Source organism: Manis pentadactyla, chromosome 2 (genome assembly GCF_030020395.1).
Source record: "Manis pentadactyla isolate mManPen7 chromosome 2, mManPen7.hap1, whole genome shotgun sequence".
Classification (NCBI taxonomy): domain Eukaryota; kingdom Metazoa; phylum Chordata; class Mammalia; order Pholidota; family Manidae; genus Manis; species Manis pentadactyla.
This window is the reverse complement of record NC_080020.1, coordinates 189,573,661-189,717,839: the sequence shown is the minus strand read 5'-3', so window position 1 is coordinate 189,717,839 and position 144,179 is coordinate 189,573,661. Positions and strand designations below refer to the sequence as shown.

The window sequence follows — 144,179 nt, the reverse complement described above, 5'->3', positions numbered from 1 at the left end:
GATATAGTCATGCTATGTGAAATTAAAGCAAATGAGTCTTGATATCAAGTACGCAGCAAAATTAGAATTTTGTTTTCAGTTAAAAAGACAAAGTTTTCTTAAACTGTTAGTCTGCTCTTAATGTTAAAAGATTGCAAAGAGTTCTCTAATTGTTTAATCAAAACAGTTTCTCATGCTTAAAGTCTCAATGAGTTGTCTGAATATTTAAGATAATAAGATCTTAATATGAAAAAACCAAAGCTAAGCTTTGCTAATAACTGTGTAACCTTCTGTATTTGCCTTTAAAATCTTTTATTGTTATTCTGGTTAAATAGATAAGTATTTCTTCATGGCAACCCATAATCCTATTTAAGCAAATGCCAAAGAAACTTTCTTTTGACAACTTTCCAAAATCAAATTCAAAAAACTACTTTTACCTCTAGTTAACTCTGATATTTTCCAGAGTGCCGCTGGAACATGTCAGAAGGATTTTTCTCCTCATTGGGAAAAATATTTAGCTAATTTGGCTTATTTATTTGATATATATTTACCTAGAAAGCACTGTCAAAAGGAATGATGCTAAACTTTGTTACTGAATGTTTTGTGCTACAGAAATATCCAAATTTACTTATGAAAACTGTCTCACAATAAGCTCTCATCAGATCTTTAACCATTGTTATTTGTAAGTCTTTTGTCATCTATACTCACTGTTTTATTACTCCTAAGCTAGTAAAAAACTAGATTTTAGCAGAACAAGTATTAGTTACATAAGATTAAGTAAACTAAAAAATATGATTTTGTAGCTTTTTGTTTCAAATGTTGCTGATAAAGTGTTTTAAGCTTTTTCTCTTAAGCTGACAACAGTTTAGTAAATAACTGCCTTTATAAGCAGAATTGAAACTTTATGAATTGAAACTTTATCTTTCTCTCTACCTGATCTGTCCAAAATTTTAAAACTCTCAGTGACTATTTTTATATTTCATGGCAGTATGTTTATTTGCTCAAGTTCAATAAGAATCTGCTTTCCTTGAAAAAAGACCAATTAAAAACACTATTTATATTACCAAGGCTTTGACTAGAATGTCATACCTGAGAGACACACGTGTAAACTCAGATATGAACAGACAGCTTTAAAGAACTAAGATTGTCTTTATAAAGCCAACAAAGTCCCTTAGAATAACTGGCCTGGTACCTTGCTTACAGAGTTCCCAGCAGCCTTACCAGGTGAGTAAGGAAGGTCACTTCCTGGCAGGTGCAGGAACCTCAGAAATGTCTTGAGAGCCTCAAGAAGAGAAGAATTCACCCAAATGTACAGGTACTGCAGGCACAACCTGATGGCAAGTCTGGCTTGGCTGTCTGGTCTCGAGAGGCCTTTAAAAGTTCAATCTGAAATTCCTTACAAAAAGTTCCAGCAAAGCACATTTAAAAGATCCCATATAATCAATTACTCTTCTTGCTGCACTTATGCAAATAATCAAGCCAACTGTTAATTATTTTCTTAATGTGGCTACTTCTAATAAAAATGAGGGTGATTTTAGAGAAAAGTATTGTTTCAATAATGCAGTCTTATCTATACTAAATTCTAGTACTAGTCATTGAGATGTAAACTCGATCCAGAATTCTAGTTTCCCCATACCTGGCTATGATTCTCAATTAGACTTTTCATATTTCTAGTTCTCCTATTCAGCCATGCATTTTTAATCTCATCAAGTTTGTCCTTCCAGAATAGAAAATCCAACTCCAGATATTGCTACTTAACCTAATAACACAATTTGTTCTATCTTGCCTAGAAGCCACAAAACTGCAAATAGTAATAAGAATGGAACCCAGAATAGAAGCACCAACCTTATGAGGCCCTCTCAACCGACCAGTGATAAAAACCTAGCTGCACCCTTTACTGTGCCCCCTCTCAGCATGAAGCAGCCAGAGCAGTCATTGTCCCTTTTCCCTAGCAGCAGCTAGAGTTTCTATCTGTAGAAGAGAAAATGAGACAGGAACCATAGGCTTAGACAAGCAAGGCAGGATATTTGCAGTCAGAATAATGTACCTACATGCTAGGAATCCCCCCACCACAATGCCCCTTGTCAGCCAGAAATAGCCAGATCGAGTCGTCGCCCATTATGACCAAAAGGCTGGAATGTAAGGCTGGAGGCACTGAAGGGAGAAGGGGGAGGACAACGCAGGCAGAGCAGAGACAGCACCAAGTAGCTCTGTGCCAATCCTTATTAAGAGATAGAAATGGAGACTTAAATTAATGGGGGGAAACATCATGGGAACATTATTTTTCCATGGCAAAAATAAATATCAGGACATTGATTTCTGTTAAATTAACTTATAGGTTTGATGCAATTCCAATTAAAACACTGTTTTGAGAGACCTTAAAAATGATAATAAAATTCATAGGAAACAACAAAAAAACAAACATAAGAGATATTTTATCTGATAATAAAACACATCAGATAATAAGCTACATTACTATCAGATAATTAAATACATTACTGTGGTATAAAACAATCGATGCCTTTGACTACTCTTCAGTCTCACCCCCAATACTAATGGGAAACCAAGTTCCCTAAAACCTCGGGTCAGTCCTGAAGCTGGGTTTGGGGGGGTAGATTTCTTCTCCTTTCTGTTTCTCCTGTGGTCTGCAATCTGGTGGCCTGAATCGACAATTATTTTCCACTGTTGCAAGATGCCTAGCTTTTTCCTGTTGCTGCGCCTGTAGTTTACACTTGTGCTGGTTAGCCAAGGAATTGGAGGTGACTTCCTGGCTCAAAGGGCACTAAATGACATATATTAGTCTTATTTAAAAGCAGTCCTATATAATTACATGACATCTGGTTTTGGCAAAAATGTTGATAATTGCTGAAGCATGGTGCTTCTTTTGCATAATTTGCAAACTTGTGTAATAAAAAGATAAAAATAGAAACAAAATATCCTTACTCTCACAAATATAAGTGGCCAGTTAATATATGAAATAATTCTCAACTCATTAACAAATACAAAGTAAAACATGTATTTTTTACTGTTCAGATTTTTAAAAAGCATGAAAACACTAATGTTTTTTAGTGTTGAAAGGTGTAGATAAACAAACACACAATCTTTTGGTGAGAGTATCAGTTGGTGCTGCTTTTAGAGGGCTATTTGGTAATACTGACAGAAAATTTTATTGTTCCAAAAATGTTTCCTATGCTTACACCCATAATTCCACTTCTCTTTTATGAAACTACTCAGATAAGAATGCAAAAATACATGCACCCTGGTGTTTACTGCATCACTGTTTATAAGAACAAAATATTGGAAATGAGCATGAGTAATATATTCATTAAATAGAGGTACATCTATATATCATCTCAATAATGGAATATTATGCATCCATTTAAAATAATAATCTCTTCATATTAATATTGAAAGACATCCTTTCAGTATTGGAGTACATTTCAATTTACTTCATTGGAAAATGAAGTAAAAAATTTTTATAAATAGGAATGGCCTCATTTTAGTTAAAGAAGATAATATGTTTTAACATGTGCATTTAAAAAATATCTGGAGGCCAATAACCACACAATTACAGTCATTTTCTTAGGTGGTAAGATATATAGGAGACTTTCACTTTCTTCATTTAACAGTTCTTTGAGCATTTTTCAGAGCACATATATTACTTTTCCAACAGAAAAAAAAGCAATGAAGATAACATTTTAAAAAGAATGAATAAGAGAGTGTTTTCCCAGGGAAGGCAATACAGCATAGAAAAGATAAGTAATGACTGTATAGCATCTTACTACACTGATAGACAGTGACTGCAATGAGGGGAGGGGAGATATGAGGACTTTATAATATGATAATAACCACAATGTTGTTCATGTGAAACTTTCATAAGATTGTATATCAATGATACTTTAATTTAATAAAAAATAGAATAAGAGAAAGAAAAAATAAATTAAAAAATAAAATACTTAAAAAAAGTGTTTCCTTGTCACCCTTTAAATATGTTCCATTATTCAGCCCAATTCCCTACTGTCTCTCACATCAGGATCACATCACATTAGGATGGTTCCATCTCTTCTGAATGTATAAGAGGGCTTTGTCATCCTTCATCCTTTCTTGTATGAGTCTGGATCTCGATGTACTATTTATCCCAGAATATTCCAAAAGGGACTAGAGCATATAGAGTACTCAGTGGCTTCCTTACTGTGTGGGAAGCCCAAACTACAAAGTTTATCAAACCCAAACTGGCTTCTACAGTGGATGCACAAGATGACTAGCTGGCATTCAGGGAAAAAATATTCAAATTTTAAAACTCATCCATTGTTAATTTCAATATTCAAGTTTTGCCTTTTAATTATATATTATACAATTGTTTATATTTATATATATGTATGCATATGTATGTAGTTCATTAGTAAAATATATATTCACATATAAAAGGGATTATTAAAAATTTTTTACTGATGATACATCTGGTCAAAAAAATTTAGAGGCCATTAATCTAGGCAATAGCTGCTTTAAGAGAACTCAAAGCAAATCTAAGGCACATATAAACATGTTCTATAAATTAGTCCTCTTCCCCAAAGTCATCAATACAATAGTTAAAAGAAAAAAAAACTAGGAAAATAGGTGAAAAAACATAATGGAAGACAAATTCAAGTCAACCTAGTAGTTAACAAAAGATAGAAGGGAAGAGGAGAAAGTAAAACAGGAAAGTTATCTACACACACACAAATAAAACAATGAAAAAAAGGGAGATAAAATTAAAAAAAGAAATAGTTCACAAAAGGCCCTGAACATTTAGAGATGAAATGAAAACAAACAAATTGTGATACAGTTGGTATTTAGAATGTACCATACCTAGAGCACTTATTCTCAATGTCTAGCATACTACTTGGCACATAGCACACACTGAATGAATAAAGAAAGATTTTAACTTTGCCATTTTATACCAAATGAATGTGTTTACTCATGATTTGAAAAGTCATGGTATTTTTACTTCTTTGCCACTATTTTAAATGAGCTGCTGAATATTATACAGATTATGAGGAATAGAAAACAAAAGACATTGAAAAGAGAATGGCAATTCTGGGATGCTTCATCTGCAAATGTAATAAAAACCTAAGGATTCATTGGAGCATTTGAAGATATGGGGGGTAGTTATTTATTTGGCAATCCATGGAAACCTCCTCCATTCCTCTGCTGTTAAATAAACCAAATAATCAAGTAAGAATATTTTCAAAGGACCTATAATTTAGAACTCCTAAAAAGTCTTTTTATAACCAGAATAAAAGCAATTTATAGGACTAAAGAAGAGACCTTTCTTCCTCTCTTTACTTGAAAGTGGAATCAAACTATTTGGAGTAGCAATTAGTTAGTTCATTAGTGATGTTTTATATGTCCTAAAAAATACATGTGAAGGATTAGGGATTAAAGATGGAGGTGTAAGAGGAGAGACAGAGGCTTCCTCCTAAAACTGGATACAATTAGAAAATATAGTTGGTGCAACTAATCCTGAGAGAGCAACAGGAAAGAGGACGGCATCAGACTTCACACAACTGGAGAACAGAGCAGACCTCAGTGAACGGGGTAATGTACCAGAGCTGTGGCTCTGCAGGACCCGAGCCCTTCCCCTACCCAAGCTCACCCGCTGGAGGAAGAGAAATGGAACAGGGAGAGAGTGGAAGGCTTGGGAATGCTGAATACCTAGCTCTGGAGATCTGCTCTGGGAGCACAAACCTACATTTCATGGTGCTTTCATGAGACTCGCATGACTACGGGGATAGAAAGTTAATACAGGCAGAGTTCCTGGGGAGACTGGGATTCCAGCCACTTGGAGAGAGCAGGATCCATATCTGGCTACTCTGGGACAAAAACTTATAGCTGTGTGCACAGCCCACTGGCTCAGGCAGTGGAGACGAGACAGGCACAGCAATAGGGAGGCAGGGAACAGCTCTTTCCTCCCTCCAGGTACCAGTACCACTCCCTGGCAACCCCCAACATTGCTTCAGGGGCTGAACAGCTCCAGAATAGAGCTCTGGACACTAGAAGGTGCCATATACAAATGAACCTTGTCCAGAGTAAAATTGTTAGTACAACTCCCAAGAAAGATTTAAATGATATGGAACACGTGACTCTTCCTGAAAGGGAGTTCAAAATAAAAATCATCAACATTCTAATGCAGGTACGGAAAGACATCCAAGAACTCAGGAATGAATTCAGGTCGGAGATCCAGTCATTGAAGAGCATGATGGAGAGTATTAAAAGCAGGTTGGATATGGTGGAGGAGACAATAAATGAAAAAGAAACTAGAGAAGAGGAATACAAGGAAGCTGAGGCAGAGAGAGAAAAAAGGATCTTTAAGAATGAAAGAATATTGAGAGAACTGTGTGACCAATCCAAGTGGAACAATATTTGCATTATAGGGATACCAGAAGAAGGAGAAGAGAGAGAGAAAGGGGTAGAAAGTGTCTTTGAGGAGGTAGTGGCTGAAAACTTCCCCAATCTGGCGTAGGACATAGTCTCTCAGGCCATGGAGATTCACAGATCTCCCAACACAAGGGACCCAAGGAAGACAACACCAAGACACATAATAATTAAAATGGGAAAGATCAAGGACAAGGACAGACTGTTAAAAGCAGCCAGAGACAGAAATAAGATCAGATACAAAGGAAAGCCCATCAGGCTAACCTCAGACTTCTCAGCAGAAACCTTACACGCCAGAAGGGCGTGGCATGATGTATTTAATGCCATGAAGTGGAAGGGCCTCGAACCAAGATTACTTTATCCAGCAAGATTATCATTTAAATTTCAAGGAGGGATTAAACAATTTCCAGACAAGCAAAAGCTGAGAGAATTTACCTCCCAAAAACCATCGCTACAGCCTATTTTGGAGGGACTGCTATAGATGGAAGTGTTCCTGGGGTTGAATAGCTGACACCAGAGGTAATGAAACCACAGTAGAGAAAGTAGAACAGCTAATTATGAAGCAAACGCAAAATTAAATAAACTATCCCCAAAGTCAAGCAAGGGATAGACAAAAAGTACAGAATTTGGTACCTAATATATAAAGAATGATGGAGGAAGAAAAAGGAGGAGAAATAGAAAAGAACCTTTAGATTGTGTTTGTAACAACATACTAAGTGAGTTAAGTTAGACTCTTAGATAGTAAGGAAAGTAATCTGGGACCTTTGGTAAACATGAATCTAAAGCCTGAAAAGGCAATAAGTACATACCTATCGATAATCACCATAAATGTAAATGGACTGAATGCACCAATCAAAAGACACAGAGTCACTGAATGGATAAAAAAACAAGACCCATCTACATGCTGCTAACAAGAGACTCACCTCAAACCCAAAGACATGCACAGACTAAAAGTCAAGGGATGGAAAAAGATATTTCATGCAAACAATAGGGAGAAAAAGGCAGGTGTTGCAGTACTAGTATCACACAAAATAGACTTCAAAACAAAGAAAGTAACAAGAGATAAAGAAGGACATTACATAATGATAAAGGGCTCAGTCCAACAAGAGGATATAACCATTATAAATATATATGCACCCAACACAAGAGCACCAGCATATGTGAAACAAATACTAACAGAACTAAACGAGGAAATAGAATGTAATGCATTCATTTTAGGAGACTTCAACACACCATTCACTCCAAAGGATAGATCCACTAGACAGAAAATAAGTGAGGACACGGAGACACTGAACAACACAGTAGAACAGATGGACCTAATAGACATCTATGGAACTCTACAACCAAAAGGAACAGGATACACATTCCTCTCAAGTGCACATGGAACATTCTCTAGAACAGACCACATACAAGGCCACAAAAAGAGCCTCAGTAAATTCCAAAAGATTGAAATTCTACCAACCAACTTTTCAGACCACAAAGGTATAAAACTAGAAATAAATTGTACAAAGAAAGCAAAAAGGCCCACAAACACATGGAGGCTAACAACACACTCCTAAATAGTCAATGGATCAATGATCAAATTAAAATGGAGATCCAGCAATATACGGAAATAAATGACAACAATAATACAAAGCCTCAACTTCTGTGGGATGCAGTGAAAGCAGTCTTAAGAGGAAAGTATATAGCAATCCAGACATATTTAAAGAAGGAAGAAAAAACTAAAATGAATAGTCTAACGTCACAATTATCAAAATTGAAAAAGAAGAACAAATGGGGCCTAAAGTCAGCAGAAGGAGGGATATATAATAAAGATCAGGAAGAAATAAAATTGAGAAAAATAAAACAAAAGAAAAAATCAATAAAACCAAGAGCTGGTTCGTTGAGAAATAAACATAATAGATAAGCGTCTAGCCAGACTTATTAGAGAAAAAGAGAATCAACACACATCAACAGAATCAGAAATGAGAAAGGAAATATCACGACGGACCCAACAGAAATACAAAGAATTATTAGAGACTACTATGAAAACCTATATGCTCAGAAGCTGGAAAACCTAGAAGAAATGGACAGCTTACTAGAAAAATACAACCTTCGAAGACTGACCAAGGAAGAAACACAAAATCTAAACAAACCAATAACTGCAAAGAAATTGAAGCGGTAATCAAATCTACCCAAGAACAAAACCCCGAGTCCAGATGGATTTACCTCGGAATTTTATCAGACATACAGAGAAGATATAATACCCATTCTCCTTAAAGTTTTCCAAAAAATAGAAGAGGAGGGAATATTCCCAAACTCACTCTATGAAGCCAACATCACCCTAATACTAAAACCAGGCAAAGACTCCACCAAAAAAGAAAGCCTCAGAACAATATCCCTGATGAACGTAGATGCAAAAATACTCAACAAAATATTAGCAAACCGAAATCAAAATGCATCAAAAGGATCATACACCATGACCAAGTAAGATTCATCCCAGGGATGCAAGGATGGTACAACATTCAAAAATCCATCAACATCATCCACCACATCAACAAAAAGAAGGACAAAAACCACACGATCATATCCATAGATGCTGAAAAAGCATTCAACAAAATTCAACATTCATTCATGATAAAAACTCTCAAGAAAATGGGTATAGATGGCAAGTACCTCAAAATAATAAAGGCCATATATAATAAACCCACAGCCAACATCATACTGAACAGCAAGAAGCTGAAAGCTTTTCCTCTGAGATCGGGAACTAGACAGGGATGCCCACTCTCCCCACTGTTATTCAACATAGGACTGGAGGTTCTAGCCATGGCAATTAAACAAAACAAAGAAATACAAGGAATAAAAATTGGTAAAGAAGAAGTCAAACTGTCAGTGTTTGCAGATGACATGCTATTGCACATAAAAAACCCTAAAGACTCCACTCCAAAACTACTAGAACTGATATCGGAGTACAGCAAAGTTGCAGAATACAAAATAAACACACAGAAATCTGTAGCTTTCCTATACACTAACAATGAACCAATAGAAAGGGAAATCAGGAAAACAATTCCATTCACAATTGCATCAAAAAGAATAAAATACTTAGGAATAAACCTTACCAAGGAAGTGAAAGACCTATACCCTGAAAACTATAAGACACTCTTAAGAGAAATTAAAGAGGTCACTAATAAATGGAAACTCATCCCATACTCTTGGCTAGGAAGAGTTAATATCGTCAAAATGGTCATCCTGCCCAAAGCAATATACAGATTTGATGTAATCCCTACCAAATTACCAACAACATTCTTCAACAAACTAGAACAAATAGTTCAAAAATTCATATGGAAACACCAAAGATCCCGAATAGCCAAAGCAATCCTGAGAAGGAATAATAAAGTGGTGTGGATCTCGCCCCCCAACTTCAAGCTCTACTACAAAGCCACAGTAATCAAGACAGTTTGGTACTGGGACAAGAACAGAGCCACAGACCAGTAAAACAGAATAGAGTTCCCAGATATAAACCCAAACATATATGGTCAATTAATATATGATAAAGGAGCCATGGACATACAATGGGGAAATGACAGTCCTTCAACAGATGGTGCTGGCAAAATTGGACAGCTATGTGTAAGAAAATGAAACGAGATCACTGTCTAACTCCATACACAAAAGTAAAGTCAAAATGGATCAAAGACCTGAATGTAAGTCATGAAACCATAAAACTCTTAGAAAAAAACATAGGCAAGAATCTCTTGGACATAAACATGAGCGACTTCTTCATGAACATATATCCCTGGGCAAGGGAAACAAAAGCAAAAATGAACAAGTGTGACTATATCAAGCTGAAAAGCTTCTGTACAGCAAAGGACACCACCAATAGAACAAAAAGGCATCCTACAGTATGGGATAATATATTCATAAATGACAGATCCGATAAAGGAATGACATCCAAAATATATAAAGAGCTCATGCACCTCAACAAACAAAAAGCAAATAATTCAATTAAAAAATGGGCAGATGAGCCTAACAGACAGTTCTCCAAAGAAGAAATTCAGATGGCCAATGGACAAATGAAAAGATGCTCCACATCACTAATCATCAGAGAAATGCAAATTAAAACCACAATGAGACGTCACCTCACACCAGTAAAGATCACCACCATCCAAAAGATAAACTACAACAAATGTTGGTGAGGTTGTAGAGAAAGGGGAGCCCTCCTACACTGCTGGTGGGAATGTAAATTAGTTCAACCATTGTGAAAAGCAGTATGGAGGTTCCTCAAAAAACTCAAAATAGAAATACCATTTGACTCAGGAACTCCACTTCTTAGAATTTAGCCTAAGAATGCAGCAGAGCCCAGTTTGAAAAAGACAGATGCACCCCTATGTTTATTGCTGCACTATTTACAATAGCCAAGATATGTAAGCAACCTAAATGTCCATCAGTATATGGATAAAGAAGATGTGGTACATATACACAATGGAATATTATTCAATCATTAGAAGAAAACAAATCCTACCATTTGCAACAACATGGATGGAGCTAGAGGGTATTATGCTCAGTGAAATAAGCCAGGCGGAGAGAGACAAGTACCAAACGATTTCACTCATATGTGGCATATAAGAACAAAGAAAAACTGAAGGAACAAAACAGCAGCAGAATCACAGAACCCAAGAATGGACAAACGGTTACCAAAGTGAAAGGGACTGGGCAGGAGGGGTGGGACAGGAAGGGCAGGGAAGAAAGGGGGCCTTACGATTAGCAGGTATAATGTGGGGGAGCATAGGGAGGGATGTGCAACACAGAGAAGACAAGTAGTGATTTTACCACATCTTACTATGCTGATGGACAGTGACTGTAATGGGGTTTGTGGTGGGGGGGAGACTTGGTGAAGGGGGGAGTCTAGTAACCATAATGTTCTTCATGTAATTGTAGATTAATGATAATAAAATGAATTTTAAAAGTACATGTGAAAATGACAGTTCTATTTCATTAGTATTTTTAATGTATTGTTAATAACAATTTTAAGCCATATGAGCTGAAATGAAGCATGTTTTGCTAAAGTTAAAAAAAATGATCTGCCTTGCCAGTGGTCACACCTTTACTCTCTCCTGCAGGAGTGAAAAATAGAAATGGATTATTTTTAGGCAAATACAAGGCACTATAAAATCAGATCATCAATCACACATTCATCAATTATTCATTGTACAGCTCTTAGTGCCAAGCATTGTGTTGGAGATAAATTTGTGAAACTAAGAGTCAGCTTCCTTCAGAATTCATAATCATTTTTCTAGGCTTCCCTGATTAAATTAGCAATCTCCAAAGTATCAGAGATTTTATTTGTGCATGTGTATGAATGTGTAGACTCAGAGATGTAAAACAATAATAAAAAGGATAAGAATTACTTAGCATTTAACTATTATTATTGCAGAATGCACAATACGGCATCTTAAAAAATTCCATAGGTTAACAAATGTCTTTAAAAATTGTATACTTTGTGACTTAGCAATTCCACTTTTAGGAATTCATCTTTATAAAATAATAATTAGGTGTAAAGATTTAGTTACAAGAATGCTCAGTGTAGAATTATTTTTAAATAAAGAAACAGCCTAGATTAATATGGGATTGTTTATGTTATGTTCACACAGTAGAAAAGTAGGTACTATGGACTGAATTGTTTGTGTGCTCCTAAAATTCATATGTTGAAATTATAATCACTAATGTGATGGTGTTAGGAGGTAGGGACTTTGGTAGGTAATCAAATCATGATTGTGGAGACCTTATAGAGGAGATTAGTGACATTTTAAGAAACCCTGGACAGCTCCCTTACCTCTTCCACCTGTGCGGACACAGTAAGAAGATGCCATCTGTGAACCAGGAAGTGGGCTCTACTGGACACCAAATTTGCTGACTCTTTGATCTTGGATTTCCGAGCCTTCAGAGCTGTCAAAAAGAAACTTCTATTGTTTGTAAGCCATGTAGTCTATGTCATTCTTTCAAAGCAGCCCAAGCTAGCACACTAGATAACATTAAAAAGGATCACATAGAAATATGTTCATTGACTTGGAAGTTTCTGTGATATAAAGTAAAAATTGGAAGTTACCTAGTTGCTTTAGTATCAAATACAGGGAAGTGCAAGCCCTGATTTTGCTCTGATCCTGCACAAGAAACTTGACCTCATGCAGTCTCAGTTTTCTCATCTGTTATGTGCTGAATTGTGTCCCTCCAAATTCGTATGTTAAAGTCCAAACCCCCGATAACTGAAAATTTGACTGTATTTGGAGATAGGACCTTTAATGGGGCAATTAAGTTAAAATGAGGTCATTAGGGTGGGCCCTAATCCAATATGACTATGTAGGGAAGGAGAAACTTTTCCTCTACTCTCTTAGGTTTAGAAGCTGGGGCTTCTAAATTAAACTGACAAAAGACAAATTAACAGAAGAGAAGGTGTACAATTTTTTATTAACACTTTATATATTTGGGAGCTTCACAAAAAAGTGAAAAAGTTAAAGAGCAGACAGACTTGGAGCCTTACATACCATTTTAACTAAGAGCAATAAATTGTGAAGTGACTAGACAAAGGAAAGGGGATTTGGGCTTCTAGGGCTGAAAAATTGTGTGGAAGTGGCTAAGGGGTGGTGGTTAAGATACTTTCTAGTGGAGGTAAGGGTTATTTTGGTAAAGCCTTCATGCAGATGCATCTCAGTATTGACTCATCTCCAGTGATAATAGTGCTCTCCTCTCCTCTCTCATTCATGGTACAAGACAGTACCTTCCTCATGGAAAATTTATGGCCTTTTTTTTTTTTATACAGATGGGGAGAACAGAGAGCTCTTTCTGTGCCTACTGATTCTCAGTTGCCTTCAGCTCAAAATAATCAATATGCCAAAAGTGGTAAATTTCAGGGTTTCATATTCTGATCACCCTCAACTGATGTCCTTGTAAGAGGACATTTGACACAGATGGGTAAAGAGGAAAGACCATATGGACACAGGGAGAAGGCAGCATTTGGAGGCCAAGGAGAGAGCCCTTAGAAGAAACCAGTCCTGACAATACCCTGACCTCAGATTTCCAGCCTGCAGAATTGCGAGAAAATTCTGTTGTCTAAGCCACAAAGTCTGTGGTACTTTTTTCTGGCAGTTCAAGTAAACTAATACACCATTTGTACCAGGAAGAAAACCTCAATATTATCTTACTTAGTTATCGAAGTTGTACTGAGGCTTACAGATGTAGATCCCTTTGGAAATTATAAGTCACTACACAAATGTGAGTAGTTGTCCTTCACATGGTCCCTGAAAAATCTGGAGGAATGTCATCATTTTGCTAAGACTGAACTCTAACCCTTTAGGAGCGCAGAGGCTCAGTTCCTATATAGTGATGGGAGAAGCAGATTTTAGGAAGACTGCAGTAAAGAACACAAGTGACTTGCTGGCGAAAGGAGGAAGACAAAATGGAGAATGGTTTCTTATAAACATGCTGGAAGTTGTTTAAAAAATCACCTAAATCACCTAAGGAGGAGGACCCAAGATGGCAGCATGAGTAGGGCAGTGGATATCTCCTCCCCAAACCATATATATTTTGGAAAATACAACAAATACAAATATTCCTAAAAGAGAGATCAGAAGATACAGTACAACAGCCAGGCTACATCTACACCTGTGAGAACTCAGCACCTCACGAAGGGGGTAAGATATAGGCCATGGGCTGGAGGGACCCGAGTGTACTCCCCACTCCAGCTCCCCAGCAGGAGGAAAGGAGTTGGAGCGGGGAGGGAATGGGACCCAGGAGTGCTAACTACCCAGCCCTAGCCATCTGCACCAGGAGCACAGACACACAGTGCATGGTGTACTGGATATTGGGGAAAGGGAACAGTAAAATCTGCGAGCAGATCCCTGCAGCCGGTGTCCCTGGGACAAAAGAAAAGCAAGAGCTTTTTTTTTTCTTTTTTTCTTTTTATTGGCAAATAAAATATACATGTTTAATGTGCACAACTTATATAGAGATATACATATGAATTATATATATACTTACACAAAGATTGTGAAATAATGACCACAGATAATACAATTAATACATCCTTTAGCACAGCTGGTACTATTTTCCTTTACCCCTATGATTTTTTTTTCCCTTTCTTTTTCCCCACCCTTGTCCCTCCCTTCCCACCCATCCTCCCCAGTCCCTTTCCCTTTGGTAACTCTTAGGCCATTCTTGGGTTCTGTGATTCTGCTGCTGTTTTGTCCCTTCAGTTTTCCTTTGTTCTTATACTCCACATATGAGTGAGATCATTTGGTACTTGACTTTCTCCGCCTGGCTTATTTCACTGAGTATAATACACTCTAGCTCCATCCACGTTGTTGCAAATCATAGGATCTGTTTTTTTCTTAAGGCTGAGTAATATTCCATTGTGTATATGTACCACATCTTCTTTATCCATTCATCTACTGATGGACATTTAGGTTGATTCCATATCTTGGCTATTGTAAATAGTGCAGCAATAAACATAGGGGTGCATCTGTCTTTTTCAACCTGGAGTGGAAAAGAGAGTGCTTTTTGAAAGTCTTAAAGGGACAGGGGCCTCACAGCTGGATGGAAGTGTTCCAGCCCACTCAGCTCAGCAGCTGGGAATCCTGGAGAACTCTGAGCGCCCTAACCCCCTGGGAGGCAGTGCAACTCTGAGGCCCCTCATGGCAATAAACAGCTTACAATACATTCCCCCTCCAGCACGGCCTGCCATAGCATGGGAGTGGCCTGGGAACAGCCATGCAGAGCAACCACCCAGAGCCTCCTCCGCAGCCACCTGGGCCAGACTGAGAGGCCATGTCGGTGCACAGCTGCCTAGCACAAGCTGTTAAGGGTCACCATTCTCATAGGAGAAGAAGGCGACCAGCAAGCAAGAAGGGACTTTGCTCTCCCAGCTGACATACACACCAACTGCCCACGACTACCTCTATCAACATGAAAAGGCAGAAGAATTTGATCCAGAAAAGATTAACCCAGACAACCCAAGAGAGGGAGCCTGGGGAGATAGATTTAACTAATCTTCCCCAAACAGAATTCAAAATAAAGGTCATAACCATGCTGATGGACATGCAGAGAAATATGCAAGAGCTAGAGGATAAAGTTGGGAGGGAGAATACAGAAATAAAACAGTCTCTGGAAGGACTTAAGAGCAGACTGGAAGAGGTGCAAGAGGCCATTAATGGAATACAAATCAGAGAACAAGAATACAGAGAAGCTGAGGCAGAGAGAGATAAAAGGATCTCCAGGAATGTAAGAATATTAAGAGAACTGTGTGACCAATCCAAATGGAACAATATTCTCATTATAGGGATACCACAAGAAGAAGAGAGAGAAAAAGGGATAGAAAGTGTCTTTGAAGAAATAATTGCTGAAAACTTCCCCAAACTGGGGAAGGAAATAGTCTCTCAGACCATGGAAGTACACAGAACTCCCAACACAAGGAACCCAAAGAGGACAACACCAAGACACGTAATAATTAAGATGGCAAAAATCAAGGACAAGGACAGAGTATTAAAGGTATCCAGAGAGAAAAAAAAGGTCTCTACAAAGGAAAACCCATCAGGCTATCATCAGACTTCTCAAGAGAAACCTTACAGGCCAGAAGAGAATGGCATGGTATATCTAATGCAGTGAAACAGAAGGGCCTTGAACCAAGGATACTGTATTCAGCATGATTATCATTTAAATACAAAGGAGGGACAATTCCCAGACAAGCAAAAGTTGAGGAAATTTGCATCCCACAAACCACCTCTACAGGGTATTTTAGAGACACTGCTCTAGATGGAAGCACTACTAAGGCTAAATAGATGTCACCACAGAAAATAAAATCACAGCAAACAAAGCAAACCAACCAAATACTAAAAAAGGCAAACAATAAAATCAACTACTCACAAAAGCAGTAAAAGGAAACACAAAAGAGCAGAGAATAAAACACATAACATATGAAGAATGGAGGAGGAGGAATAAGAAGGGAGAGAAATAAAGAATCATCAGACTGTATTTACAATAGGTCAGTAAGTGAGTTAAGTTAGACAGATAGTAAAGAAGCTAACGTTGAACCTTTGGTAACCACGAATTTAAAGCCTGCAATTTCAATAATCACCCTTAATGTAAATGGACTGAATGCACCAACCAAAAGACACAAAGTAATAGAATGGATAAAAAAGCAAGACCATCTATATGCTGCTTACAACAGACTTACCTCAAACCCAAAGACATACACAGACTAAAAGTCAAGGGATGGAAAAAGATATTTCATGCAAACAATAGGGAGAAAAAAGCAGGTGTTGCAACTAGTATCAGATAAAATAGACTTCAAAACAAAGAAAGTAACAAGAGATAAAGAAGGACATTACATAATGATAAAGGGATCAGTCCAACAAGAGGATATAACCTTTGTAAATATATATGCACCCAACACAGGAGCACCAGCATATGTGAAACAAATACTAACAGAACTAAACGAGGAAATAGAGTGCAATGCATTCATTTTAGGAGACTTCAACACACCACTCACTCCAAAGGACAAATCCATCAGACAGAAAATAAGTAAGGACATAGAGGCTCTGAACAACACACCAGAACAGATGGACATAATAGACATCTACAGAACTCTACACCCAAAAGCAGCAGGATACACATTCTCCTCAAGTGCACATGGAACATTTTCCAGAAGAGACCACATACTATGCCACAAAAAGAGCCTCAGAAAATTCAAAAAGATTGAAATTGTACCAACCAACTTCTCAGACCACAAAGGTATAAAACTAGAAATAAACTGTAAAAAGAAAGCAAAAAGACTCACAAACACACAGAGGTTTAACAAAATGCTCCTAAATAATCAGTGGATCAGCAACAACCAAATTAAAATAGAGATCAAGCAATATATGGAGACAAATGACAACAACAACACAAAGCCCCAACTTCTGTGGGATGCAGCGAAAGCAGTTCTAAGTGGAAAGTATTTAGCAATCCAGGCCTATCTAAAGAAGGAAGAACGATCCCAAATGAATAGTCTAAAGTCAAAATTATTGAAATTGGATAAAGAAGAACAAATGAGGCCTAAAGTCAGCCGAAGGAGGGACATAATAAAGATCAGAGAAGAAATAAATAAAATTGAGAAGACTAAAACAATAGAAAAAATCAATAAAACCAATAGCTGCTTCTTTGACAAAATAAACAAAATAGATAAGCCCTTGGCCAGACTTATTAAGAGAGAAAGAGAATCAACACACATCAACAGAATCAGAAACGAGAAAGGAAAAATCACGACAGGCTCCAAAGAAATACAAAGAATTATTAGAGAATACTATGAAACTCTAAATGCTAACAAGCTAGAAAACCTAGAAGAAATGGACAGCTTACTAGAAAAATACAACCTTACAAGACTGACCAAGGAAGAAACACAAAATCTAAACAAACCAATTACCAGCAATGAAATTGAAGCAGTAATAAAAAAACTACCCAAGAAAAAAACTCCCAGGCCAGATGGATTTACTGCAGAATGTTATCAGACATACAGAGAAGACATAATACCCATTCTCCTTAAAGTTTTCCAAAAAATAGAAGAGGAGGGAATACACCCAGACTCATTCTATGAAGCCGACATCACCCTAAAAACAAAACCAGACAAAGACCCCACCAAAAAAGAAAATTACAGACCAACATTCCTGATGAACATAGGTGCAAAAATACTCAACAAAATATCAGCAAACCGAATTCAAAAATACATCAAAAGAATCATACTCCATGACCTCTGAGACAAAAGAAAAGCGAGTGCTTTTTGCAAGTCTTAAAGGGACAGGGACCCCAAAGCTGGACGAAGTCATCCCGACACACACACCCCAGCACCTGGGAATCCAGGGAACTCGAGGTGACCTAACCCTCTGGGTGGCTGCGCAGTTCTGAAGCCCCTCACGGCGATAAGCAGCCTGCCAGTCATTCCCCTAACCGGGGCAGGATCCCAACACACTGGCCCAGTAGTGGGAGAGCAGCAGGGTGCGCTGGGGGAGGCGGTGCCAGAGGGGCCTGGGAGCTGCCTGTGGGAGCCTGCGGCGGTGAGGGTCGAGCGTCCCAGGGCTGGCCCACGTGGTCTGGCAGCGGTGGCGACAGAGCAGTCCGCACGAGCCCGTGGTGGCAGCACCAGAGGGGGCTGGGAGTGGTCTGCATGAGCCCGCGGCAGCGGCGACTGAGCAACCAGGGAGCAACCTGTGTGTGCCGGTGGCGGTGGTGCCGGAGGGGCCCGGGAGAGGCCCGCGTGAGCCTGCGGCAGCACCAGAGGGGCACAGGAGTGGCCCGCAGGAGCGGGCAGTGGAGGAGCAGCCCACAAACAGCCACAACCCCAGCAGCCACCCAGAATCTCAGCCCAGCGCACAGCCACCTGGGCCAGACCCAAAGGCCCCTGCCGGCACACAGCGGCCTGGCAGGAACACCGCTTTCTTGGGAGAGCACACCTGGCACACCTGCCACTCCCCACAAGGCTCTGCGCTACTCTGACGGAGACCCTGCCCACAGTACCATAGGGGGTTAACCCAGAAGCTGCTCCAGGAGTGCGGGTAACTGACACAGGCAGCGGAGAAGGGCAAGGCGACCATCAAGCAGGAACAGACTTTGTTCTCCCAGCTGACACACCCATTACCAGCCTACAGCTCCCTCTTATCACCATGAAAAGGCAGAAGAATTTAGTCCAGTCCAAAATAGTCCAGACAACCCCTGAGAGAGGGGTGGGGGAGATAGACCTAGCCAATCTCTCCAAAAAAGATTTCAAAGTAAAGGTCATACCCATGCTGATGGATCTTCAGAGAAATATGCAAGAGTTAAGGGATGAAGTCTAGAAGGAGATTACAGAAATGAAACAATCTCTGGAAGGATGTAAGAGCAGACTGGATGAAGCGCTAGAGGCCGTTAATGGAATAGAAATTAGAGAACAGGAATGCAGAGAGGCTGATGCAGAGAGGGATAAAAGGATCTCCAGGAATGAAAGAATATTAAGAAACTGTGACCAATCCAAATGGAACAATATTCTCATTATAAGGGTACCAGGAGAAGAAGAGAGAGAAAAAGGGATAGAAAGTGTCTTTGAAGAAATAATTGCTGAAAGCTTCCACAAACTGGGGGAGAAAATAGTCGCTCAGAACACGGAAAAACACAGAACTCCCAACAGAAGGGACCCAAGGAGGAAAACACCAAGACCCATAATAATTAAAATGGCAAAGATCAAGGACAAGGACAGAGTATTAAAGGCAGCTAGAGAGAGGAAATATGTCACCTACAAAGGAAAACCCATCAGGCTATCATCAGACTTCTCAACAGAAACTACAGGCCAGAAGAGAATGGCATGATATATCTAATGCAATGAAATAGAAGGGCCTTGAATCAAGAATAATGTATCCAGCATGATTATCATTTAAATATGAAGGAGGGATTGAACAATTTCCAGACAAGCAAAAGTTGAGGGAATTTGCCTCCCACAAACCACCTGTACAGGGTATTTTAGAGGGACTGTTCTAGATGGAAGCACTCCTGAGGCTAAATAGATGTCACCACAGAAAATAAAATCACAGCAAAGCAGACCAACCAAATATTAACTAAAGACAAAAAACAAAATCAACTACCCACAAAAGCAGTCAAAGGAAACACAGAAGAGCACAGAACAAAACACCCAACGTATGAAGAATGTAGGAAGAGGAATAAGAAGGAAGAGAAATAAAGAATCACCAGACAGTGTTTATAATATCACAATAAGCAAGTTAAGTTAGACAGTAAGATACTAAAGAAGCTAACCTTGAACTTTTTGTAACCATGAACCTAAAGCCTGCAATGGCAAGAAGTACATAGTCTTTCAATAATCACCATAAATGTAAATAGACTGACTGTACCAATTAAAAGACACAGAGTAAGAGAATGCATACAAAAGCAAGACCCATCTATATGCTGCTTACAAGAGACTCACCTCAAACCCAGAGACATGCAGAGACTGAAAGTCAAGGGATGGAAAAGGATATTTCATGCAAACAGCAGAGAGAAAAAAGCAGGTGTTGCAGTACTAGTATCACACAAAATAGACTTCAAAACAAAGAAAGTAACAAGAGATAAAGAAGGACATTACATAATGATAAAGGGAACAGTCCAACAAGAGAATATATCCATTATAAATATATATGCACCCAGTGCAAGAGCACCAGCATATGTGAAACAAATACTAACAGAATTAAAGGAGGAAATAGAAAGCAATGCATTCATTTTAGGATGCACACCACTTCAACACACCATTCACTCTAAAGGATAAATCCACAAAACAGAAAATAAGTAAGAACACAGAGGCACTGAACAGCACACTAGAACAGATGGACCTAATAGATAACTATAGAACTCTACATCCAAAAGCAAAAGGATACACATTCTTCTCAAGTGCACATGGAATATTCTCCAGAATAGACCACATACTAGGCCACAAAAAGAGCCTCAGTAAATTCCAAAAGATTGAAGTCCCACCAACCAACTTTTCATACCACAAAGGTAAAAATCTAGAAATAAATTGTGAAAGGAAAACAAAAAGGCCCACAAACACATGGAGGCATAACAACATGCTCCTAAATAATCAATGGATCAATGACCAAATTAAAATAGAGATCAAGCAATATATGGAAACAAATGACAACAACAATACAAAGCCCCAACTTCTGTGGGACACAGTGAAAGCAGTCTTAAGAGGAAAGTATATAGTAATCCAAGCATATTTAAAGAAGGAAGAAAAATCTCAAATGAATAGTCTAACATCACAATTATCAAAATTGGAAAAAGAAGAACAAATGAGGCCTAAAGTCAGCCAAAGGAGGGACATAATAAAGATCAGAGAAGAAATAAATAAAATTGAGAAGAATAAAACAATAGAAAAAATCAATAAAACCAGGAGCTGGTTTGTTGAGAAAATAAACAAAATAGATAAGCCTCTAGCCAGACTTATTAAGAGAAAAAGAGAATCAACACACATCAACAGAATCAGAAACAAGAAAGGAAACATCACAACAGACACAACAGAAATACAAAGAATTATTAGAGACTACTATGAAAACCTATGTGCCAAGAAGCTGGAAAACCTAGAAGAAATGGACAACTTCCAAAAAGTACACAACGTTCCAAGACTGACCAAGGAAGAAACACAAAATCTAAACAAACCAATTACCAGCAACGAAATTGAAGGGGGAATCAAAAAACTACCCAAGAACAAAACCCCCAGGCCAGATGGATTTACATTGGAATTTTATCACACATACAGAGAAGACCTAATACCCATTCTCATTAAAGTTTTATAAAAAATAGAAGAGGAGGGAACACTCCCATACTCATTCTATGAAGCCAACATCACCCTAAAATCAAAATCAGGCAAAGACTCCACCAAAAAAGAAAACAACAGACCAATATCCCTGATGAACGTAGATGCAAAAATACTCAATAAAATATTAGCAAACCGAATTCAGAAATGCATCAAAAGGATCATACACCATGACCAAGAGGGATTCATCCCAGGGATGCAAGGATGGTACAACATTCAAAAATCCATCAACATCATCCACCACATCAACAAAAAGAAGGACAAAAACTACACGATCATATCCATAGATGCTGAAAAAGCATTCGACAAAATTCAACATCCATTCATGATAAAAACCCTCAACACAATGGGTATAGAGGACAAGTACCTCAACATAATAAAGGCCATATATGATAAACCCACAGCGAACATCATACTGAACAGCGAAAAGCTGAAAGCTTTTTCTCTGTGATCGGGAACAAGACAGGGATGCCCACTCTCCCCAGTGTTATTCAACATAGGACTGGAGGTCCTAGTCATGGCAATTAGACAAAACAAAGAAATACAAGGAATCCAGATTGGTAAAGAAGAAGTTAAACTGTCACTATTTACAGATGACATGATATTTTACATAAAAAAAACCTAAGGACTCGACACAAAACTACGAGAACTAATATTGGAATTCAGCAAAGTTGCAGGATACAAAATTAACACACAGAAATTTGTGGCTTTCCTATACACTAACAATGAACAAAAGAGAAACCAGGAAAACATTTCCATTCACAATAGCATGAAGAATAAAATACCTAGGAATAAACCTACCCAAGGAGGTGAAAGACCTATACCCTGAAAACTACAAGACACTCTTAAGAGAAATTAAAGAGGACACTAACAAATGGAAATCACCCATGCTCCTGTCTAGGAAGAATTAATATCGTCACAATGGCCATCCTGCCCAAAGCAATATACAGATTTGATGCAATCCCTATCAAATTACCAAAGCATTCTTCAACAAACTGGAACAAATAGTTCTAAAATTCATATGGAAGCACCAAAGACCCCAAACAGCCAAAGCAATCCTGAGAAGGAAGAATAAAGTGGGGGGGATCTCACTCCCCAACTTCAAGCTCTATTACAAAGCCACAGTAATCAAGACAATTTGGTACTGGCACAAGAACAGACCCACAGACCAGTGGAACAGAATAAAGAGTCCAGATACTAACCCAAACATATATGGTCAATTAATATACGATAAATGAGCCATGGACATACAATGGGGAAATGACAGCCTCTTCAACAGCTGGTGTTGGCAAAACTGGACAGCTACAGTAAGAGAATGAAACTGGATCACTGTCTAACCCCAAACATGAAAGTAAATTCGAAATGGATCAAAGACCTGAATGTAAGTTATGAAACCATAAAACTCTTAGAAAAAAACATAGGCAAGAATCTCTTGGACATAAACATGAGCGACTTCTTCATGAACATATATCCCTGGGCAAGGGAAACAAAAGCAAAAATGAACAAGTGTGACTATATCAAGCTGAAAAGCTTCTGTACAGCAAAGGACACCACCAATAGAACAAAAAGGCATCCTGCAGTATGGGAGAATATATTCATAAATGACAGATCCGTTAAAGGAATGACATCCAAAATATATAAAGAGCTCATGCACCTCAACAAACAAAAAGCAAATAATTCAATTAAAAAATGGGCAGATGAGCCTAACAGACAGTTCTCCAAAGAAGAAATTCAGATGGCCAATGGACAAATGAAAAGATGCTCCACATCACTAATCATCAGAGAAATGCAAATTAAAACCACAATGAGACGTCACCTCACACCAGTAAAGATCACCACCATCCAAAAGATAAACTACAACAAATGTTGGTGAGGTTGTAGAGAAAGGGGAGCCCTCCTACACTGCTGGTGGGAATGTAAATTAGTTCAACCATTGTGAAAAGCAGTATGGAGGTTCCTCAAAAAACTCAAAATAGAAATACCATTTGACTCAGGAACTCCACTTCTTAGAATTTAGCCTAAGAATGCAGCAGAGCCCAGTTTGAAAAAGACAGATGCACCCCTATGTTTATTGCTGCACTATTTACAATAGCCAAGATATGTAAGCAACCTAAATGTCCATCAGTATATGGATAAAGAAGATGTGGTACATATACACAACGGAATATTATTCAGCCATAAGAAGAAATCAAATCCTACCATTTGCAACAACATGGATGGAGCTAGAGGGTATTTTGCTCAGTGAAATAAGCCAGGCGGAAAAAGGAAGTACCAAATGATTTCACTCATATGGAGAGTATAAGAACAAAGAAAAAGGTGAAGGAACAAAACAGCAGCAGAAACAGCAAACAGAACCTGAGAACAGACTAACAGTTACCAAAGGGAAAGGGTCTGGGGAGGATGGGTGGGAAGGGAGGGATAAGGGCAGGGAAAAAGAAAGGGGCATTACGATTAGCATGTATAATGTGAATGGGGGTCACGTTGAGGTCTGCGCAACAGAGAGAAGACAACTAGTGATTCTACAACATGTTACTACGCTGATGGACAGTGACTGTAATGGGGTTTGTCGGGGGACTTGGTGAAGGGGGGAGTCTAGTAAACATGATGTTCCTCATGTCATTGTAGATTAATGATACAAAAAAAATCCCCTAAGCTATATATAATAGCTAATATGTATTGAGCATTTACTAACTACCAAGCATGGCCATAAGTACTTTTTATGTGTTCTCTAATTAAACCTATGAACCCTATGGTAAAAGTACTATACATAAATATGTATGTGTGGCAGCAGGGAGGGTATATATATATATATATATATGTTTATTAGAGTGTATGTGTGTGTTATCTATTTTGATCTCTGCTGTTACAACACATATCTTCAACATGAAAATTTTGTTCATATGTAGTAGATAAAAAGTAATGAAACTGCCAAAATGAGAAGTCACGATTTCTCAAGAGATTACTAAACTTTTCACTACTGTGAAACTTGAAAAACACTACCTGACTGAACACAGTGACCTCTGGTAAAATACACAACACACCCCCACCTCATCTTCTTACTCTTACTCCACTGTGCCCACATGCATTGCCCTAAGACTGTGTGCACTGTTCTTTTTATTTTTTATTTTTATTATGTTTATTTTAATTTTTTTGTAGGTTTAACTTTTATTGTAAGTAGAATGGTAAACCATTAAAAGGTTTTCAGCAGTATTCTCAACCTTTTTTTTTTATTAAGGTATTATTGATATACTCTCTTATGAATGTTTCCCATGAAAAACAATGTGGTCACTACATTCACCCATATTATCAAGTTCCCAGCCATACCCCATTGTATTCACTGACCTTCAGTGTAGTAAGATGCCACAGATTCACTATTTGTGTCCTCTGTGCTACACTGTCTTCCCCGTGACCTGCCACACCATGTGTACTAAACATAATACCCCTCAATTCCCTTCTCCCTCCCCCACCATTCCCCTTTGATAACTGCTAGTCCCTTTTTGGAGTCTGTGAGACTGCTGCTGTTTTCTTCCTTCAGTTTTGCTTCGTTGTTATACTCCACAAATGAGGGAAATCATTTGGTACTTGTCTTTCTCCACCTGGCTTATATCACTGAGCATGATATCCTCCAGCTCCATCCACGTTGTTACAAATGGTAGGATTTGTTTCTTTCTTATGGCTCAATAGTATTCCATTGTGCATATGTACCACATCTTCTTTATCCATTCATCTACTGATGGACACTAAGGTTGCTTCCATTTCTTGGCTATTGTAAATAGTGCTGCAATAAACATAGGGGTGCATCTGTCTCTTTCAAACTGGGGTGCTGCATTCTTAGGGTAAATTCATAGGAGTGGAAGTCCTGGGTCAAATTGTATTTGTATTTTGAGTTGTTTGAGGAACCACCTTACAAAACAAATTAACAGAAAATAGAAATAGACTCATAAACACAGAATGGACAATTGGCTACCATGGAAGTGGTGAGCCTGGGTGAAATCAGTTAAGGGGCTAAAGAGGTACAAATATCAAATTATACAATAGTTTTGTCACAGGGATGAAAGTATAACATAGGGTATATAGCTCATAATACTGTAACACCTTTGTATGGTGAAACATGGTAAACACACTTACCGTGGTGAGCATTCAGTAATGTATGTAAGTGATGAATCACTAAGTTGTTCATGTGAAGGCAATATAATACTGTATATAAACTATATTTCAATTAAAAAATTAAAATTAAAACAAATTTTTAGAATGAGTTTGCATTCAGTTAAAGAATTTATTTAAACCTTAAGTTCAACATTGTCATATTATATCCTAATCCTTGTTTTGATAAATTTCTACTGTAAATGATCTTTTTTTGTATTATTAATATACAATTACATGAAGAACAGTACATTTACTAGGCTCCCCAATTAACCAAGTCCCCCCCACAAGCCCCTTTACAGTCACTGTCCATCAGTGTAGTAAGATGCTGCAGAGTCCCTACTCATCTTCTCTGTGCTATACAGCACTCCTTTTAGCCCCCCCACCATTAAACATGCTAATCATAATGCCCCCTTTCTTTTTCCCTGCCCTTAACCCTCCCTTCCCATCCATCCTCCCCAGTCCCTTTCCCTTTGGTATCTGTTAGTCCATTCTTGGGTTCTGTGAGTCTCCTGCTGTTTTGTTCCTTCAGTTTTTCCTTTGTTCTTATACTGCACATATAAGTGAAATCATTTGGTACTTGTCTTTCTCTGCCTGGCTTATTTCACTGAGCATAATACCCTCTATCTCCATCCATGTTGTTGCAAATGGTAGGATTTGTTTTCTTCTTATAGCTGAATAATATTCCATTGTGTATATGTACCGCTTCTTCTTTATCCATTCATCTACTGATGGACACTTAGGTTGCTTCCATTTCTTGGCAATTATAAATAGTGCTGCGATAAACATAGGGGTGCATATATCTTTTTCAAACTGGGCTGCTACATTCTTAGGGTAAATTTCTAGGAGTGGAATTCCTGAGTCAAATAGTATTTCTATTTTGAGCTTTTTGAGGAACCTCCATACTGCTTTCCACAATGGTTGAACTAGTTTACATTCCCACCAGCAGTGTAGGAGGGTTCCCCTTTCTCCACAACCTCGCCAACATTTGTTGTTGTTTGTCTTTTGGATGGTGGTGATCCTTACTGGTGTGAGATGATATCTCATTGTAGTTTTAATTTGCATTTCTCTGATGACTAGCGATGTGGAGCATCTTTTCATGTGTCTGTTGGCCATCTGAATTTCTTGTTTGGAGAAGTGTCTGTTCAGATCCTCTGCCCATCTTTTAATTGGATTATTTGCTTTTTGTTTGTTGAGGTGCATGAGCTCTTTATATATTTTGGATGTCATTCCTTTAAGGGATCTGTCATTTATGAATATATTCTCCCATACTGCAGGATGCCTTTTTGTTCTATTGGTGGTGTCCTTTGCTGTACAGAAGCTTTTCAGCTTGATATAGTCACACTTGTTCATTTTTGCTTTTGTTTCCCTTGCCCAGGGATATATGTTCATGAAGAAGTCGCTCATGTTTATGTCCAAGAGATTCTTGCCTATGTTTTTTTCTAAGAGTTTTATGGTTTCATAACTTACATTCAGGTCTTTGATCCATTTCGAATTTACTTTCATGTTTGGGGTTAGACAGTGATCCAGTTTCATTCTCTTACTGTAGCTGTCCAGTTTTGCCAACACCAGCTGTTGAAGAGGCTGTCATTTCCCCATTGTATGTCCATGGCTCATTTATCGTATATTAATTGACCATATATGTTTGGGTTAGTATCTGGACTCTTTATTCTGTTCCACTGGTCTGTGGGTCTGTTCTTGTGCCAGTACCAAATTGTCTTGATTACTGTGGCTTTGTAATAGAGCTTGAAGTTGGGGAGTGAGATCCCCCCCACTTTATTCTTCCTTCTCAGGATTGCTTTGGCTGTTTGGGGTCTTTGGTGCTTCCATATGAATTTTAGAACTATTTGTTCCAGTTTGTTGAAGAATGCTTTGGTAATTTGATAGGGATTGCATCAAATCTGTATATTGCTTTGGGCAGGATGGCCATTGTGACGATATTAATTCTTCCTAGACAGGAGCATGGGTGATTTCCATTTGTTAGTGTCCTCTTTAATTTCTCTTAAGAGTGTCTTGTAGTTTTCAGGGTATAGGTCTTTCACCTCCTTGGGTAGGTTTATTCCTAGGTATTTTATTCTTCATGCTATTGTGAATGGAAATGTTTTCCTGGTTTCTCTTTTGTTCATTGTTAGTGTATAGGAAAGCCACAAATTTCTGTGTGTTAATTTTGTATCCTGCAACTTTGCTGAATTCCAATATTAGTTCTCGTAGTTTTGTGTCGAGTCCTTAGGTTTTTTTTATGTAAAATATCATGTCATCTGTAAATAGTGACAGTTTAACTTCTTCTTTACCAATCTGGATTCCTTGTATTTCTTTGTTTTGTCTAATTGCCATGACTAGGACCTCCAGTCCTATGTTGAATAACACTGGGGAGAGTGGGCATCCCTGTCTTGTTCCCGATCACAGAGAAAAAGCTTTCAGCTTTTCGCTGTTCAGTATGATGTTCGCTGTGGGTTTATCATATATGGCCTTTATTATGTTGAGGTACTTGTCCTCTATACCCATTGTGTTGAGGGTTTTTATCATGAATGGATGTTGAATTTTGTCGAATGCTTTTTCAGCATCTATGGATATGATCGTGTAGTTTTTGTCCTTCTTTTTGTTGATGTGGTGGATGATGTTGATGGATTTTTGAATGTTGTACCATCCTTGCATCCCTGGGATGAATCCCTCTTGGTCATGGTGTATGATCCTTTTGATGCATTTCTGAATTCGGTTTGCTAATATTTTATTGAGTATTTTTGCATCTACGTTCATCAGGGATATTGGTCTGTTGTTTTCTTTTTTGGTGGAGTCTTTGCCTGATTTTGATTTTAGGGTGATGTTGGCTTCATAGAATGAGTATGGGAGTGTTCCCTCCTCTTCTATTTTTTATAAAACTTTAATGAGAATGGGTATTAGGTCTTCTCTGTATGTGTGATAAAATTCCAATGTAAATCCATCTGGCCTGGGGGTTTTGTTCTTGGGTAGTTTTTTGATTCCCCCTTCAATTTCGTTGCTGGTAATTGGTTTGTTTAGATTTTGTGTTTCTTCCTTGGTCAGTCTTGGAACGTTGTGTACTTTTTGGAAGTTGTCCATTTCTTCTAGGTTTTCCAGCTTCTTGGCACATAGGTTTTCATAGTAGTCTCTAATAATTCTTTGTATTTCTGTTGTGTCTGTTGTGATGTTTCCTTTCTTGTTTCTGATTCTGTTGATGTGTGTTGATTCTCTTTTTCTCTTAATAAGTCTGGCTAGAGGCTTATCTATTTTGTTTATTTTCTCAACAAACCAGCTCCTGGTTTTATTGATTTTTTCTATTGTTTTATTCTTCTCAATTTTATTTATTTCTTCTCTGATCTTTATTATGTCCCTCCTTTGGCTGACTTTAGGCCTCATTTGTTCTTCTTTTTCCAATTTTGATAATTGTGATGTTAGACTATTCATTTGAGATTTTTCTTCCTTCTTTAAATATGCTTGGATTACTATATACTTTCCTCTTAAGACTGCTTTCACTGTGTCCCACAGAAGTTGGGGCTTTGTATTGTTGTTGTCATTTGTTTCCATATATTGCTTGATCTCTATTTTAATTTGGTCATTGATCCATTGATTATTTAGGAGCATGTTGTTATGCCTCCATGTGTTTGTGGGCCTTTTTGTTTTCCTTTCACAATTTATTTCTAGATTTTTACCTTTGTGGTATGAAAAGTTGGTTGGTGGGACTTCAATCTTTTGGAATTTACTGAGGCTCTTTTTGTGGCCTAGTATGTGGTCTATTCTGGAGAATATTCCATGTGCACTTGAGAAGAATGTGTATCCTTTTGCTTTTGGATGTAGAGTTCTATAGTTATCTATTAGGTCCATCTGTTCTAGTGTGCTGTTCAGTGCCTCTGTGTTCTTACTTATTTTCTGTTTTGTGGATTTATCCTTTAGAGTGAATGGTGTGTTGAAGTGGTGTGCATCCTAAAATGAATGCATTGCTTTCTATTTCCTCCTTTAATTCTGTTAGTATTTGTTTCACATATGCTGGTGCTCTTGCACTGGGTGCATATATATTTATAATGGATATATTCTCTTGTTGGACTGTTCCCTTTATCATTATGTAATGTCCTTCTTTATCTCTTGTTACTTTCTTTGTTTTGAAGTCTATTTTGTGTGATACTAGTACTGCAACACCTGCTTTTTTCTCTCTGCTGTTTGCATGAAATATCCTTTTCCATCCCTTGACTTTCAGTCTCTGCATGTCTCTGGGTTTGAGGTGAGTCTCTTGTAAGCAGCATATAGATGGGTCTTGCTTTTGTATGCATTCTCTTACTCTGTGTCTTTTAATTGGTACAGTCAGTCTATTTACATTTATGGTGATTATTGAAAGACTATGTACTTCTTGCCATTGCAGGCTTTAGGTTCATGGTTACAAAAAGTTCAAGGTTAGCTTCTTTAGTATCTTACTGTCTAACTTAACTTGCTTATTGTGATATTATAAACACTGTCTGGTGATTCTTTATTTCTCTTCCTTCTTATTCCTCTTCCTACATTCTTCATACGTTGGGTGTTTTGTTCTGTGCTCTTCTGTGTTTCCTTTGACTGCTTTTGTGGGTAGTTGATTTTGTTTTTTGTCTTTAGTTAATATTTGGTTGGTCTGCTTTGCTGTGATTTTATTTTCTGTGGTGACATCTATTTAGCCTCAGGAGTGCTTCCATCTAGAACAGTCCCTCTAAAATACCCTGTACAGGTGGTTTGTGGGAGGCAAGTTCCCTCAACTTTTGCTTGTCTGGAAATTGTTCAATCCCTCCTTCATATTTAAATGATAATCATGCTGGATACATTATTCTTGATTCAAGGCCCTTCTATTTCATTGCATTAGATATATCATGCCATTCTCTTCTGGCCTGTAGTTTCTGTTGAGAAGTCTGATGATAGCCTGATGGGTTTTCCTTTGTAGGTGACATATTTCCTCTCTCTAGCTGCCTTTAATACTCTGTCCTTGTCCTTGATCTTTGCCATTTTAATTATTATGGGTCTTGGTGTTTTCCTCCTTGGGTCCCTTCTGTTGGGAGTTCTGTGTTTTTCCGTGTTCTGAGCGACTATTTTCTCCCCCAGTTTGTGGAAGCTTTCAGCAATTATTTCTTCAAAGACACTTTCTATCCCTTTTTCTCTCTCTTCTTCTCCTGGTACCCTTATAATGAGAATATTGTTCCATTTGGATTGGTCACAGTTTCTTAATATTCTTTCATTCCTGGAGATCCTTTTATCCCTCTCTGCATCAGCCTCTCTGCATTCCTGTTCTCTAATTTCTATTCCATTAACGGCCTCTAGCGCTTCATCCAGTCTGCTCTTACATCCTTCCAGAGATTGTTTCATTTCTGTAATCTCCTTCTAGACTTCATCCCTTAACTCTTGCATATTTCTCTGAAGATCCATCAGCATGGGTATGACCTTTACTTTGAAATCTTTTTTGGAGAGATTGGCTAGGTCTATCTCCCCCACCCCTCTCTCAGGGGTTGTCTGGACTATTTTGGACTGGACTAAATTCTTCTGCCTTTTCATGGTGATAAGAGGGAGCTGTAGGCTGGTAATGGGTGTGTCAGCTGGGAGAACAAAGTCTGTTCCTGCTTGATGGTCGCCTTGCCCTTCTCCGCTGCCTGTGTCAGTTACCCGCACTCCTGGAGCAGCTTCTGGGTTAACCCCCTATGGTACTGTGGGCAGGGTCTCCGTCAGAGTAGCGCAGAGCCTTGTGGGGAGTGGCAGGTGTGCCAGGTGTGCTCTCCCAAGAAAGCGGTGTTCCTGCCAGGCCGCTGTGTGCCGGCAGGGGCCTTTGGGTCTGGCCCAGGTGGCTGTGCGCTGGGCTGAGATTCTGGGTGGCTGCTGGGGTTGTGGCTGTTTGTGGGCTGCTCCTCCACTGCCCGCTCCTGCGGGCCACTCCTGTGCCCCTCTGGTGCTGCCGCAGGCTCACGCGGGCCTCTCCCGGGCCCCTCCGGCACCACCGCCACCGGCACACACAGGTTGCTCCCTGGTTGCTCAGTCGCCGCTGCCGCGGGCTCATGCAGACCACTCCCAGCCCCCTCTGGTGCTGCCACCACGGGCTCGTGCGGACTGCTCTGTCGCCACCGCTGCCAGACCACGTGGGCCAGCCCTGGGACGCTCGACCCTCACCGCCGCAGGCTCCCACAGGCAGCTCCCAGGCCCCTCTGGCACCGCCTCCCCCAGCGCACCCTGCTGCTCTCCCACTACTGGGCCAGTGTGTTGGGATCCTGCCCCGGTTAGGGGAATGACTGGCAGGCTGCTTATCGCCGTGAGGGGCTTCAGAACTGCGCAGCCACCCAGAGGGTTAGGTCACCTCGAGTTCCCTGGATTCCCAGGTGCTGGGGTGTGTGTGTCGGGATGACTTCGTCCAGCTTTGGGGTCCCTGTCCCTTTAAGACTTGCAAAAAGCACTCGCTTTTCTTTTGTCTCAGAGGTCATGGAGTATGATTCTTTTGATGTATTTTTGAATTCGGTTTGCTGATATTTTGTTGAGTATTTTTGCACCTATGTTCATCAGGAATGTTGGTCTGTAATTTTCTTTTTTGGTGGGGTCTTTGTCTGGTTTTGTTTTTAGGGTGATGTCGGCTTCATAGAATGAGTCTGGGTGTATTCCCTCCTCTTCTATTTTTTGGAAAACTTTAAGGAGAATGGGTATTATGTCTTCTCTGTATGTCTGATAACATTCTGCAGTAAATCCATCTGGCCTGGGAGTTTTTTTCTTGGGTAGTTTTTTTATTACTGCTTCAATTTCATTGCTGGTAATTGGTTTGTTTAGATTTTGTGTTTCTTCCTTGGTCAGTCTTGTAAGGTTGTATTTTTCTAGTAAGCTGTCCATTTCTTCTAGGTTTTCTAGCTTGTTAGCATTTAGAGTTTCATAGTATTCTCTAATAATTCTTTGTATTTCTTTGGAGCCTGTCGTGATTTTTCCTTTCTCGTTTCTGATTCTGTTGATGTGTGTTGATTCTCTTTCTCTCTTAATAAGTCTGGCCAAGGGCTTATCTATTTTGTTTATTTTGTCAAAGAAGCAGCTATTGGTTTTATTGATTTTTTCTATTGTTTTAGTCTTCTCAATTTTATTTATTTCTTCTCTGATCTTTATTATGTCCCTCCTTCGGCTGACTTTAGGCCTCATTTGTTCTTCTTTATCCAATTTCAATAATTTTGACTTTAGACTATTCATTTGGGATCGTTCTTCCTTCTTTAGATAGGCCTGGATTGCTAAATACTTTCCACTTAGAACTGCTTTCGCTGCATCCCACAGAAGTTGGGGCTTTGTGTTGTTGTTGTCATTTGTCTCCATATATTGCTTGATCTCTATTTTAATTTGGTTGTTGCTGATCCACTGATTATTTAGGAGCATTTTGTTAAACCTCTGTGTGTTTGTGAGTCTTTTTGCTTTCTTTTTACAGTTTATTTCTAGTTTTATACCTTTGTGGTCTGAGAAGTTGGTTGGTACAATTTCAATCTTTTTGAATTTTCTGAGGCTCTTTTTGTGGCATAGTATGTGGTCTCTTCTGGAAAATGTTCCATGTGCACTTGAGGAGAATGTGTATCCTGCTGCTTTTGGGTGTAGAGTTCTGTAGATGTCTATTATGTCCATCTGTTCTGGTGTGTTGTTCAGAGCCTCTATGTCCTTACTTATTTTCTGTCTGATGGATTTGTCCTTTGGAGTGAGTGGTGTGTTGAAGTCTCCTAAAATGAATGCATTGCACTCTATTTCCTCGTTTAGTTCTGTTAGTATTTGTTTCACATATGCTGGTGCTCCTGTGTTGGGTGCATATATATTTACAAAGGTTATATCCTCTTGTTGGACTGATCCCTTTATCATTATGTAATGTCCTTCTTTATCTCTTGTTACTTTCTTTGTTTTGAAGTCTATTTTATCTGATACTAGTTGCAACACCTGCTTTTTTCTCCCTATTGTTTGCATGAAATATCTTTTTCCATCCCTTGACTTTTAGTCTGTGTATGTCTTTGGGTTTGAGGTAAGTCTGTTGTAAGCAGCATATAGATGGTCTTGCTTTTTTATCCATTCTATTACTTTGTGTCTTTTGGTTGGTGCATTCAGTCCATTTACATTAAGGGTGATTATTGAAATTGCAGGCTTTAAATTCGTGGTTACCAAAGGTTCAACGTTAGCTTCTTTACTATCTGTCTAACTTAACTCACTTACTGACCTATTGTAAATACAGTCTGATGATTCTTTATTTCTCTCCCTTCTTATTCCTCCTCCTCCATTCTTCATATGTTATGTGTTTTATTCTCTGCTCTTTTGTGTTTCCTTTTACTGCTTTTGTGAGTAGTTGATTTTATTGTTTGCCTTTTTTAGTATTTGGTTGGTTTGCTTTGTTTGCTGTGATTTTATTTTCTGTGGTGACATCTATTTAGCCTTAGTAGTGCTTCCATCTAGAGCAGTGTCTCTAAAATACCCTGTAGAGGTGGTTTGTGGGATGCAAATTTCCTCAACTTTTGCTTGTCTGGGAATTGTCCCTCCTTTGTATTTAAATGATAATCATGCTGAATACAGTATCCTTGGTTCAAGGCCCTTCTGTTTCACTGCATTAGATATACCATGCCATTCTCTTCTGGCCTGTAAGGTTTCTCTTGAGAAGTCTGATGATAGCCTGATGGGTTTTCCTTTGTAGAGACCTTTTTTTTCTCTCTGGATACCTTTAATACTCTGTCCTTGTCCTTGATTTTTGCCATCTTAATTATTACGTGTCTTGGTGTTGTCCTCTTTGGGTTCCTTGTGTTGGGAGTTCTGTGTACTTCCATGGTCTGAGAGACTATTTCCTTCCCCAGTTTGGGGAAGTTTTCAGCAATTATTTCTTCAAAGACACTTTCTATCCCTTTTTCTCTCTCTTCTTCTTGTGGTATCCCTATAATGAGAATATTGTTCCATTTGGATTGGTCACACAGTTCTCTTAATATTCTTACATTCCTGGAGATCCTTTTATCTCTCTCTGCCTCAGCTTCTCTGTATTCTTGTTCTCTGATTTGTATTCCATTAATGGCCTCTTGCACCTCTTCCAGTCTGCTCTTAAGTCCTTCCAGAGACTGTTTTATTTCTGTATTCTCCCTCCCAACTTTATCCTCTAGCTCTTGCATATTTCTCTGCATGTCCATCAGCATGGTTATGACCTTTATTTTGAATTCTGTTTGGGGAAGATTAGTTAAATCTATCTCCCCAGGCTCCCTCTCTTGGGTTGTCTGGGTTAATCTTTTCTGGATCAAATTCTTCTGCCTTTTCATGTTGATAGAGGTAGTCGTGGGCAGTTGGTGTGTATGTCAGCTGGGAGAGCAAAGTCCCTTCTTGCTTGCTGGTCGCCTTCTTCTCCTATGAGAATGGTGACCCTTAACAGCTTGTGCTAGGCAGCTGTGCACCGACATGGCCTCTCAGTCTGGCCCAGGTGGCTGCGGAGGAGGCTCTGGGTGGTTGCTCTGCATGGCTGTTCCCAGGCCACTCCCATGCTATGGCAGGCCGTGCTGGAGGGGGAATGTATTGTAAGCTGTTTATTGCCATGAGGGGCCTCAGAGTTGCACTGCCTCCCAGGGGGTTAGGGCGCTCAGAGTTCTCCAGGATTCCCAGCTGCTGAGCTGAGTGGGCTGGAACACTTCCATCCAGCTGTGAGGCCCCTGTCCCTTTAAGACTTTCAAAAAGCACTCTCTTTTCCACTCCAGGTTGAAAAAGACAGATGCACCCCTATGTTTATTGCTGCACTATTTACAATAGCCAAGATATGGAATCAACCTAAATGTCCATCAGTAGATGAATGGATAAAGAAGATGTGGTACATATACACAATGGAATATTACTCAGCCTTAAGAAAAAAACAGATCCTATGATTTGCAACAACGTGGATGGAGCTAGAGTGTATTATACTCAGTGAAATAAGCCAGGCGGAGAAAGTCAAGTACCAAATGATCTCACTCATATGTGGAGTATAAGAACAAAGGAAAACTGAAGGGACAAAACAGCAGCAGAATCACAGAACCCAAGAATGGCCTAAGAGTTACCAAAGGGAAAGGGACTGGGGAGGATGGGTGGGAAGGGAGGGACAAGGGTGGGGAAAAAGAAAGGGAAAAAAAAATCATAGGGGTAAAGGAAAATAGTACCAGCTGTGCTAAAGGATGTATTAATTGTATTATCTGTGGTCATTATTTCACAATCTTTGTGTAAGTATATATATAATTCATATGTATATCTCTATATAAGTTGTGCACATTAAACATGTATATTTTATTTGCCAATAAAAAGAAAAAAAGAAAAAAAAAAGCTCTTGCTTTTCTTTTGTCCCAGGGACACCGGCTGCAGGGATCTGCTCGCAGATTTTACTGTTCCCTTTCCCCAATATCCAGTACACCATGCACTGTGTGTCTGTGCTCCTGGTGCAGATGGCTAGGGCTGGGTAGTTAGCACTCCTGGGTCCCATTCCCTCCCCGCTCCAACTCCTTTCCTCCTGCTGGGGAGCTGGAGTGGGGAGTACACTCGGGTCCCTCCAGCCCATGGCCTATATCTTACCCCCTTCGTGAGGTGCTGAGTTCTCACAGGTGTAGATGTAGCCTGGCTGTTGTACTGTATCTTCTGATCTCTCTTTTAGGAATATTTGTATTTGTTGTATTTTCCAAAATATATATGGTTTGGGGAGGAGATATCCACTGCCCTACTCATGCTGCCATCTTGGGTCCTCCTCCTTAGGTGATTTAGGTGATTTTTTAAACAACTTCCAGCATGTTTATAAGAAACCATTCTCCATTTTGTCTTCCTCCTTTCGCCAGCAAGTCACTTGTGTTCTTTACTGCAGTCTTCCTAAAATCTGCTTCTCCCATCACTATATTTGGGGAACTTCTCACAGGTTTTTCTTTTCCGTTTCTCTAATATCCAGCACCCCGTGCACTGTCTGTCTGCCCTCCTGGTGCAGATTTCTAGAGTTGGTTGTTTAGCAATCATGGGCTTTCACTCCCTCCCTTCTCTGACTCCTTTTTTCCTGCTGGGGTCTGGGATAGCGGGTCGTTTGTGTCCCTCTGGGCTGTGGCTTGTATCTTACCCCCTTCATGTGATGCTGAGTTCTCGCAGATGTAGATGTAGCCTGGCTGTTGTACTTTATCTACTGGTGTCTCTTTTAGAATTAGTTGTATTTGTTGTATTCTCAAAAATATATATGTTTTTGGGAGGAGATTTTCGCTGAACTACTCAGGCCACCATCTTGGCTCCTCCCCTCTGTGTGCACTGTTCTTCTGAGTTTGTGTTTACATCATGATAAGCATACTGAATATATTATATTAAATCTGTATAAGCATCCTGGTTCTAAATATCCCAAGTAGTGAATAAAAAGAAAGCCTAAGTTTTGAGGAGAAAATCAAAATAATATGTTTTTGAAATAAATGAAAGAACTTGCAGTCTTGAAGGAATACACAGTGCCCACATTTGGGAACAAAACTTGAGAAAATAAATGAAAGGAGAACTGTGCATCCCAGTTATCACCTGCTTCTCGTGGAACTGGAGAGCATTTGGAAGAGACTACAGATATAGGCTAATGCTGAATAATGCTAAGTGTAGCTGAATAGCACTTTGTGCCTCCAGGCTTATTAGAAACCATACAAACAACTCTTTATGAAAAAAGGAAACTGGAGAACAAAAAGTGGGATTTCCATTTTAACCTGGTTTAGAACACAGAAAAACAGAACAACAAACCATGGAATCCACCCCTGGTGTCACAATATTTTAGCCTAACAATCATGATGCCCTTGTTTCCTTTTACCCCTTCTTAGCAATTAAAAAACCGCAACATTTTACCACATCCATTTCTAGCAAGTGGTGTTTGGAGCATGGCATCCATTAAGTAAAATAATTAACTACCTAGCATCTAAAGTCTACATGGAAAATACAAAACTTTGATATGGCAAGAGCCACAATGAACTGAATTAAAAGACAAATGACAAGCCTATCATTTTTATGTGACAAAAGTTTAAAATTCTTATAATATCATACAAAAAGTTATTATAAATCATTAAGAAAAAAAAAGGCCATCCCAGTAAAGAAATGGTCAAAGGATATGGAAAAGGTAACACAGGAAGAAACACAAAGGCTAATTAACATGAAACAATACTCAATTTCAAATTTCCAATTAAAATTATGTATCATTTTTAACTGGTAGATTATCAAAGACATTTTTCAAAAAGATATTAAAAATAGGGTCAGTACTTTTTCCTGTGGGAATTTATTCAAAGGAAATAATGAGACTCAGGTTCAAAAATCTATGTGCAAGTATGTTCATTACAGAATTGTTTATGAGTTTAAAAAATTCAAGTAATTTAACCTAGCAATAGCAGATTGGTCAAATAAAACAAGGTAAATATACTTTTAAAAAATCTTTAATACAACAGATTAGCCTGACAGTTACAGGGTATAAAGTCAACCAGTTTTTGAACTGATTAATGAAAACAGTACACAAATCAATCCTTCCTCAGGGGAACAGTCTCCTCCCTGATGCCCTCCTTGGTCACAGTGCAGATCTTGAGTGTGTCGCCAGTGTACACGTCCCACTCACAGCAGAAATGAAGATGTCTTTCACAAGTCACATGGCTCTGTCCAAGGACAGTGGGATATGCTCCACATTCTGCATGTTCTTAAAACCAACCTGGTTGTCGAAAAATAACTGTATATACAAAACATTACCTAGCTTTAATGTATGTGCTTTTTCCCCAAAAATTACCAAGTAACTTTTTAAATTTTTTTGGCAAAGTTCAACCTTAACAGAAGTGACAATTTTAAAGGTTGGTTTAAGAAAATAGAACCTGAGGGAAATTGACACGCAAGAGTCGATGACAAACAAGAGATTTGGAGGAATATTTTTAGTTTGTTAAATAAAAATGTGTTTGAGTGATACTTTTCACATTACGAAAATAAACCAAAATGCAGAAAAGGTCACTGTGAAATGCTGGGAAGGGGTCTGCGGACTTGCTCCTAGCATCTCAGACAGCCAACAGTGCATGTCAATGAGCACGAGACCAGGGCAACCTTGGGTTTACTTTGTGTTTGGAGAGGACAGTGACACGGCGGCCACGGACTGTTTACTTCTAATTGCTGTTGATATGGTTGATCTGATTGGCTCTCTGGTGAATTTCATCCAGGAAGTTCTCCAGTTGTTCGATTAGCATCCGTTTTTTAAACCTTGATGCTTCTTTAATGACATTCTGTAAAAATATTAGTCTTGTTTGTAAACTGCCTTGAACATGCTTCAGTAAAGTGAAGATTCTTTCATATTTTCTCCCTGGCTTTCAGACCTCTTTCATTATTTGTGCTTTTAGTTCAGTGTTGACCTCCTCATGGCTTCTGCAGTGCACCAATTTCCTTCCTTTGTTGAGTGAAGATGCTGGTACATTCTCTTCAGAACACTGTTCTTTATCTCTTGGCTCCTCATGATTCTCTAAAAACCCACCAATGCTGAGGTCATCGCTTCCTAGATGGTCATGACCCAGAGCCTCTGTGTGATTGGCTGGTCGTTCCAGTGAGCTGGCTGCAGAAGATGCTGAGAAGTCGGCACCCACAGCGTTTGGTGTCACATCTGGTGAGAGGTGGTCAACCACATGATTTTCAACCACATCGTCTATTGTCGAATCGTTAGTGTCTTCTGAAATTTTGTGAAGAGTCAGGGGTTTAATGAGATCCTGCTGGGCCTGCGCCAGAGGCGCAGGCGGCCCTTTTCCTCCGATGTGGTTGTTTGCGACGGGACCCTGCAACAGGCCGCGCAGCAGGGGGGACATACAGTGGCGCCTTTTCGGGATCCCTTGCATATTTGGTTCTCCAGGCCGTTTATGCTTACTGTGAGGTCCAGCCACGAATTCATCTGCTTCATCTATCATCATACCTTTCTTATCCAGCTTAAAGCGATTGCCAAACGTATGCAGCCTCTGCGGCTGGTCAGGATTGAGTTCTCACAGGGGAGAAGGTACTTGCTTGAGGTATTCCTGGTAATTCCCCATTTGTGCTATAGGAACACTGTGCACTTGATCTTCATCCTGTCCTTTAAGAAACCTGCGGGTGCTCTTCAGAAGATTAGACCTCATTCTTGTTAAGTGATCCAGAAGATTCTGTCTGGGAATATCATATGCATTTCTAAAGGTCTGTGGCTTCAAATCCTTATTGAGCAAAGCAACCTGGAAGCCGGTATACTCTTTCATGTTAAGGTCTAGCATCCTGTGAGGAACTTCCTCTGAGATCCCCTGGAGCAGTTGTTGGAAATCTTTCCTGTAAGCCGTTGATAAACCATGCAATCATCTTCGGACTTTAATGCCAGTTTCCTGTACTACTTTTTTGCCTACAGGTCCAATGACTCGATCAGATTCTATTTTGGCCTGCTGACTCAGTTTCTTGAGGTACAAAACGACACTGTAACCCAGCCCATATTCCATACTGTCTGCTATTAGGCTAGGGGCTCCCATCATTTTGACAGCTTTCTTCAGAGGCCCAAGGGAGTAGGGAGGCATCGTCTTCAGGTAGCTCTCGAATGACTGTCTCCAATTCAGTATAGGTTTCGCCTTATGCACTTTGAACAAGTCATCTAAAAGGGGGAGGAGGACGGGGTAATTGTAAGGCATCACAAGTAAGTTGACACAGTTCAGGGCTGTGCCGGCTTTCAAGTAACCAAAGGGATGGCCAAGTTCACTATATTTTGCACTATTGCTCACATACACCTGCCAACATGTTTGAGATTTCCTTTCCAGGATAAACTGAGTCAGAGGTGAAGGTTCCAACTCATATTTGTCAAAAGGCAACTTGTCAATAACCATCGGTTCACAGTCTGTACAGGAAAACTTCACTACAGGATGAAATGTACGAGGTGGTAGTGTTGGAGAATTCTGATCTGGCCAAAAAGATTCTGGAACAGGCCAGTGACCTATAGGAACCCCAGTTTTAGGATTTGGTCTGACATATATGAGTCTATGGCAGCTGTGCCAAGGCTGAGGTCCAAAAGGCCTTGGTACGTCTGGCTACCCATCTTCTACAGGGGAAGGGTCTGGTCCTGCTTTCTCAAAGTTTATCACCACCCCACTCTGCACTTTCTGCACCAAGGACTCCAGGCACTGGTTAAGCATTCTTGGGGAGCACACAGAGTACGAGCGCCCGCCTGTCACCTCGCACGTGGGCTTGATGGCGGAGTTGTCAAGAGGCATGCCAGTCAAGGGCTCTGGGTCCCCCGATGCGGTGCCCGGCAGCTGCAGCACTAACATGAAGAGCCTCTGGTCCCAGCAGAAAGGCTCCTTGGTCAGCTCGCTCCCGGGCAGAGGAGAGGTAAGAGGTAAATGGAGCTCATCCTGGACTCCACTGGTAGTGGTCAACTTGCTCCCATCAGTAATAGTAAGTATTATGGCTGGCTCCAAGAAAAAAGGGTTTCTTCCCTGCCCATAGTTGTCTATGCCAGTTACTAATCTATTTAAATTTAATAAATCAAAAGCTGTCCTTAGAGATCGGCCAAGTGTTGTGAGTCCTTCAGCCTGAAGGTTTTTCAGTTCATTCATAAACGTTGCGTGGTTTTCTTTCCATCTGGCCTTGATGGCTGTAGGGCGGCTCTTCGAAAGTGACCAGCATGTACCTGTCTCCTCCGCTGGCGGGGTCCCGGGCACGGAGCTTCATGAAGGTCTCCACCGCGCCTTTGGCCGTGTCCAGGTAGGTGGTGCCCAGATGGCTGCGCTGGTTCATGGAGGCAGACGTGTCTATCATGAACAGCAAGATGGGCATAGTGCTGGCCGGGGCCGCGGCCGAGGTGGAGGCGCCGGCTGCCGCTGCGCGGGGCGGGGAGCGCGGCCCCGGGAGGTTGCCGTCCAGGCTTCCCTCCGGCTGCGGGGACAGTTCTCCCGACAGTTGGGGGGAAACTCCCAGCCCGGTCCTCCCCTCGCACCCCGCCTCCGCCGCCTGCCCGCTGGGGCGGGCGCCCGTCCGTCCGTCCGTCGGGGCGCCCCACGCTTCGGGTCCCGTCCCGCTCCCAATCCCCATGTGTGTCCCCGCGGGAGACGGGCCTCTCCCCACCCCGCCCCGGCGCAGGGAGTGGGGACTGGGAGCGGCGGCGAGGGAGTGAGCTGGAGACCGGGCCCCGGGGCTCTGGGAGAAGTTTCGGGGACACCCTCCGCACTCTGGCGGTGTCATCAAATATACTTTTATTTAGCAAATCTGCTAGTGTCTAACCCTTGGAATAGTTAGTAAAACCAGCAATTCTTAAGAGACACAAAGACGTTTATTTCAGCAGTTGTAGAGAAGAAAAATGGTTTAGTACACCCACATCAGCAAGAGAAAAAAGCAAAAAACCCTGCACACTAATCATCACATTTATGCATTCACGTAAGATACTGCGTACACACACACACACACACACACACACACACACACAAAATAAGAAGAGATTAAATTGGTAGTTTATAGAATACTATGAAGGTCTCAGGTTTTTATATGAAAGGATGACCATATATTAAGTGAAAAAAGCTCAGTATACACACACACACACACACACACACACACACAAACATATGACCCCGCTCATGTAAATATATAAGGTTATTTGAGGATATTTTAGGGACAGCACGCACCTTGGCAATAACATTTGAAGACAATGGACCCAGTCTAAAATTTGGTGTTTTGATCTAAGACTTGGTTACGTAAACATTTACTTAAATGAATACTAACTTTGATTTTGCCCTTGGAAAAATCTCTTAATTCTAGTTTTTACTATATTTACACAAAAGGTTAAAGACCCACCTATAGCTACAGGATACAGACTGCAGAACCCATCAGTAAGACTTACAGAGCGAGTTTACTCGGTTTTATAATTTCAAACAACCCTTTAATTACAAACGTTTCTGAGGTAGTGGGTATGAAAGTGGTTGGTACTGAGCGGCTGGGTACACAACTGTAAACTGAAGCCTTTGAAGCCTTTGAAGCCTTTGAAGCCGGAATCCGGGTCACTGCGGGTACCCCACTGCGCCATTTCTACTCCTCAGCTCCTTCCAAGCACTTCTCAGAAGGAACGCGGAGAGTCAGACCAAGACCTCCACCCAATGTCTACAGTCCTACAGTCAGCCCTAGCAACTCCCGCCCAATGGGCCGAAGGCTATCTTTTCATCCGCTACTGTTCTTTTTCTAGCCAATCGGAAACGTTCTTCAAACGCTCCCCGTCCCCCTCCATGTTTGAGTTGCGCTGGCTGGGGGGAAGCTGGCTTTACTTCCGGGCGGTAGCTAGGGGCGGCTACGCGTGTTGCCATAGCGACCATTTTACGTTAGCTGGTTTGTAGCTTTCACCCAGGTAGCAGGGCGCCTGCGAAGGCCGCTCTTCTCCCTTTCGGTTCTCGGCTGCCTGAGACAGAAAGGCCTTAGCGGGGTCCGGGGGGTCTGGCCTAGGGATCCCCGGCGCCTGGCGTGAGCAGGATGGCTGCAGAAGAAAAAGATGAGGTGGAATGGGTGGTGGAGAGCATCGCGGGATTCCTGCGAGGCCCGGACTGGTCCATCCCCATCTTGGACTTTGTAGAGCAGAAATGTGAAGGTAATAACGAAAACCCGAATGGACATTTCTTTCTCGCCCTTCTCACACCAGCAGTAGGCATGGTGGTGCTCACGACAAACAATCTCTCATCTCTGTCTCCACCCTTGTCGGCCAGGTTTAGAGCTGGTCTGTAGAATGTGTTGCTGTCACTACGCCAGTTTTTCCTTCTCGGAACTGAAAACCTGGCCCGCGACTCCCTTCCCCCTGGACCCATGCACACATCTGAAAAACGTTAGACTTTAATCCTGTGTTGGGTCTCTCACCCAGTCTTGCACGTTTCTGCCCTGGGAAGGAGGTGCACTGTTTGGGTGGACTTTTTCGATGACTTCGTCAGTGACTTGGGAAGAGAGGTGTCATTTTGTCTCAGAATTCCTTCGGATCCCAACGGTTGGCTGCGAAGGGTACATGTGGTTACTCCAGAAGGCCCAGAGCCGGTGATTCCAGCGCCCAATATTCTCTTTATTGAGCTCTCTGACTCTCGGCTATACCAAGAATGGGGGGTATCGTCTAACAAATGAGGAATATGAAAACGTGGCATAATATTTCCTGTGGGGAAGATTATCTCCAGGTTCTTATCAGTTCACGCTTGGAATTCTGCATTCAGTTCTTGGAGACAGTTGGGAGTGCATTCACAGAAAAGGAACAGAAACCGTGTCGTAAGAGTGAATGCCCAACTGTTATGGAGGTTAATTAGCCGAGCAAGACTTTAGGGTATTAAGTAATATTCATCAATCATTTGAACATCTGTGTTATGTTAGAGAGATTAGACTTGTTTTATAGGGTTCAATGGGATAGAGCTAGGGTCAGTAGGTACAAGCTACAGGGAAACAAATGTCTGTAAAGTACTTTGTAAACAGAATATATCCCAGTTAAGTTACCTGAGAAGGTAATGAATTGCCCAGGCACTAGCAGTGTGTGAATGGATCTGACAGCAAGTTAATGGAGATGTAATAGAGGGGAATTCAATTATCACATGCCTGGTTATCCTGGAGTCCTTTCAACCCTAAGATTTCATGAATTGGAAAAGGTGAAATTTAGTTTGACCACTGAATCTTTTCATTACATTTTCATGATCGTAATCAAAATTCAAATATTATTTATTAAGTATTGGTTTTACAGGTAATTTTGTAAGAAATCGAAGATAGCTTTTGTGTTCTTTTAAAGAATTTAAAATGCTATTATGAGATGAAGCATGTGGAATTCTGACCTCTTATAGGTGAAAAAATAAATTATGCCATGTTTTGATTCTGTTTACCCCTCTAAGACTAATGCCGAAATCGAGAACAAAGCACTGTTCTTTGCTTTATCCCCAATGACAAAAGTGGCTGTATCTCAGTAATAACACAGCTGATTGTGTAGTTTTACAGATAAGCAGTAATCCCTAGCCTTATGTAGTAATTTGGTTACAGAAGTAACTGAAAATAGTATTAAGTAGCTGCTGTATTGCGTGTATGCCCAGTGTTAATGTAGATCAGATGCCAGAAGAAATGTAAGTAATATCCCAGAGACACTTAAACAGTTTATACTTCACTAACTTTGGGTTGTCAGTGTGCTGTTCTCCACCTCAGATAATGTAAAGATTGTGTTTTGTGTAACTGTGATAACAGCATTTATTTCAACAAACATTTATTGAGTGTCCTTGGGCTAGAAGCTGGAGTTAGAAAGATGAATAAAATGAAATCCTTGTATTTGAGGAGTTTATATAATTCAGTGGGGAAGACAGGCAGGTAAATGGAACTTAAATATAGAGTGGCAGGTGCTGTAATAAAGGTGGGCATATGGTGCTGTATATTATAAAAGTTCAGAGGAAGGGATTTAACCAGCCTAGAAGTTGGGAGTGGTAACAGGTCTAAGAGAATGTGCCATTTGCAGTGCCTTGAAAAATGGTTGGCAGAAGGGGGTCTGGTAAAGGCAAAGATCTATGAATAGCTTGAGTAAAGGCTTGGGGATTGAAGCACCATGTATGCTATGTTTGGTGGTATTCCAAGTAATTGTGTATTGTTTGGGTTTTGGAATGGTGGGAGCTTTGACTTGGGTTCCAAACTTGGTGGTTTTGTCTGGCCATATAAAGATTTGGCACTTATTCTCCAGGCAAAGAGCAGTCATTGAAGAGCTTTAAATAAAAAACTACAGAAGTTAGTTTGCATTTTAGAAACCATTCAGGAGGATTTTTTTTAAATTTATTTTTTACAATTCATGACTTTGTCCTGTTTCCCTAATTAGAGTCTAGCTTCTTGAGGGAATGTATATCATTCTAATCTACATTGTTTCACACATGATCATTCAGCAAACATTTGTTTTGGTTTTATATATTTTAACTTCATTTTTTATTTATATGTAACAAAAATGACCTTGTCATTTTGTAAAATTTGCATCAACGAAGTGTCAGTACAATAAAATAGTCTGGAGTCTGTTGTAAAAGGAATTAATGCTTAAAACTATTAACAATAATTTCCATTAGAAAGAAATTGTTGCCTTATATTATGATTGAAAAGTAGCAAATTAGTGTTTGTCTTATATATGAAGTAGATCTTAAATAGAAAAAACTTGTTTACAATTAACACTATATATGTATATATATAGTGTGAGTGTGTGTGTGTTTGTGTATATATACTTTTTTTTTAAATCCAAGAAATCAAATCTGAACAGCAAGGTTATAAGAATAAGAGTTCTGTTTATAAGGTGTGGACTTTTATATTTATGTTAATGACATGTTTTTTTTATTACTGCAATATTTTTCTCTTAAATTTAGTTTTCGATGATGAGGAAGAAAGCAAATTGACCTATACAGAGATTCATCAGGAATACAAAGAACTAGTGAGTATATTTTTTCATTGATTTTTAATGGTAATTAGAATAATATTAACTTTAGCTTTCTTAAATTAAAGAAATGAGTTTTTCCATTAAAATTCTTTAATTAAAAAAATCAAATCTACCCTAATAGTACTACAAGTTGCTCAGGTTCCAAGGGTTCTCTGAGCATCTCATACTTATGACTTCTGATGTCTTCTACTCTGGAATCTAAGGAATGGATTTAGGATAACTATTTTAAGGGATATTGCATTTAGTCTTTACATTTTATTCTTATTCTTTTGTTGATGCATTCAGGGAGGTGTTAATTATTAATTTAGCCACAGTTGTCTTGTGATTTTTAAAAATGTCTCTGGGTAGCAGAAAAGTTGTACCATCTTGAACGTCATAACTCTGACTTCAGTTATTTCTTGTAGAGGAAATACATTTTCATTTGATTCTCTGCAAAATTTTAACTTTCTGTTGTTGGCTTTTTTGGTGTGAGACATTGTCACTGCCATGTAATATAACTTTATGTAGATTAACAATTGCAAACAAGCATTTTTTATACTTTACTGAGCTCAATATTCAACATGAAAACTGTCATTTGGAATTTTTCTAGGTAAATTATAAAAGTTAAATTTTCTTTTTCTAGGTTGAAAAACTCTTAGAAAGTTACCTAAAAGAAATTGGAATTAATGAAGATCAATTTCAAGAAGCATGCACTTCTCCTCTTGCAAAGACCCATACATCACAGGTTTTTGCTTTTATTCTGCTAACAAATGGATTTAATAAAATAGCCCAGGGTTTCACTGAAGTTTGCTATGTTTGGTTGTTAATGTATTATGTTCGAGACATTGTAAGAGTGAAAAATTAATTCATTACATATAGGTTTTTTTCTTTGTAACTACACTCTAAAGTTCTAAAAAGGAACTTTTTTCTGAACTCAGAACTATAGTAGATCACATAGTTTATCCAAACTGCTCTTTTATTTTTATAGATCTGGGACAATTTAGAAGTTGACTCTTTTTTAATCTTAGCAGATCCACAATACACAGTTCCTGAGGTGTCCTTCTCTTGGACTACTTTTAATGTCCCAATTAGTTCTGCACTGCTGGGCTGAAGGAGACATTATATAGACATTATTTATAACTAATATTTATTGAGGGCTCATGCTGGCTGCTGTTTGGCAGTGGATAAAACAGTTGACATGTATCATCTCATTTTATTTTTGTGACACCCCCTAAGAAATTGGTGATGTTTTACTTCCATTTAGAAATGAGAAAACTAATGAACGCACAGATATATTAAGCAACTAGTGCAAAGTCTACAGCTAAGTAGCAGAACCAGGTTACCAGCCCAGGCACTCCAACTGAGAGCCCTTGCTCAGAGGTTGAGGGTAGGGTTATGTTACTACTACTCAAATAAGCTTCTCAAAAAGTTGCTTTAGCTTTCCTCCTGCCAAATAATCTATAATTCTTTAGTGAGATGATAATTAGGATTGTCTATGCTGTAACCTCAAATTACATTTTCAGTTTTCTGCTGTAGTTCTCTAATACATTATGCACTACAGTCATTCCAGTCTACTTGCTCTTGTAGGCATCCACGCACCTAGCTTTGCACTTCAACTGGAATGTTTAGTTCTCATCTCTCCACCCCACCATCATTTCCTTATCTGGAGAAATCCTTCCCATCAGGGTCTGACTGAATTGTTACTGCTTATGGACCTTTCCTGATCCCTACTCTCCTAGAGTAGACTAGCACTCATTCTACCTCATTGGGCACTTTAACATTTTTGTTACTCTGCCCTGAATTATAGTTTCTTACAAGTCTGTTTGCCTTACTAAATTGTAAGTCTTTGGAGCTGTTTTTAGTGTCTTTGCATTCCCAGCATCTAGCACAGAGATGAGAACGTAGTTTCTAATAGGTAGTTCTTAATAAATGTTTGCTATCTTATTGTGGCTAAAAGAGGTTGCTTTGACTACAATCCAGCACTTCTTGCTACAGTTCTCTTTTGAACAACTTCTGCTCATTTAACAACTTTTAATTCTATCCTAGAATTAATAACAATTCTAATTCTAGAGATATATAATCTTTAATATAGACATTTTCAAAATTTTAATGGTATTGGTTTACACTAATACAAACATCTGATTTTATTAGTTAGTAATTCTATAAAGCAAAAGTATTTTATAGTTCACCAATAACATTTATTCTACTTGTGCCATTTAATTAAAGGAATAATAATAGGCGTTGTTTTCTTCTTTTTAGTTGAACAGGAAAAATTTGATTGAAAATTAATAACTATTACTTGAGTTTCTTTTAACACATTGATATTTGTTTTAATTTTCCTTGTTTTTCAGGAACATTTTCTTCTTTGTTTAATATTTGTCAACATCTTAATCAAGCCATTGTGAATGAGTCTAAATTACTTTGTGAGTAAAGATACTCACAGTAATAGTAGACACATCCATCTTTTCATTATCAGGATAACTTTAAACTGTGAATGAAGATGTTGAAAATTAAAAAAATATAGTTTTCAGATCAAAAGTAACACATCCTTCTCTTTTGTTCTATCATATAGCACGTTTTGATTTACCTGGAGTTGATTGATAGTACAGCCTTGGTACTTACAAGGGCACAAACCCTTTTGGCAGACAGACCTGGATTTGAGTTCTAGAACTTTGATTTACTAGCTGTAAGACCTCCGACAAGAGTTGTCTATCAGTTTTCCTTTCTTATCCATTTTCATTCTCAGTTTCAACATCTGTAAAGTAGGAATAGAATCTACTTTGAATGGTTTTTGTGAAATGTAAGAGATAATGTTCATAAAGCAATTAGCACAATACCTGATATTTATAAGGTGGTCTATAAATGGAAGCACCTCTTAATTCACAGTAGCTATTTTAGTGGTTGATTAGCAGTGTGCTAATTAGGCCAGGGTCATGGGTTCAATCCCCATGTGAACTAGTTAGCTTTCTTATCTTCTGGAGCAAACCCTTAGCATCCGATATTGATTTAATCAGCAACATGACTGAGTCAGCAGAAGGCCATCACCATTACTAGAAAAACAGTTGAAAAGCACACTGTTTACTGCTTTGCAGCAAAATATAATCTTTTTTATTCATAGAGATAAGAATGCTGATTCAGTTATGCCAGTATAGGGTGCCTAAGAATGAACTCAAGAGACCAGTTGCTTACCTCTTGGGTAATAAAGGTGGTAATTTTTATTTTGGCTTAGTTGGTTTGGTTCAATTTTGATATTTTAAACCTGCTGCCAGCTCCTACTGAATTGTATAAAGCCGACTTGCAGAATTCTTTTCACCTGGCTTGGTCCATCATTCTACCTAGATCACTGGTGCTGGCATGCTCTTTGTATGTTAAAGTCAGCAGGAGTAGGAAGGAATGTATCAGTTGAGGAACTCTAGTTTAAAAAAAACCGAAACCTTTTTAAGAACATGTTTTCTGTTAAATATGTGTGATTTTCTTAAAAATGCTCATGAATTAGGTATCTTTCTATACAGTTCAGTAATATGTAATATAATATATACTGAGATATTTATTATTTCTATTGTCTTCAGTTGAATTTTGTAATTTTGTGGCATTTTCCAATTGAAATAGGCAAAAGTATCTCTCTGCATTGCTTGTAATTTATTTTTTGGTGAGGATAGAGGTCATCATTGATTCCTATGTATTGCAAAAGCCAGGGACTTCAAAATGGCAAGAGACAGACAGTATTTTTAGTTTAGCTTGTTTTGACTTTTTTTTTTTCCACTTTTTCTAATCTTTATTAGTTTAATTGGAAATCTGACAGGCCTACGATTTTCTCTTTTTTTTTGCCAGTTTTTCTTTATTTTTACTTTTTTTTCATTTAATTTTGGTATCATTAATCTACAACTACATGAGGAACATTATGTTTACTAGACTCCGCTCATCACCAAGTCCCCTGTACATACCCCATTGCACTGTCCATCAGCATAGTAAGATGCTATAGAATCACTACTTGTCTTCTCTGTATTGTACAACCCTCCCCGTGCACACCCCCTACATTATGTGTGCTAATCGTAATGCCCCATTTTCCCCCTTATCCCTCCCTTCCCACCCACCCTCCCCAGTCCCTTTCCCCTTGGTAACTGTTAGTTCATTCCTGGGTTCTGTGAGTCTGCTGCTGTTTTGTTCCTTCAGTTTTTTCTTTGTTCTTATACTCCACATATGAGTGAAATCATTTGGTACTTGTCTTTCTCTCTGCCTGGCTTATTTCACTGAGCATAATACCCTCTATCTCCATCCATGTTGTTGCAAATGGTAGGATTTGTTTTCTTCTTATAGCTGAATAATATTCCATTGTGTATATGTACCGCTTCTTCTTTATCCACTCATCTACTGATGGACACTTAGGTTGCTTCCATTTCTTGGCAATTATAAATAGTGCTGCGATAAACATAGGGGTGCATATATCTTTTTCAAACTGGGCTGCTACATTCTTAGGGTAAATTTCTAGGAGTGGAATTCCTGAGTCAAATAGTATTTCTATTTTGAGCTTTTTGAGGAACCTCCATACTGCTTTCCACAATGGTTGAACTAGTTTACATTCCCACCAGCAGTGTAGGAGGGTTCCCCTTTCTCCACAACCTCGCCAACATTTGTTGTTGTTTGTCTTTTGGATGGTGGTGATCCTTACTGGTGTGAGATGATATCTCATTGTAGTTTTAATTTGCATTTCTCTGATGACTAGCGATGTGGAGCATCTTTTCATGTGTCTGTTGGCCATCTGAATTTCTTGTTTGGAGAAGTGTCTGTTCAGATCCTCTGCCCATCTTTTAATTGGATTATTTGCTTTTTGTTTGTTGAGGTGCATGAGCTCTTTATATATTTTGGATGTCATTCCTTTAAGGGATCTGTCATTTATGAATATATTCTCCCATACTGCAGGATGCCTTTTTGTTCTATTGGTGGTGTCCTTTGCTGTACAGAAGCTTTTCAGCTTGATATAGTCACACTTGTTCATTTTTGCTTTTGTTTCCCTTGCCCAGGGATATATGTTCATGAAGAAGTCGCTCATGTTTATGTCCAAGAGATTCTTGCCTATGTTTTTTTCTAAGAGTTTTATGGTTTCATAACTTACATTCAGGTCTTTGATCCATTTCGAATTTACTTTCATGTTTGGGGTTAGACAGTGATCCAGTTTCATTCTCTTACTGTAGCTGTCCAGTTTTGCCAACACCAGCTGTTGAAGAGGCTGTCATTTCCCCATTGTATGTCCATGGCTCATTTATCGTATATTAATTGACCATATATGTTTGGGTTAGTATCTGGACTCTTTATTCTGTTCCACTGGTCTGTGGGTCTGTTCTTGTGCCAGTACCAAATTGTCTTGATTACTGTGGCTTTGTAATAGAGCTTGAAGTTGGGAAACGAGATGCCCCCTGCTTTATTCTTCCTTCTCTGGATTGTTTTGGCTATTGCTTTGACTTTTATAAGATAGAAGTTAACATTTTCAGAAACATTTATATTATTGTAATAGTAATTTGGGAAAATGCTTTTTTCCCAATAACTTGTATCATTGAAAAGATCATATATGTGGTATAATTTTCATTTTCTAAAAATACAGGATAATTAAGAATATTTTGTGTGAGTGCCTGTAAGATATTTAAAAATTAATAGGCTTTGTATTTTAGAGCAGGTTTAGGTTTACAGAAAATTGAGCAGATAGTATACTGTCCCTTGTTATTAACATCTTTCATTAGTATGGTATATTTGTTACAATTGATGAGCCAATGTTGATACATTATTATTCACTAACTTCCATAGTTTATCTTAGGGTTCATTCTTTCTGTTTTACAGTTCTATGGACTTTGCCAAATGTATAATGTTGTATATCCACCATTACAATATCATACAAAATAGTTTCACTGCCTTAAAAATGCCCAGTGCTCCACATATTTATCCTTCCTCTCCTTTCCCTAAACCTCTGGCACCTACTGATCATTTTACTGTCTCTCAGTTTTGCCTTTTCCAAAATATCATATAATTGGTATCATATAGCCTTTTCAGACTGGTTTCTTTCACTAAGCAGTATTATTTTAAGGTTCCTCTATTTTTTTGTTGTTTGGAAGTTCATTTCTTTTTATTGCTAAATAATATTCCAACATATATGAATGCAGCACAGTTTGTTAATCCATTTATCTTTTGAAGGACATTTTGGTGGCTTTCAGACTTCAGCAATTATGAATAAAGCCACTGTAATTATTTGTATTCAGGCGTTTGTATGGACATAAAGTTGTCATCTCATTTGGATAAATATGTCAGAGTGAGATTGCTGCATTACATTGTAAGATTAAGTTTAGCTTTGTAAGAAATTGCCAAACTCTCTTCTAAAATAGCTGTACCATACCATTTTGCATTTTCATCTGCAATCAGTGGGGATTCCTGTTGCTCCCAATCTTTGTCAATACTTGGTATTGTCAGTGTTTTGGATTTTAGCTATTCAAATAGGGGTGATATCTCATTGTTTTCTTTTGCCCATTTTTAACTTGGCTTGTTTGTTTTATAACTGTTGAGTTGTAAGAGTTCTTTGTATATTTTTGATACAAGCCTCATTTATCAGACATGCTTTGCAAATATTTCACAATATGTTTTTCTGTGTTTTGTCTTTTCATTCTTCTAACTGTCTTTTACAGAGCAGAAGCCTTTTATTTTAATGAAGAGTAATTTACTAATTTTCTTTCATGGATTATGCTTTTGGTGTTGTGTTTTAGTAAGTTATTGCCAAACCCAAGATTATCTCAGTTTTCTCTCTGCTATTTTCTAGAAGTTTTGTAGTTTTGTTTTTTACATTTAAGTTTATGATTCATTTTGAGTTAATTTTTGTGAAGGTATAAGGTCATTGTTTAGAGTTTTTTTTGCATGTGGTTGTCCAGTTGTTCCAGCACCATTTGCTGGAAAAATAATCCTTTCTCCATTAAGCTGCCTTTATTCCTTTATCAAAGATCAGTTGTTTGTGTTGGTCTTTTTCAGGGTCTATTCTGTTCCATTAATCTATTTGTCTTTCACCAATACCTTACTCTTTTGATTATTGTAATTAATAGCAACTACCTGAAGTCAGGTAATATCTGTCCTCTGACTGTTGTTTTTCAATATTGTGTGGCTAATCTGGGTCTTTTGCCTTTCCAAGTAAATTTTCTAATCAGTTTGTTCAAATATACAAAATACCCTGCCAGGATTCTGATTGGGATTGTGTGAATCTACAGATCAAATTAGGAAGAATGTCATGTTAAAATGTTGAGTTGTTTATGAACATGGAATATATTTCCATTTATTTTGATCTTTGATTTCTTTCAGCGGAGCTCTTCAGTTTTTCCCTTATTGATCCTGTGCATATTTTGTTAGATTTATTCCTAAGTACTTTTTTTTGTGGTACTCATGTAAAATGGTACTGTGTTTTTTATTTCAAGTTCCAGTTTTCAGTACTGATATATAGGAAAGCAATTAACATTTGTACAGTAATCTTGTATCCTGCAACCTTGCTGTAGCTATTTACTAGTTCCAGCAGATTATCTTATCGATTCTTTTGGATTTTCTACAGACAGTTGTGTCACCTATGAACAAAAAGTTTTTTCTTCCTCTACAATCATTATACCTTTAATTTCCTTTTCTTAATATATTAGCTAGGATGTCTAGTATAAGATGGAATCGGAGTAGTTAGAGGGGATCTTAATGGGGAAAGCATCTGGTTTCTCACAATTAAGTATGATGTTAGCTGTAGGATTTTTACAAATGTTCTTTATCAGGTTAAGGCTATTCCTAGTTTGTAAGAGTTTTTTTTAAATCATGAATGGGCATTGGATTTTGTCAAATGCTTTTTTTGCATCTATTGATAATGACCATATGATTTTTCTTCTTTAGCCTGTTATGATGGATTACATTAGTTAATTTTTGGATGTTGAACCAGTCTTGCATAGCTAGAATAAGTTCCACTTGGTCATGGTATATAATTCTTTTTATACATTGTTGGATTTAATTTGCTATTATTTTATTCAGGATATTTGTATCTCTGTTCATGAGAGATACAAGTCTATAGTTTTCCTTTCTTGTAAGGTCTTTGACTAGTTTTGGTATTAGGATAATGTTGGTGTCATAAAATGAGTTAGGGAGTACTCCCTCTATTTCTGTTTTCTGGAAGAAATTGTAGAGAATTGATAGATTTCTTTTTTTCCCCCAAGGATTCTTATCTGAGGGCAGTTTTTATATGCATGTTCAAATACACGTGAATGGTAATCTGAATCTTGCAGGGAGGGGTGGTGGGAAAATAGCTTCTGTAGCAAACTGATATTTCTCCAGCAACAGAAAAATACACATTATCCTCAGGTTCACATGGAATGTTCACCAAAACAAAAAGAATCAAATTTTAGTTTTGTTTTGTGTCTTAAGTTTCCATTTTCAATTTCATTGATTTCTTCTCATTTCTGTTATCTTTCCTTATGCTTACTTTGGATTTAATTTGTTCTTTTGTAGTTCCTAAAGTGGAAGTGGAAGCCTAGATTATTGATGTTAGGTATTTCTTTTTTTCTAATATATGCATTTAATGCTATAAGTTCCCTCCTTTGATAAGTTGTATTCTCATTTTCATTTAGTTAAAAATATTTTAAAAATTTCTCTTAGTCTAAGACTACTTCTTTGGCCATACTTTAGAAGGATGTTGTTTAATTTCCAAGTACTTTAGGTGTTTCAAGCTATCTTTCTGTTACTGATTTCTAGTTTAGTTCCATTGTGGTATAAGAACATACTTTGTATGCTTCCTATTCTTTTAAATTATTAAAATGTTTTTTATGACCCAAAATGTCTATTTTGGTGAACATTCCATGTGAACTTGAGGAAAATGTGTATTTTTCTGTTGCTGGAGAAATGTCAGTTTGATACAGTTGGCTAAAAGTGCTGTTCAGTTCAACTGTGTCCTTACTGATTTTCTACCTGCTGGGATCTGTCTGTAGAGGGTTTTGAAGTCTCCAACTATAATTGTGAATTCACCTATTTCTTCCTCAGTTCTGTCTATTAATGGAGCAATGTAAGTGCATGAAATCCCTTGTACCTTTCAAAACTATGGTATGATTAAGCAGAGATAAATAGGGTGACCTTAGGCTTAGAGTGAACATGTTTGAATGTGTTTTAAACTTATTTAAGTTAGATTTTTAAAGACTCAGTGCTCATTTTTTTGTTAATTCATTTCTAACTCAGATAATACTATGTTTGCTTTACTCACAGTTCTTTTTTTTTTCGTTTGATTTTTATACTTGATTTATATGTGAATCCAACATTTCTCCCTTATTATTATTATTATTACTATTATTTTTAATAAAATGCTGAAGTGGTAGGTAGATGCAAGATAAAGGTAGAAAACAGTTTAGTGCTGTAAGAGAGCAAATGTAGATGATCAGGTGTGTGCCTGTAGACTAAGTGTTAATCCAAGCTAGACAAGGGCAGTAAAACATCCACAGATGCAGAAGATTTCTCTCAAAACAGGGGGGGTGAGGTTCTAAGCCTCACCTCTGTTGATCCCCAATTTCTCACCTGATGGCCCCCCCTGCGACTGTGCCTGTCTTAGGTTGTTCCTCCCTTGAGGAATCTTACCCGTCTCTGGCTAACCAGTCATCTTCTGGGGCCATACAGGGAAATGTAAAGTTGGTAATTGAGAGAGAGGCAATATTGTTTGAAAAGGTTGGCTTTTTACTTCTTTGCAGATTTATGCCCTGTGGGTTTTATGCCCAGCATTTGTCTTGAGGTATCTTTATCACTTGGAAGAATTATGATACTCGGTAAATTCGATTTGAGGCACGAATTCTATTTAAGGGTTGTAATTAGGAAGGAAGAAGAAAAGCTATAGGAGTAGCAGACGGAAGAAAACATGGGAAGATTGATTATTTCGTTGACATATCTTCTTGTAGAGTAACATAAGCATGTATAGGTTTTAAACTACTAATTAAATTGCATACACACATTAACATAATAGGAATACAGTTACATAACCAAAGCAGACCTATAATTACCAGCCATCTCCAGTGAAAGCAAGAAAACCAGTTAGGCACCCTAGGCATTTGTGAAAACTTATCTATGATATGGTGGATATTGTCTAACTGAACTTGAACAGTTTGAGAGAAATCAGACAAATTAAAACAACTCATTCCTGGGAACTGTTCACATCCCATATGTTCTTTTAACAGTAGATAGTCTGTAGTTGTAGGATTTTGGAGCGCTACAACTTGCACTCCTCATAATTCTTGGTTGAGTTCCAACAGTATAGATCCAGTCAAATTTGTTGTTTTACTGTATGCACAGGCCAGCTTAGATATCTCCTTCTTCATTCCAGTGGAAGTCCAGGAACCGGTGGGATGAATGCAGCTACAACTGCAGCATCGCCTGGATCTTTGTTGAGGTTTTTTGATGATCATCTTCTGGTATGACTCTTCCAGAGAGTGCTGATGTTGGAAGTTCTTCTTCATATTGTATCTTAGTTCATTTTCTGGGTAGCCACATTAGGCTTTGATCCTCTGTATAAACACAAACAGACCCTTTGCCCACACTTTGCTATGCCCTTTATACCATTGTGTAGAACTCATTGGAGGTCACCACACAGGAACTGCGTTTTTTTTTTTTTAAGAGAAAAGAATATTATCAGAAAAGGGTACCTCCATAGCCGATCATCTGACACCCTTTAAGTGATCAAAATCAAGGATATTTAAAGCATGCATTAATCGTTGATTTACAGTTAGTTTTATCCTATCAGGGAGTAATCCCCCTTTTCTTTCTTTTTTTCTTTTTTCTTTTTGTTATCTTTAATCTACACTTACATGAAGAATATTATGTTTACTAGGCTCTCCCCTATACCGGGTCCCCCTATAAACCCCTTTACAGTCACTGTCCATCAGCATAGCTAAATGTTGTAGAATCACTACTTGTCTTCTCTGTGTTGTACAGCCCTCCCCTTTCTCCCACCCCCCCATGCATGCTAATCTTAATACCCCCTTCTTCTCCCCCCCCTTATCCCTCCCTACCCACACATTCTCCCCAGTCTCTTTCCCTTTGGTACCTGTTAGTCCATTCTTGGGTTCTGTGATTCCGCTGCTGTTTTGTTCCTTCAGTTTTTCCTTTGTTCTTATACTCCACAGACGAGTGAAATCATTTGGTATTTCTCTTTTTCTGCTTGGCTTATTTCACTGAGCATAATACCCTCCAGCTCCATCCATGTTGCTGCAAATGGTAGGATTTGCCCTTTTCTTATGGCTGAGTAGTATTCCATTGTGTATATGTACCACATCTTCTTTATCCATTCATCTACCGATGGACATTTAGGTTGCTTCCAATTCTTGGCTATTGTAAATAGTGCTGCGATAAACATAGGGGTGCATCTGTCTTTCTCAAACTTGATTGCTGCGTTCTTAGGGTAAATTCCTAGGAGTGGAATTCCTGGGTCAAATGGTAAGTCTGTTTTGAGCATTTTGATGAACCTCCATACGGCTTTCCACAATGGTTGAACTAATTTACATTCCCACCAGCAGTGTAGGAGGGTTCCCCTTTCTCCACAGCCTCGCCAACATTTGTTGTTTGTCTTTTGGATGGTGGTGATCCTTACTGGTGTGAGGTGATACCTCATTGTAGTTTTAATTTGCATTTCTCTGATAATTAGTGATGTGGAGCATCTTTTCATGTGTCTGTTGGCCATCTGTATTTCTTTTTTGGAGAACTGTCTGTTCAGTTCCTCTGCCCATTTTTTAATTGGATTATTTGTTTTTTGTTTGCTGAGGCATGTGTGCTCTTTATATATTTTGGACGTCAAGCCTTTATCGGATCTATCATTTACAAATATATTCTCCCATACTGTAGGGTTCCTTTTCTTCTATTGATGGAGTCTTTTGCTGTACAGAAGCTTTTCAGCTTAAGATAGTCCTACTTGTTCATTTTTGCTGTTGTTTTCCTTGCCCGGGGAGATATGTTCAAGAAGAGGTCACTCATGTTTATGTCTAAGAGGTTTTTGCCTATGTTTTTTTCCACGAGTTTAATGGTTTCATGACTTACATTCAGGTCTTTGATCCATTTTGAATTTACTTTTGTATATGGGGTTCGACAATGGTCCAGTTTCATTCTCCTACATGTAGCTGTCCAGTTTTGCCAGCACCATCTGTTGAAGAGACTGTCATTTCCCCATTGTATGTCCATGGCTCCTTTATCAAATATTAATTGACCATATATTTCTGGGTTAATGTCTGGAGTCTCTAGTCTGTTCCACTGGTCTGTGGCTCTGTTCTTGTGCCAGTACCAAATTGTCTTGATTACTATGATTTTATAGTAGAGCTTGAAGTTGGGGAGTGAGATCCCCCCTACTTCATTCTTCTTTCTCAGGATTGCTTTGGCTTTTCGGGGTATTTGGTGTTTCCACATGAATTTTTGAATTATTTGTTCCAGTTCATTGAAGAATGTTGCTGGTAATTTGACAGGGATTGCATCAAATCTGTATATTGCTTTGGGCAGGATGGCCATTTTGACAATATTAATTCTTCCTAGCCATGAGCATGGGATGTGTTTCCATTTGTTAGTGTCCCCTTTAATTTCTCTTAAGAGTGACTTGTAGTTTACAGAGTATAGGTCATTCACTTCTTTGGTTAGATTTATTCCTAGATATTTTATTCTTTTTGATGCAGTTGTGAATGGAATTGTTTTCCTGATTTCTCTTTCTATTGGTTCATTGTTAGTGTATAGGAAAGCCACAAATTTCTGTGTGTTAATTTTGTATCCTGCAACTTTGTTGTATTCCAATATCAGTTCTGGTAGTTTTGTGGTGGAGTCTTTAGGGTTTTTTATGTACAATATCATGTCATCTGCAAATAGTGAGTTTAACTTCTTCTTTACCAATCTGGATTCCTTGTATTTCTTTGTTTTGTCTGATTGCCGTGGCTAGGACCTCCAGTACTATGTTAAATAGCAGTGGGGAGAGTGGGCATCCCTGTCTAGTTCCCGATCTCAGAGGAAAAGCTTTCAGCTTCTTGCTGTTAAGTATAATGTTGGCTGTGGGTTTATGATATATGGCCTTTATTATGTTGAGGTACTTGCCCTCTATTCCCATTTTGCTGAGAGTTTTTATCATGAATGGATGTTGAATTTTGTCAAATGCTTTTTCAGCATCTATGGAGATGATCATGTGGTTTTTGTCTTTCTTTTTGTTGATGTGGTGGATGATGTTGATGGATTTTCGAATGTTGTACCATCCTTGCATCCCTGGGATGAATCCCACTTGGTCATGGTGTATGACCCTTTTGATATACTTTTGAATTCGGTTAGCTAATATTTTATTAAGTATTTTTGCATCTACATTCATCAGGGATATTGGTCTGTAATTTTTTTTTTGGTGGGGTCTTTGCCTGGTTTTGGTATTAGGGTGATGTTGGCTTCATAGAATGAGTTTGGGAGTATTCCCTCCTCTTCTATTTTTTGGAAAACTTTAAGGAGATTGGGTATTATGTCTTCTCTGTGTGTCTGATAAAATTCCGAGGTAAATCCGTCCGGCCCGGGTGTTTTGTTCTTGGGTAGTTTTTTGATTACTGTTTCAATTTCTTTGCTCGTAATTGGTTTGTTTAACTTTTGTGTTTCTTCCTTGGTCAGTCTTGGAAGGCTGTATTTTTCTAGGAAGTTGTCCATTTCTTCTAGGTTTTCCAGCTTGTTGGCATATAGGTTTTCATAGTAGTCTTTAATAATTCTTTGTATTTCTGTGGAGTCTGTCGTGATTTTTCCGTTCTCATTTCTGATTCTGTTGATTTGTGTTGACTCTCTTTTTCTCTTAATAAGTTTGGCTAGAGGCTTATCTATTTTGTTTATTTTCTCAAAGAACCAGCTCTTGGTTTCATTGATTTTTTTCTATTGTTTTATTCTTCTCAATTTTGTTTATTTCTTCTCTGATCTTTATTATGTCCCTCCTTCTGCTGACTTTAGGCCTCATTTGTTTTTCTTTTTCCAGTTTCGATAATTGTGATGTTAGACTGTTCATTTGGGATTGTTCTTGCTTCTTCAAGTGTGCCTGGATCGCTATATACTTTCCTCTTAATACTGCTTTCGCTGCGTCCCACAGAAGTTGGGGCTTTGTGTTATTGTTGTCACTTGTTTGTATATATTCCTTGATCTCTATTTTAATTTGTTCGTTGATCCATTGATTATTTAGGAGCATGTTGTTAAGCCTCCATGTGTTTGTGAGCCTTTTTGTTTTCTTTGTAGAATTTATTTCTAGTTTTATACCTTTGTGGTCTGAAAAATTGGTTGGTAGAATTTCAATATTTTGGATTTTGCTTAGGCTCTTTTTGTGGGCCTGTATGTGGTCTATTCTTGAGAATGTTCCATGTGCACTTGAGAAGAATGTATATCCTGTTGCTTTTGGATGTAGAGTTCTGTAGATGTCTATTAGGTCCATCTGCTCTACTGTGTTGTTCAGTGCCTCTGTGTTCTTACTTATTTTCTGCCTGGTGGATCTATCCTTTGGGGTGAGTGGTGTGTTGAAGTCTCATAAAATGAATGCATTGCAGTCTATTTCCCCCTTTAGTTCTGTTAGTATTTGTTTCACATATGCTGGTTCCCTATGTTGGGTGCATATATATTTAGAATGGTTATATCCTCTTGTTGGACTGAGCCCTTTATCATTATGTAATGTCCTTCTTTATCTCTTGTTACTTTCTTTGTTTTGAAGTCTATTTTGTCTGATATTAGTACTGCAACCCCTGCTTTCTTCTCGCTGTTGTTTGCCTGAAATATGTTTTTCCATCCCTTGTCTGTTAGTCTGTACATGTCTTTGGGTTTGAGTTGAGTTTCTTGTAAGCAGCATATAGATGGGTCTTGCTTTTTTATCCATTCTATTACTCTGTGTCTTTTGGTTGGTGCATTCAGTCCATTTACATTTAGGGTGACTATTGAAAGATATGTACTTATTACCATTGCAGGCTTTACATTCGTGGTTACCAAAGGTTCAAGGTTAGCCTCTTTAGTATCTTACTGCCTAACGCAGCTCGCTTATTGAGCTGTTATGTACACTGTCTGGAGATTCTTTTCTTCTCTCCCTTCTTATTCCTCCTCCTCCTTTCTTCATATGTTGGTGTTTTGTTCTGTGCTCTCTCAAGGAGTGTTCCCATCTAGAGCAGTCCCTGTAAGATGCCCTGTAGCGGTGGTTTGTGGGAAGCAAATTCCCTCAGCTTTTACTTGTCTGGGAATTGTTTAATCCTGCCATCATATTTAAATGATAGTCGTGCTGGATACAGTATCCTTGGTTCAAGGCCCTTCTGTTTCATTGCATTAAATATATCATGCCATTCTCTTCTGGCCTGTAGGGTTTCTGTCGAGAAGTCTGATGTTAGCCTGATGGGTTTTCCTTTATATGTGACCTTTTTCTCTCTAGCTGCCTTTAAAACTCTTTCCTTGTCCTTGATCTTTGCCATTTTAATTATTATGTGTCTTGGTGTTGTCCTCCTTGGATCCTTTCTGTTGGGAGTTCTGTGTATTTCCGTGGTCTGTTCAATTATTTCCTCCCCCAGTTTGGGGAAGTTTTCAGCAATTATTTCTTCCAAGATACTTTCCATCCCTTTTCCTCTCTCTTCTTCTTCTGGTACCCCTATAATACGGATATTGTTCCTTTTGGATTGGTCACACAGTTCTCTTAATATTGTTTCATTCCTGGATATCCTTTTATCTCTCTCTATGTCAGCTTCTGTGCATTCCTGTTCCCTGGTTTCTATTCCATCAATGGCCTCTTGCATCTTATCCATTCTGCTTATAAATCCTTCCTCAGTTTATTTCACTTCTGTAATCACCTTCCTGGCATCTGTGTTCTCCCTCCGAACTTCATCCCATTTCTCTTGCATATTTCTCTGCATCTCTGTCAGCATGTTTGTGATTTTTATTTTGAGTTCTTTGTCAGGAAGACTGGTTAGTTCTGTCTCCTTCTCTGGTGTCTCTGTGATCTTGGTTTGCCTATAATTTTGTCTTTTCATGGTGATTTGAATAGTTTGCAGAGCTGGGACGAGTGACGGCTGGAAGAACTTCCCTTCTTGTTGGTTTGTTGCCTTCCTCTCCTGGGAGAACAGTGACCTCTAGTGGCTTGTGCTGGGTAGCTGCATGCAGACAGGGTTTCTGATTCCTGCCCGGCTGCTATGGAGTTTATCTCTGCTGTTGCTGTGTGCGTGGCCTGGCTCGGGCAGCTGCTCCAAAATGGTGGAGTTGCTTTGGAGGGAGAGCGGCCGGGAGGCTATTTATCTCCGTAAGGGGCCTCAATGCTCCCTGCTGCCCAGGGTGTTAGAGTGCCCAGAGATCCCTGGATTCCCTACCTCTGGACTAATTGTCCCGCCCTTCCCCTTTAAGACTTCCAAAAAGCACCTGCCAAAACAAAACAATGACCAAAAAAAAAAAAAATTGGCTGCTCGTTTTTCTTTATTCTCCGGTGCAAGCCTCAGGCACCTGCTCGCCGGTCTTGTTGCCCTGTTTCCCTGGTATTGGGGTCCCTGTCCCTTTAAGACTTCCAAAAAGCACTCGCCACAACAAAACAACAACAACAACAACAACAAAAAAGAAAAATGGCCACTCTCTTTTCTTTTTCCTCTGGCGCCGGCCTCCGGTACCCGCTCACTGTTCTAGCTGCCCTGTTTCCCTAGTTTCCAGCACCTTACGCATGCACTGTGTCTGTGCTCTGGTGTGGATGGCTGGGGCTGGGTGTTCAGCAGTCCTGGGCTCCCTCTCCCTCCCCGCTCTGACTCCTCTCCTTCCCGCTGTGAGCTGGGGAGAGGGGTGCTTGGGTCCCGCCGGGCCGGGGCTTGTATCTTACCCCCTTCGCAAGGCGCTGGGTTCTCGCGGGTGTGGATGTGGTCTGGATGTTGTCCTGTGTCCTCTGGTCTTTATTCTAGGAAGAGTTGTCTTTGTTATATTTTCATAGATATATGTGGTTTTGGGAGGAGATTTCTGCTGCTCTACTCACGCCACCATCTTGGCTCCCCTTTTTCTCACAGTTCTCTTTTAAAGTGGTTTGACATTTCAATTGATTTAAAGGATACTTACAATAGTCCTTGTTTTTAAACTACTTGCTAACTTTGGTATTTAGTTCCTCTAATTGCTTTTATTGGAAGCACTTAGGAGAGGAGTAATCCATTTTTTTGGACCAGAAGAACCCAACTGCTGTAAAATTGTTAGGCAAAGTGCTCTCTCGTCTTACTTAATTCCAACACCCAGTCAGAAAGTTGTCACTATATTGCCTTCATTCTAAAATGCAAATTGTTCATATTGTAACATCTCCAAAATGAGAATGCATTTTATAATTGATAGCATGTTCTTATTTATTGGAAGTTTTTTTTTTTCTGTGGTACATGAAATAATGGCTAATTTTACTAATCTATGGAGTCTTAGATTCAATGAAATACTTTATTACTATTATTATTATACTAATTTGCATATGAAGAAACTGAAACTCGGAGGACTAAATGATAGTCCAGAGTCACACACCTGGTGCATGGTTAAGCTGGAAGTAGGTGCATATTATTAGGGGCTCATTTTTTCCTCAATGTATCAATGGTTCTCAGACTTTAATGTTGTAAGAATTGTCTGGAGAGATACATGGATACCCATCCTCCAGAAATTTAGATTCATTATGTCTTGGTCAGGGTTCAAGAATATGCATTTAACAATCCCTCTTTTTTTGCATTTCTTAGGTGGGTTAAGGAACACACTTTGAGAAGCCCTGCATTATGACTTTAAATATCAACTCAAACTGACTTCCTGGTAGAAGCTGTAGTTGACACATTGCCATCAATAGCAGTGCCTGTCAGGTGTTTTGTTAGAGATGAGGATAAAGCACTTGATATTACTAGTAAGTCCCGGAAGAAAGTTATGTGGTGGCATAATCCCATAAAGGGGCCCTGGCAGACATTCCTAATCTGTCATAGAAACTACCCAGAATTGTATTCAGTACTGAGCTAATGGCTGCAGCTTTCAGCCAAACACAGTTGAAGCCTATTTGCCATCCTTGCTCTGGGCTTTTGAACAATATATGTGAATTTAAGGGAAAGGGAACTTTTGATTTTTTTCCCTAGAGTTGACTCCTTGTACATGTTACAGAGAGCTGCTTTTGCACTTTGTTTTGGTTTACTGCGGTTGTAGAGGATGTAAGTTGATTGCTTTGGGGAGGGCTCCTTCCTCTTTGCTTAGAGCTCTTTGACGTAGCTTTTGTTGAGGTGCGTCTTTTTATTGATTATTGCTGCTACCTACCTGGTGAACACTATTAATTTCCTTTAAAATGATGTAAAGCTTGAAGTAAGATTTTGGTAAGATTGATAAGATCTAAGTATTTTCTTTTGGCTTTTCACACATTTCAAATCTTATTCTACTTGTTGATCAGCTTGAGAACTGGTTTGTTCTGTGTATAGCAATAGTTCTTGGTAGATCAAGTAGTATTATTTGGGTACTCTAGGGAAGACAACTTTATTATTTTTTTTCTTATTATACTTCTGTTTCACCTCCAAAATGATTTTACATTATAATTTCTAATTCTTCCATGAAACTGTACATATAGGACAACTACAATTGTATTCCCACATTACTAATACAACCTAATAACACTTTCTAGACTTCTTTTTTTGGCATTTGCTTTTATTTAATTTGGTACTTTTATGAATTAATGGATAATTTTGTAGTTAACGACTTGTCATTAAACAGTAGAATTTCAAGTGACAGAATTTAAGCCAAATAGATATTGTTTTGCTGAAAGCCATATCCAAATACTGATGTGGTGACTTAAAAAAATAAGCCCGAATTCCTGTATTGTTTCTCAGAGTTACTCAGCCCTAGCTCATTTGGAAAATATATCACTGTCAGCCTTAGCTTCCTGGAGGCCTGGGGATTGGGAGAGTCAGTCTCTTGTGAACCCTACTTTAAAGGCTTTCAGAATCTTAAAATTGTCCTTTGAGACATCTGATCATAAAAAAGTCATGACGTATTCTTGAATTAATGCATTTTATTTTTTTGTAGTAAAAATGATTTGGGTGTGTGGGAAATAATTTTAAAACTTGAGTCTTCATTTAACTTCCGGATTTCTTTTCACAGGCTATTTTGCAACCTGTGTTGGCAGCAGCAGATTTTACTATCTTTAAAGCAATGATGGTTCAAAAAAACATTGAAATGCAGCTGCAAGCCATTCAAGTAATTCAAGAGAGAAATGGTAAAGTTTTGATTTTAGAAATCTAAATGATAAATGCATTTTTCTTTTTTGCAGTTTTGACTTCTGATTCTGTTGCAGTCTTAAATGTAGCTGTCTTGTATAAATCTATTTCAAGTTCGAAAGTCTGTGGCTGACTTAAGAGATTTAAGAGTGTGAACTTCCTGATTAGTGTTTGACATCTAAAAGAAAGCAGACCAGAATCTGATTTAATGATGTTTTAGGTTGCAGAGAGCTCAGTCTTTTCCCCTGGCCATTGTGTTTATGAAATTCAGTAATTTTGAGTGGTCACAGTTATAGTTACTGTTGAGAGAAGGTGACTGCTTTTTTCCTTCGGGCTTATCATTGTTAGGACCTTTGTAGGAGACAGTGATCTCAAGCTTTAGTGAGTGTAGGAAGCACTTGAAGGGCTTGTTGAAACATATATAGTTTCTGATTCAGTAGGTCTGGGGTGGGGCCTAATAGTTTGCATTTTTAACAATTTCCCATGTGATGCTAAAGTGTCTGGTCCTGGGTGGGACTGAACTGAGAACTGCTATTCTAGGACTCTGGGCAGATATGATTTGTACCACCGTCAGCTGAAAATAAAAGAACTCAAAGCCCTAGTAACCCTCTTTGGCTTTAGCTTCTCCCTGACTCTGTGCCTAATCTCTGTTTCTCCCTAGCTATTCCTGCTTTTGTTCCCTTCTTGTGTATTTGAACTACATCTGACAGCTTGACCTAAAACACCTGAGTTTCTCACTATGCTTCTTGTTTATTGTACTATCTTCTTTTCAACCTAGACTCTTAATTTTGTTTCAGATTTCTGGCTCTGGTAACCTGTAGCTTGTATCGTCTGGATGCCTCAGGCTACCATTAGCAGAAAAACTCAGTGAAAATGACCTAAACAATAAGAAATGATCATCTTACAGAAAGAGAAGTCCAGAGGGAGGGAAGAGAGACAAGTCCAGAGTTGGTTAATTTAGTGACAAAGTAATGTTATCAAGGACCCTGACACTTTTCATCTTTATGTCCTGTCATTCTCAGGATCTTCTCTCATGGTTGTACTCTAGCTGCATCAAATGCAGACTCAAAAATGTCTCATGAAGAAAAGGGATGTTTTTTCTTGCTAGCAGGACAAGAAAGCCCTCCAGGAATTTTCCCTGCCTCGTGTCCTGTTGATCAGGATCGGGGTCACTTGCCTTTCTTAAACACTCTGGAAGGGGAGTGAGAACATTGTGATTGGCTTAAATTATAAATCATTTTCCTTGGGAATAGGGGGTAGGGCCCTGCCTGTAAGTACTGGGCTGCCTAGTAACTCCACAAACCTGGCTTGTATTAGCAAGGCAGGAGGAGGGGAATGATGTGAACAAATGGTGCTGTTAAACCACAGGGTGGGACAATTTGCTTACATTTAAATATAAACTAGTTTCTGCTACAAAAATTTTAATACTTGTTTTAAGTTGCTTCACTGAGAACCAGGGATAAGAACTTAAGAGTCATGTTGATTGTATTAAAAACTGACCATTTGGAAATTGTGTTTGTGGTGAGAAAAATTCAAAGGCTTTCTTGATTCTTGATTATATCTTATCAAAGAAAATTTGAGGGAAATGCAAATCAGAGTATTATTTTGATGGTTTTAAAGTATTTCCTACTTTTCCATTATTTTTTCCTTGGTTTTAAAATGTTTCTTAGAAAGATTATTAGGAGACTAACTGTATATCTTTTGACTGAGAAAAATGCACTTAAGTTTGATGGATTGTATACATACCAATTTTCTGGTTGCAAAGTGTTACCACTGGGGGAAACTGGGTAGAGTGCATAGCATCTCTCTTTACTGTTTCTTACAACTGCATGTGAATCTGAAATTATCTCAAAATAAAAAGTGTAACTTAAAAATTCATTTAAACATCAAGGGGATTAGAGTAATAAAGCTACTTTAATTTAGAGCAGACCCAGAATCCCACTGGCATATTGCATAAAGAAATGGAAGGTAAAAATTGAGACATGCTGCTAATGTCGTGGGAATATGATAATTATAGATACCAACAGAACACGTATTACCAATCTGCATCTGCCTTCTTATCAGGAAGATGTAGGTAATAAAGAAAATTCAACCACTACCTATAACTACTTGCCATGAATTATTATTATTTGCCTTGGGCCAAAGTTGGCACTGCTGTAGTTTATGATTAGTAGTCCAATATCTGAATAGAAGCTTGGAGGGCAGAGATTCATCTTTATAGTCCCCCTAAGTGCTTAGCACCATACTTTTTTGCATATAGTAAGCAGGGCCCTTTTCAGTAGCATTTATTGTAGTATGAATGAAGAGTATTAACATGCTGTTTCAATTAACCAGTGTATTTTTTGTAAACTCTTTTCCTATTAAAAGGATACTTTGAGAGCATAGTTCAATTATTAGGACCTTAATGATTTCAATAGTTTATCCTTAGACAGTATATGATTTTGGAAGATAATTTCTATACTAATCCATTTTATTGCTATTATTGTTATTATTTTTAATAGGCAATGTAAATAATTACTAAGACATTTCTAGGTAAAATTGTGGGTTTTTTTTGGTGGGGCTATTTATTACCTAAAACAAGAAAAAGTTAAAAAGACCATAGTTAAAAAAGACAATAGCTTAGAACGTTTTTGAAAGTAATAGATCTAAATAAGCTAATCTGTGCTGTTTGACCTACAACAGTGAGAAATAAATGTCTTTGGTTCAGTTGATAGTCTCTGTGGCCTTTGGTTTTGAACAGGTGTGTTACCTGACTGCTTAACAGATGGTTCTGATGTGGTCAGTGACCTTGAACAGGAAGAGATGAAGATCCTGAGGGAAGTTCTTAGGTATCCTTCTTTAATTATTTTTTGAATGAATCATTAGTAATAAGATGATCTGCGTACATGCTTTTTACCCTCAAAATATTATGACCTGGTGAAATATCTAAATTCTGTAATGTAGACCAGGCAAATTACTTATAATTTTGTTTATAATTATGTATTACGTATCTTAATGGGAAGAAAAATTATTTTCCAATGATGCATACCAGATGAGCCCAAATGGGAAGGTATTCTTACATTCTTATCATGGGAATAGGAAACTAGCCATCAGTGGGAACATGCTGCAGTAGATTGCCTGATGCCTGGAAAAGGGGTGTGGTGGCCTGAGCTGAGCAGGAAACTCCTTGGCTTCTGGATCTTGGTATTAGAGGTGCCTCATGCCAGGTGTCTCACAGCAGGAGGCTGGACATCCAGACCCACAGACTGGATAGCTGACTGGGTGGGAGGTAACCTGTGAGGGAAAGAGGATAGTGGGAAGTGCATTTCCCAAGTGACTGTCTTGCTGGTCTCTTCCTTGCCCCATTTACATAACTCTCAAACAAATGTCTGGCATGGAATGTGCAGCCCACTAATGGGGTATTTCTTTTTGACTTGAGCCTGTCATCCCCTGACCCTGTGGGAGTTTTGGAAAGGAGGAACAATTGCAGCATCTAATTTTTAAATCTTTTTTGTGAATGTATAGGTTTAGGGCAAAAGAGTACCTGCAGGCATTGTGTCACCCGCAGAGTGGGATCTTGGCCTTTGGGAGCCTGTCCCTTCTAGCTGTAACACACTCATGACCATCTTCTAGCATCTTGTAGTCTCTGCACCTACCCACCTTGTCCCCAGCTCCAAAGCTCTAAAAGGAAGAATAGGCAGGATGGTGGTTTGGAGCATGGGCCTAGTGGGGAGCTGTGGAAGGAACTCCACAGGACTTAGTGCTTAATATCAGGAGATTTGACTGGCTCTGGGAGGGAGGCAGGTGTGCAGGTAAGCCTGGCATTTGCCTGCCAGATCCTACTTTCCATGGCAGGGTCAAATTGGGGCCTGAGACAACATAGAAAGCTTTGAGTTTATGGATAGTTAAGGATATTGGTAATAGATGTAGAGGACTAGTAAAGTTAAGACTTGTTGCTTCTGTTGATTCATTGGTGGTCTGAGAACTGATCAGTATTACACTTTTACATTTTATTTTTTAAAGGCTTTTGAGGGGAATGTATTACTGTGTAAGTAATAGAGCTTAGTTATGAACATGTATGAGAGTTGATTTGGCTATTTTTCTAAATCAGATTACCTCCGTGAGCATTTTACAAAAGCCAACAGGGCTTTGGCATAATGGCAATCAGGAGAGCTTTGTGATAGCTCAAACACCACTGGAAAAACTAGAATGAGGGGAGAAATGGATCTTATCAGGAGGGGTATAGCTGATCTTCCTAAAGAGAGAGTTCAAAGTCTATAATAACAGAATTTGCCATTCACATTTGGGTTTAGGATATCATACCTTTTGCTCTTTGTTCAGGTAGGGTCTTTCACATTTGCAGCAGAAATAGGCAAACCTGTATTTTATGTTACTAATTATATTATGCTGTATATGCATGTTTTTCTCAGTTGATTGTAATCTGCTTTAAACAAAGCCTGATTATTTCCATCTTTGTTTCCAAAATTCCTCGCACATATTGCATAAGTTGCATGTTGCTTGTTGATTATTTGTTCTTTGACCGAAAAAGAAAATTTACTTTTGTACCTTATTTTTGTTTATTTCAGAAAATCCAAAGAAGAATATGACCAGGAGGAAGAAAGGAAGAGAAAAAAGCAGGTGCCTATAGAACATATTAATATAACAGAAGTATTTCATTGCCTTTTCTCTTGTTTACACTTAGTTTATGTTGTTAAAGTTTAAGCTTATGTGGAACTACACAGTTCCTCAGAGTATTGATATTTTCTTGGCAATTCTAAGCATTTCTATTTAACTTTATTATCTTTATAATTCATCTAGCAACCTACTTTTTAAGTTCCCAATAAAGACTGATTATTAACTCCAAAAAACTATACTACTACTCATATTTTGGAGGATTCTTTATAGAAATTCCCCATAACTTGATGAATAAAAGAATATTAAAGATTTTCCTGTTTTTAAGGGGACATGAATTATCAGTTTACTTAGTTCTAAGATTTAAATTTCTTTGTTTTAAATGATGCTGTTCCATTTTAAAAATGGAAATAAACCAATTGTGGCTTCCTTAGGCATATAGATTATTTTAAGTGGAAAAGCACCTTATCATTCAGGGGTTTTATCTTAGAGTACTTCTTGGTGTCTTCCTCAAGATCACAGGAGTGGTGAGAGTGAAGCCTGGGTTTGAACACACTTCTTGTTTAGTCCAAAGTCCATACTATACTAGTTAGTTACTCTTAGTACTGTATGATTTGAAATGAGAATGTTTACATACCTCAAGAAGTAGGAGCTATCTAATGCTGGAAACATCTTAAAAACTTTGGAAAAATGGTCTCATGTTCATTATTTATTTAATAGACGGTGATTTTTTGAACTAACATCTTTGGATCCCTTAAGTGATGAATTAGTAAAATTTAATCTAAATTTTTAAAATTGTATTATGGATTCCTGAAGTTATCAGAGGCTAAAACAGTAGAGTCCCCAACGCATGTTAATGAAGATGCAAAAATGAATAATTCCCAAGGGGATGGTGAACACACTGCACACCCACCCTCAGGTAAGGTTGAAGTGAACAGAACTTTCTCTAATAATATGACTACATAAAAACTGTGAAGTGTGTGTTACTTTTTCATACCATGCTCAACCTTCAAAAACTCTGGGATGGAGTATTATATAGCCATTGGTAGTAAAAATTCTTTGTGAATTTAGCTAAAGAGGTTGCAGGTAGGGGATACCCAGCTGACAAAGAGGTGTAGCCCCCAAATTTCTAAGTGAAGGCTGGAACCCAGAACAGTGAACAAAATTCCTTGAGCAAGCCACCAGCCTTTGTGCCATGGATACACCATCCAAGATGTTTACGTAACATTAGGTATTCTTTTCCTTGACCAAAATTATATGGTGTTGGTGAGTTAGTAGTGGCACTTGGAAGGATAATATTAAGTTATTTTCCTAATGAATTAAAGCACGACTAGAAAATAAGTAGCCAGTCTATCTATAGGTTCAATCAGGAGCTATCGTTTCTGAGAATCCTTGTGGGAGAAATGGTAGTGGATGAAGTGGTTCAATATGTGGCAAATCTACTTTGAGTATATTCTGATTTCCTTTAAAGGAAAATGAGTAATTCTGAAACACAAATTGGATCATGATCATGAATTCAGTTCATTTTATCATGGATTTCTATGGTTTTCAATGTGTGCTTTTCTTAATTAAAAGAAACAACTCAGTGAGGTATGTTTATGATCCTTACTTTTCAATTAGCTTTTTTTTTTTACAAGAAATTCAAGGAAGTTCAGTGACTTCTCCAACATCATTGTGCTCTTAAATTGTGGAACTGGGATCTACCTTGGTCTTCTGACTCCAAATATTGGGTTCTCCTACACTTTAGAAGAACTTTTATATTTAACTTTTTCATACTATACATGCTGTTTAAATCTTGTATCTGACATAATTGGAATAAATTTGATTGTTCAGTTCTTTTAGCAAAGCTATAGAAAACAATTTCAAGCCATATGTAACTCAGTTATGCACATTAGTGGCAAGAACAATGGCAGATAATTACAAAAGTAATGATCTTAATTTTTAAAAACTATTCAATAAAAAAAAAATGGGTATATCTGATATTCCAGGGAATCACTTCATACAAAGTGATGGGAGCCCATTATGACGATCTAATTTCTAATTTGGGAAGAGTCTTAAAGGTGTTTGACCTTTTTATTCATTTGCTCATATCTTTCCTGGTTTCTGCTCGAAATGGATGGCATCTGTTCTCAGATTAATGCAAAGAATTGCCAGAGATGAGATGATCTTTAAGCTTGCTGGTTTTCTGATTCTCCATTCCTAGAAATCAGAGAAGCTAAAGTATTTTGGCTTCAAGTACTTTCCTTTGTAGGTCTGAGTGAATATATAGAAGATGTTCATAACAAATTCAAGGCAAGCACTTCCCAGAGCAAGTACCTGAATTGAATATAAATGCTCGTGCTTGGGATACTTTTCTCCCTTAGGAATGAACTCTCCCTTTGTCAGCTCTGTGGTTCCCTGTTTGAGGGCTAAGCCTACCACTGCTTAAATTAAGTCGTCATTAGTAAGAACAATATGTTTAACTCTGCATATTAGACCAACCTGTTTAAACATATCTTTATTTCTGTTTAAGTTAGTTATTTAGCTTCCTGTCGATATTGGTTAATGTTAGCTCCACCTTCATCTCTTCCATGGTGACTTCCCTTACTGTCCCACTCCCACAGCCTGAAGAGCTTCTCTGCTTCAACCTCCCCTGGCACTGCAGTCAGTGCACTCACCCCATGCTAAAGCAGTGGTCCTTTGGCAAGTTTCTTGCTCATACAAAGCTCTATTTTTAGTTTTACTATGCTTGCAAAATTTTTAATTATTTGGAGACTTGTATATTATGTTCTCTCATCATGCTTTTAATTCTTGGTATCATTTTCATGAGTCTTTGCTTATCTTATTCTGCTGCCTTTCAGTCCCTGTACTTACACTGAACATTTTTTATTTTAAAAAAATCACCTTATAATAAAAAATGGCTTAGAAAAGCAGTTAGCATGTTAATTCTCTTGGCACAGTCACCAATAACTGGAAAATACTGAGTACTTATGTTTTATCTGCTTCTAAGTTCTACTTACTTTAAAATCTTTGTATTTCTTACTGTGTTAGTAGGTTTATAGTTATCCTCAATATGTATTACAAACAAAAATTATTGATACTGCTGGCATTTACTCTTCCAATACAAATAATTGTAGCTTCACACTTACTGTTCTTAAAATATAGGATCATTTACAGTTTTTACCTGCAAGCAATAGTTGGGATACCAGTTACATTACTAGTAAGGGGTTTTTGTATACTGTTTGTCTTGTGTGATAACTTCGTATTATAGTGAGGTTCTAATCTTGAAACAAGAATTATGTCTTTTTGTAGCTATAGTAGTAAACTGCAGGAGCTTGGTATTTGTTGAAATGTCATGATTATTCATAAGAAACTGTAGTTCAGAGTCCTTGAAGACAGAGACCTTGTTTACTGTTCTCACCCAGTGCCTGACATAATGCAGGCACTGTAACAATATGTGTGGATTGAATGAATGTTAGAAAAAAAGACATATTAACACTGTTCATTTTGCTGAACCTAGCCTAGTACTTAATAAGTCTTATACTATTCTAATTATTCTCTATCTAATCATTGCTAGAAGTTAAAGTGCATTTTGCTAATCAGTCGGTACAACCTTTGGCAAGAAAGCTGGAAATGATGCCTGAAACTTCCTCTTTCCCACAAAAAGGCCTGAAGATGCCTGGTTTAGAACATGCAAGCATTGAAGGACCAATAGCAGTAAGTAAAAAACATTAGTTCTTAAGAACTATGAACAAAATGAAAAGTACTAGGAACAATGTAAAAGCCATACATTTGGCTTTGTTATGATCTTGAACTTAAATTTCTAATTGAATTGGTTGGTGTCTGTGCCAGATAATGCAGACTTAAATTTAATAATTCTTTCTTTTTTGACCCAGAATTTATCAACACTTGGAATGGAAGAGCTCCGGCAAAGAGAATGCTATCTCAAGCAAAAGAGAGATAAGTTGATGTCCATGAGAAAGGATATGAGGAATAAGCAGATACAACATTCGGAGCAGAAAGGGAAACCTGCTGGGGAAGCAGAGGTATGGCTTCTGTATGTCGAAGTCTGCAAATCCAGAGGTGGAATTCTCAAAATCATGACATGTGCAAGAAAGCCTCAATAATGAATGTTGCTTGTAGATCCATTCATTTTACCTTCCCTGTCTCAGTGTAGCACCAGCTAAGTCTTTTTTTAGGCAGATGGTTGTGATAAGAGGATTTTGTGAGGCAGAAATGGTAACAGTTTCATTATACATTTTTAATTTCCTTAGTTGCCCTGCTCTGAGTGCTTAAGGGTTAACAGTCTATTTTACCTGAGCCACGTGAAATATTTTATCATAGAGCAGCATCAATACGCTAGCCACCACTTTCAGGACGCTTTCTAAAGAAAATTTTGCAAAGAGGAGATTTAGGGAACCCAGTCCGTGTACATCTTTTTTTTTAAGGCTTATTTACTGAAAAGGTTCTAATTGTTAAGGCAGTATGTTGGGAATTTTAAACAAATGAACACATTTTCATGGTAGCCAATTTTTTTTTTTTTTAAGGAAATGACAGAAAAACAAGAAATGACAGCAGAGGAGAAGCAAACATTACTAAAGAGGAGATTGCTTGCAGAGAAACTTAAAGAAGAAGTTATTAATAAGTAATTTAAAAACAATTTAGCAAAACATAAGTTAAAGTTTTCTTAACAATAAATTATTTAATCCTTAAATTGAACCTGTTTTAAATGTGTTTGTAAATGCAAAGAGAAGCTGATACTATTTTGTTGAATATTTGAGGGAAAGGGCAGTGGGAAAAGCAGCTGCTTATGCTAAGGGAGAAAAGTATAGATATCCAATTGATAGTGCATCCATCCATTCCAACTTGGTTATCTATTGTTTGTGCTAAGCACTGTGCCAAGTGCTAAGGATATAGTAGTCAGCTAGGTCGATACAGTCCCTGCCTTCCTGGGGCTAATGAAGAAGGCCTGAAGAGCAAAGTGTTAAAAGGGAACAGTGCAGTGTTTCAAGTAGTGCTGGTTGAGCCTCCTTGAGAGAGCAATGTTTAAGGTAACTGGAAGGCTAATTGCAGGGAGAAAAGGGAGGGAACAACTCAGGTTCTTTACCAAGAAAGAATAAACACAGAGAAGCTGTCAGTATGGCTAGAGTCTGTGTAGAATGATGGGAGAGGGTTAGCATACAAAATCAGATAGGAACTGATTTGTAGGGCCTTGTAGGGAAATGTGAGGATTTAAAATTTTATAATGGCAGTGGGAAGTCACTGTAAAGTTTTAAAGCAAAACTACATGATCAAAATATTCATTTTAAAAAAGATGTGTGGCTGCTCTGTGGTGGTGATTGGGTGTCAGAGTAGTTGAGGGTGTACCAGTTATAAGGTAATCCAATCAAGAGTAGTTATCTTGGGCAGTGGTAAGGTTTTAGCATCTTACATTTGAGGCAGGAACAACCAGGACTTGGGAAATAGATATGGGGAATGTTAAAAATAGTCAATCTCTTTTCTAGAAAAGCTACCATTAAAACAAAGGTAATACTCCTGAGCCTCTTGAGAGGAATGCTGCCATGGTGTGGGTCTTGCATGTGAAATGATCCTGGATAGTTTCCTGTAGTGTTTGCTGAGGGAACCAGAATAGTATGACAGAGACCTTTCTGTCAGAAACTTCCTGTTTGTGTCACTCCACAAGAACCCCCTTTTCCAGTTTTGGACCTCTTCTGAGGTTTAACATGTAGTTCCATTTTCTCTCTTTAAATGTAGTTATAAATATTAAGGTGTACCAAAACTAGCTCCAACCTTCAACCTGCAGAGAAAACCATCATTACATTTGCTATGTTTTCATCATTTTTAAAAAGGAAAAACTGATTAAAACACATAAATGTTTTATGTAACATTTTATTAAAAATAGTTTATCGGATACATGTTTACAGATATAATTTTAAGAGAACCTCAGGCGTACAAATATGGATGCTGGCTTGCTTCACAGAGTGAAGATAAAGATACAAAAATTCTGATCTGCCTGAGGGTAGTCATTTAAGATAGCAAATGTGGAATCTTAATGTTATTCTTTCAAGGGATATTTTAAGTCTTGTTCTTATATATCATTGTTGGTGAACATAGGCCATGAACACTGTTATCCAGTAACTCAACAAAACATTCACATGTCTGCTATAAGGTTCCTATGATGATGATGATTTAAATGTTTAAGACTCATGGCAGTTCTTCAGAAAGGAAAATTAAAGAAACACTTAGTAAGAGATAAAGATAAAACTTTTCCTGGAACTTAAATAAAATTACCTGATCAACAAGAGTCAAGAGTAAGTAGGGAAATGCTTTAGGCCTGGGCTTCTTAGATCCCAAGAGGAAATTTAATAAGAGCTAAGAGTGAAGGGTCTTGATAAAACCTGCTTGAAAGAAAATGTCTTCATATGGTAACCTAACTAATCTTGGTTTAAAATTATCCTGAGTCACTTGTTTTATGAGGTGGAAAGTCTTTTTCATGAACCTTTTATATGAACCTTTAATCGAAGGTGGAAATAGCCCCATACTGTGATGCTTTGGTGCTGGACTTTTATTTGCCCAAAGCACAACTTACAAGTAAAGTCAGTGATATTTAAAGTGTAGTCGACCCTCATTTGTTTAACTTCTTTCATTCAGATTGATGTATGATGTAGTGGCTTATAGTAAGTATCTATGGATAATTTATTGGTTTTTGAAAGATACTGTAAAAAGGATATATCTCAAAATGGAGTTCATTTATATTTACAACAAACCAAACAAAAGCAACAATCATAGAATTACAGGGTCACATTTTAATTCCTGAATTTTACAGTTCAGCATTAATATCACCACATGTATACAAATGGTGTAAAACAAGTACAGTGGTATTTTTAATACAAAATAAACATCTGTTTTATGGAAAAACTATACTTCATATCTACACGAACAGCCCGTTTTTTCCAAACAATAGCCAAAATTAAAATTAACTACAAAATCTCCAAAACAGGGGAAACTGCTTCAGTTTAAGCTATTCCAGGAAAAATGGACCCATAACAACATTACAAGGGTGATCTGAAGATTGTAGCTGGAATTTTTTTGTTTTTTTTCCCCAATATGTTAAATTGTAGTTTGGGGGACATTTTTCGCACTTCAGCATGATCTCAGATCATAGATGAGCAAACTAACATTAAAATATTTACAGTTAACTTGTTCTAAAAATAAAACCTCTTAACTGTTTGCCTCAATTTATTATTTTAAACTCATTTACGTACATGGAATGTGCTTTTACTCTAAAAAAAAAGCAGCTTTCATATTACACCCTTGTTTATGGAAAAGCTTTCTGTGCTGCATATTGACTTTGACACTGAAGCAATTTCTTGAGTCAAACTGGCCTCTAGGTATTAAATGCCACTTAATTCAGCACTGCTCTGTAGTCTTTATAAATTACACTTTCAAACTTGTCTGTAGTTCCGGAAAGAGAGACAACTTCACCAACAAAGCAGAAAATGACTTCAAAATATCTTTCACAAGATTGTACTGGTAGGCAGTTGAAAACACTGTTAATCCACTCCCATTTCTAGAGGAAATCATTTTGGACTACCATACTGATTCTTAGCATGTTATCTCTAAAAGTGCTGATTTATATTAACAAAACTGTCCATTCTGAATCCAACTTGTTTTTACCAAAGTACATAACTGAAAATCCTGGTGTAGAAAACTCAACATGTGCCTGTAATATATGGTGTACTTCCCTCCAATTACCTATAAGGCTGAATTTTCTATTAAATCTTCAAAGAATGGTCCCAACAACTTCATTTTTTATGACAGTTGAATTTGTTTTCCATAGAAATTTCTTCTAAAAAGAGGCAACTGATTAAAAGAACAACATGGCCAGCACCATTATACAAGTAATGTTATTGGGTTTGCAACTGAAGTTTATAATTGTTTCTAGATCAGGTAACTCCTGGAGCAATGCTGCATTAATATTTTATCAAACTTGTCCCTCCCTAGACCTTGCCAAAATCTGAGAGTTTCCTGGATGAGACACTATCTCCCAGATTCTGGTTGCTAACCATTTTTTGAAATATTATGCCTGAAAGGAAAACCCCTTAATTACTAGCAATCAATCACATTCCTGGGAAGCCTGGTTTGTTTTTTTTTGTTTTTTTTTACAGAATTAAACTCTCCTAGCTGATATACTGTGTCTTTTGCTACTCCTTGTATATTTATAAGTTCAAGTGAGAAAGCTTTCTGATTCAGATTTTCAGCTCATTGAACAGATGCAGCATTTTAGTAAGACCACATGTTGAGGGTTAGTAATATTTTATGAGCCAAGACGAGGTCTTTTCCTAGGAGACGTTTCTTCTTCATCATCATCTTCCTCATCATCTGGATAATCTACTAAACCAACCAAACTTCCCTATTGAAGAATAAAAAAAAAATTTAACACATGCAACTAAAAAAAAAGCTTATTAGTACAGTCACTTTAAAGATACTGTAAACTATATATTTTTCTAAACTATTTAATAACTAGTATCTGAAACAGATATATTTGAATTTGACATGTGGAGCGGGAAGGACCTTGTAGATGAACTAGTTCATTTCTCTAATTTTCAACTAAAGAGAAGAGCCAGTCAATGACAAGAAATCTAAGTCTCAGTTCCTTGTGTATATTTCATCACTCACTAAGTACACACCATTGTTTTTGTTCTGCTTTTCAAGAAGTTTCAAATGGCTGATGACGATAAACACATGAAATGGTTCCTAAAAACTAATGACTAAAAAATTTAGGGCTAGCTCTCTCTAACCAAAAGAAAAGTAAGAATAAGGTAATTCAGGTGTTTGGCCTTTTATGAGTCATGGACCCCTCTTAAAATCCTATTACAAGTTCTGGACACTCTACCCAGAAAATTATATATTCTCAGGTTTGCATTCATTCTGAATCAATCCCATGTCCCACAGATTTAAGAGGGCTATTATAATCACTGTATTTAGTTCAAATCCTTTAGACTTCTAGGGGATAAACAAAATACAACTGAAATAAATCATATTTCAAACAAAAGTAGCTTCTTACCTAAAGAATGCAGACATTTGACATTAACGCTTTAACAGAATATACCTGAAACACTGTAGTATTAATCAACAAAGGCCTCTGAGTAGCTTAAAACGATAATCAGAATCTGTGAACTAACATGTGACATTCTGCTTCTTTCTCAGCTCAGTAACATAGTTTGAAAGTTTGATAAGCAAGAGACATTATCAGTAAGTTGTTAAGAATATTTGATTGTAGACTACCTGCCTGACTTCAAATTCCAATTCCACCACCTTTTAGGTCCATGACCTTGACCAAGTGACTTAGTATTTCTATGCCTCAGTTTCTTATTTGTAAAATTGGTGTAATAGTGCTTAGACCTCATTGAACTACCTAGAAAATTAAACTGAAAACAAAACATGTAAAGCAATTGCATAGTACTTGGTGTGTAGTGTTCAATACTGGCTATTAGCTCCTATGACTAATATCATTTATTTGGTTTTTTTAAAGCTAAACAAATTGGATGAGAAGAGATAGAAGACATAATTACAGTATAAAAAGGTACTAGTCTGATATTCACAATGATGACAGCAAATTATTGAGAAAAGTTTTAATTATGCTTAGGATTATTCAAAATGTACAAACACTTCGGTTCCAAATGATTAACATCTAAAATGATATCTTGCTTAGGATGAATTATAAGTATTCTATCTAAAACATTCAGCTACACAATTTAATTTTCAATTTTATTTGTTATCTATACATATACATACCATAAACAAATTAATATACATTAAAAAAGTTTACTGTAAAAAGAATACAAATACAAAAATACAAAATGAAATACTGGAAGTAAAAAAGGCCTGTAATTCAGCAATGCACCTGTGAAGAATTTTATAGATTCCAGACTTCTGATATACAACTATGAATATATTGTTTTAAAACAAGTACCAGATTGCAATTATTCTGCTTATGCCAGTTATCCTTGAGGAAAGCTTCCAATAAGAAGGGAAGAAGTGGTCAAAACAAATGATAATAATAGAAACCCTATGACGAAACAATGACATTTTTGTCCTGAACCAAACCAACTGTTAAATTATAATTTAGTAAACTATTTATATAATTCATCAAATTAACAAATATAAGGAGGCGGAATTTAAGAATTATCTCCCCTATTCAATAAAGAAGAGGTCTTCCTTAAACATGATTTAAAAAATTATTTCTAATCATGAGCAAAAGTGATAGTTTTTATTTCTTCTAATTTTTATAACTTTCACTTCTTTATCTCACCTAACTGCATTGGTCAGTACTACCTTAGAACAATGGTTAAATAATAGCAGTAATAGTGATATCCTCGCTTGTTCATGACTGGTGGGAACGCTTCTATTACGTCTCCCTTAAGTATAAAGCTAGCTTTTGGTAGCAGCCATATATATCATGTTAGGAAATTAACTACTTATTCCTATTTTAGTTTATATTTTATAAGAATTATCAAAACTGTAAAGGTATAATATATATAGAAACACACATGTATGTGAAATGATGATGTAGAAGGTCATTTACAAAGGTTTTAAGCTGGAATGAACTTTAAAAACCATCATTAGTAATTAGTTATAAATTTAGGTATATCTGTACTTTGGAATTGTATGTAGAAAGTTATGTCCTGATATGGAAAGTTCACCGAGATAAGTTTGTTATGTGAAAAAGCAAGATACAGCATTCTCTTCTGTGGATCTGTGGCAAAAAAAGTTTGTTTTAGCATCAACTAATGGCTTTCCTTTTTTTTTTTTTCTAAAATAGCCATGTTTATTATGTTTGAAGGAGAATCAAGCTTGAAAAGTATCTGCAGGAAGCAGGGCATCATAAAAGGCAACAATGCAGGTTTGAACTAACAGCCTAATAGAACTTTGGGAACTGAAGAATGTGTAGCTGAAATTTAGACCATGGGCAGGTTCGGCAGCAGAATACAGTATTTTCATTAGGATTTGTATGCCCTGAAGAACTGGCCTCAAAATATACAGCACAAAGTCAACAGATCTAAAAAGAGAACTAGTGAAGCAGAAGGTCATAGATGCTTTAACACAGGTCTTCCAGTAACTGATAGAAAAATGAAGGCGGAAAAACCTCAGCAAAATATAGACTAAACAGCATGGTTAGTAAATAGGACCTAATGAGAGTGAACTTCATTTTTAACAACGAATGGCTTTTCATTCAGAGTTTGTAAGTATTTTTCCTCAAGGAAATATGCATGTTTCACAGCTCTACAACTAAGGGAGTATTTTGTGTCTCTATAGCATTCTTATCTTTAAAGAAATCTTTTAATTTCATTAGTAGCAATGTCTCACCAGCCTAAAAAACTATAAAATTTTCAAAGAATGTGGTTTAAAAAGTGTGTTAGAGCTTTGGGATACCTTGGCAAAGGAAAGTAAGTTCACACCTGACCAATTTAAATTTAACAATCATTCAGTTTGACTTTAGCAATCAACATTGATGGTGAAAATGGCTTAGGGGCCTTTGCTAATAAAGAACCTGCCATCACTTAGAAATGTTTTGTTTGCTGAAGCCAGTTTGTGAAGGTTGAAAGCCAATTTAACCAGTGCTTTGCTTCTGTAAACTCCTTCAAATTTCTGTGATAGTCTACAGTGACTGAGCAATTAATTTGTTTTCCAAGAACAATCACTGTTTTTCTCCCTGCCCTCCCCTCAAAAGATGTAGGACAAATATATTTAGCAATCTGCTGTTAGTGTCAAAAAGGGTGAAAAGTGTGTTAGTGCTTTTACTTAACTTTGCTGGTTCCTAAGTAGAGAATTACAGGGAAGGATAACAAATTAAAAATTCAAGGAAACACCCTAGAAAACAGAATATTAAAAAAAGTAAGAGGACAGAAAATTATGAAAAATTGGAGACCAATCCAGAAGGCCCAACATCCAGACAACAGGTTATAAGTTAAAAAGCATAACATGTCCCCAAACTGAAGGACATGATATTTAGCTGAGAATGACCGAAGTACATCATCATAAAATTTCAGAATGTAGGGAAAAAACCCAAATGTTTGTTAAGAAGAAGAGAATAAAATCACACATAAAGGATCAGAAATAGGAATGTCTTTGGATTTCTTGGCAGCAATAAACTTCACATTTTGGAAAGAAAATTATTTTCTGGTTCTACATTCAGTTAAATTGTCCATCAGGTATGAGGATAGAATAAAGACATCTTCATATGTGCAAGGTTTCAAATTTTACCTCTCTTAAGATACTTTTCTTAGGAAACTATTAGAGGATATGCTCTACCAAAATGAGAGGGAAAAATCAAGAGAGAACATAGACAGGAGATACAAGAAACAAGTAATAACTCAAGGAAAGGAGAGAGGCAATTAGAATGATGGCAGAAGCAGCCTAAGACAGCAGCTTTGCAGAAAGTCTAGAAAGCAACCAATTTTGCCTGGAACAGAATGACAGACTTCAAGAGATGTTTCCAAGGAAACTATGTGGAAACTAACCTGAGAGGTACTGAAAGAATTAGTAAGAGGCACATAACTATTGTAAACAAATGAAAAAATGCTGGTAATGATTTACTCTAGGAAAGGAGAAAAGTTATAAAGAAAAACAGTACAGAAAAAAGAGCAGGAAAACAATTCATGAAAATAGAATATATTAGCATTATAGTTGTAAAGTTATCAGATTTTGTTTTAAGCAAAAAGTATGATACATGTAGGGACAAAGGTGAGGATGTGCTAAGTTGTTACCTACCATAAAATAACTTAATAAGTTATGTCTAAACTTGTTAAAACAACAGGCAGTATTAACATATTATTTAGAAACAGATGAAACGGAAGAATTCAAAGTCCTTTCTGTGGAGAGGACTGATTTTTTTCAATTCTTTTAAAATTATTTGACTTTTAAAAGTAAGTGCATATATTCCTTTGATTAAAAAAAAAAAGGTATATACTGAGTTTACCAAATAGTGTCTAAGCCCTTTATAGTTATTAAATAATCTAATCTTCACATTAAGCCTATAAAGGAGGTATTTTATCCCTGTTTAAAAATGAGAAAACTAAGGCCCAAAGAGATGAAATACCTTACTCAAGGTCAAACAGATAGAAAGAGGCAGAGCCAAGATTTGAACCCAAACAATTTAACTCTACAGCAGATATTCTTAAGAGAGTGCCATATGTATTACACTGAGTTGCCCTATCGAAAAGTGAAAATTAATTTTAAAACTTCTACTTAAAAAACATAAAATGTTTCAAAAACAATAGAAGACCATTAAGAATGCTACTTACGTGATTTTTAGTCAAGACCCCACCTCACAAAAAAACCTGGGAGGAGCCAAGATGGCAGCATGAGTAGGGCAGCAGAAATCTCCTCCCAAAAACATATATATTTTGGAAAATACAACAAATACAACTATTCCTAAAAAAGAGACCAGTGGATACAGTACAACAGCCAGGCTACATCTACATCTGCGAGAACTGAGCGCCTCATGAAGGGGATAAGATACAAGTTGCAGTCTGGCGGGACATGAACGTACCGCCTCCTGCACCAGTTACCTGAAGGGAGGAAAGGAGTCGGAGCGGGGAGGGAGTGAAAGCCCAGGACTGCTAAACAACCAGCTCTAGTAATCCGCACTGGGAGTGCAGACACACAGTGCATGGTGTGCTGGATATTAGAGAAACGGAACAGCAAAATCTGCTAGCGGGTCCACGCAACCGTCTCCCCTGGGACAAAAGAAAAACGACTGCTTTTTGAAAGTCTTAAAGGGACAGGGACCTCACAGCTGGATGGAATCGTCCTGACACACTCAACCCAGCAGCTGGGAAACGCGGGGAATTCCAGGCGCCCTAAGCCACTGGCTGGGAGTGCAGCTCTGAAGCCCCTCACGGTGATAAGCAGCCTGCCAGTCATTCCCCCGGCCGGTGCGGCCCCCGACACAGCGGGCCAGTAGCCTGAGAGCGGCGGTGGCCGAGCGGCCTGGGAGTGGGAGTGCGAGCCAGCGGTGGCAGTTGAACGGCCAGGGAGCGGCCGTGCGTGCCCGTGTCAGCGGTGGAGCAGCAGCGCCCCCAGCAGCTGCCCAGACTCTCCTCCCGGCAAGCGGCCGCCCGGGCTAGACCCAAAGGCTGCCACCAGCGCGCAGGTGCCCAGCGCAGGCAGAAGAAACCAGGGCAAGGTGTGAAGGGGCGCTGCTCTCGCTGGAGAGCACACCCGGCGTGCCTGACAATCCCCGCAGGGCTCTGGACTACCCTGAAGGCGACCCAGCCCACGGCAGCTTAGGGGATTATTCCAGAGGCTGCTCCAGGAGTGCAGATAACGAACACAGGCAGCGGAGAAGGGCAAGGCGACCATCAAACAGGAAAGGACTTTGTTCACCCAGCTGACACATGTGCTACCTGCCTGCAGCTACCTCTATCGCTATGAAAAGGCAGAAGAATTTGGTCCAGTCCAGAATTACCCAGACAACCCCCGAGAGACAGCCTGGAGAGATAGATTTAAACAATCTTCCTGAAAAAGAATTCAAAATAAAGGTCATAACCATGCTGATGGACCTGCAGAGAAATATGTAAGAGCTAAAGGACCAAGAAGGGAGAGAGACTACAGAAATAAAACAATCTCTGGAAGGACTTAAGAGCAGACCAGATGAGGTGCAAGATGCCGTTAATGGAATAGAAATCAGAGAACGATTACAGAGAAGCTGAGGCAGAGAGAGATAAAAGGATCTCCAGGAATGAAAGAATATTAAGAGAACTATGTGACCAATCCAAACGGAACAATATTCGCATTATAGGAGTACCAGAAGAAGAAGAGAGAGAAAAAGGGATAGAAAGTGTCTTTGAAGAAATAATTGCTGGAAAAATTCCCCAAACTGGGGAAGGAAATAGTTTCTCAGAGATGGAGGCCCACAGAAATCCCAACACAAGGGACCCAAGGTGGACAACACCAAGACATATAATTAAAATGGCAAAGATCAAAGACAAGGACAGAGTATTCAAGGCAACCAGAGAGAGAAAAAAGGTCATCTACAAAGGAAAAACCATCAGGCTATCATCAGACCTCTCAACAGAAACCTTATAGGCCAGAAGAGAATGGCATGATATATTTAATGCAAAGAAACAGAAGGGCCTTGAATCAAGAATACTGTATCCGGCACGATTATCATCTAAATATGAAGGAGGGATTGAACAATTTCCAGACAAATAAAAGTTGAGGGAATTTGTCTCCCACAAACCACCTCTAAAGGATATTTGAAAGGGATTGCTCTAGATGGAAGCACTTCTATGGCTAAATAGATGTTAACAGAGAAAATAAAATCACAGCAAAGAAAGCAGACCAGCCAAATACTAACTAAAGATAAAAAATAAAATCAACTACTCACAAAAGCAGTCAAATGAAACACAAAAGAGTACAGAATAAAACAGCTAACATATAAAGAATGGAGGAGTAGGAATAACAAGGGAGAGAAATAAAGAATCATCAGACTGTGTTTATAACAGCTTAATAAGAGAGTTAAGTTAGATGACTAGATACTAAAGAAGCTACCCTTGAACCTTTGGTAACCATGAATCTAAAGCCTACAATGGCAGTAAGTACGTATCTTTCAATAATCACCCTAAATGTAAATGGACTGAATGCACCAACCAAAAGACGCAGAGTAAGAGAATGGGTAAAAAAGCAAGACCCATCTATATGCTGCTTACAGGAGACTCACCTCAAACCCAAAGACATACACAGACTACAAGTCAAGGGATGGAAAAAGATATTTCATGCAAACAATAGGGAGAAAAAAGCAGGTGTTGCAGTACTGGTATCAGACAAAATGACTTCAAACCAAAGAAAGTAACAAGAGATAAAGAAGGACATTACATAATGATAAAGGGATCAGTCCAACAGAAGGATATAACCGTTATAAATATATATGCACCCAATACAAGAGCACCAAAATATGTGAAACAAACACTAACAGAATTAAAGGAGGAAACAGAATGCAATGCATTCTTTCAAGGAGACTTCAACATATCATTCACTCCAAAGGACAGATCCACCAAACAGAAAATAAGTAAGGACACAGAGGCACTGAGCAACACACTAGAACAGATGGATGTAACAGACATCTACGGAACTCTACACCCAAAAGCAACAGGATACAAATTTTTCTCAAGTGCACATGGAACATTCTCCAAAATAGACATCACACTAGGCTACAAAAAGAGCCTCAGTAAATTCAAAAAGATTGAAATTGTACCAACCAACTTCTCAGACCACAAAGGCATAAAACTAGATAATAAATTCTACAAAGAAAACAAAAAGGCTCACAAACACATGGAGGCTTAACAACATGCTTCTACATAATCAGTGGATCAATGACGAAATAAAAACAGATCAAGCAATATATGAAGACAAATGACGACGACAGGATAAAGCCCCAACTTCTGTGGATGCAGCGAAGGCAATTCTAAGAGGAAAGTATATAGCAATCCAGGCCTACTTAAACAAGGAATAACAATCCCTAAGGAATAGTCTAAAGTCACAATTATTGAAACTGGAAAAAGACGAACAAATGAGGCCCAAAGTCAGCAGAAGGAGGGACATAATAAAGATAAGAGAATAAATAAATAAAATTGAGAAGAATAAAACAATAGAAAAAAAATCAATGAAACCTAGAGCTGGTTCTTTGAAAAAAATAAACAAAATAGATAAGCCCCTAGCCAGACTTAAGAGAAAAAGAGAATCAACACACATCAACAGAATCAGAAACAAGAAAGGAAAAATCACGATGGACCCTATAGAAATACAAAAAATTATTAGATAATACATTGAAAATTTATATGCTAACAAGTTGGAAAACCTAGAAGAAATGGACAACTTCCTAGAAAAATACAACCTTCCAAGACTGACCAAGAAAGAAACAGAAAATCTAAACAGATCAATTACCAGCAAAGAAACTGAATTGGTAATCAAAAAACTACCCAAGAACAAACCCTGGGCTAGATGGATTCATCGCTGAATTTTATCAGACATATAGAGAAGACATAATACCCATTCTCCTTAAAGTTTTCCAAAGAATAGAAGAGGAGAGAATACTCCCAAACTCATTGTATGAAGCCAGCATCACTCTAATACCAAAAACCAGGCAAAGACACCATCAAAAAAGAAAATTACAGATGAATATCCCTGATGAACATAGATGCAAAAATACTCAACAAAATATTAGTAAACCGAATTAAAAAATACATCAAGAGGATCATACACCATGACCAAGTGGGATTTATCTCAGGGATGCAAGGATGCTACAACATTCGAAAATCCATCAACATCATCCACCACATCAACATAAAGGACAGAAACCACATGATCATTTCCATTGATGCTGAAAAAGCATTCGAAAAAACTCAATATCCATTCATGATAAAAACTCTCAACAAAATGGGTATACAGGGCAAGTACCTCAACATAATAAAGGCCACACATGACAAACACACAGCCAACATCATACTTAACAGTGAGAAGCTGAAAGCTTTTCCTGTAAGATCGGGAACAAGATAGGAATGCCCACTCTCCCCATTGTTATTCAACATAGTAATGGAGGTTCTAGCCACGGCAATCAGGCAAAACAAAGAAATATAAGGCATCCAGATTGGTAAAGAAGAAGTCAAACTGTCACTATTTGCAGATGACATATTGTACATAAAAAACCCTAATGACTCCATTCCAAAACCACTACAACTAATACCTGAATTCAGCAAAGTTGCAGGATACAAAATTAATACACAGAAATCTGTTGCCTTCCTATACACTAATGATGGACTAACAGAAAGAGAAATCAGGAAAACAATTCCATTCACAATTGCATCAAAAAGAATAAAATACCTAGGAATAAACCTAACCAAGGAAGTGAAAGACCTATACCCTGAAAACTACAAGACATTCTTAAGAGAAATTAAAGAGGACACTAACAAATGGAAACTCATTCCATGCTCTGGGCTAAGAAGAATTAATATGGTCAAAATGGCCATCCTGCCTAAAGCAATCTACAGATTCAATGCAATGCCTATCAAAATACCAACAACATTCTTCAACGAACTGGAACAAATAGTCTTAAAATTCATATGGAACCACAAAAGACCCCAAATAGCCAAAGCAATCCTGAGAAGGAAGAATAAAGCAGGGAGCATCTCGCTTTCCAATTTCAAGCTCTATTACAAAGCCACAGTAATCAAGACAATTTGCTACTGGCACAAGAACAGAGCCACAGACCAGTGGAACAGAATAGAGACTCCAAACATTAACCCAAACATATATGGTCAATCAATATATGCTAAAGGAGCCATGGACATACAATAGCGAAATGACAGCCTCTTCAACAGCTGGTGTTGGCAAAACTGGACAGCTACATGTAAGAATGAAACTGGATCACTGCCTAACCCCATACACAGAAGTAAATTCAAAATGGATTAAAGACCTGAATGTAAGTCATGAAACCATAAAACTCTTAGAGAAAAACATAGGCAAAAATCTCTTGGACATAAACATGAGTGACTTCTTCATGAACACATCTCCCCAGGCAAGGGAAACAAAAGCAAAAATGAACAAGTGGGACTATATCAAGCTGAAAAGCTTCTGTACAGCAAAGGACACCACCAACAGAACAAAAAGGCATCCTGCAGTATGGGAGAATATATTCATAAATGACAGATCCGATAAAGGGTTGACATCCAAAATATATAAAGAGCTCATGCACCTCAACAAACAAAAAACAAATAATCCAATTAAAAGATGGGCAGAGGATCTGAACAGACACTTCTCCAAACAAGAAATTCAGATGGCCAACAGACACATGAAAAGATGCTCCACATTGCGAGCCATCAGAGAAATGCAAATTAAAACCACAATGAGATATCACCTCACACCAGCAAGGTTCGCAACCATCCAAAAGACAGACAACAACAAATGTTGGCGAGGTTGTGGAGAAAGCGGAGCCCTCCTACACTGCTGGTGGGAATGTAAACTAGTTCAACCATTGTGGAAAGCAGTATGGAGGTTCCTCAAAAAGCTCAAAATAGAAATACCATTTGACCCAGGAATTCCACTTCTAGGAATTTACCCTAAGAATGCAGCAGCCCAGTTCGAAAAAGACATATGCACCCCTATGTTTATCGCAGCACTATTTACAATAGCCAAGAAATGGAAGCAACCTAAGTGTCCATCAGCAGATGAATGGATAAAGAAGAAGTGGTACATATACACAATGGAATATTAATCAGCCATAAGAAGAAAACAAATCCTACCATTTGCAACAACATGGATGGAGCTAGAGGGTATTTTGCTGAGTGAAATAAGCCAGGCGGAGAAAGACAAGTACCAAATGATTTCACTCATATGTGGAGTATAAGAACAAAGAAGAAACTGAAGCAACAAAACAGCAGCAGACTCACAGAACCCAAGAATGGACTAACAGTTACCAAAGGGAAAGGGACTGGGGAGTATGGGTGGGAAGGTAGTGATAAGGGGGGGAAGAAAGGGGGGATTATGATTAGCGTGTATAATATAGGGGGGTGCACGGGGAGGGCTGTGCAACCCAGGGAAGACAAGTAGTGATTCTACAGCATCTTAGTACACTGATGGACAGTGACTGTAATGGGGTTTGTGGGGGGGACTTGGTGATGGGGGGAGTCTAGTAGACATAATGTTCCTCATGTAATTGTAGATTAATGATACAAGGAAAAAAAGAAAAATTAAAAAAAAGGAGCCCACCTCAATGTAACACTGAATAGATTCTACATTTTTCTAAAACAGTAAACTGAGACTTGTACTTCGTGTTCAAAACAAGGAGCATCACTTCAGTTAGGTTTTCTACTACTATGACATTTCCCTCCTCTCATTCTTCTTCCCTTATAATTTTGTTACATGGTTATATGTAACAATGTAAATAAAGTTTCATAGAAAATATGAACTTTTTTATAAAAAAAGGTAATCAAAGGGAATACATTTGCTATGTGAATGATAAAAATGCTAATATTCTTAACTAAAGATTCACTTAAAATTAAATACTAAAAACATAAGGTAATTTTTAAAAAGTGAAACTATGACCAACTTACAGAAGAGGAAATTCAAAAGGCTAATATTTAAAATCTAACAGCAAATGACACATAATTGTGAATGAGATATATACCACTTCTCTACCTAACTGGTTAAGGTTAAAAATAATAACAACACTGACAAGGCTGCAGTCAGCCAAGCACACTCATACAATGCTTAAGGTAACTTAAACTGGTATACAATTTCTGGAGAGGAATTTGACAGTATGTGTGAAAACATCCTTCAATTTGTCTATTAAAGAAAATAATTTAAAATTCAACGTGAATAGTCATTATCAGTTAAATATGAGAATCAATGTATGTGCTCCAGAATATAACTGGGGAGAAGAAAGAAATGCTTACAATTATGGTACAGCTAAGTAAAAGAAATTCTAGTCATCAATGTCATAACAGAAAAATTCTTGTAATAAATAAGCAGGTTACAAAACTGTGTTCATAGAAAGATTTCAATTATGTATCAGATAAATCCATATACCTAAACAAAAGTCAATCATGTTAGTCATGTTCTGATGACCACATATGCAACTTTTCTCTTCTTGAAATTATTTTATTATCCCAATTTTCTTATGTAAATATGTAATAATTTTACAGATGGAAAAAGCAAAGTTTGTGTGTAGAAGAGTTTCACGTACCTTGGTAGTTGTTACTGACGTAGCCAAGTTTGTAGTTTTGGAAGAGGATCCATTTGAACTTGCTGGTGGTGTCTGAGCCACTACAGATTTACTATTAGTACTATTTGTTCCATTAGCAGCACTGGTGGAGTGGGAGAAAGTAAATTTGAAGCCACCGGAAGATGTCCTTTTGGGAAGGTTTTCCTTGTCTTCACTTTCTTTCGCTAAAGCAAAAGTAAAATTTCGAATATTTTCAGTAAATATTGCTAAGTCAAAAGCATAAGAAAAGAACAATTAAAAAACATAAAAACTGCCTTTACTTTGTAAGAGGTAAAAGAGCAGAGCATGGTGTGGATAGTGATAAATCCTTATTAACCGGAATTTTAGCAATCTCAGGATTAGAAAGGACCTTAAGGAACATACAAGAGAATCAGCCATCCTATGCTAGAATTCTTCATTGCTTTGTCTAGGACACTTCCAAGAACTTGTTAGCCCTCTGACTCTTCCTTTTATTGTCTCCCTGAAGCTTACTCACTGACTCTACACTTGTATACTTCTTGTAAAAACCTAATAATCCCTTCCACAGGTCATTATTAGAAATGCCTAAAGACAATGATATGATCATGCCTGTTAGTCTCTTATTTCCTGAACATTCGAGGTTTTTTATCTGGCTCTTTCATGACATAGATGTCTACTATCCTTTAACATCTGGTTGCTACTATTTTTGTATATGATTCTTAAGAGGAGGCAGGACTTGAAGTATGGCTTCACTTCCTCTTTTGACAGTAGTGAGGGCAGTGCCTCTAATGAGGAAAGTTAGAACAATTAGTTATTAAAAGGTAACCTATTCCTTAGGATATTTTAATGGCTATTTGCCTCCCCACTGAAGTAAATTAAAACTTGTGGGAGTAATGAGTGGAAAATGAGTGAGGCGGGGAACAAGAGTTTCAGGAAAATCAATGAAATAGGAAATAAAAAATGAATGAAACATTCACTAATGAGAAATGTCTGTAAAATCTCACATTCAAAAAATTACAAAAAGTTCAAGAAAAGCTTTTGCCTATTAGGATACAAATTTTTGTCAAACACTTAAATGATAAATGTAGGACAGTACTCCAATAATGATAATCTCTCAGGTCATAGAATTAAAATGATTGTTTTCCAAGATACTAGTAAGATCTTAGTTTATAAACAGGTTAAACACATTTGAAAGATGGGAAATTTTACTTCTCTTGATATTGTATCTTTATGGAACTTTTATAATGGTTTTAAAATTTCAAAGAGCAAGGTTACTTTACCTTAGTTCCTCAGCTGTAGAAGGTGGGATACTGTGGAAAGTTTCCATGGATCTATATAGTCCCTATTATTATTGGTGATTTCAGGATAGGAATAAAGCTAAGACTGTTTCACAGAGGCAAAATATAGGTAGACAATGCAATTTCTAAATAGCAAATGAACAGCATCATAAAAATGGCAAATTTCAAGAAAAACATTTTTAACATGAAAAGAACTCCCAAGTTTGGAAAAAGTGCTTAATTTGGAAGGTCATGATTCACTATAAAAATCATGTCTTTCATGCTTTATAAACTATGATCAGACTTTCACAAGCAACTGAATAATTTCTGTACTAAGAGGACATATCATTTAAAAATTAAAAACTTTAGTACCTTTTTTAGTTTCCATAAATTTTTCATAACTATCTGGAAAATCATCCTCTGGTTTAGATTTTTCTACTGCTGCTGTAACTGCCTTTCCTTCCTCTTCTTCATCTTCATTAAACCACATTTCTTCATCTTCTTCCAAGGCTTTTGCATCTCTGCGAAATCTGTTACTACGCAATATAGATGGTACACTGTAAGAAATATATCACAAATATTGAATAGTGATTTAAAGTTCATTATCAAATGGTATAACCAAGAGGAACTGAGGTAATTTTAATTGAGTATAATTTATATCATAATCACCTCAACTGTGATAGAAGATATAACCAGAGAACACTCCAAAATATTTAAGGGTGTTGTAAACTAACGTAAAAATTTAAGTTATGAAATGGAACAGTTAATTTTTCATATAAAAGATTTGATATAGGAGAATATCCTACCCTCTTATAGAATACTGTATGATCTAATGATGGAAAGAATTTCTGGGTAAATTTCACATGTAAGATTCATGCTACAGATGATTCTGAACATAATTTTATAGGCTATAAATGTAATATTCTTAAATAATACCTGTTCAGTTTCTGATTCTGTCTGTCCTTTTCTTGTTCATATTTAGTCTTCAATCCTTTGAATGTCTGAACATACTCAATTGATTCAAGTGCTTTATAAAAGTTTTCAACTATATGTGTAGTAAGAGACTTGATATCTTCCTGTATAAGGACAAAATTTACATTTCAAATATAATACAATGTTTAAAGAGAAAAACTTAACAAAAATTTTTAAAAAGGTCCAAAGGTGATCAAAAATGGTTTTCAAAATCACCTCCAAAAATAAATGTTAGTCCTAGTTTCTTTATACATGAGCCAGGACTCCACAGAAAAGCTGGAAAAAACAAGAAGCAATTCACTGGAGCCCTTGTGGGGGACTATAAAGAACATTTGAAAAGTAAATGGATTTAGTTTATGTCTTCTGTTTGTTTTTTCCATTTATATATGGCACTTTACAATTTAAAAAGTGCTTCCACATACAATTTCACTTGATTCTTATAACAAAATCTATGAAATAGGTTTTATTATCCCCATTTTACAGAAAACTGAGGCTCTGAGAGAAGTTGGATGGCCTGATTAAGAGCAACAGCTAGTTAGAAAGCTGATGTTAAAATTATACTTTCAACAAATGTTAGGTATTACTTAATGACTCCTTGTTTAACTGCTATCAAAATCAATGCCTTACCTAAATAATAAACACAGACTCCTTAGATTATATTACATATACAGATCTGATAAACTATTAACTTGAATTGCACTCGTCTATTCCCATGGTCTTCCAATGGAATAATTTTTGTGAGATAAACTGACAGTAACTTCTAAATTCTCAATTCTACATGAAATCACTCTAACTGATCACTGCAAATGCATGGGTGAAAAGCAGACTCATTAAACATAATTAAAGTTATGATTTAGAACTTTAATACTAGTAAGAATATACATGTCACTTCTTTGAAAGATACACCATAACTGTGTTGCATTAAGGATTTTACGTTTTTAAACTAGGTTCTCTGGACATTGCAATAAAAAAATATGCAAAGAAGAAAAATTAGAAATTTAGGTAAATGGGTTCTGTGTTGTATACTAAACACAACAAAGGAATTAAGTTTTGGGATTCAATGTAGGTTTATCAACCACTCCAAATTGTTTTCAGAAAAACAAACTCAATCATAGGAATAGAGATGTGGTTGTGAACACTACAGTTTATCAGTATCTCAACAAAAATTTTAAAGGAAAAAAAAATAAAAGTTAATCTCTGACTCATTAGAACAGTACACTGTGAGCCTGGGTTGAGATACTTGGTGAGCTAGTTAACTATGTTCCCTCTTTCCTAAGGATAAAGACAGTACTTCTATCCTCTCTATCCTTTTGAAAGCCATACTCTTGGCAGGTGACTGTTACTAGAAAAACAATCCAGTCAGGCAAATAATCTGGGAGGAGCACGTCCCTGGTAGAAATCTGATTGTATGAAACAAAACTAGAGAAGGAATTTCTAAGTTTTCATTTTCTTCTCTTCAAGTTTTTTCAAACTATGTGGCCATTTCCCGGGTGGAATCATTTTGATGTGTGGGACAGGGTAAACTGAGTGTATTAGTTCTACAGTTATTTGTTTTATCTTTGTTATCCTTATAGAGTTCTCTCCAGATCTTTTTTGCCTGAATCTGAGCTGTAACATATCTTCAAAGCCTGACTGTGCTCCTAACCAAATGTATGCTCTTAAACAGGTCACTTAACCACTTTGGGTATCTGAAGTTTTTCATCTGTAAGATAAGGCAGTTGGAATAGTCTGCCTAACTTCCTGGTCTCTTCACCTTAAAATTCCATGATAACATCCTACCTTTTATGCATTTTTTTTATCAATGTCTACCAAAGGAACTATTCATTTTCATCACTACCCTACAACAAATCACAGAAATCACATGAATGGCATGCTTGACTGAAATGTCCACATATGCCAAATATGATCTTGAAACATTTGACCAATAAAAATAGAAATAATAATAATATAGAGTAAGTATGGGTTAAAACACTATGTTGAATTTCACAATTTCAAATACTAACACCACTAAACATAATTATTTTACTTTAATAAGAATCCTTTAATATAAACTTACCACTCTTATAAATTCAAATAATTCAATAACAGCTGAATTCAATAGATTGTACCGAGTTCCATTATCCAGAAGAGCATTTATAACTGGCTCAAAAAGGTTTCCCTTTGTGATGTAACGATTATAAAATTCATCTTTAAGGCCGATTATCCGCCTCATAAAACGAAGAGCACCTAATTTAAAATAATACAGGGAATAAGCTGATAATCTTACTGATATTAATTATTAACAGGTGTTTTTACATAAAACAATGTATATGTTCTCTGAAAGTAAAAAGCAAAACTGTGCACTAAAAATAACTGGGCTTTGAGAAAAATAGGGAAAGACTGACCACTCAAAATCTGTACAACTTATGTAGCAAGAGCTAACAAAAACCCAATAATTGGTGTCTGAGAGATAAATAAACTATCCAGGCAGGTAGCTCCTTGGCAGAAAGATTAAAAAATATACAAGAACAACAGAATCCAAGTGTGGGCAGTACTTAGTGCTGGTGGATGCAGAGACAATGCAGTGAAGGCAGCTCAGAGTCAATGGGTGGCTGCCAGTGAAGTGGGTATGGGAATGCTACAACCAGCCAAGAGTTAAGAATGCCTTACCTCTCTTAGGGAGTGAACTTCAGAGGTAAGTGCTTGTTAAAATTTTTTCAGAAAATAAAGCCAAATGGGCTCCGGTTGCCAGTATAGCATGAGAGCTAAACTTTTTTTAATTTTTGATAAAGGCTATAGTTCCATTATTTCAGTTATTTGCCTTGGAAAAATCATCTGTGAACCAACACTGCCTCCACATTATAATAGTATCATTCTCTTGTATACCAACTGCATAGGAGCTGTTTGCCTCTGGTAAGCATATACTGTGGCAGACTGGACTGATTGTAAAAGAACAACAGAGTGACAAATAAGCAGCAAAATTTAGCTTTTCACATTTTAGAATACTGAAAAGTCCCTTTAACTAGTCTTTTCTCTAGCTAAACAATGCTAAACAGATTTTTAACAATATTACTGTTAAGATTTTTATGGAACACAAAAAAGAGGAATTTCAATCCTTATTTTTATGTTTGTTGACCCTTTAACTTGTAACCTTTCCCCTAAGTAGTTTAATTTATTCTATTGATACCACTAGTGAGCCAAATCTTTTAAAACACAAGGTCCCTGATTTTATTAGTCTCTCGTTTTAATCCTCTGTTCACAGATGGAGGGCATTAAAAGAAGTTGTTCCTGTTGAAAGAGGTTCTAAATATTATCTGAGAATAAAACAGAAATAGGTCACATAAGGTAAAATGTACGATAACTAACACTACACAAGTGTGGACAGAAGTACTAGACTCACAACTGCACACCTTTCTGTGGAAAATAAGGAAATAGTTAAGATTAAAAATAGACCAAAGTATTGGCAAAGATATGAGCACATGGGCACTTTTGTATACTGCTGGTGAACTGAACTGATGAGCACATAAAGCTATAGTTAAAAGAAGTTTATAGTAATTGAAATTGTGAAGCAATATATGCAATGCAGCATTTTTCATCATCCACTTGACAACATTTTTAAAAGCAGTAACATTAAAATGCTGTAATAACGTCAAATGCTTCAGTCTTTTGGGAAAGTAATCTGGAGGCTATCTGTTAAGTTAAAACTTAAAAGGGTATATTAAAAATATGTAAACAGCCTGGCAATCCTGTTATTGGGAATCTATCTTATGAAAGGAAAAAAATAAAGCAGTACTTTAAAGATATATATACTAGGCTATTTACTATAGTGTTGTTTGGAGTGGCAAAATACCAAAACAATCTTATAATCCATACACTGGAGAATGGCAGAATAAACTGCAGAAGAGCCACTCTATGCAATGCTACCAAGCCATGTTTAGGAAAAAAAAATTACTTCATGCCATATCCAGTGACCTAGAATAATATTAAGAGACTGAGAAGTGTGTTGGTATGATCCTATTTAAAAAAAAATAAAACAAAAAAGCCTGTATGTGTGTAAATATGTTTAGGTGTGGAAAAAGGAATGGAAAAGAAGTAGTGCAGTCAGTTAACAGTGGCTACTTTAAGGCTTTAAAAATAAAGAAGTAGGGAGATTAACCTTTTCTCCATACACTAACTATAATTCTGTGTTCAAATTTTAACTATAATTTTTATGCCCAGAAAAAATCCACATATTTTTTATTTGGAGGAAGGTTTATCTCTATTTTTTGGTGAAATTATGAAGAGGAAAGTTAAGTTTATAGTTGGCCAAAAATCAACATTGGCACAAATATCAGCATTTCAGTTTGGTTAATATTGGTCTAAGTGGTCTAACTAAAGACTAATTATAAGTTATTTTACAAGTTCAATAACCCTGAATTACACAAAAACATTTCATGGTATTAAAAAAAAAAACATTTCACTACCATGCAGTCATTGCATATGGTATTATATCACAACAGTTTTACTAACTGAATCTAAATGCAATATATTTGTGGGTGGGCAAGCACTATGACCTATCACTTGTCTTTAAATAAAACAGATTAGTACTTCCCACAATCTCTTTAATATCATAAACACTGCTAAAAATATAAATTCACATGAGTAACTTAATCTTTTATCTCTATTGAAAATGTTCCTTTAAACATCTTACAAGAATGTTCACTTAAACTCTTACTTACACAATGCCAAGAAAGTGTGCTTTGAATTCATTAGGACCAAGACTCTTCTTAGCAAGTCCTTGTTCATAATATAGTTTTTTATGTGGTATGTGTGATGTTCCACACAAAATGTAAGTAGCTCCAAAATTAAGGCAAGCAGCTGTGCTGTTTGATAATTATCTACAAAGAAGGTCATCACATGAAAATATTAATGCAATATATCTAAATGAGAACAAAGCTTACATCCTATGTTTTAGAGCAAAAACGAAATTGCATTTTTTTCCTTATTTTTGTATCAATTAAAGAAGTTAGTTACTTCTTCATTAGGCAGACTCTCCAGTAGTAGTATCAGTTTCACCTACTAAAAAGATACTTTCTAAGGCTCTTGCATAAAATAATAATATGGAAGCAAAAAGCCTCATGAGAATTTCTTGGTAATGTTTCCTTAATAAAGGCTCTCATTATTAATATTAGTATTAATGAATAATAGTATTAAAGTGTCCACAAGAGGAAGTCCTTAAACATTTTGCCTAAATAGTGGTGCAATATGAATTTCCCAAGACAAATTATTATGCTTCTTTAAAGTTATCTTTAAGGAAAGGATATTTTTGGTTACTTGCATATCAAGCAAAAAATATTATATCAAGATCTTTTTTAACAGTAATCTTTTTAACAGCAAATTGTGTACCCATGGGAGGCCTTCTGAAATCAACTATTTTTTTGTTTTCTCAAGGGGCTTTGGTTTATACATCATGGAATGATTTCAAATTACTTCCCCATCATCAAAACTGAATATATGAAAAGGGCTTACATAGGTAATTACCCATACCTATTATAAATGCTTTTGTCAAGAAATATGACACTATGAGGAAATTATGGAATCATTGTCTTACAGAAAAAATTATGGACGCCATCTAGTCCAACAATTCTATTTTCCAGGAAGATTACATAAATATTTTGTGGAACTATGATGCTAGCAGGAATAAACCAGCATTTTTTAAAATAAGAGAATGGCCATTAAATATATGAAATACAATTCTGGTATTTCAAAGATCTTTTCTAGCAAATGCAAGTAAAGAGTTTTACTTGCTTCAGACCAATCTGTATAGCTACCAATACTATAGTCAATACCTGAACTAGTCCTCACCATTAAAAAAATTTCTCTTAATTTCTCTATTCCAAATTTATAAAAGGTTTTGTAAAAATAATTTGCAGTGTTAGTTAAATGTCTTGTTTTCACTTTTCTCAAATCAGCACATGAATTTACTCATGTTTATCTCTGAATGGTCTCCTTATCTGAAATCGGCATCCTAGAGTTTTGATGAGGCTGGTACACAGCATATTTTCCATAATACTAGGCCCATACTTGGCATGCATGTTCCAAGTAGAAGCAACAGTATTTATAACTCAGATACATAAATAATACCTAAGCATAAGGCTGTCATAAAGACTTGTTCCTCACTAACTGTCCTTAGTTTACAAGATTTCAACAGTAAGAAATTCCTAACTTTTAATGTCCTTCTCATCAGAAATAAATTTATAGAAAAAACAAAAAAATTTCAACTGGTTTTCTATCTTTTACGTTGGAGAAAGTGGGATTTTTTTCTTTATATTAAAGAGAAAAGCAAATCTATTTTTGGATTTAGTTTTTGTTAAAAATATGCCCTCCTTTGCCTGGTACCAGTGTATTATACTATGTTTAGGGAAAAGCTTATAATTTGCACTAGTTTATAAAATAGGAATTGTACTTACCAGGACAAATCGTGCTGTTTTTGTTAGATCCAGCTATATTATCTAACAAAAAAAATTAAAATCAGCTTCTTCAGTAATAGTATTTCACATTTCCCCAGCACTTTACAACATATGAAGCACGTCTTTGTTATAATCTCATTTTACCCACATAATAACCATTGAGAATTGGTTGTTTCAGGCAAGTTATTATACCTCTATCTACATGCAGTCTTTTACAGAATTGGGTGCAGATGAGGAATTTAGTCACTGAATATTTAAAAAAATAAGTAGAACATTATGAATTATAATGTCTAGGCACATATCTTAGAGCACATTTGTGTAGGGAAACACAAGAATGTATATTGGAGGATTCCTTGTAATAACAAAAAGCTAGAAACAAAGGAACATTAGAAGCAGAATGGCTAAGTACAGCATACTCACACAAGAGAATACTATGCGAGAGTTAAAAATAAGTAAGAACTCTACGTATCAATATGGATTGATCTAAAAAAAAAAGCATCGGGTAAAAAGAAAAAAAATGCAGAATAATGTTCACAACAGAAATCAATTCATATCAAGTTTGAAAACATGAAAAATAGTATCACATTTTACATGTCATAATATAAAACACAGGGGGGTTAAACTCCAAATTCAGTATTCCTTCAGGGATGAGGGTGGGGTGGAATGAAAACATGAAGTGGTACACAGGAAACTCTAACTATCTGTTGGAACCACACTGCATGAACATGTTCTGCAATGTGTTTTACCCATTCAACTTTGTATTTTTGAGAAATAGTCATCTGACAGATTAAAATTCAATTATTTTAACTGCTATATAGTATTCCATTAGAGAAATATACCACACTTTTTTCATTTTCCTACCATGAACAATGCAACAACATTCTTGTATCTGGCATGGATATGGATAAACATTCCCTAGGATATACACTCAGAAATGGAATAGGTAGTAGTATGAGGGGTTGGGGGGGTGCCCATTCTACAACCTAATTACTTCAGTAAACATTCTCTTAACTGATTATCAGATTAACCAATATTCTCAGAGAATATACCCCTCCTTGCACTTATCATTTCACTAGTTGAGTTTCATCCTTATCAAAGAGTCCTTTGTTTACGTTAGCTATATTTGGTAGTATAATTACATAGTTTAAGTATTGCAGAGTGATGAAGTATCTGTGAACTGTAGGATCTGTGGCTAAGCTGAAAACAACAGAACACAATATCAAAATATTGTTACCAAATTAGATATACACAACTATAAATACTTAAGGGAGAAGTACTTAAAACCACAGTAGAATTCTGTACTCGGACTGCTTCATAAATATCTTTAGGTTTTCACTTCACTTCAATAAACTGAAACCAGAAATTTAAACTGATGCATTAATGGGTGTAGTTTATATGATTATAGAGATAATATGGAAAAACAAAAACACACTACAAAAAAAAAAGCCTTGACCCTATATTAAATATCAGCAAATGAGTATTTAGAATAAATGTTCCTAAAGGTTCTTTTCCTAATTGTTCTGTTTTAGCCAACTTTTTTGATTAGACCATCAACTTCTGACCCTTATAATGTGAAATTAGAAAGCTTTTACAATATTGTGAAATTGTTCCCCAAAATGATGGGTTCCTTGGATTTTTCTAATGTAGGCAATATACCATCTACTCCTACTCTAGGTACTAATATAACAATTTTGGGAACACTCTCCTTTTGCTAAATGTTTACATCTCTCTTCCTCAAGGTGTAATACTATTTGCAACATTTTCCATAACATTTTCTTAACAGACACTCATGTAGGGGAAGTATGACTTTATAGTAGAGTGTAAATTTTTCAGTAGAAATTTATCATATAAAACACCAAGAAAACAGTCTATGAGTTATAATACTTATTTCATTCTTTAAAAACATAAACCATAAGAAGATAAGAAGCCCTACCCTTTACACATTTGTCTTCTGAAGTATTGGTCAAAAGTGGTGCTGTGAGGACATGCATACAATGGTTGTAGAAGAAATTTAGAAATTCACTTTTTTCAGTTTTCTGAAACATACAGAATTTTAGAAAATACTATTACCTTTGTAACTAACAAAACATTTTCAAGCATTAGCAGTGCAGGTCATATGCAAACAACAGATATTTTAAGATACTGTGAAATAACAAAAACAACTAGTTATATTCACTCAATCTTATTTCTGCAGAACTGTGAAATCAAATTTATTTCATATCATATATTAAAAAAAATGAAATCAAGACAAACATTAGATATTATAAAATGTTTTTCAGAGAAAATTTATTCAGAACAATTATTTTTCAAATACATTTGTTATCTGAAATGCAATGAAGAATCTATCAAGCAATGTGAGAGCAACTTAACTGCTTAAAATTTGAACCCCCAGATTTCACAATATATCTAAATTCGAAAAACAACCAAATTGATTTATCAAGCTGTAGGAATTGGACAGAATTTAGATCTATTTTTTCAATTAAAAAAATTTGTTATTTGGAAATTTGGAAAATAATGTCTTTCAATTTCTTGGCTACTGTTTTTAACACAATGGGCTCCATGTACTTGTAATGATTTAAAAATAATATATATATTTTCCAAATATGAGGGAATTTTATAAAGGAAAAACATCCCTTCATTTTGAGGCAACCACTATCAATATTTTGGAATACTTCCTTCAGTTCTTTATGTCTTCTCTTACTATGCAGTTGAGATCATTCAGTACATGTTAATTTTTTTTATTGTGATTATAAAACACATTAAATTTACCACCTTAACTATTTTTGACTTTCCAATTTAGAAGTGTTAAATGTATTCACATTGTTGTAAACTGTTTAATTTTTAAGAACTTAACAAACATACAGAGCCAAGGGTCATAAATAGAAGTGCTAACATTTCACCAAGATTTTAGCAGACAACAATCTTGTATTTTGCTGCAAATGAACTGTTACAGGAGTATCACTGCTACTTCAATACCAAATGCTTATTGTTTTTTAAAAGTGTACAAATTTTCAAAAATTTGTATTTACATGTAGTCTATATATTTACACATAACTTATTACATATAAAATAATATAAACCTGACTAGATCACTGTTTTTATCTCAGTAATTTCTTACATTAGTTGTAGCCAGCATGTTCTCTGGATCAATTAGAGTACGAAGAAGTCCCATTAACTGAACAGCACCTCCTAGCTCAGGATCAGTATCACAGATCATTTGTTCAATAACTACATTAATGAGAAGGATATCCTAAAAGAGAACGTATTTCCATTAGACCTGGTTTGAATAAAAGACAAATATACCAGCTGAGAGAACACAATTATAAACATATAGAAAACACACAAAGAATGAATGAACTTAAAACTTTGTTTCTGATGTTCTATAAGAACATTTTTTTTCACGTTCTATAAACACTTTAGAGAGTGAGAAAATCCACTCAAATCCCACCCTTGCCCCACCAAAAACAAAACAAAACAATGGCATGCTGCAGCTTATGATACTATCAATACAGGAAAGTGGAAAACAATGTCATTTACCAGTGATTCTTGTTCACCACAGGTTGATTTTCATTCTAGCTTTCAGTATCAGGTATGAATTTAGAAGTTGATTAAATAAGCAAATTCACAACCTTTTGTGACCCCCAAAACAGATTATCTCAGCTTCTAACTAGATAATCCTTTCTAGTAAAAAAGTGAGAAAAAAATAATCCAGTACACAACTCTCCACACGAGGTGAGTTAATACACATTGTGTGACATAATGATCTAATGCCAAATAGATTTATTGTTACATAACATGCTCTTGGGTCTTTTAATATAAAGAGCTACAAAGCAGCGTGCAGATACAAAATTTACCTTCTGCCTGTATTTATAAAGTAGAAATCCAGAGTATTAAAGTAGGAAACAAAGTGATTGTTAATGTCAAAGGAAAAAAAAGTTCTGACATCAACTTAGTCTTAGAGATAGAACACGTCTTTTTATTAAAAGACCCAGCCTCTGACTGCAGTACAACCAGTAACTAGCTAACCTTATTAACTCGTCCATGCCTATTGTTCTCTTATATAAATAACAAGGGGAATGGAACAGAAAATTACTAAAGACTACTTTCTCAAAATTCAAGCCAGCGTTTCTAATTGTTTGCTCGAGTCTTTTACTTAGAATTTTTAGTTGCTCAACAAATTAGAGCTATTATGAAGTAAGACAAACTACTGCAATAGTCCTTCTTCATATGTTAAACAGTGACTTAATCTGAAAACAAACCATTATGGAGTAACCCCAGTGAATTTCTTTCAGTGCTGGGGAACCAAAATCTATTCTGGAGAATACCCTCTTATATTTATAGTCTTAAGAGGGCCTAACAAACTCCTTCTAATTAATGCCTGCTTATTCCTATGCCTTCTGTGTTTTACTTCTTTTTACACTGTCATAGTAGCTTCTGCAATTACAACCTTCAATTCATAATCAACCTCTAAATGTAATGACCATTTACCTGCAATGTTCTGAGAGGTCTAAGTCAGGGCTCAGCAAAGTACAAAACTACTTGGCTGGTTGCCTACCTGTTAACAGTTTTACAGTAAAACATTTACTGGAACACTGCCATGCCTATTCATTCTCAAATCGTCCATGGACAGTTAGTTGATACTACGGCGTAGGGTTGAGTAGTTGTGGCAGATACCATAGGACTCGTAAGTCTTATTTACCCTCTGGCCCTTTAAGAAAAATTTACAATCTTCACCCAAATAGCAACACTTCAGTGAATGCAACCAGCTTCTGAGATATTGTCCAAAGTTTCAGCTGTTTCTAAATCAAAGTTTTAGATAAAGAATGATCCTGCTGGTTTCATCACACTCCAAGCACATACTATTCTATAGTACAGAAATACAAACTTTTGCTTTAAAGTATTTTAGTGGGTTTAAAAATTTTGCAGCATTGCCAAACATTACTAGCAAAAAAGGGAAAACTCTCAGTACATACACACAGAATTCAGAGGCTATTCAGATTATCAGATGGCATCTCTCTTTTCTGATTGGGAAAGATAAAGTACATACTTTCTTTCATTGCTTCTACGGCACATTTAAAATTTTAACTTCTTGATATTGAGATAATTTTATAATCTATGGCATTAGATAGCCACTATAAGCCATGTGACAATCATGAAAAAGTTACATGAAAATTTTCCATTGACACTTTCTGATAAGATCAAGTAAATATTAGCATCTGTAATTCTTAAATTCTATGACTCTATGGTAAATAGGAGGAGAAAGAATGACAAGAGCAGAAAAATTTCTCAAGTAGTAGAATAAAACTAACTGATGGATGTGTGGCAATAATTCCAGTTTCTTAAAAACATATAAATTTAAGAATTACAAAAAAAAGTCATGTGTATAAAATTTGCTCAACGTTAATGAAGGCTACAAGTATTACAGAACTTGTAGAATACCTTTTCTAATCCATTCTAGTATGTTAGAAGAAGCAACAATAGATCCTCAAATTCTACAGAGTTTAATGGTCTGAATCCTTAAGTCTGTGAAATGGCACAACAGCCTGGACAAAACAGCCTCACTTTTTAAAGCTAGGAGAATTTCTTGATGTGATGCACTCACTGAAGAAAACATTACTTCTGTACCATTCCTTATAAAAAGAAATAACCTAAATTGAGTTATGAGAAAATAGCAGACAAATCCAAATTGTTAGATACTGGCCCAGAAACTTCTCATTTTTGTCTGGGTTAAAAAGGACATTATTGGGACAACTGATAAAATCTGAATTAGGACTGCAGTTAGATAACAGTACTGTAAAAATGTTAATTTCCTGATTTGGGGAACTATAATTATGTGTGTAGTATTTTTAGTAGATACACACTGAAGTAAACAGGAATAAAAGGGCATTGTGCCATTACTCCTCTACCTTATTCTTTAGTGGTTCAGAACAGAAATAATTAATGTATGTAAATATGTATATAAAAACACAAGCAAATAAAGAATTGTAAAGCAAATGGGGTAACATGTTAACGTTAGGGGAATCTGGGTGAAGTGTATATGGGAGTTTTTTGGTATTACTGCAACCTTTCTGTAAATTTAAAATTATTGCAAAATAAAAGGTTAAAAAATTGACAGTTTTAAGAAATAAAACATGGCATGTTCAATATAAAATACTGGTCAACCCATACAGGTTAGCTTATTTTTTTAATTTGTTTTGACAAATTTCACTCTCCAAAGTTATTTTGAAACAAATTCTATGTTTATAGTTCTATAAATATTCAGTATGAATCTTTAAAAAATAAGGACTAAAAAAGCCCCTGATGGCTCTATCTAAAAAAAAATGAACATATGAATACCTGTGAGAAATACACTGAAAATAGCTGCCAAAATAAGTAGTTTGGTTATAGCTATAATCCTTACCAGTAAGATTCTAAAAACATTTTACTGAATGTCTCAAAGGTCATTAGCATGAAAATATGTGAAACCTGTGGCATAACAAAAAGACAGCAATTATTGTAAATCTATCCTTCCAGCTTGGAAAGAAATAATGACTCTAGTAAAAAATGTTAGTATTTCCTTGTGTCTCAATACGTACCAAATCTGCTCCATGATATTAGAAAGGAAAATTTGATTACAAGGCATTTTAAAAGGGCATCAAAATATCAAATGTCCACTGCATACACAGGTAAGTTATTTCTTCTTTTTAAAGGTTACCATCAACCTAATATTGTAGAATTCAGATGCAGAATCCTTGTTTGGAAATTCCAAAAAAAATTTAATTTATCCTATTTTGTGGGCTAACTCAATTATTTTGAGGCAACAAAGTTCGTAAGTTGTAAAATTTTAGATCTCAGAAAATTCAGAGACATGAAAGACCTTGTAGACTGTGATTATAAGAAACAGAAAAATTAAGAAAGGGACTTTTCATAGTTAAAAATCAGTAACTGCCTCTCTAAGTCTCATGTATCAATTAAATGTAAACAAGGAAATAATTCTAATGAAAAGAGAAAAGCTTTAGGAATTGAAAATTCTAAAAGTTGTTAATATTCTTGTGTTCTGAAAGATCTTATGATGAATTCCCTTAATCACACACATCACTGAGGACAGAGCAACAGGAGTGTTAATTTCAGTTATCTTTTATATAAAGGATGGCACTAAGATAAGAACATAAATAGTGAGATTATAAACTGATTAACAGAGTAGGTATTTATTTCTTTAAAGTTAGATTTAGCATGATTCAGGTTTAAAAAACTTAAAATACACTTAACACAAAATATTTCTTTTATTTCTTTTCTACTGCTCAAATGATAGCATTAGTGCAAACTGATTCTCAAAAAAATTGCTTTTAAAAAAATACTGGAAACAGCTAACAAAGATAGAATGTAAAAACTAAATAGACATGAAGAGATTAAACCAAAACATATAAAACAGCTCTAGTTTAATTCAATAGTAACTCATACAAGGACCAAATTGACATTTGGAGTCAAAATCTCCTTTAAGAAGGGAGATAATTAGATTTTAATTATTTTCTCCTAACACTAAAACATATTTAATATAAGAAAGAGTACTTTAAATTACAGCTACATGTTCATTTTGTATTTAAAATGGTTTAAGGAGAAAGTTTATAGATTTTGTAGTGGGAAAACACATTGTTCTCATTATTAGATGTTCATTTCGAACTAAAAAAATAGAAACATTTTAACAAGTGAAAGCAACTTCTTAGTTACACTAGATGAGTGGCTTGATCTAAGGGCTTGAAATTACATTTTATTAGCACTTGAAACTTTTTTTTAAGACCAACATCTAACAATGAGATTCTATTATAAACCTATCTCAATACTAATTTCAATGTTTTTGTAACAATACACAATCAACTGCCGCATATTCTGGGGTTGCCAAAGTCACAACTGATCAGAAATGTATTATTTTGCTTCATAAAAGATAAAAATTATGGTTAAGCCTTTTCTCTTAATAGTTTGAAAACACTACAAGTAATTCACATAGAACTAGAACAATATTACTTACGTCATCACTCTGCTGGGCTTCTTGCATTACAAATTCTCGGACCATGGATGGACTAAATTCTACTAGATAAGAAAATATATCTGTAGCAGCTGATCTGACTTGCAAATCATCCATACCCTGATAAAAGGAAAGTTAGGGTACTTAAGAGATTAACAAAAGTTAATGCTTCCACAATTTCTTTTCTTTCCCAAATCTATGTACACCAACTTTTCAGGTTTAAATGGAATCAAAATATATAACCTCCCAATTTTTTTCTTCTTTTCCTTGTACAAATATTAAAAACTTTTAGGTAGCTCAATGATTAGTGTTTGCCAGTTTCTACCACCACAAAGATAAATATTCAGAGAATTTAAATGGAATCAGCATAGGATTATAAAGTGATCATCTCCAAATTCTGTAAAAAATTTTTGGGGGTGGTATGTAAGGTTCTTGATACAAACATATGCAAAAATGTGAATGATGTATCTTGGAAGACTTCAAAACTTTCCAGAATCTGTTTTTGGTCCTAGATTTGCCAGAGTTATTCCTTTGTAACTGACTTTCTCTTTTACAACTCTTTAAATAGAGGATGCTTTTGAAAAACACTCTGGGTATTTGCACTCTATTCCACAGCTTAGTTTTCTAATGGACAGGAGTTGTCCTGAATGCTTTTTCCCCTTCAGCACGTGAAGGATACATGATCGTAAGTTACAAATTCTCCCAGTGATTCTGAAAACATTCCCTAACTCACAGTTCTCAGTGTGGGTCCAGGGAACCTAGTGAGGGGCCCAACACTCTTTTCAGGAAGTACATGAGATTTAAACTATTTTCCTAAGAATACTAAGGCATTATTGCCTTTTCATTTTCAGTCTAACACAAATATAGTGGGGTTTGCCAGAGACTACAAAACATGTGATATCACAACAAATTAAGTGCAGAAGACGCTCTGTGAGTCACCTTCTATTAAGCCAGACATTAAAGGTGTTGGCAAAAAATGTGTGAAACAATGCTACTCTTCTCAGTAACTCTTTTTTTTGAAATTTTTTTTCTTAAGATTTATATTAACATACAATGGACTGATTATTATTTTAAAATGAATACACTCTAAAAAGTTTTCAGTTTTAATTTTTCATACAATAAATACCAATGGATAAAACTCGTAAGACAAAACTATGAGAACCACAGCCCTAACCCCTTATTGTGGCACAAGCCCTCTTGGTCCTGGTCCAGTCTGCCTTCCTTCCACTCACTGGTCTAAAAAGGAAAGATATTTGAATAGTTTCTATGAAACATATGTTTAATATTGTTACAGAAGACATAATAATCTTGTAAAAATGTGGGATTTTTAATCACTTAAAGCCATATTATATGCAAGTGATTACATATTAAAATTATAAATTTAACAAAAATCTGAAGACTGAAACAGTCTTGTAGAATTCACTATCAAGTGAATTATAACCTAAATAATGAAATTCAAAATAAATACTTTCCCATCCATAATTTAAATCATTACAAATTCACAATTTCAAAAACATGAAAAGAAGTTGTACACTTACCATTACAATTTCAAGAGCAGGAAGAATCCCCAACTTCGCCAAAGTTTTGAAAAATGCATCCCTATTTTGAGGTTGTAATGTCTGAGAAAATGCACAAAATTCCTTGAAAAAATTAACCTGTAATGTTAGAAAGTATAGTGAGAAGCTGACATACATAAAAGTAAACTTGGGGCACACACTAATGTAGTCTACCAGGGTGGAGTTCACCTTTCTCAAGGACCTTGACTTTTCAGGGTATCCTGGCTCCTCAAAACCTACATTAAAGACCACATTAAAAACTAGCATGCCATTAGAAGTAAAGCTTGCATTATTCCTCAAACACTGAATTATCAACTCTCTGAAGACATTATTATATTAGGAGTCTCAGAGGCTGTGTGTATACACACACACACACACACTCTCTCTCTCTCTCTCTCTCTCTCTATTCTCAATTTATGATTAAGGTGTAAGAATGCCATGTAAAGCAGGTATTTTGAATTAGAGCACATACTTTCACAGAAACCATGCTATAAATAAGTGGTGACTGGGTTTCCAGGAAGCCCTCAAAAGCATGATTCAATTTTTAACAATTGTAAAGAACATTAGAGATTCCTCTAATTTTATAAATGGGAAAACTGAGCAGGCTATTAATAAATTACTATACTAAAGATGATTTGGCTGATTTTAACTCAGCAATCTTTCATTACTTCTTAAAACCCAAACACCTGATTATAATGTTTGAAAAAAATATAAACAGCAATCACTATTCTCTTTCCCTGAAGCATAGTTTTTATCTCAAAAAAGTGATTATAAACATATTTGGAAGCAAAAATTTCCAAGAACCAAATTATTTACCATTTCCTAATTATTAAAAAAAGCATTCTCCTTTGATATTGTTTAAAAAGGAAAACATCTCTATAATATGAATATCTACAACCATGAAAACATGTGAGTGTACTTCTTTCCCATCCTAACCCATATCTGGTTTTGGGATTTGTAAAGGCACACAAATTTCCTCACTGTGTTGGGGAGCGGGGTGGGAGGGGAATACATCACAGTATCTAAATAAATATGTAAATATACAAAATAATAAATTTTAGAAGCTTTAAGAATAATCACTTTATAGTTTAATTTTAAAATGTATCTTTCATGTCATATTGATTATAAAAAATTCTCTCATAAGCTAACAATGCAATATTAAAAGCTGTGTATGCCAAAAGAGTATGTGCTCTTTAAGGGTTTGAATTTCAATAAGAAATAACTTACCAATTCACGCCGTTTATCATCATCTGTAGCCTCATCTGTTAATTGTGCAAAAACTTCAGACAAAAATTTCTCATCTTCCTACACAAGAATTATGAAGTATTAACAAAAGTATAGTTATACTCATTTATTTGGTTTATACAAGTTTTAATAAAAGTAGCTGAAAACCTAATAGTTTCATTGTAAAACCTAAAATTCCAAGGTATATTCATGTTGTAACATTCAAAACCTGACTACACCATTCAATATTAGTTATACATACATTAATATCTCATTTAACCAGAAACCTCAATAAAAAAGAACTCTCGAAAACAAAGACAGATGTTGTAGAGGTCACACATGAAAACTCATTTACTTTGAGAGCCTCTCTTATTCCCTCTCAGGGTCTATTTACTTAGTCTCGTCAGTCCACAGCAGATTAGAAAAATGAGAATTACAAATATGGCCTAGGGACAGCAGTAAAGGAGACTGAATTCTGGCAGTGGTAAGATTACAAAGCCTTTTAAAACACAAGAACTCATAAAATAAAATAATCTAGTCTTACATGTACTTGTGGTCATCAATGATAGAACTAAGTGACAAGACACTACAATAAGTGCTTTTCATACTGGTCACTCTCAGGAGTTAAAAAGATAGATTTATGTTAATTTTTCTAAGCATTCTTTAAAAGGCCAAACAGAAATATATAGTAGGGTATGTACTACATTGTGTTTTTAATATAAATTTGGGTATGTAAAGTCTAGAAGGGATAAACATTAAAATCTTAATTGTGACGTCTGCTGGTGATGGATTTTCTTTTGTCCTATCTGTATTTTCCAATTTTCTATGATTAGCATGGACTATTAAATTACAAAGGAAGAAATTAGACATAAATATTGAAATTCACTTTGGGGAAGATTTCCATCAAAACCTGCTAAAAGAAAATTGTATTTTTAAGTTTCAATTATCTTCAAAATTCACTTTTATGGAATATAATTTGCATTAATTTTAACTAAAGTATCATGTTCTAAAAATGATTGTACTAGTGTTAACTGTGGAAGACAATAAAATCAGACCATAATATGTAAAGGATATACCTCAAATACCTGTCCTTATCTTTACGTGGATCATCTGTGGTTATCAATCCCTTAAAGCTTTTCTGAAATAAGGTGGTATATATATATAATATTTATATATATAAAATGAAAATCACTAGGTATGATTGTGGAAAATGTAACATGCTCTCCCACTGACCACTGGTGCTACACAAAGACACAGCACTGAGTTGGATAACTCCTTTCATCAATCTCAGTATGGTGTTGCTTTCTTATTTATTTTATTGACTCCTTTTGGACTTTATGTACGGTGGCCTGAACCATCCATCTTCTAAGAGAGTTTACCTGCATATGTAATTTTTTACTTATCTCTCAAACGCTTTTTCCAAATACTATTTGTCTCAATATATTAGGCTTTGGTGAATACGTACACATTTACCTTTGCTTATACTTTTTGTAAATTTTTATCTTCTGCATTTCTCCCAGATTAAATCTTCCTTTCCTCTTTAAAGACTTCTAACTTATTCAGAATATTTTCATAAAGAAATAGCTCTAATTCTTTGAAAAATGCAATCTTCCATTTACATTCATCTTACATGATTCATTATTTGTTCACTGACAGCTAGAACTGCAAAGTATGGAGGCAATTTCCAATATAGTGTGCTAGGAGAATGCTTACTAATATCTAGTATGTATTTTTTCTGATTTCTAACATTATTCTTGGTAATATTCTACAAAAGCACTTGCTTCCATGTGCATAAGAAGGAAGCAATTGACTGACAGCTCAAAGCTGATCATAAATATAATTGGAATGTTTCCCCCTAAGTCCCTGTTTTCCAAGTAATTAGTCTCGTTAGATCATTTTAGTTTTTCTTTTCTATTTCCTTTTAACAGCTTTTGCTTTAATAAGACTTTAACTATTTTGTCAAATTGTCTGTATCTGTTTTTTTGGATAACTTAACAACACTTCATGGGGATAAGAAGTGCTGCTTCTAAAAAGTCTGAATCAAACTTTTTTTCTTTGCAATAATGTAAAAGTAAGCATATACATAAAACCAGAAACTCAAAACCCAGAACCCATTCCCCAATATTAGAATCATGTAAATGCAGAAATTTAAAATTAGATCCTGCTTTAAGAGATTACTTAGAGATTGCCTAAGCTGATTTTAAATTTCACAAGACTGAGGCTCAACGAATGGATTTACCTGAGGCTAGCTAGTGTCTGAGATGGATTTAGAATTCAGATCTCCTGCGTAATGAAATTTTTGTCACCCTCACCACATAAAATTAACTACAGGATAGATTCCTAAGTAGTCAAAGTTATGAAACAAACCAGAGCAAAGCACACACACAAACTAGAATGGGCCAAATCTAGTAAAATAAATTTTAACATGTTAAATCCTACATTTGAATCCAAAAACCTCTACAACAAAGAACCTATTATTGCAAACAGTTGTTTTCTTAAAGGTAATAAATTTTACATATTTAATTAGTAGCTGGGATGAAAGATCAGAAATTTCTCTTTCAGTGCTGAAATCCTGATATCTACAAAACATGCTAAAACAGACCTAAACCACTGATCCTAATGGGTTTGTTTTTAGTTCAACTCTTACATGTGGAATAGTGGAAATTATGTAGTATGTTAAAATGTCAACATATGAGATACCTGTCCTCAGCATTTCTAATGAAGGAAGAAGTTAAAACTCTTGCTCTGAAAAGGATCTTCCTCTGTAGGTATATGGAAATAGCCTCACTTTACTGGCCTTTAGGAACTTAATAGGTAAAACATTTTAAAGTATATTTCTCATGTGCGGGCATTAGGGATTTCTGATCTGCAATTAGCTAGAAAACTCAGGTTAACTAAAATCCTCTGTTCATGCTTAAAAGAATCTTGCCATGTATTAGAATACATTCTAGGAACAAGTGACCACACCAAGTACTTTAATATAATTTCTCAGTTAATTACCTAATTTAGTCTAGGAGTTATGTTATGAACCTTTGCACTACATCTCACTGTGGTCCAGTTAGATAAAATTCCTGTTTTTTTACTTGCCCTTTGTAACTCATAGAACAGCAAGTTAAAACTCATTTAAATAGCTACATAGATATGTATACTAGTTAGCCAGAAGGGTATCTGGAAAAACCTAATACCTAACCAAATTTCTAAATGGAAATCTCAGAGTTGGGCTTTAGGAACGAGCTTTCATAGGCCAATGGCCATAATTTTAATTATTTTCCACTCACACACTGTTGAAAATAGAATTCAGAATCACTGCTGGCACGTAAGGTAATTAAGTGGTAAAACCTAAATATTTAACAGGTAGTTTACAGTATCTGGCTATTTCATAAAATGCATCTCATGGACCAGAAATGAGTAAGACTTTTTTTTAAAACTACACTTTATACAATTATAGCCTTCATAAATAAATTATGACAAAACATATATGACATATAAAGTGTTACAAATATTTATAAATTAGTTTGTATAGTTTATTTTTTAAAACACAAAAAAGTATGTTTTACTCTTACGGATTTGGCAACAACCTTTCTGTAGTCAAAAGCAGTCATTCAAAAGCTACACTTCAGCTTCTGACACTGGGTCCTTTCAACTATATTGACTGTGGGTCTGTTTCCACTTTCTAAACAATGCAATGGTAACCTGAATTGTATAATATGGCTTTTAAATAAGCAGGTCCTATATGTTAGAAATGGAACATAACATGAAAGTCTAACTTCCCTCACCCTTGCTGTGGAATAATGAAAAAACTGCTAGGTCAAAGAATGATTGGGAGAAGTAAACTCTGCACAAAAAGTAAAGTAACAAAAACAGAAAGGTAAATAATGGTTGGAAGTATCTTAAAATGGAGTCTTATAGCTAAGTACTAAGTCAGAGAGTCTCAACTTTTTACTCTTAGGATCTCCTTAAATTCTTAAAAATTACTGGAGACTCCAAACAGCATTTACTATGGGGGTTATATTTACCAACATTTACCATTTTTAAAATTATTTAAAAAATAGTTTGTTTTAAACATGAGCAATTACAAGTTTATGTAACTTTTTTTTAATGGGAAACTATATGGCCCAAAATTTTAAAAATTTAGAAAGAAGAGTGGTTCTATTTTACATTCTTGGCAAATCTCTGGTTTGCTTGAAAAGAAGACAGCTAGATAGATCCTCCTATCTCCAGCATTCAGTCTGTGGCAATATGTTATTTTGGTTGAAGAAAACACAGCTTCACAATTACATGAATCTGGTAAAGGAAAAACCTCACAGACCTCTCTGAAAGGGTTCTAGGGGTTCCTAGACTACACTTGAGAACCACCATACTATGTACATAGGAGCTGCTCAATAAACCTAGTGACTGTTACAGAAATAACAAAGGCAGTTACATAGGTAACCCTAAAGCATAGTGTTCAAAATCATGTTTAACACAGTGTTAAGGTATAAAGGATTAATATGATAAACAAGGTATAAAACTCCTATTTTACAACTCAAGGAGACAGAATAAAATCAATCTTATACAGCACATAATCTTTCACATTTCTTAAAAATTAATGAATGTTTCTCAATCCTGGCTGCATATTTGAATTATATAGGGAGGTTTAAGCACAGGTACTCAACACATACCCCAATAACTAGGTCTCACAAAATTGAAATAAAAGGTACACTTCCTAAAATAGCTGCTTCTGTTGGGATGATGAAAAAGTTCTGGGTATGGATAGTGGTGATGGTTGCATAGCACTGTCAATGTACTTAATGTTCTATGAATTATACACTTAAAAATGGTGAAAATGTTGAATTTTATGTCATGTATATTCAATTACAATTTTTAAAATGCAAAAAATGAACAGTTAAAAAAAACAGCTGCATCACAGGACACTTAAAAATATAAAAGGTCACATTAAGAAATGTTTCTCCTTCAGGAAACCATAATAAAGCTGTTCTCAAAAAAAAAAAAGCTGTTCTCTATGCTTGATAGTACATTTAAAGTAAACAAATCTTTCAAAAAGAAAAAGGAATTAATGAACACCAGCTTGAACTATATTAAGGGAATTAAATATCTGAAAACAGAATTCTGAAGAACACCTTTTACTTACCTGCAACATGCTGACTATCTCAACTTTGTTGAAGAAAATAAAAGATGTAAGAGTAGAAAGAAAATTCTCTTCAAAAACAGATGGTGTAGGCAAAATGATATCCTGAATGTACTGTACCCTGTAAGTCTGATGTATTTTTTGCCTTAGTTCAGAGTCTCTTATTGGTATAACTTCCTTAAATTTTGCAGTTTTGGTCAAGAATTCTCTGTGCCTTTTTGGCTGAGCCAAAGCAGGGTCATATTCAAGGCATCCCACGACATCCATGATACACTCATCAGAAAACATTACCTCAAACAGAGTTGCCTTATTTAGGAATAAGATTCCTCTAATAATTTCATATAAATGGTGTAAACCTTCAGTATTTTCTAGGTTCTCACAAGCCTGGAACAGCTGCAGTAGTTTTTTAACATAGCCTTCATTTTCCAAGGCTAGAGCCAGCTTTTCCCTACGGATAGGTGAGGAGAGAACTGAGGTAACTAAGTCAGCAATCTCTTCAAGTTTATTGAGTTCACATGTAGGCAGGTCAATCAGATGACTGGTTTCAGGCATTTCTTCAAACCTTTCTTCTTCTGATTCATCAATGAGATCCTGTGTGACTTCCACTGATGGATCCTTACCTTGAACCTAAAAATATCCAAATACAGCTGATTACCTTAAAATAAAAAAGAATTTGAAATTGTGGAAATAAAATTGCTGACCATTAAACTGAAATAAGAATACTATGCAAAGAATCAATACTAGTAATATAGTCACCGTTAACTGTGATTTCTAGAAGAGGAAAATACACCCAGTTCAGAGTCACTTATTTGAGTTTACATTACTGACTACAGATTGTTTACCTCTGTATTTCCCAACTTAGAAGTTGAGGTTAACTATGATCCCTGACAACCTGAATATTTTGGCTAATGTTATGTATTTAAGATTTATAATGTTTAATTATGTTATAACTGTGTGCAGTTGTTTCATAACTTCACTATACCTAGTAACTTTGAATTTTTCAGATTACTCTGTTGGTCACCCAAAATCACTATGTATGATTCTTTAATCACCATCACTTTGGCCTGACAAGGACACTACTGAGTTCAAACCAAATTAAAACCCAACTGTATATTGAAGAGTGAGAGAGTAAGATTTCCTTAAATTACTGTGGGGAAAATCGGAGTTCCTATGGCCAGGACCCTCACCTGAACCTAAACTACTTGATGATGTGATTGGCCTACTATTAGGCTACAGCTTCCACACCCATAGGCAATAAGCTATTATTGACTCAGTCACTATACAAAGAGCTCTGCCCTGTGCTCTGGGTGGAGGCAGAGACATTAGAGGATTTTAGACCTGCAGACTGTTGGATACAAACATCCTATCCCCCCGGGAGAACAAAGCCAGGTAACAAACCCTTTTACCCCAAGAATGTTCCACTGTCATTCCTCAGTCTCACTGAATCCATAGTGAACTTGCCTGGGGCTGAAACCCAGTGGCAAGACAATTACTTCTGAAACTCACTTCTGAAAAATATTTGCTTTTGCTATGAGCCTGAAGCTCCTCAAAAAAATTAAATCTATTCTTTTACAAACTGTCTTTTACTTAACATCACTCCTTATCATAAAGCCTCCAAATTCTAGTATCTAGATAAAAATCACAACATAATGAATGAAGAACTGTTTTGATTCAGGTTGACAGCTCAAGTAAGGCATGGCTAACTTACTACAAATTTTCTATAATGATTTCTGCAATGACTATTTAACATAAAAAAAAGTTTGTAACTTTACTCTTCATAAAATTTTTCCAATTCCTAACACAAGAGTGAGTTATCCTCTCTTCTCCACCTCAAAACATCCCAAATATCCTGAGCAGAAAAAGTACCACAAATTTCCAAATCCACCACTGCCAACATAGTAAAAAAACCAGAGAGCTTAGGGAAAGAAGTAGATGGCTATACTGCTCCATGTGGTATTTTTTTTCATAGAGGGATGAGAGTACTTCTTTTACTTCTGAGTTCTCAGAGAGGAAGGGAAATTCCTTCCAGCCCCTTTGGGATAGGGGTGGGGGTGAGGAGAGCATATAAAGGAGGAATAATAAAAGCAATGGCATTTGAGATTGTGGGTAAGATCAAAGATGGGTAAGATCCAGATAGGGGATAAAGGTATTCAAAGTGCAAGGAGAACAACACAGAGGCAGAGAGATGGAAATACATAATGCATATGCAAACAGAAAAACTGGAAATGAAGACTGAAGCCAGATCATGGAATGGCAAGCTAAAACACTTGAGTTATTGCTCAGGAGAGTGAATGTACAACATGGTCCTTTAGAAAGTTAACCTGGCATCAGTTGTATGGGAGAAAGTTGAGAATATAAATAAATTAGTGTGTTACTCCAAAGTCCACATGAACAACTGAATTGGGATAGGGGGTGGGACAGATGAGGGATAGCTACAATAGAGCTGAGGAATCACAAATGACCCCATAGTTTTAAACCTGTTATTAGGATGATTATGGCTCCTTTAACAAAAACTGGGAACCTGGGGGAGGAATTGTTGGTAAGGGTTCAGTTTTATTAAATCTAAGGTGTTTAAATATCTAGCCGGTAGCTAATCTGTGGGTCCACTACTCAGGAAAAAGAGCAGGACAGAAGACAGAAATTTAGTCTTAGGGCAACCATTAAAACCTGAACACTGACAGTAACCAGAGGAAACAGAAGTGGAGCGTAAGGTTGGGGGGGTGGGGGGAGGAAAAAGAATCAGAGGTTTTAAAGGAAGAATAAGAGTAAAACAGAGGACTTAACTTGCACTTCAAATGAATAGTTTGCATACATTTAAGAATAAAAGCATAGTTCCAGAAGCATTCACTAGGTTACAGCATGTTTATTTCTGAGTTATCCAGTATTTACCTTTACAAGTTTCCTGGATTCTCTCCTCAACTAGCACTGATCTGATCTGTCAATCCACATACACCCAAGTGTCCACATGGATGTCAACAGTGCTGTCCACCAAATATTTCTGGTTCTCTCCCTTTTGTAGTTTTTTGTCTCCATGAAGTTACATGTAGCTGCGTGACCTACTTTCAAAGAAATGTGAGCAAAAGTGCCATGTGTAACTTTTGGGAGGAGTCTTTAAATGCCAGTGATCTGATTTGCCATCTTTCCCACTTTGCAATGATCATAGACATAAGAGAATGAATTCTCTATCAACCTGGGTACTGAAGTGGCTCTTATGAGCACTGCCCCTTCCTCTTCAACCCTGCCTCTCGCTGGTCAAATAGCATGAAGGAAAAACAAACTTTTGTTGTAATAAGCCACCAAAGTTTTAGAATTTTCTTACTACAACATAACCTGACCTTAAAGTCAGCCAACTAACTGAGCTGACTGAATGAATTCACAGTTAAGCCCACACTATCAACAGGGTTCTCCATGAAAATCTCTTTTCCACACTCCTACTCTAGCGCTTTACAGCTGCTGCTTTAAATTTTTTTCCTTTTCAAGTGTCAAATACTATTGCTCTCACCTTTAAATCTCAAAAGAAACTTTTTTTCCCTTTGAAAGAGGCCATCAGTCCTCAACTTCCTGCAACATCTTCCTTCTCTATCTCACAACTTATCTTCACCTGTTTCCTTTGTTCTTTCAAAGAAAATGTCCCTACCATTTTCTGAGGTTTTAACTTCATGCATACTTTTGACTTTATGCTTCTAAAAGCTCAAAATATATCTATTATCTTAACTTTTTCTTGTTTTTATAATTTCTTCCTCTCCAGTTCTGTTATTCACCATTCCCTTTAAAATACTTACTGCTCTGAACTGCAAGTATTTTCAGCAAGGAGTTCTACTTTCTCATTATAAGAGGTTAATAAATAACTGAATATCATCAAAGGTCAGCAATGATCTCCCAGAATTGAAAACTAAAGCATAATAAATGGTTCCATGCAATGCCATGCAATAGTTGGGAGGAATAAACTAAATATATATTCAGCAACATGTACAGATCTTAAAAGCATAGTACTGAGCTGTGCAGCAAAAAATTAACCATGCTGGATCAGCAGAGGGGCCAAATTTAATATCCCTTCCAAATGTGGAAAATTTTGGTAAAAATGACAAATGTGGAGGAGAAATAGTAACTAAGGGGATAACTAAGTGGGTAACGTAATGAGGGAAATCCAATATTAACACTGGTGCCTCAAGAAGACTCAGAGCAACAGATGAAACCAGATTCTTCCAGATGCCTGAAGTATATGTTTGCCAAGATCACCACTTGGCAAACAAGGTCGAATGGAAGCCTGTAAATAAACTTGATGAATGACACTACACTGACAGACATTTTGTCATAAAAAATGATGATGAACTGTAACAACTGTGGGATTCTAGTAATGAGGTTAGTACTAGTGCCACTATCTATCAACTCTTTACTTTTCAGGTTACATCTACTACCATACTGCAATATGATATAACATTGGCATTGTTGATCTAACTATGTTTTGTACATAAGCCTTATAATACTGATATTGTTGATCAAATGTATTGGGAGAGTTAAAAGCCTCCCCAGCACATAAAATGACGAAGAAAATGATTGACACAAGGAAGTGGATTTTGTTAACCACTTAATTTCTATGCTAAACTGTACAAGTTTACTATAAGGTACAAACGGCAGTAGATCAAGTAGGGATTTGAGCAATCAAAGTAGTACAAAAATAAAAATCATGGTTTTATAGGACAAATTCGTTATTTCTTTAGATCTATCCATACCCCAGACTGGCTCCTCCAAATGTTAAGCATATTCATGCTTATATTACTGCTGTCACTAAAAGTAGATGCTTAAATATGATTTTGCTGTAAAAGAGTCTTGGCTAAGGGCCAAGGGCCAAGAAGTAGTCTTTGCAGTGAAGGATTAAATCTTGTCCAAAGAAGTTAGGCTCTTGCCTAGCTCCTGGGAGGTAACCTCTAGCACTTTGAATATCCTGTCTGGTAAGAGTGTTTCTATTACCTGTGGGTCTTGGGCTATGTCAGATATTTTGTGTGTGCATAACTATGGTTTTTAGTGGAGATCTTGGGCCACACAATATCAGTTCAATCTCTGGAGATGCTGGAATCTAAAATCAGCCACATAGGCATTCAGCCTGCTTATATGACTGAACCCCAGTGAAAATACTGGACACAGCTCTGGGTAAAGCTTCCCAGGTCAGTAATATTCCATACATGTGGCCATACATCATTGCTGGGAGAAGTAAGTGTGGTCTGCACAATTACCCTGAGAGAGAAAACTGGACACTCTTGCTGGTAACTCTCCTAGACTCAGCCCTAGGTGCCTCTTCTAATTGGTAATTTTAGTCTGTATCATTTTGGTGTAATGAACTGTGAATATGAGCCTAACAGTTCAGTGGAGTTCTGTGAATCTCTCCAGTGAATTCGTGAACCTGGGAGAGGTCTTTGGGACCTCTTGAACTGCATGGGTGAAATGACCAAGAAATAAATTTCAGCAAAAATTTCTAGGACAAATGTACAGTCTTAAAGAATATATGTATATTTAAGAACATATATTAAACAGTAGGAGCTGAGGTGCAGAGAGGAGAGATGGGGCATGTATAATCTAATATGATGATTATGATCACTGGAAAATATTATCCACCATTCAAATTTATGTTCCAGCATACATGTAAATCAACATCCTAATTCTAAATAAAATGTCTGTTTTATTCATTCATTCTTTAAATACATACTGCATATATTTATTGGTATATAAATTACCAATAAATACCACTTACCATGATGGTATTAGAGGAGGAAGAATATAAAATACCACTTCCCCGGAACTTACAACAAAAAAGATTAATCTTTGTAAAATGTTAATATTTTGAACAGCTTTATAAATATTATGGTAAAGTAATATTTATTTTTAAAGTCTTTCATCCTTCAGTATGTTTTCATTATTTTTCTGTACAAACTCCCCTCTCCCCCCATTTCAGGGATGAATGCATAATTCAAGTTTATTGAATTAAGAACAGAACAGCAGGTATTTGTGGACTGCATATGTTTAAGTCTGCAAAAGAGGTCATTTTTAGGTCTTACATCTCACTTTACAGAAAATTTTGCAAATGTGAAATTCAATCTCAACCCTTGGAGAGCACATGAGGAAAAAAAAGGGTAAAAATTGGGACCTTCTCACTATCACCATCTGTAAGACTAAAAAAAAGGTAAACACAAAGGCAAAATAATAAAATAATTTGGATTATATTACTATGCATATTATACAAATTAAGGCAAAACAGTATTTACTAGATGGCGTTTTCAACTAACTGTTCATTAACTGGAATTCTTCTACTTAATAACATATAGTAATTATGCTTCAGCAATACATGATGCATACATAGTAAGATAAGAGATAGGAAAGAAACCATCTACTCTTAGAAAAGTTTAATGATCAAGAGCCCCATCTCAAATAAGCTTTACACAGAATGGGAAAATTCAGATTATACTTTCTTGGGCCACTTTAATACAATGTGTGGCACTGTTATTGAGGGCAACAAGGTAAAAAAATGATCAGACACATAAAACTAATAACTCAAGAACCTTCAGTAATAAGACTCACTACAGGGAAAAACTGATATAAGTGAAAATGACAATAGTAAAAAAAAAACTAAGAATATTACACTAGGTAACCACTGAAATACAGTGATCTCAATTTACAGAAAATGGTAGTTAAAATGAATGTTAGGATTAACCAAATCCTAATTACCAAATGTTACAGCCCAGATTTGCCTAAAGAGACATAATTATTAAATGTAATGTGGTATCTTGAATGGGATCCTGGGAAATAGAAAAAGGGCATAGGGTTTTAAGCTGAGGAAATCTGAATAAAGTATGGACTTCAGCTAATAATAATGTATGAATAATAATAACAATAAGTGTTCACTAACTGTAACAGGTGTTAAGATGCTAGTGATGGGGAAAGCTGCTGGGAGGAAGTGTTAGGAGGGGAGTATACAAGAACTCTCTCCTTATTTTCTGCTCATATTTTCTGTAAATCTCAAATTTCTAAAATAAAAATATTATTTAAAAAATTCCAGTTACCTGAGAGTTATCACCTATCCTATATCCTGCTACACTATAAGTTAATTGTGAACTGAGTTCAGGAGCACTTTTGATTATTAGTATCAGGCATACAGCGGTCATAAACATTAAGCAAACAGGTGATCAAATTAAAGAAAAATCTAAAAGCTTTAGAACACAAGTAATCTTTTTTTTGATTTTTAGAAGATCGTGACATTATATAGGATATTATGAATATATGCTATCAAAGTCTAAGGTAGTAAAACAAAATAATAAAAACAAAAAAGTTTTTAAGTAAAAAAAAAAAAAAAAAACACTGTAGAAAATAAAAATTTCCAGGTTAGGTTACCAAAAAAAATCTCACATGAAGACATTCTCTTTTCACATTCTAATATACATCTTTCAGGTTAAAAAGAAAAAAAAAATCAAGAATGAATGCAAATATAAGTTAAATATTATTCAAAGAAACTTACCTGACAAATTTTTTCCCAGATCTCATCACAACCAGCTTTCTCCTGAAAACTTAGAGCCAGATCATAGTTTTCAGCCTCTGACCAAACAATTAATGTATCCTGTTTAAAAATAAAGATTTTACATCATCATGCTAGAAAAGGAAAAACTATAAAGTGTAAATAAAAATCAAGAGGACAGGAGGCAGCATATGACAAATGCTTCCTTGTAAGTACAATTAATGTACACTCAACTGATATCATAAAACTATACTTTGTTATCCTTTGAAACTTCAGTAATATACTGGCAATGAAATAGCTTTGACACTAAAAATGACAATTTTCTAAAACTAAAAATATTAAAACAGGTTAGCAAGCTATGGCTTATGTTACTAAGACAATGTTTAATTGAAAATTTAGTCGTGCTAATTACAATAGCCAAGAAATGGAAGCAACCTAAGTGTCCATCAGTAGATGAATGGATAAAGAAGATGTGGTACATATGTACAATGGAATATTATTCAGCCATAAGAAGAAAACAAATCCTACCATTTGCAACAACATGGATGGAGCTAGAGGGTATTATGCTCAGTGAAATAAGCCAGGTGGAGAAAGACAAGTACCAAATGATTTCACTCATATGTGGAGTATAAGAACAAAGAAAAAACTGAAGGAAAAAAACAGCAGCAGAATCACAGAACCCAAGAATGGACTAACAGTTACCAAAGGGAAAGGGACTAGGAAGGATGGGTGGGAAGGGACGGTTAAGGGGGGGAAGAAAGGGGGCATTACGATTAGCATGTATAATGTGGGGGGAGGCACGGGGAGGGCTGTGCAACAGAGAAGACAAGTAGTGATTCTACAGCATCTTACTATGCTGATGGACAGTGACTGTAATGGGGGCTGTGGGGGAGACTTAGTGAAGGGCGGAACCTAGTAAACATAATGTTCCTCATGTAATTGTAGATTAATGATACCAAAAAAAAAAAAAATCTAGTCATGCTTAGCCAAACTGTTATGTAGACATTCTAACCATCTACTTCCTATTGCTTCCAGAAAGTCAGCTGTTCCACTCCTAACCACCTACCACCTATAAATTTATCTTTCCCTTTGTTGACTGGTTACAAGTAGGCTAATAGCTTAAAATATCTTAAGGTTTAATACTTTCTATTTTCGTCTTTTTTTTAAATCTGGAAAAGCCTTAGGATAATAAGGAATGCAGAACAATGGTGAAATGAAGGTACTCTATATTGTAAATACTTATATCACATAGATGTAAGTATTACCAATAGCATCTAGTTCAGCAGCTTGATTGTAGAAAAATTAAGAACCCTAGGTTCAAGTAAATGCTTTTCTAGAATGTCCTTAATTATATCCCTACCTAAAGGTTAATTATGCTTTTAGGAAGAAGTTGTTAACTCCTTTATTAAAAACTAGGGTTTAGGTTTAAATTAAAAACACATGTCTAAAATCATTATGTAACACTCAAGTAAAACAAAATTCTTTGAGGGTACATAATGAATGTTTAATATGGCTAAAAATTTAATTTAAAAAAATACAAATTTGAGTTTATACCCTAGTTACCAAAAATATAATCACAAAACACTTTATATTTAGTAATTGTTCATCTGACTAGTACTTATTATGACCTGATACTAAAAAATATAAAACTAAAAGTGAGCCCCAGAATAATAAAGACAAGGTCTTCAAGATGAAAACATTTCAATACTTGGGTAACACTAACCCTTAAATAAAAATATCCTTTTCAGATCTGTGCCTTTTCAGCACTGTGCTTTGTGACATATTTTTTGCTTATCTGTGCATGGCACACGTATCTTTGGGACATTAATAAACATCTCTGTTAAACCAAAAGAAGCTTAGAATTTTCCACTACTAACTAAAACACTTAATCACCAGGCCTCAGATTAACACTTCTTTACTGTGTAATCAGGTAAGAAAAACAACTGGAAATCTGTGTTCTGACTTCTGTCTGACCATACTGCCTAGAAGGGAAATCTGCCACAAGGTATTCTAAAATTTTATTAGGCCATTCTTTTGTTTAACAACTCTAGTGGCTCCCACCATCTACAGAAGAGATTCTGAAAGCTTTTAAAAACCAGAACTCTTTTTACAAACAAAATTTTACTAAGAATCTCCATGTGAAAAAAAAAAAGATAAAAACAGAGCCAATCTGGTTCAAACACTAGGGCACCCAATCAAGCTCAGTGTACTTTCCTTAGTCCCTGAGTTATCTTCTTGGAGCCCTCAAAACAGCTTTATGAACTGTGAGCTCCAAAACTTTTTCAACTTTGTGACAGGAATGTAATATTACTTTAGCAATAATTTATAAAACATATTCTAGAACAGAAATAATTAGGCTTGTATAAAGATAAAAGAGCAGTATTTAAAAATGTTTCAATTGTAATGGCTCCATAGCATTATTAGTTAGCATTTTAAGATCCAATATACACTTAAGAGCACAGTACACCCATAAATGAGAGTAGAATGTCTGTATTTAACATAATCTTTTTAACAATTCTGATTTTTGGGGGCAGGCAACTTCTTAAAAGATTTATTATATCACTGTTTTTGCTCTGTCTCTTCGCCAAGATTACACCATGAGTGTAAATGTCAATTTGACCATTCATTATCTTGTTCATTTGCACTTACATTAATTTTCAACCCTTTAAAAGGCTTTTATTTTGTTAGGATTATAGGTTAAATTGGAAAATATCTGTAAAACAGTTATCTGTACATATAAGCTACAATAATTCACAATAGGTGGGGAACACTTCATGGAAATGTTTCTCTTCTTTCAGACTACAATGCCTATTTTTGACTCTTGATCAGTGGTTTAATATTAAACATTAGTAAAACTCAATTTCTTTTGCTAAAAGATGTAAACAGGTTTCTTCTCAAATACTAATACTTCATACTGTGCATTCCATTTTAGAGATCACTAGCACAAAAGAATTAAATCCCAAACCCTTTATCCAGGCATCCAAGGCACTTTCATTTTGTTGCCTATCTACCTTCTAAGAGGAAGTTCAGGTCAGCAACAAAATCTGAATTAAGGTAACTGAGTGCCCTCCTTCCCCATCATTTTCTTTTCTTCTTTCCTTCCCATTTTTAATGTAAAACTCTTTTCCCTAAGCCAGTCAAAATTCCAGAAACTAAAAGGGGATTCATATTCAGACTCCCTTTTTCAATGTAAGGACTGACCTTGGGAGATGGTTAAAAGGAGATTCCCATGCTGTTTCCCCAGGGGCAAGTATGGAGTGAAGCCCAAGAATCCTTATTTTTAAGTGTCCCAGGTAATCCTTTTGATAAGTCAAATTTGAGAACGTGACCTAAGGGTATTTGTAGCTAGTTAACAGAGTATAGGAAGTACCATCAGAACAGACACCTTCCAGCTCTATGAATCTGTGTATCTACTCCAAATGGGTGACAAATCCTATCCTTCCCTGTCCCATCCCCCCACACCCTACTGTCTCAGTAAAAAATAAGTTAAAGATACATTCCTTAGAACTGCTTACTCCAAGGGTCAGAGTAAAAGCTCCTAGTAAGAGATGTAAAGCTGGCACAATATCTAAAAGAATGAAAATTGTCAAGTGGCTGGGTTTCCTTCATATCCAAAAAAGCCTAGACAGTCAAGCTCAGTTTTCTATAGTAAGGTCCATTTCCAAGCACTATACTTTGTGACAGTATTTTTTGCTCATTTGTGCATGGCATACATCTTGGGATGCTATTAAACATCTCTGTTTAAACCAAAGCTTAGCGTTTTCCATCATTAACTAAAATCTTTAATCACCACTATGTCCCCATGGGAATCAGATTTAAAATGAGCTTGCAGGAATAGAAAAAGTCAGTTATATTTAGTCTTGTCTAAGAAAGTAAGAAAAGGCGATTACGTCCAAGCCCAGGATGGGAGTCAAACACAAGCTGGAGAAGCTTGCTAATTTGGTTTTTACTGAATCTGGTTTTCACAATAGTTTTATTATGAGAAATTGTTATCTTCAACCTTATGTATTAAAAACACATTCTTGAGTTGAATACTTTTTAAATCAGAGGTTCTTAATCCAGAGTCTAAATGACACCTTAAAATTCTATCTAAAACCTCGTGCATAGCATCTTTTTTTGGGAGAAAGGGTCTCCAGTTTCTGTATCATATTCAATATTGCCCACAGTAAGCAATCATGCACATACATGCATTAAGACCTCTGGAGAGATAATACAAGAAACTGGTAACTGGTAGCATCTAGTAAAGCAAACTTGATGGAGTCTAGAGTGGGAGAGAGAATTCACTAAAGACCTGATGTGCACATTTAATGATGTGAATGTATTATCCATCCAAGAGAGTTTTTTGTTTTGTTTTGTTTTGAAATAAACAAGCCTTTAACCAGATGATTAATGTAGACATGCTTTTTTCTGTTTCCCCAGTTTCTGGGAAGAACTATCATTTTCCTGGCCACAAGACTCAAAAACACTACTAGTGACCTTTTGTTTCCTTCATATTTAATCATTCATAAGATCTTCCAACAGTTTTTTGAAAATATACTGGAGCTCTCTGTCCTTTGTTCCAATTCCATTTACTATACTGGGAACAGACTTTCAATTACTGTATCTGAATTACCGCAAAAGGTCTTGCTACCTAGCTCTTCAGTTCCCTCCCCACCCTGAATTCATTATTAATGACACTGCCACACTTCCAAAACACAGTATCACTTTTATCATGTTAGGTCCCCACTTAAGAACCTATAATGCCTCCCTTTTGTTAGGCAAATCAAGCTCTCAATTAAGAAACCTCTGCTGCAAATAGGCCAAATACCTTTTGTAGTGTCAGGTGTACAATTTCCTTCCCTATTCGTTCCTTCAGCAGACACAATGGAGTAAAGTCAATCTCATTTCTCTCATTTTCTACTGCCCACATGTGTTGAATACAGTTTTTATGGTATTTTGTATTGGCACAGAACCACTACATAATGTTGGTCAAGAAACATAAACTTCCTATGCCTTAGCTGCCTTATCTGTGAAATGCTTTCATGGGCTTTCAATGAGGACTGGTTAAAACACTTTATCAGCTATTTTATTATTCTGTAACTGTTTCATCTATTATGTTCTGTCACCCAATAAAATCAAGGATGAGGACTTCCTTACAGTTTCTCCTAAATCCAACTAACACAGAACCGTGTTAAATATGAATGGCACACATCCCTATGGCTCTGCTTTTGATTAAGTGAAGACAGTGGGGTTGATTTTAAATAACCTAAAATTTTGACACACGCCATTAGGCACTTTATTTCATGTTCTACTGTATAAGCATTCTTTTCTCTTTCCAATGTGTTTACTTAACATTCAGCAAGTTTACTTGCTCCTTTAGGATATGTGTTATCTTTGTCCAGTTAGCTATTTCAATACTGCCCACTGGAAGCAAGAAAAAGATGTAAATAAACGATAACTTATTGATACTAAGTCATTTGACAATTTAACTCATTTTAACTTGAGTCCACAATTCAGTACTTAGCTCATGTTACGTCTGTAATGTTAAAATAATGTTTAACATAACAAAATAGCTTATTAGCTATGAACATCTCATTCATTCAAATTTTATTAAAAAATCACTAATAATAAATATACTTCATATAAATTTCAGAAAGGAGTAATTTTCTATGCTAACTTCTTAAATAATTAAGTGATGACATTTCAAAGAGAATTCTTATGAACATAGAAATATAATAGTGTGTTTGGAAACCCATTTGTGAAACCTGGTAAAAAGTACAGGATGGACAAGATTTTAATGAAAATACAAAAACCTTATTACAAAGAAACTAAGTTTCAACATGGCCCCTAAACAGCTCTGCGATTTCTATTAGAAAAGAGTATTCAATTTAAACAAAAATAAACAAATGACCCCCATTTACACAGGATTTTCATTAAGTACAAAGCTTGTCCATATTCTCAATGCCAGAGTTCTCTTATACTGAAATGTTATTTAGTAAAAGTACTTCAATTAGAAAACATATATTAAAAGCCCTAATAGTATATTATTTAAATGTGATTACAGAAAACATTTTTCCTCAGTGGCATAAAAAAATTTTTAAGATTTTTTTTCCTGAATACTTATTTTTAGCAGAGTAACAACACACATAAATCTATGTCCCAAAGTTTCTCAAGTGTTCATATAACGATTGCATATTTTTGTACTAATGTAAGGGGACTTATTTTATATACAAAACTATCATAAAACGTGATCTTTCCAACAGTAAAAACAGTTAAAGGATTTTGTATATAAATCTAATTTGTTGGGAGTTATATTTAAGAACACAGTTCCTGAAAATGTTATATTCATGCATATAGGGAAAAAATGATTACAAAATATTAGTATTTCTTTCTCCACAAACAAGCAAACAAACTACAAGTGGCTACCTGGTAAAAGTCAGAGCAAAGACAACAGCATCTGCCTGGCTGACTTAGAAATTAAATTTACTTAAATGTCTACCTTAAGCTGTCTAAAGTATAGGGGAACATCTTCACATGTTTGATATAGGACAAACGTTTAATTTGATTCTTCACCAAAAAAAAGACATAGTATTTTCTAAGCAGAAGAAAAAAAACTATTAATGGAATATTTAAAAATTTTAAAATATGTCAAATAATTAAGTATGTATTATATACACAAAATAATTGTTTAACAAGACTGTTACTAATAATGTTCTGTGCAACAGACACAATTTCATTCTTGCATCTGTGAAGTATTTGTTACTGGGCATCCACATTTTCACTGACCTTGAAGAAAGTAGATATTAATGATATAAACCTAAAATAATTTATCTTTTCCTTCAAAAAATACCTGACATATTATTCACTTTACACACTGCATACACACAAAAAGGGAAATAATCCAAACGTCTGACAACAGGTATACACCATATATATGTATATATGAATACCATACAGTGTTTTTTAAATTGCTAACAGAATAAATCTTCAAAATAATGCTGAGTGAAAAATGAAAGCTGCAGAATACACATAATAGTACGAGACCAATTTTGTAAAGTTTAAAACACACAAAAGACTACATATTTATGGATACATACATAGGCAGAAAGGTATAAAAGCATGTACAGAAATAATACACATCAACTTCAGAATAGTGGTTACCTATAGGGAGGATGGAGAATGGACAGAATGAGATAGTGGATTTTAACTCTACAATGTTCAACATTACAAAAAGATTTGAAACAAATATGGTATAATGTTAACATTATTAAATTTGATGGTGTTACAGACATTCATTGTATTATTCTCTGTACTTTTAAATTTTTAAATCTTTCATGATAAAAATAAAAACATTCACAGAATAAAAGAAAACGTTCAATCACCGCTGCCATTTCCAGATTAAATAATTAGGCATGCTAAAACACAACACAGATCTTCTTTTCCCAAGTAAGGCAATAAATATGTAATTACATAACCAGGCAATACACACTCATAAAGTAACCAATGATACATAAAAATACACAATTAAAGAACAGAATTTAAATGCTTCTAGTTCAAAAACTCGATTGTTGCTTGAGTCAAAGGATCTAATTTCACACCACAAACAAGCTTTCCTTGCTTTAAAGAGTACCCCTTTGAATCTTCCTTCATGCCATTTCATTTAAATGTGATGAGAATAAAAGGCTTTGTGTACAGGGTATGGAAGATACCTGGGCTAACAGTAGTTATGTAAGACTAATGAATACACTGTATTCTAATATTAACTAACAGTGGCTCAATTCAAAAATAATAAATTAGTGCCAGTACAAAAACTCACTTTCGAGTCTGAAACTTTTAACCTGCAAGGGAAAAACATATGGTCTGTAACTTTATTTACCAAACATACTTTTTCTTGTCTGGAAAGCTTTCCCATCTTTGTCAGATTAATACTTCCTTGATCACTGAAGTCTTTCAAATTAAAGATAAACAACTACTTGCCTGTTGTTTCTGATATGCAGTGTTTGGATTTATCTTTGATTCCAAGAGTAGTGATCCTGAAAGATAAAAAAATGATACTTGTAAGTTTTATTTTATACAAAGCCTAAATAAAACAACAGCAAACACACTAAAAACAAACAAACCTCCACTCCCCACCCCCAATCCCTTAAGTTCTCTTCCTCCAGCTAGACATCTGACAACATCTCATGTAATCTAATTCACATTTTTCTCTTCACATCCGGGCTTCGTATTTAATTTAGAACGTATCATCCTACTCCCAAACATCCTTAAAGGAAAAAAATCCATTTAAGACCAACATTCAGACCAAGAATATAGAGACCTGATGTCTATTCAAGTTTTATTGAAGTGAAAATTTTAAGGTCTAAATGACCACTTGAAGCCAAACTTTTTAAAACAAAATTATTTTATTGCATTTCCAGTTTAACAAATAAAACAAATTACAAGGACTACAACAGGGATCTGAGTACTTTAATAAACAAGTTACAGAACTGCATTTATCCTTTTCTCTGTAAAAACAAAAGAACGCCTCCCTGTAGAAATAAATGTTCATGACCATTTAAAATAAAAGCAAAAGTGCACGAGTACAGAATACGTCAAGAATAAATCTAAGATTGTTATTTTTCTATTATCTGCACATACCAGTTGCTCAAATCAAGGCGTTCAGATTACAGTGAGAAAGGTCTTTAATTACGGCTCAACGTTTTATAATTCAAAAATACTTCACATATGACTCGTACAATAAATCCGCGAATACAAGTTTACAATCGGCTCTGGTGTCCTAACTTGTTTAGGTTGTAAAGTATCCTCTTTTTTACCGCACTCTCTACAAAGGCAGCCTGGAGGGATCCCAGACTAAAGATGTATATGTGCTCGGGCATGCGTGCATTGTGGCAACAATCTGCAATAACCACAGGAAAAGGTGTCTTTTGGTTTCCCCATCACCTGTCGATTGTGCCTCTTAGGTGAAATCGAAAAATTTTATACCTCTTTGGTATAAAAAAAGAAAAGACACTCGGAAGTAAAGTTGCACTAAACCTTCTGTACCAGATATAATAGTATAAGGGCTAAGAAAATTAAAAAATAAAAGGCGGGCCTCCTCAGGACAAGGAGGTCACACTAACTTGTCTCTCACTACATCCTGCCTTCTCTAACACTTTCCTCTTTAAAGAGGCGACACTGGAGAGGAAGGGGTCAAGTCCTTAGTAGGGAGAGGAGGCGGGGGAACAGAGAATGGGCGTCTGACTGCGGGTAAATCCGAGCGAAGTAATTTGTTTTTACCGTACAGAAGTGCAGGCACAAAACCAATGCGCTGTCCCAGGAGGTGGTAGTAACAGTACTCTGCCCAGGGCCTAAACTCCAGAGCTGGGCCCGAACCGGAGGCACTGTTCCCTGCCCTACCGTTCCAATAGCCTTACCGTCGGACTCTGCCCGAACCAGCAGCGACATCCCCTTGAGCTCCTCCACATAAGTGGAGGACACATGCCCGGTGCCTCTGTCGTCCCATTGCCGGTCTTCATTCAGGGTATAGACCTTCACTCGCCGCCGCGTATCCGACATGGTGGCTGCTGGCCGCACCGCTCCAGCCGCCGCCTCCTCGCTCACCTCGTCCGCGCCCCTCACTCTAGAGAGACGGTGGAGGCGGAGGGGGCGGTGGCGGCGGCAGCTCCGGAGAGGCCCGAGTTTACCATGGCTCTCAAGGTACTGCCGCAAGGGGCCACAAGAGCCACTGAGACCTCTCCGCCCGGAGCTCCGGTTATCTTTCACTTCACCCCCGCACACACCCACTCTCCCCTCCCTTTTCCCGGAGAGCTCGCTCGCTCTACCGCCGCCGCCGCCGCCGCCGCCGCCGCGGTAACTACTGCAGGTCCGCCATCTTGTAACCCGATTCTCTCTGCCTTTCTCTTCCTCCTTCAGCAGGCTCGCACGGGCTGTACTCGCAGGGGCTACGGCGGCCGACGAGTCCAGCGCACGCCAACTCCGCTTGTGTACACGCCTCCCGGGCAGGCAGCGCTCGGCGTTCTCGCGAGGCGGTGAGAGGACCTAAGTGCTACTTCTTCCTCTCTCTGCCCCGCCTCTTGGCACGGGATCTCGGCCTAGTGTGCGGTCCCCGGTGGTGCCGCGAGATTCTTCTCTAGGCAGGTGGCGAGAGTTCAGTAGTGCATCCGGTTTCGTGCAGTTGGTGGGGGCTTTCGAGAGTGACCAGCCGCCGGGTCCTACTCTGAGGAAAAAGTAAAGCAGGCCTGGGAGGTACGCATGCTTGGACGGGGCTAACTGGGCAAAAAGGAAGGAACTGTGCTCACACTCTCTAACGGAAGCTAACCCTGTCAGCCTGTGGGAGAAAACTACTTTAAATCTATTTCTGTAAAGATGTAGAAACTTTGAGCCCTTAAAGGCGACCCCAAACCCATTAAAACTTGTTATGGAGTCTGTTAGTTAAACATCTCAGAAAGTGTTTTGTGGATCTCCAGACGATTATAACGTCGTACAAAAAGTGTATCAAGATTTCCTATTTCCCGCCAAAGCATTTCCGCGTTAGGCTTTTGGTAGCTGGCCATTGAAAAGCATACTTTCCGCTTCATCAAAATACAGTGCCTTTCGCGTGTTTGTAAACCCGGAATATGGCAAGATAAATTTAGGGAAATGGCGGGGAGCTACCGTCCTAAAACACCCAAGAGCATTGTTTTGGTATTTTTGAGTTTCTCTTGAGGGTCAATCTTGTGTATCTATCAGGAGGTCTGTACTGAATAAGCGAAGGGTGAATTCTCTTGGCATTCACGTTGTCAAACGTCACGTTAATGTTCAAACATTGCGCGTGGTTCCAAGTCATACACTGGCAGTAGTTTATTTCAGCCCTTGTTCATGTTTGATAGAATCCTTTTATTCGTTCTTTAAGACGGCCTCAGCTTGTTCAGCTGCTCCTTCACAGTCCTTTAGCCTGAAAGGTGGAAAACCGGGGAGATGCACACGTTGACCTGGCAGCATCTTGGGAGTTGTAGTCATTACTTATCGATGGACCTGTCAAATCGTGCTTAAGTTTTGACCAGATCTAATGTGTGGACACACTTCAGCGGTACACTAAACCATGAGAGGTCTTACATACAGGCACCTGATAAAAATTAATTTTGTTTTCAAAATTAGGTTACATAGGATTTTATTTTTTTTAATCTAAAGAGGACCTCAGAAAATGTACTTGAATTAAGTAGTTATAGGTTAACAGTAGAACCCATTAATTGCTGTGATTGATGTGGACAAAATGCATTCTGAACTCAGAAAAGTTAACATTTCTGTCATGGGTCAGAGAAAGCTTCACAGAGATAATTTTTGAGCCTGATGTTAGAAGATTCCTGCATGGGAGTTTGGCTTGTAGAGGTGTTAAGAGGCTAAGGGGACAGGGTAAATGAAGACATAATGTGTTACTGGCCTAAAAGAACTTATATATAAGGTATATATAAGTTAAAGGAATGAGAACTACATAGCAGTCACATTTTTTGTAACTGTATGGGTTAAGAGGTTAATATTCTACAAATAGATCTAACGACAAACTGAAATAATAGTTTCCTGTATTCAATCATTCAACAAGATTTTTTGAGCACATATACTAAGCACAAGACACTGTTCTATATAGAGAATAATAAAAGAAAAACCTCTCTTCTGATGGAGCTTACATTCTACTGTAGAAAGACAGTAGATAAATATATGCCAGGTATTGATAAACATTATGACCAAAAAAATAGAGTAGCAAAAGATTAGAGTGAGTTTGGGAAAGGTAGTGTTTATTGAAAAGGCCTTTGAAGGAGGCAGTCAGCCATGCATTTTCCCAGGGGAGGAGAGAGCCAGGAAGCAGCTACAGCAAGTACTAAGGCTTTGAGGTGGGAGCATGCTGAGAGCATGAGAATAGTAAGAAAACCAGTGTAATTGGAGTGGAGTGAGAAAGGGGAAGATGGTGGGAAATAAGGTTGGGAGTGTGAGGGAGGCTGTTTAAAGGACCTTGGATTTTACTTCGAAAGAGTTACAAATCCATGGGAGAGTTTTGAACTAAGTGAATTTATCTGACTAATGTTTCAAAGTACCCCTCCTATCTTCTCTTCAGGATCTCTGTTACTGTAGCCCCTAAGATCTGGTGACCCAGATAAATAAGGAATCAGGGTTAAACCCTTAGAACTCATCTCTACCCCTGGATCCTCAGGAACACATTCTTGTTTTATTCTTCCTCTTAAGTCACAGGGATTCTCTTCTTTCTACTGCAACAGGCACATCTCTAACATTTGTAGGCATGGACATTTGCAAGGTCCAGGAAAAGCATACAAATGGAAGACCATATGCCAGAAGTCTAAATATTTAAAGGTTTTAAATCAAAATGTTAAATAAAATATACTTTCTTCTCAAGGACTTAAAAGAAATATATTGTTAATATCTATAGAGTAAACTGGGTTCTCAGTCTCACTGATTCATGTTCTTAAAATGTAAGGCTTTCTGTTTTTATCCTTACCAATTCTGTTAGATGTGTTTATGAAAGAACCTTTATGGAAATTTTTTGCTATATTCACTTACTTTTTATTAAGGTGATTAATCTTTAAGGCTTCCCTATTTAAGTAAACCATCAAAATATAATCTATATCCTCTTCTGCTACATTCTGATTTATTTTCGCCTTTAAAGCCAAACTATTCAAGGGTTGAAGTGTTTATGTTCCCTTCATTTCCTCACCGTCCACTCACTCCTCACTTGAACCCATTCTGGTTTCCATCACCCCAGCCCTCATCAAAAACTCTTGATAAACTCACTAAAGACATCTATGTTGATAATTTCGGTGGATATTTTCCAATCCATTTTACTTGCTCCAAGTTAAAATTGACACTTTTTTGTATTTCTTCCCTCCAGTCATGACCCTTGCTCTATCCTTCAGATGTTGCCACAATGATCATTTCCTCAGAGAAGCCTTCCCTGACTAGTTCAAATATGCTTGGACTATTACAGGTACCAAAAAATCCAATTCAAATTGGTTTAAATGACAAAGAGAATTTATTGGCTTATGTGAATGGAAAGTCTGGAGATAAGGTGAACCTCAGGGTTGATTTGATTGAGTGACTCAGTGGTATCAGAGAGAATATGAATGGAAAATCTGGAGATAAGGTGAACCTCTGGGTTGATTTGATTGAATGACTCAGTAGAGCAGAGAGAACTTGATTTTCCTTTCTGCTGTCCTTTATCCTAAGACTGACTCCTTTTGTATTTTAAAATAGTGGCCCAAGCTCCCAAGGCTACATAGTTCTTCATCTACATAAAAAGAGAGTTTCTTCACATACCCCCAGTTTCATTGTGATTATTCTAATTTAGGTCACATGCCCACCCCAGGACCTAGACTTATGTGGTCTAGGGAATGTCAAGTACCAGTTGGCTGAGGTGAATCAGGGCCCATCCTTGGAGCTGGGGGTAGGTTAATCCCATCCAAATCCCATGCATGTTACTCTGTGTAATGGGGGTAAAGTAGATGCTAGGAGGACAACCAGGTATCTGTTATATATGTTCCTTTTAGGCACTCATAGCACCATGCACCCCTCCATTGTAGCATGTCATACTTGCAGCTTTATATTCATTTGTATGATTTTGATTAATAACTGTCTCCACATCTAGACGGAAAATTTCTGTGAGTCCAGGGAACTATGTTTTTTCTCTCCATTTACTCTCTAGTGCCTAGCATAGGGTGTGGAACTTAGGCAAGTAGCTCAGTAACTATTGGAAGGTTGAAATTTCCTCTAGACATTCACTATTCGACTTGACATTCCACCTAGCAGGTAATTTAATAACTACCCTATCAGCTCAACTGAGATTAAATCTTTGAAAACTCTAGGCTGGTTATCTCTAATGTCTCTCTCCAAGTAATCAATTCTTGTCATATCAATGATATTTGTGAAACAAATTTGATCATATTATATTCTTTTAACATCTTGCAGTAGTTTCTGATTTTTTATAGGATTAAGCTCCTTAGGTTTACACACAAACGTCTTCATGCTTTGGCATCTACCAAACCCTGGTGTTCTTCTTTCAAGAGTAAGGCTGTAGAATGCTGACCTTCCCTGGGGTGATTTTCAATCATATCTTCTCCCCCTCCCCTTACTGAATATTTTTAGAAGTGTTTTCTCTGGGGGAGTGTAGTTCCCCCAAGTATTTATTCCCCCATATCCCACCTGAGTGAAGAGAGGATGGAGGCCAGAGATCCAACTGTTTGGTATTCAGGCTTTCACTTAAGACCCACTTTAAAGCCTTCTTCACAGTTTCCCACTATCTACTGTGACGTATCCCCAAGTCAAAATTATCTCCTTTTTTTCAGAAAAGAAATCTGTCTCTTGACATTGCTGTGGCAGTGTTACAAGGGTGTGTATGGGTATGTGTGTGTATGTGGAAAGGCATGCTAGTCCTTTGGTTATGGAAGGTGGACCCAAGGTATGTAGCCACTCTCTATGTACTTTTACTGTGCCCTCAAATTCTCAGCCACTTCCTTTTTGATTTTTTTGTGGAGTTAATAAGTTTTTTCTTCTCTGATCACCTTTATGGTCATTTAGTATGTAATTTCCTCTGCTAAGTCTATTACCGTTCTTCCATCTGCCTGTCATGCAATTGACATTTAACTGACATTGTTAAAATCTTATCTGCCATTGTCTCTCTTATTGAGAGACAGCCCTTTGAAGTCTATACTTTTTAAAAATTTAACTTTGTGGTTAGTTTTCCAAGTTTAACCAAAGTATTCTAACATGCTTACATATATATATATATATATACACATATATATAAAACATGCTTATAATAATACATATATATATATTAATGTTCTGTAATCCATTTGGAATTTTTTGTATATATGAAGTAGGATCCCAGTTTAAAAGTTTTCCTCCAAATGGAGAGCCAATTGTCAATATTTATTCTAGATGAAATAATTAGAAATAACTATGTTCTGTACTAAATTCACAGACCAACCTACATATACATATATTTGGATTTGAGTCTGAACTCAGTACTCTATTGTTTTATCTGGTCAACTCAGTATTATAGTTTTAAATGCTATAGTTTTATAGTTAGATATTTCGTTAGTCTGGTGGCCATATAACTTCTCTGCTCGGATCTTTTTTCAAGGGAGTCTGTTCTGGGGGAACATAGTTAATTGACAGTCAGCTGCCACCCCTCTGGACCCACCATTGTGTTTATGTTTAAGCCACAAATACCTCAAGCTGTACCCAGTTACTGAGCACAGCAGGTATAGTAAGCTTGTTCTCTCCTACCTGATGCAGAACTCTTCTAATGGGCAATTTTAGCTTGGGGAACTTTGTCAGCCAGGATGAGACTTTCTTGGAACTACACTGCTCTTTCCACCCGGTATTTCTTTTCCGCCTTCCTTTTACAGAGGTCAGACTCGCATTATGCATTGTAGGCTCTCTCTAGTAATACTTGAGCCCGTCTATTTTATCCTCAGCAGATAATTCCCCTACGCAATATCTTGCATGTCTAATCCGTTCTTGACATTTGCTTCTCTGAGGACCAGAAATGACATAGGTGATACGAGGAGTTAGGTTCCAGAAATGAGGCAGTATGATGGACTTTGGGGAGTTGTTTACTCAGGCACAAGGTACCAAGTGACTACTGATTTCACCAGTAGGTATGTAGGAAAACATCCCAGAAGAGGGGATTGCTGTTGGCTATACAATGATTCAGGCATTTGAAAGATGTGGAGGAAACAATGCCTGCAAGGACAGTAGAGCTGGCTGACGAAGTACTTCTTACAGTGAAGGAACAGACATGGGATTTGACAGTCGCAGATCTCTATAAATATACTTGAATGCTCAGTTTAGGGAGGTGTACTTTGCAATTAGGATTCCAGCTGAGAAAACCTGATGCTTTGAAAGAATGGGATGGGTGTTACTGAGGATTTTGGTTCTGTGAACACCCCTGGGCCCTCAGGGTTTAAGGGAGTGGCTCATACTTCCTAGTAAGAGGTAACACTTCCTCCCTTGCAGAAAGACCTCTTCCATAGTTTGTTCTGTTTCTTCTCCTAGCTGAGATCTGTGGTAAGTAGGGCTAAATCTCAGCATAATTTGCCTGGGGACTGCTGGGCCTGGAAGGTGTAAGATAAATTCTAGCCGAAATAAGCAGGCGAAGAGAGGCAACAAAGGGCCAGGCAGTTTGAGGCAGGTCGATTTCACCCATATGCCTAGGCATAAAAATCTCTGGTGTTTACTAGCTCTGGTTGATACCTTTTCAGGGTGGATCGATGCCTTCCCCACCTACCGAGAGACTGCATCAGTGGTGGCACAGGTGCTGGTGGAAAATATCGTTCCTTGTTTTGGGCTCCCCACTTCACTCCGATCCCATAACGGACCTACCTTCATCTCCTGGGTCACTCAGCTAACAGCCAAGGCTCTCAATATCACCTGGAACCTCCATATACCCTATCACCCCCAATCGTCCGGTAAGGTCAAAAGGGCTAACAGTCTCCTGAAGGACCAACTAACTAAGCTGTCTCTAGAGGTAAAGCTCTCGTGGCCTGATCTCCCTATCGCTCTTGCTTGGCTGCGTGCTGCTTCCCGGGGACCGGCTGGACTAAGTGCATTTGAGCTAATGTATGGCAGGCCCTTCTTACTGAACACAGGCCTGCCTGCTACCTCTCCTCCTTTGGCCTCCTACCTTCCTTACTTTACACTGTTGAGACATCTTCTCAGGGAACAGGCAGACCAGCTCCTACCCCAACCTAAGTCATCCAACAACCCAGGAGATGCAGCGATCCTTCAGCCAGGGGACGAGGTACTTCTAAGAGAACTCCAGCCAAAATCCCTCCAACCCTGCTGGACAGGGCCTTATACAGTAATCCTCTCTATGCCCTCAGCAGTCAAACTACATGGGCATTCTTCCTTGTGTCACCTTTCTAGGCTCAAACGGGCGCCCAGACACGATGATTGGGTGTCTCGTGAAGTGGGTCCTCTTAAGCTGCGGGTTAGTTGTGTCAAGTGCAACCAGCCAGATGAATAGCCCGGTGGTCTCCAGGCAGAGTTACTCTGCATGGAAGTTTAAGCTCAAACTAACTCTTCCTCATGGAACAAAAGCCCGAGAAGTAGGCACCCAAAGTTGCCCACGTGTAGGTTGTCAGGCACCAATTCAAATACCAGTACACACAGACATCTTAAACACTTTCTCAAACCCTATACTGTGCTTTCCGTATGACCAAATCTCTCATACATGTATTTTCCAGTCCGACATGTATGGGGGATGTCATCCTGAATTAGACACATGTAGAGTTCATGCAGTAGAAGATACAGCAAGAGGAGTCTCTGACAACATGTTCTTCAGAATCCAAGATAAGCTATACATTACCATTAGTGACCCATGGGATCAATGTTGGGAGAGAGGAGTACAGGGCAAGCTATACTATAGTTACCAAGCCTCCCCACAGGGCACAGTATACATCAAGAGAGAATGGACCACTGTAAATCCCACTCTCACGGAAGTTCTAAACACCCAGGTACAGGTATCAAGTAATATTCTACAAACAGAATAGGCACTAAAACAGAGGATTCAGTCGGACCCCTACCCCCGTTCTCTACGACCAGCAGGATCACCACTTTCCTGGGCCGGAGTCATTGGAGAAACAGTACGGTTTCTTAATGCTTCACATATCCTCAGCAATGTGTCCAATTGTTTTCGCTGTGCCTCCCTCCAACGCCCCCAGTGGCTGCAGTTCTTGTTAGTTTCTTCCAGACTCAACCAGTAAACTCCTCTGAAAAGGACTGTGGCCTCCTTTTGAGCGAGATACCGATGTGGAAAACGAGTCTTAAGCCCGAAGCTCGACATAGGTCCGAGGCCACTAGAAAATGGCGCAAAGAATCATTGTCCTCACTGACCTGCTACCTGACTCAGCGTTCCACCATCTCGGAATTGTCAATGAAAAGCCAATGCCGACGACGGGTGACCGTAGACACTCTACTTTCCCTTCAAGGGGGTGGGTTTTTCTGGTGCAACACACTTACCCAGTGTATCAGCAGCACCACGGTAGGACCCTGCTTTTCAGTGATGCTAGTTCCTCAATTGATGTTATACAACAAACCTGAGGTAAAGCAGGCACTAGACGGATGGTCTTTGTATCCGAGAGCTAGGCAAAAGAGGGCTGTCTTCCTACCCATACTAGTAGGAGTAAGTCTGGTCACTGCAGTAGCCACGGCTGCCACAGGAGCAGGGGCGTTAGGCCATAGTGTAGTCAGTTCTCAGGGTCTTGCAAGTCAACTGGCAGCATTAGATGACAGTGAGCCTGACCCTGGGAGAAACCTCAACCTCTCTTATTTCCCTCCAGCAGCAGCTTACTTCCCTTGCCCAAGTCACCCTTCAAAATAGGTGGGCTTTAGATCTGCTTACTGCAGAAAAGGGGGGAACCTGTATTTTCCTACAAGAAGAATGCTGTTACTATATCAATGAATCCAGGACTGTAGAACAAAGTGTTAAAAAATCACAAGAACTACAAAAAAACCTCCACAAAACATGAGTATCTGAAGGCAGCCCTTATGGGTGGCTTCAGTCCCCCTTGATGGCCTGGCTAATGCCTCTGCTGTGCCCCTTCATAACAGTTTGCGGTTTACTTTTAATTGCCCCATGTGTGTTCAAGTTCCTTCAACAGCGCATGGTGGAAATATCACACATAAAGGCCAATCAACTGTTGCTGCACAAGTACTTGCCCCTCCCGACTGGGCCTCCTCCAGCTGTCAACCAGCCTTAAAACGCCCCCACGATGTCTCTTGTCAGCCAGAAGTAGCCAGATCGAGTCGGCACCCATTATGACCAAAAGGCTGGAATGTAAGGCTGGAGGCACCGGGGGAAGCGGTGAGCCTGCTGGACAGGCTCAGGCCTCACCAAATAAGGTGAAGAGACCAACAGGTTCCGGTCTGACAACATTCCAGAAGTTCCTAACTAGAGCCCTCCCCCAAGCTGGAGGAGGGTAGCGGGAGCTTTCCAGTGCCTGTCCAGAGACCAATGAGAGACCTCCACACACCCTAGGCTAGCCAATCCTCGTGCTGCTGTAAATCTAAGCTCTGCCTCCCCCTACCTTCTTTAAAAACTTGCTGCCTGCCCTGCTGGGCGTGACTTCCCCAGCCTCCATTTACGTAGACTGGTGAACCTCGCCCAGGACTGCGCTCAAATAAACTGCCTGGCCCTTTGTTGCCTCTCGTCGTCTGCTTATTTCGGCTAGAATTTATCTTACAGTAGGGAGGAAAAGAGATTATACACCTAAGGGATTAAAATAATAAACTAGCATGTACTAGCAGAAGCCTGAGGAGCATGCTTGGGATTGCATTTTGAGGTTGCTTTTCAAGGGGGTTGGTTGGAGGTTAAGACTGGATAATCAAGATTTCATTGACTTGGGATACCTTTGGGACCAAAGATTTAACCCTTGGAGGACCCCAGCAGATGGGGCAAACTCACCGCTAGCTCTTCGAGTTTGGAAAAATTGATAGTAGTGGAAATGAGCTCATTCCTAGGCAGCTTTTGACTCCTGGAGAAGAAAGCTATTTATTTATTGGCATATTTGTCATCCCTATGTGTTTACTGCTAATTCTAACTATTTCATAATAATTTAAAGTATTTTTTAGATAGTCATCTACAAGTGCTTTTGTTGTTCTCCACCTCTTTTACTCATCAGGTTGATTATAACCTCAGAACACTGATGAGAGTAATAGTGGTGATGCTAATGGCAGCCTCTGCACTATTCTACATAATTCTTAATTTCTGATACCACTTACCAAGTTAAGGACATTTCCTAATATTCCAAACTCTTTTATAAATTGCCTCTTTTGCATCTGGTGATCGTATACTTTTTCTCTAGTAATCTCTGATAAGAATTATATTCTCATGTTTACCCATCCTTGCATTCCCACAGATCTATGTGGTCCTAATAGGTATTGCCAGTATTTTATTAAGACCACTTACTGGGAGAGGGTTCAAGATAGTAGCATAGAAGGATCCTGAACTCGCCTCCTCTCCTGAACACAACAAATCTACAGCTACACAGCTACATATGGAACAATTCCCTCAAAAGCTAGCTAAACAGTGCCTTTACAACAAAGCATAAAAGGGCCACATCTAGATAGGTAGGAGAGGTAGAGATGTGGTCTCACAAGAATACCCACCCCAGGCATGGAGACCCACAATTGTGAAGGATCTCATAATGTGGAGGTTGACCCTGAGGAGTGAGGGTTTGTGCCCCACATCAAGCACTCCTAACCTTTGGGAACAGCACTGGGCAGATGAGCCCCCAAAGTATCTAGCCTTGAAAACCATTGGGGCTTACTTCTAGAACCATAGGGCTGTATATAGGAAATGGAAAATCCAAAAAGGCTCATGCACAGAACCATTCACCCTAGGGCCCAGGTTATAAACAACAGTTTGAAAGATGCCTAAATCATATGCAGAGGAGACACATAAGTTAATCTTAAGTGGCTGCTGGCAAGTCATGGGCTCTCTGTTGGGATTCTCTCTAGGAGTAGAGGTACTAGTGGGCACCATTTTTGTTTTCTCTTCAGCCTTGTTGGTTTTGGCACTGGTGGGGACCCATTTTCACAACACCCCTCTAGCCTGCTAGTGCTCATGGGAGCCCTGGCCCCCACTGCTGCAACTGTGGTCTTCCCTGTCCCCCACAGCTGGGTCAACTGAGTACCCAGCCCCTGTGCACCAAGGCTCTGGCCTGCTGTGTCATAGCCAGCAGGTACATGCAGCCCATACAGGGGATGCCCCTTGGGCACCTGTGTTTGGTGGCTATGGGGAAGCATTACTAGGCCCCACAGGTCCAAAACAATTGGAAAGACAGTTCTTGACTACCACCCCCAGGGTACTGCACAAATAGACTGAAACACACCCAGTCTTCATATGAAAAAGGCCTTTTTGTCCTGGAGCTTTAGCCCGAGGGGTGCCTCCAGGGAATGCTATTGTCAAGGGGATACCTCCAGATCTGGTTTGGAAGTCAGGGTTTATAATTGTGGACTCACAAGACTATATACGTTTACATACCTTAAAAGCTGCTTTCTGACCTTACAATTAGCCTGAAAATAGGCACTGTCTGAGATCCCTCCCTTTGGAACACTGACAGATCTTGGCACACCATCAACAACTGGGATCTATCAAGAACAAATCAGGCTGCTCAGACAATTACAAATATCCAAAAGCTAGGGCAAGGTTGAATGATAAGTTTCATCTCTTTTGCAAGACTACTCTTTTAAGACTGGGAGAGGTAGCTGTTTCACCTAATACATAGAAACAAAAAGCAAAATCAGACAGAGGAATGTGTCAATAGAAAAAAAAAAAACCTGAGAAAAAGTCACTAGTGAAATAGA

At 37.1% G+C, this 144,179-nt stretch overlaps 3 protein-coding genes across 9 annotated transcripts; 1 reads left to right on the top strand and 2 right to left on the bottom strand.

The window, feature by feature from the left end:
* Nucleotides 1-38,740: 38,740 nt before the first annotated feature.
* Nucleotides 38,741-41,538, bottom strand: LOC118932509 (integrator complex subunit 6-like). Its single transcript, XM_057497190.1, is given in 2 exon segments — nucleotides 38,741-41,421; nucleotides 41,466-41,538. A coding segment is annotated over 1 exon segment (2,442 nt). The 5' UTR covers nucleotides 41,392-41,421; nucleotides 41,466-41,538; the 3' UTR covers nucleotides 38,741-38,949.
* Nucleotides 41,539-43,116: 1,578 nt separating this feature from the next.
* On the top strand, nucleotides 43,117-80,868 carry CFAP36 (cilia and flagella associated protein 36). Of its 5 annotated transcripts, none has more exons than XM_036926000.2 (11): nucleotides 43,117-43,403; nucleotides 46,156-46,220; nucleotides 46,849-46,950; nucleotides 65,304-65,418; nucleotides 68,160-68,247; nucleotides 69,985-70,036; nucleotides 70,847-70,949; nucleotides 73,677-73,726; nucleotides 73,906-74,055; nucleotides 74,557-74,654; nucleotides 80,835-80,868. In XM_036926000.2, the coding sequence occupies exons 1-11, from the start codon at nucleotides 43,289-43,291 to the stop codon at nucleotides 80,851-80,853; spliced, it is 957 nt and encodes a 318-aa protein (XP_036781895.1). In that variant the 5' UTR covers nucleotides 43,117-43,288; the 3' UTR covers nucleotides 80,854-80,868. The 5 variants fall into 5 exon arrangements, with proteins under 5 accessions (XP_036781895.1, XP_036781896.1, XP_036781892.2 ...); XM_036925997.2 differs by having other exon boundaries at nucleotides 43,124-43,403; nucleotides 73,587-73,726; XM_036925999.2 differs by lacking the exon at nucleotides 80,835-80,868 and adding an exon at nucleotides 79,545-79,563 and having other exon boundaries at nucleotides 43,124-43,403; nucleotides 73,587-73,726.
* PPP4R3B (protein phosphatase 4 regulatory subunit 3B) lies at nucleotides 76,796-133,044 on the bottom strand. 3 transcript variants are annotated; one of them, XM_036925988.2, is made up of 16 exons: nucleotides 132,236-133,043; nucleotides 130,800-130,855; nucleotides 122,847-122,945; nucleotides 115,343-115,966; nucleotides 110,215-110,292; nucleotides 108,970-109,086; nucleotides 107,435-107,551; nucleotides 102,548-102,679; nucleotides 101,363-101,465; nucleotides 99,430-99,471; nucleotides 97,699-97,857; nucleotides 95,058-95,227; nucleotides 92,966-93,105; nucleotides 92,402-92,565; nucleotides 90,756-90,958; nucleotides 76,796-78,422 (listed from the first exon to the last, which is right to left on the bottom strand). In XM_036925988.2, exons 1-16 carry the CDS (start codon nucleotides 132,375-132,377, stop codon nucleotides 78,327-78,329), a joined length of 2,442 nt encoding a protein of 813 aa, XP_036781883.1. In that variant the 5' UTR covers nucleotides 132,378-133,043; the 3' UTR covers nucleotides 76,796-78,326. The 3 variants fall into 3 exon arrangements, with proteins under 3 accessions (XP_036781883.1, XP_036781882.1, XP_036781884.1); XM_036925987.2 differs by having other exon boundaries at nucleotides 92,402-92,586; nucleotides 132,236-133,042; XM_036925989.2 differs by lacking the exon at nucleotides 107,435-107,551 and having other exon boundaries at nucleotides 92,402-92,586; nucleotides 132,236-133,044.
* Nucleotides 133,045-144,179: the final 11,135 nt, after the last annotated feature.

Excerpts from the sequence above, each read along its gene's own strand:
- CFAP36 (XM_036925997.2), top strand. The coding sequence starts at position 43,289 with ATGGCTGCAGAAGAAAAAGATGAGGTGGAATGGGTGGTGGAGAGCATC. Across the intron at positions 43,404-46,155 it reads TGTAGAGCAGAAATGTGAAG|TTTTCGATGATGAGGAAGAA; the intron begins GTAATAACGAAA and ends TCTTAAATTTAG. Across the intron at positions 70,037-70,846 it reads AAAGGAAGAGAAAAAAGCAG|TTATCAGAGGCTAAAACAGT; the intron begins GTGCCTATAGAA and ends GGATTCCTGAAG.
- PPP4R3B (XM_036925987.2), bottom strand. The coding sequence starts at position 132,377 with ATGTCGGATACGCGGCGGCGAGTGAAGGTCTATACCCTGAATGAAGAC. Across the intron at positions 130,856-132,235 it reads GGTTCGGGCAGAGTCCGACG|GATCACTACTCTTGGAATCA; the intron begins GTAAGGCTATTG and ends TTTATCTTTCAG. Across the intron at positions 90,959-92,401 it reads ATTTATGGAAACTAAAAAAG|CGAAAGAAAGTGAAGACAAG; the intron begins GTACTAAAGTTT and ends CTTTTGCTTTAG.